Here is a 121,896-nt window from a genome sequence, read left to right on the forward strand (position 1 = left end):
TAATCAACATGAAAATAAAGAACCACGGTTTTTAAGTCACAAATAATGAAATTTCATTATACCAATGATTCGTGAAAATATGGGACAAAGAAGAACCCCAAAACATTGGACTACAACTATAATATTTCCATTACACAAAAGAAGGAGATAAATCAAATTCAGACAACTACAGACGTATTTCACTTTTGGATATTTCATATAAAATCATGGCAAGAATGCTATGCAGTCTTCGTAAAGAACAACTTGAAGTGGAACTAGGAGAATACCAAGGAGGATTTAGACCCGGGAGAAGCTGCCCAGAACAGATAATCTCTCTGGAATTGGTAATGGATTACTACTAAAGAAGGTAAAAACAACAAGTCATTAGCTTCGCGGACTTCGAAAAAGCTTATGACTGTATTCACACACCTTCAGTGACGAAGATATTAAGGAATTTCGGGCTCCAACCCAAATTTTAAAAAAAATTATAAACTTAACTAGACAAACACTAAATTTAAACTAAAGTGCAGAGGAGAAATATCTGAGCCATTTACGATCTAAACGGGGTTAAGACAGGGAGGCAGTTTATCGCCATTACTTTTCAACTGTGCTCTGGAGTACATGATGAGGGAATGGTACAAGGAAAATCCTAAAAAACATAAGAATTGGAACCAAGAAAAATCTGATAAACTTAAACTGCTTGAGCTTCGCAGATGACTTAGCGTTACTAGCTGATAACATTCAAGAAGCCATAAATCAAATAACAAGCCTACAAAATATAGCACAAAAAATAGAACGCCAGGTATCAGTCGAAAAGACTGAGATAGTGGTAGCAGATCCACTAATAACCATATAACAGTAAATAACCGGAAAGTGAGACTACTTATATACCTATGAGAAAAAATATGATGTAACTTGGACGAGAGGCCTGCATGGCAAGAAAGAACTAACAAAATCATCAAAAAGCGAAAAAATTAACGTGGTCCACACACAACAAAAAATGTCTATCAATCAAAACTACATTAAAACATTGCAAGAGGGTGGTCGAACCAGAGGTGATATACGGGAGTGAAACTCTTTTCAGAGTTACACAAAAAAACAGATTCGACAAAATCCTAATGGTGGATTCAAAAATAGCTATAACATGCATAAACAAATGCCAAATGAAGTGATATACAGCGAACTGGAGCCCATTACAGATGCTATACGGAAAAAAGGATCTCATGTTATGGTCACATTTTCGGGACACCAGAAATTATTTACCAAATAAAATAAAGAGAAACTTTGGAATCTGCAGCAACAAGTAGATTCGATAAAGGAAATCAAGGAGGATATGAAAGAACTAGAATTAACCCTGGACAATTCGCAAAACAAAACAGAAATTTTAAAGAAACTGAAAAACATAAAAATAACATTTAACCCAAAAATAGACAAAAGACAAACAATAAAAAGGCCACTGACAGATGAGGAACGCCAGAAAAGATCAGAACGAATGAGAAGATACTGGGCAATTCGGAAAGAAAATGCAGTGAAGAAGATGACCAGGCAATGACTAACGGAAGTGGTCCAATGAGGCTGTAAAAGTAGAAGAAGAATGAAACATTAAGACAAGTTAAAAAGTTCAACTATCTACAATGTGGCAGTACATATATGCATGATTAGATACAGACAAGAGATTAGTAAAATTCTAAAAAGTATGTGGAAAAATAAACAAGGACTTGAGAAAGAAAATACGATGAGAGCCACGGTTGAAATTTTAAAAGACCATGTCTGTCTCTACTGTATTGTATGGGGTCACTCTCTACATGTGAATAAAAAGAAAGAAGAATTTACGTAACGTAGTAGTAAAAGGGTGCAGCGTATTATACAGAGTTAAGAATGACGATATTAGGATTGACTAGAACGTCTGTTAATTAGGAAATAAAATCCATGTAAACAGAATAAAATGAAATGAACACACTCGCAGGAATGGTAACCACAGAATACGAATCTGTGTGGAATGGACTTTCAGACGCATAGGGAACAGAATTTTTGTTGCCAACACACACAGAGGTGACAATTTGATGGGATAACACCTAATACTGTGCCGGACTTCCTTTTGCTTCAAATGGCTCTGAGCACTATGGGACTTAAGATCTGAGGTCATCAGTCCCCTAGAACTTAGAACTACTTCAACCTAAATAACCTAGAAAGGGGCCTGTAGCCACCTTTCATTAGTCCGGTAGTCCATTTTCACTACCATTTCTCTTTCTTTTCCTTGTTTCTCTTTTCTCATAACTCTCATAGTGGTGTGAATGAATGTGGTTGTGTGTCACGTTGCTAGACGGTGGCGTAGTCTGGTGTAGAAAGTCTGCGACAGTCATACAGATTCAGCAGCAGTTGTACAGAATAGCCAACTCTGGTAGTGGAATGAAATGTTCACTCTACAGCGGAGTGTGCGCTGATATGAAACTTCCTGGCAGATTAAAACTGTGTGCCGGGCCGGGACTCGAACTCGGGACTTGTGCCTTTCAAGTGCTTTACCGACGAGCTACCCAAGCACGACTCACGTCCTGTCCTCACAGCTTTAATCCCGCCAGGACCTGAGTTCTAGTCTCGGTCCGGCACACAGTTTTAATCTGCCAGGAGGTTTCATACCAGCGCACACTCTGCTGTAGAGTGAAAATTTCATTCTAGAAACATTCCCCAGGCTGTGGCTAAGCCATGTCTCCGCAATATCCTTTCTTCCAGGAATGCTAGTTCTGCAAGGTTCGCAGGAGAGCTTCTGTGAAGTTTGGAAGGTAGGAGACGAGGTACTGGCGGAATAAAGCTGTGAGGACGGGACGTGAGTCGTGCTTGGGTAGCTCTGTCGGTAGAGCACTTGCCCGCGAAAGGCAAAGGTGCCGAGTTCGAGTCTCGGTCCGGCAAAGAGTTTTAACCTGCCAGGAAGTTTCAACTCTGGTAGTGGTCAAGTAGGCAAAGAGGTTTGCGCTACTTGTGAGAAATCCACCTGCGTTAGGTTGGTGGCGGAAATGGCATCTTTGAGTTTTCCGGGCCACACAGAGTGGAAGAGGCTGGAGAAGGAAAAGGGAGGCAGTCTGCTGCCGGTACGGGAAGCGTCCACAGCTGTGCTCCAGTCGAAGAAGAGTGAGTTAGACTGACCGCGTGGCGCGTTGTTACTTGGCGAGAGGAGAGCTGTTAGCTTTTGGTCTCGCTTTTCAACTCTGAAAGATTGCTTTGCCTTGTCGCAGCAAGGAATGCAAAACTTTGGCGGATTTTTCTTTTAGTAAATTTCTATAGCAGACTTGGATCCGCCGGAAGAGCGCCACACAAAGGTGTCAATAAGAAGTGAGCACTCGCTTCTGTATGAATGTCTGTCTGCCTTCAGCTGTCCCTGTATAAGCTTTCATTTTCCTAAATACACTCCTGGAAATGGAAAAAAGAACACATTGACACCGGTGTGTCAGACCCACCATACTTGCTCCGGACACTGCCAGAGGGCTGTACAAGCAATGATCACACGCACGGCACAGCGGACACACCAGGAACCGCGGTGTTGGCCGTCGAATGGCGCTAGCTGTGCAGCATTTGTGCACCGCCGCCGTCAGTGTCAGCCAGTTTGCCGTGGCATACGGAGCTCCATCGCAGTCTTTAACACTGGTAGCATGCCGCGACAGCGTGGACGTGAACCGTATGTGCAGTTGACGGACTTTGAGCGAGGGCGTATAGTGGGCATGCGGGAGGCCGGGTGGACGTACCGCCGAATTGCTCAACACGTGGGGCGTGAGGTCTCCACAGTACATCGATGTTGTCGCCAGTGGTCGGCGGAAGGTGCACGTGCCCGTCGACCTGGGACCGGACCGCAGCGACGCACGGATGCACGCCAAGACCGTAGGATCCTACGCAGTGCCGTAGGGGACCGCACCGCCACTTCCCAGCAAATTAGGGAAACTGTTGCTCCTGGGGTATCGGCGAGGACCATTCGCAACCGTCTCCATGAAGCTGGGCTACGGTCCCGCACACCGTTAGGCCGTCTTCCGCTCACGCCCCAACATCGTGCAGCCCGCCTCCAGTGGTGTCGCGACAGGCGTGAATGGAGGGACGAATGGAGACGTGTCGTCTTCAGCGATGAGAGTCGCTTCTGCCTTGGTGCCAATGATGGTCGTATGCGTGTTTGGCGCCGTGCAGGTGAGCGCCACAATCAGGACTGCATACGACCGAGGCACACAGGGCCAACACCCGGCATCATGGTGTGGGGAGCGATCTCCTACACTGGCCGTACACCACTGGTGATCGTCGAGGGGACACTGAATAGTGCACGGTACATCCAAACCGTCATCGAACACATCGTTCTACCATTCCTAGACCGGCAAGGGAACTTTCTGTTCCAACAGGGCAATGCACGTCCGCATGTATCCCGTGCCACCCAACGTGCTCTAGAAGGTGTAAGTCAACTACCCTGGCCAGCAAGATCTCCGGATCTGTCCCCCATTGAGCATGTTTGGGACTGGATGAAGCGTCGTCTCACGCGGTCTGCACGTCCAGCACGAACGCTGGTCCAACTGAGGCGCCAGGTGGAAATGGCATGGCAAGCCGTTCCACACGACTACATCCAGCATCTCTACGATCGTCTCCATGGGAGAATAGCAGCCTGCATTGCTGCGAAAGGTGGATATACACTGTACTAGTGCCGACATTGTGCATGCTCTGTTGCCTGTGTCTATGTGCCTGTGGTTCTGTCAGTGTGATCATGTGATGTATCTGACCCCAGGAATGTGTCAATAAAGTTTCCCCTTCCTGGGACAATGAATTCACGGTGTTCTTATTTCAATTTCCAGGAGTGTATTAATAGCTTTGCCTTCTCGTAAATTTTCCTTGCTGTATGTGGGGAGCCAACCACGTGGTTGAACATTAGAGTTTGCTGGGCTACCGTCATGACTAACTGTCCGATCTCATGTTTGTTTTAAAGAGTGCTAACTGTTCATGATTGTGTGATGTGATATTGTTGCAAGTTGGCCACGATACCTAGAAATTGCGTCTCCACAAAGCACGTGGTTACGCGGGTGTACTGCGAAATGTGTACCGTTTCACGAGTCATTGCGATCAGTTATCAGGCAACAGCAGTTGTATGAATGATTCACACCAATGATTTTAGGTGTAGATTATAACGGTGAATGTATCGATGCTTTTCTTTAATGTTTTAGGAATTAATGTTATCAGGAATTGTGTACATGCCTCACATCCTTATCTTAGTAATAAATGATTTTATCTACAATTGTCTCTTGTGTTCCGAGGTTACGTTTTTGCACCCAAGCCACTCACCTCGCAGCTTTACCGCTAGCACATCCAACGCGTTTCCTTACGCACAGGTCCAGTGATTAGTTTCCCCTTGTATTTTATAATAAATGCTTTAGGTTAAGTCTTATTTTCAGGTGTGTTGCTGGGAACTGATCTTATGCAGTGTAGATGCATTTTCTATTTTATTTTAAATGTTTGATTGTCGTGAACAGTGCACGGGCAATACTATTAATTACATCGTATCCCCTATGAGCGAAATCACGACGTACATATTTTTATGAGTTTTTGGACTGTGATCAAATTTATTTATTTTCCGACTCGGCCAAACCTTTGATTAGTTGTATGAGTCGTTGGCGACCCTAATCTTAACGTAATAACCAGTAGAAACAGGTTAGTTACAACCTATGGACATCAAACATATCCATGCCCGAGGCAGCAGCGCGGTTCCGGACTGAAGCGCCTAGAACCGCTCGGCCACAGCGGCCGGCCCTCCTTTTGCCCAGCGTAGTACAGCAACTCATAGACTCAGCAACTCGTTGGATGTCCCCAGGAGAAATGCTGATTCGTGGTGTCTCTATAGCCGCCCAGAACTGCGAAAGTGTTCGTGATGCAGTATTTTCTGCCCGAAGTGACCTATCGATTATGTCCCATAAATATTCGATGAGATGCGTGCCGGGAGATTTGGGTGACCGAACCATTCGCTCGAAATGTCCAGAATGTTTTTCAAGCCAATCACGAACAATTACTGCCCGATGACTTGGTGCATCGTCATCCAAAAAATTCCATCGTTGTTCGGAAACATGAAGTCTTTGAATGGCTTCAAATAGTCTCCAAGGAGCCAAACGTAACCATTTTCAGTCAATGATCCGTTCAGTTGGAACAGAGAACCCAGTCCATACCAAGCAAACACAGCACACATCATCATGGAGCCACCACCAACTTGAGTAGTGCCTTGTTGACAGCTTGGCTCCACGACTTCGTGTGGTCTGCGCCACACTCGAACCCTACTATCAGCTGTTACCAACTGAAATCGGGACTCATCTGACAGGTCACGGTTTTCCAGTCGTCTAGCGTGCAACCGATATGACACGAGCCCAGCAGAGGCGCTGCCGGCGACGTCGTGCTGTTAACAAATGCACTCGCGTCGTTCGTCGTCTGCCGTAGCCCATTAACACCAAATTTGGCCGCACTGTCCAAACGGATACGTTCGTCGTACGTCCCACATTGGTTTCTGCCGTTATTCCACGCACTATTGCTTGTCTGTTAGCACTGACAACCGTATGCAAACGCCGCTGCTCTCGGTCGTTAAACGAAGACCGTCGGCCACTGCGTTGTCCGTGGTGAGAGGTAATGTCTGAATTTTGGTATTCTTAGCACGGTATTGACACTCTGCAGCCCGGAATACTGAATTCCCTAACGCTTTCCGAAATGGAACGTTCCATGCGTCTAGCTCCAATTACCATTCCGAGTTCAGAGTCTGTTAACTGCCGGCGTGCGGCCATAATCAAGTCGGACACCTTTTCGTCACCTGAGTACAAATGACAGCTACGCCAATGCACTGCCCTTTTATACCTCAAGTACACAATACTGCCGCCTTTTCCGCTGACGCATATCGCCATCCCATTACTTCTCCGTGTGCATCGACACGTGACTAAGGCACGTTGTAGGTTTGCCCGTAAGTGCTACGCAGATTTTGAATGTAGCTGGATCGCTAGTGCAGATAAATCCCACTCAAAAATGCCGTGGGTTTTGTACATGCATTCGGTATATGGAGTGAAGTTGGATTAAGCTTCGAAGAGATAAATGCAAGGACATTTCGCTTCTTTGCAGCAAGTGCAGCAGCGCAGACGTCAATATTTTTTGATACGGTAAAAGAACTAATAGTTCCTGCTATTTTTAGATGGTTTGCAGTGCACTTTATCGTATTATCAAATCTCTAACTAAACTATGGCCGGGTGGTATTGATAGAAGGATTGCTAGCACGATAAACTGAAAGATTCCCGAGAAGCCTCTAATTTGAGTTGACGAGCTATCTTTGAATGCTATTTTTCACTAATTATTCTTTATTCACATTTCTTTTTATAATATGCATGCCCACAACCATATTTTTTATTTCATCATATTTATTTGGTGCATTTGACGCACAAGTCGGCTTCACATCCATACGTATTATAAAAATGTGTGTGTGTGTGTGTGTGTGTGTTTGCGTCCCACATCTCTTCCTAAACCACTGGAGTGATTTTTATCAAACTTGGTACACATATCTGTTGCTGTCAGGCAACAATCGCTGTGGTGGTAATGGCCACCTCTCTTTCATACTTTAGAAGACATGATATCATAAACAATGACATGCGTGAAATATTGCCGCATAATGCATGACGTTTAAATTTACTACTTCTATACAACCAGATCTATTCGCAATAAATGCCGCATAATGCATGACCTTTAAAATTATTGCTTCTGTCCTACTACATCTATTCGCAATAGATGCCACATAATGCATAGAGAACTTTTGACAATGTTGCTTGGAATACTCTCTTTCATATTCTGAAGGTGGCAGGGTAAAATACAGGGAGCGGAAGGCTATTTACAATTTGTACAGAAACCAGATGGCAGTTATAACAGTCGATGGGTATGAAAGGGAAGCAGTGGTTGGGAAGGGAGTGAGACAGGGTTGTAGCGTTTCCCCGATGTTATTCAATCAGTATATTGAGCAAGCAGTAAAGGAAACAAAAGAAAAGGTCGGAGTAGGTATTAAAATCCATGGAGAAGAAATAAAAACCGTGAGGTTCGCCGATGACACTGTAATTCTGTCAGAGACAGCAAAGGACTTGGAAGAGCAGTTGAATGGAATGGATAGTGTCTTGAAAGGAGGATATAAACAAAAGCAAAACAAGGATAGTGGAATGTAGTATCATTAAATCAGGTTATGCTGCCGGAATTAGATTAGGAAATGAGACGCTTAAAGTAGTAAATGAGTTTTTCTATAACTGATGATGGTCGAAGTAGAAAGGATGTAAAATGTAGACTGGCAGTGGCAAGGAAAGCGTTTCTGAAGAAGAGAAATTTGCTAACATCGAGTATAGATTTAAATGTCAGGAAGTCGTTTCTGAAAGTATTTGTATGGAGTGTAGCCATGTATGGAAGTGAAACATGGACGATAAACAGTTTGGACAAAAAGAAACTAGAAGCTTTCGAAATGTGGTGCTACAGAAGAATGCTGAAGATTAGATGGGTAGATCACATAACTAATGAGGAGGTATTGAATAGAATTGGGGAGAAGAGGAGTTTGCGGCACATCTTGACTAGAAGAAGGGATCGGTTGGTAGGACATGTTCTGAGGCATCAAGGGATCACCAATTTAGTATTAGAGGGCAGCGTGGAGGGTAAAAATCGCAGAGGGAGACCAAGAGATGAATACACTAAGCAGATTCAGAAGGATGTAGGCTGCAGTAGGTAGTGGGAGATAAAGAAGCTTGCACAGGATAGAGTAGCATGGAGAGCTGCATCAATCCAGTCTCAGGACTGAAGACCACAACAACAACAATGCATGTCGTTTACATTTACTACTTCTGTGCTACTAGAACTATTCACAATAAATTTTACAGACGCTATCTACATGTGCCGCTGAATGCACCTACAAATTATCTCATGGTTCAGGAGATATGACGTCATAAACAATGAGATGCTTAAAAACTGCCCCATTGTGCAGAACGTTAAAATTTATTAATTACTTGCTAGAAATTCTATTCGCAACACATTTTGCAGACAACATTCACATATGCCGTTGAATGTACCAACTCAAATGTATCATTGCACGACACATACTTCGAGATATATGACGTCATAAACACTTGGGTACGTGAAAAAATGCCGCCCCATGCATGAAGTTTTAATACATTTATTAGTTACTACTAAGTCACTCCTACAGTCAAATCAACTTACCGAAATCTTTGACACCTGGCAGCGCTATTGACAAATTGCCAAATGCAAAATGGCTGTATACGAAACAATATCCGTCTATAGAGTTATAAAGAGGTGTTGTTGTAGAGATGTTTACATAATCGCGTTGTAGACACGCGAAGCAGCTATTACAAAAATGGCTCTGAGCACTATGGGACTTAACATCTATGGTCATCAGTCCCCTAGAACTTAGAACTACTTAAACCTAACTAACCTAAGGACAGCACACAACACCCAGCCATCACGAGGCAGAGAAAATCCCTGACCCCGCCGGGAATCGAACCCGGGAACCCGGGCGTGGGAAGCGAGAACGCTACCGCACGACCACGAGATGCGGGCGAAGCAGCTATTACAGAGAGTTTGTATTTTGCGTACTATGTTTCTTACTTTGGATGCCGTACTTGTACATTATGCATATTTCTTTGTTCGACTGTTTCATAATATCAAATGTGTTTTCACAGATACATTGAAACGTAACGTTTTAGATGTTACTCTACAAACACAGTTCATTTTTTGTTTCCGTTTCTAATAAAAAATTGACAAAATGAATACTGGGTTTTGCCGGGTTTGCCACCTAATTACAGATTACACCTTATGTGAACAAATTGGGCATTCAGAATCTCTGCATGCAGTCATTGTGGTCATGAGGAACTTCAAAGCAACTTTTACTGTTCGCATTGAAATGTTAAAAAAGCTTTCTCCATGTGTCTGGTGCTAATATGAGGGTTTCCCAGAAAGTAAACACCACATTTTTTTCAGCCGAAAACGATGCTGCGAATGTGATTACTATGTCATCTTTACGTCATAGAAATAAGATGTCACTATAACATGCAAATAAGATTTATAGCACCAAGGTTACAGACATATGTATCAATACCATGGTGCACTCACGTTTGTAATTGTATCTCATTAATCATTAACAAATACTAGGATATCCCTACTCTTTATATTATGTTACATTTAAATGTGCTGTTTAACATGAAATCTTTTGATTCTTTTATTTGCTTAAATGCTTTTATGTACATGACATGTTTCACGTACCTGTGTTATTTGGACTTATGCCTAAGTAATGCTCCAACACACATAACAGGATTTACATGCCTGATGATATGCACATCATAAATATCGCATCAAACCTCACTGGTTAATTAATGAGTGAGTTGAATAAGTAATTGCACTGTATTGTATTAATTCTGAATTGAGACGAAATTGCACAACTTAGAGTTGGCCATGTGTTGATTTCACGTACAAAGCTGTATATTTACCTACTAAAATGTACTTTAAACAACATCAGTGACTAGCTGGACTTCTATATTTGTGAATGCACCGAATATTATTGAGAGGTTTGTTACGGTTTATATTTATGAGCATTAAACTTCATTGTATACAAAGATAGACAGGTACTGCAAAGATGTAACTACTACCAAAGAAAATAAATTGATCCTAGCATTTCCTATCCTACCGGACACTGAGTCCAAAGAAGTCACCTGCTTAAAACACGAATTTCTTTGACCAAAACAATTTGACACTTAGCCAACAGTCATTCAGTCAAGATGGTGTACACAGTAATGAAAAAAAGCAGTAGGCTCTGCCTGAAACATCGACTCTTAGACAATGTGTCTAATAGTGTATTTTAATACGACAGTATGCCATCCCGTGCAGTTTATAACACTAGTAAGCAAGCATTACAAATATGGAATTGATATACGGTTATATAACTTGTTATGTATTTCATTGTTATTGTCTAATCTGCTTTCAGAAAACACTTGATAATGGCATTTTGAAGACGAAATCATGATTGTGTAAGTGTAAATGTAACACTGTAAATAAACAACAGTCTAGTAGCGGTAATGACTTTCAAGAAACATCCATAGCAAGTGTCTTTGTCCTCTTCTAAACGTATGATAGCGTCAGCAATAGGTTTTGAACAGCTTACCCGATTCATTAACGAATTGTACTTCAATTTCTTTAAAAGGTGCTAATCAGAGTTTCCTTAAAGTATCATTTATAGTAGCCTTGACTGTGAGTAGATCTTGAACAGAATTATAGTAGTAGAATCATAAAGGCGTATCTCGCTGCGGCGGGAACTTCTTACGAAAATTTCAGTCACCAACTTTCTCCTCCGGATGCGAAAATGTTTTGTTGACGCCGACCCACAAAGGGAACAACGATCATCATAATAAAATAAGGGAAATCAGAGCTCGCACGGAAAGATATAACTGTTAGTTTTTCCGCGCGCTGTTAGAGAGTGGAATACAAGACAATTATTGTGGAAGTAGTTCCTTGATCCTCTGCCAGGCACTTAAGTGTCACATAGAGAGTATCCATGTAGAGATAAACGTAGGTAGTATGAATTCCACCGTGTTAGACATGGATTAATACTGCATTTTTCAGTTGATTCTAAATAGGTTTCACATGCTTTAGGAAATCTTGAATGCGGATTACAAAGTGCTTGACATTTTGACATAGCCGCATCACAGACATTTTTGTATGAATTACTTTGGCATCCGGCCATATACGTACCTACTCAAGCTATTAAATGTAATATGTTTGTCCTCGCTCCCTCCTTCATCAATTCCTTTGGCGTTATCAGACGATTTCTGCACGTTTAACATTAAAGAAACAGTAATGGTAAACATATAACAAATACTCAAGTGTTACTGCCTTTTTCTATTAATTACAGCCATGGTATCCATATCTTACGTATTTCGAATGAAACAGACAACGCTTTTTTAAAAAACGCTTTCCAAATACAAAATAAAAATAGATGTTTTGCATTTTGTAGTTACTTTTCAAATAAACACATTTCACCTAATTCAAATATCTGTATAAATGTTTAAGCAACGTCTTTTGGCTTATAAATGTAGTTCTTTGTTGTTGGTTTCGGTTTGATAGTTTGATCTGTGAACCACTATCGTTGACATGTTGTCTTACTGGGGACAGTCGTCAAGGTGGGCGCTTCTACCAATTATTTCTTTTTAATCTATTTACCCCAAAAAGGCTTAGTTACTCCCATATATCAAAGACAATACTACAGACTGATTTCTAATGGAACCCGATGTCTAGGTTTAGCATCTTCAACTTGTAATCAAAACGTCCTGGGTCCCGGGTTCGAACCTCGCCACTGCTTAAATTTCGAATGGAGATCACCAACAATGGCGGCCGAAAACTTAGAGCACGATAAGCCACTCTGGCTCTGCCAACAGACTTGTCAAAGTGGGCGGCGAAGCGGGCAGAGGTTGAGAGCGCTCTCTTGCCCTTGGAGTAGGGAACGGCCGCTAAAAGGCTGAAGAATCAGCAACGGTCAACGGCATGAGAATGCAGACGACAATGGAAACCACTTAATTAAGGACACGTAGGATATATCCACAGGACATGTGGCCCGTAACTGAAAAAGTGCCATGATGATCTCTCCATTGGCAGAAGATTCCGAGCAAGCTCCCATTTGGATCTCGGGCGCGAACTGCCAAGGAGGAGGTGACCATGAGAAAAAGACTGAATAACGGACGTAAGGTTAACGTTCTACGAGTCGGGGCATGTAATGTCAGAAATTAGAACATGGTAGGAAAGCTGGAAAATCTGAAAATGGAGACGCTAATCATCAGTCTAGATATAGTGGGGGTCAGTGAAGTGCAATGGAATGGAATGAAGACAAGAATTTGTAGTCAAACGAGTGTAGGGTAATATCAACAGCAACAGAAAATGGTATAAAGGGAGTAGTATTCCTTATGAGTAGGAACGAATGGCAGAGAGTAAGGTACTGTGAACAGTCGAGTGGGTTATTTTCATCAGACTCAACGGCAGACCAGCGCGGGGAACAGTAGTACAGATATACATGCCGACATCGAAAAGAAGAGGATGAATAGATAGAGAAAGTATATCTGGATATTGAACGGGTAATTCAGAACATTAAGGGAGACGAAAATCTAGTAGCTATGGGAAATTTGAATGCAGTTGTGCGGCCCCTCCCGCCGGAGGTTAGAGCCCTCCCTCGGAAATGGATGTGTGTGTTGTTCTTAGCCTAGGTTAGTTTAAGTAGTGTGTAAGTCTAGGGAGCGATGACCTCAGCAGTTTGGCCCCTTAGGAATTCACACACACTTGAACATTTGAATGCGGTTGTAGGGAAAGAAGTAGAATGGATAAGGGATAATATGGGCTTCGTAGTAGGAAAGATAAAGACTAAGTGAGTTGAGCTACAAATGTCAGCCAGAAATAGCGACTACTTTGTTCAAGAACCACAAGAGGAGGAGGTCCAGCTGGATAAGGCCGGGAAATACGTTAAGATTTCGGTTACTACTGTCAGACAGAGATTCCGAAATCAGATATTGGATTACAAGGCTTACCAAGGAGACTCAGATCACAATTTAATAATGATGAAGAGTAGGCTGAAGTTTAAGAAATCATCCAGGAAGAATCAGTGAAAAAAGAAAAGGAATACAAGAGTCCTAAGGAATGAAGAGGCACGCTTGAAGTTCTCTGAGACCATAGTTCGTGAGATAGTGAATTGCTCAGTAGGCAGGTCAGCTGAAGAGGGATGGGCATCTGTAGAAAGAGCCATCTAGAAAGAGACATCGCAGAAATAGGAAAGAAAAACATAGGTATGTAAGTAGGCTGTTTATGTTTTCTTATTGGCAACGTTACGTAGCGCTCAATATGAAAATCACTGGCTGTGCTGTGTGTAGTCTGTCGCTAGTTTGCATTGTTGTCTGCCATTGTAGTGTTGGGCAGCGGCAGCTGGATGTGAACAGCGCGTAGCGTTGCGCAGTTGGAGGTGAGCCGCCAGCAGTGGTGGATGTGGGGAGAGAGATGGCGGAGTTTTGTAATTTTTCATGAACTGATATATTTATATATGATGATATCAAGGTAAATACATTGTTTGTTCTCTATTAATATCTTTCATTTGCTAACTATCCCTATCAGTAGTTAGTGCCTTCAGTAGTTTGAATCTTTTATTTAGCTGGCAGTAGTGGCGCTCGCTGTATTGCAGTAGCTTGAGCAGCGAGATTTTTGTGAGGTAAGTGATTTGTGAAAGGTATAGTTTAATGTTTGTCAGGGCCATTTTGAAAGTCAGATTGCGTTGCGCTAAAAATATTGTGTGTCAGGTTAAGCACAGTCTTATATAAATTGTTCAAAGGGGACGTTTCATATGTCGACCCTTAGCCTAGGATACCTCACTGGAATCTTCTGATTTTTTTCTTGTAGTTTGTGTAATTAGTGTAGCTATTGTTTATTGCTAGCGCGTAATTGTAGAGAAAATCTCCTTTGTAGTTGCAGTCTTTCATTGTTGTACAGTAAAACAGTTTTGGCATGCATGTAGATTTGCACCAAGTATTTCGCAGCTGCAATTAACTAGATATTATTTTCAGTGCTATTTTAATGTGTTCTCTTATTTTTGATCTTCAAATTGTGCTTTTCTTTGTTATCGTGTGAAATACTGTGACAATAATGGCGTGTGAAAAACGTAACACTAGGCTCCAAACTAAACTGAGAAATAATAGTGATGACGAGCGTAGCTTATCAGCGCCGCCGAGTAATGAATTTACTAATGTTCAAAGTAGTAATTTGGTAACTGTGCACAGGGAAATGGAGCGGGCGTCAAACAATGGCGTGGACAGTGAAACAATTAGTGAAGAGGGAAGCATTATCGATCGATCGGTCGGCAATAGCTCGCCTCAGGAAGCCGAAATGACACGACACGATCTCGCAAATACTGTAGATTCAGGTTTTGGATCCTCACCGTTTTCTCAAATAAGTCAAGACACATTTTCTGCTTGTCAAAATGTGAATGTTTCCGGTGTAAATTCACTGCCGAAAAGCACTGAGGAACATGTTTCAGACACCAATGCATTGTTATTACAATTAATACAACAAATGGGACAAACACAGCAAAAGCTTCAAAAGTTAGACACAATGGAACAAAATCAGAGACAAACACAGCAAAAGTTAGACACAGTGGAACAAAATCTTCAAAAGTTAGACACAATGGAACAACACCAGAGACAAACACAGCAACAGTTAGACGCAATGGAACAAAATCTTCACACCACTCTTGAACAAACACGTGAAGATTTAACTACTGAGTTACATAACATTGAATCGAAATGTCAAAAAGTCTGTAATGACGTAAAAACACAAATTTGTGAGCATTTTCAACCTATTTTTTCGCGGCATGAAAATGCATTACAGAATCACGAAGCAGCCATAAAAGAACTGCAAGCCATTGTTCATGAAAATCATGAGACCTTGTGGGCTAAAATTGACTCAGTTGCATCTACCGATTCGGTTACGCAACTTGCAATAACTCAGGAAAACTTAAAGGACACAGTAGATACGATTTCAACACAAATGGACACTCTGAAACTTGGTTCAGAAAAACACACTGAGGAAATGTGTTCACTATCGGAGAAAGTAGCCGAACTTTCGGATCAGGTCACTAACTTATCTACAAAGGTAGATGATGATCTGAATGACACAAGACCTGTAGCCTTCACTGACACTGAAGAGTGCGAACAAATTAGGAAATTCAAACAAAATCAGAATCAGATTAATACGCAACACCAAAGAGAAATCCGGGAAGTACAAGATCAGCTGACACAGTTAGTACAAGAATTACGTATTTCAGAGGACACTCGCGCCCCAATACGGGAAGAGGGACACAGAAATACGGAACAGCCACAAAATAATAACACAGGACACTTCGGAAGTTATGAAAGAAATTGGCAAGGTGCACCGAATTTTGAAATGGAACCGCCGAAACGACATAACAATGACCGATATGCGACTCGCCGACATGATGACTTTGACTATAAGCTGTTCATTACTACACGTAAATTCAAAACATTTAAGAATTCTGGCAACGACATTCATCCACAAGCATGGCTCCATCAATTCTCTCATTGTTTTCCTCCCAACTGGTCATTAGAGCACAGATTAGAATTTATGTGTGGCTACTTAGAGAATGAACCAGCTGTAAGAATGCGGTCGGTCATTCACGATTGCCACAGTGAAGGAGAATTTTACCATGCCTTCCTCTCAGCATATTGGTCTCAAGCCACACAAGACCGGGTAAAACATGGTATCATAATGATGAAACATTTCGAACAATCTGAATTCTCCAGTCTTGTGAAATATTTTGAAGACATGTTGCACAAGAATCAGTACCTGTCAAACCCATACAGCCCCTCAGAACTCATCCGCATTTGCTTAATCAAATTACCTGAACATTTACGACATATTATTTTAGCAGGACGTTGCAAAGACGACATTGAAGCTTTTCAGGGACTCCTACAAGAATTAGAAATTGACACAGACACTCGCCGGATGCGAAAACAGGAAAACAATCACTACAGGTCACATACGTCACAATTCCGTGACGACAGAAACAATAACTGGACACGACAAGGCTATTCTCACAACACAAATCGTGACCAAAATAGACACCACCCGTATGACAAGCGTTGGCAGAGTAATAATAGTTACAGAGAAAGATCGCATTTCCGTAGTAATGACTATCACAGAGACAATCAGAGAAACAGACAATATGGGAACCAGAACAATTATTGTCAAGGGAGGCAGAATAACTTTAGACGCAACGGTCCAGCGCGCAGTTACGACTCAGGGAGAAATTCTCCACCACGTGACCGACACGAAAGAAACTGTGTAAACTACCGACAAAACGACAGACGTGAATTTCATCAGAACTGGCGGGATTCTAACAGAGCTGGGCCCTCTCGGCAAGGCGAATTTGTAGAAGTTAGGTCTCCTAATCCCAATAACAACGCGCGCCAACAAAGAGACAGACAATGACTCGCGCAGCAGGCAGCCGCGTGCGCCCGCTGGCTCAGAGAAAAATAACATTGACGCTAACCTTGAGCAAGATTCCAGTATTCTCTACGGACGAATACCGCATGATAATTGCATTCAAGTTGAAATTCTGCGTACTAGGAAGAGTAAAGGTTTACACCATATTTCACATGTAAAACCGTTTATTGAAAGATAATCTGCTTTTTAACTTTGTCTTTGCCATAAAACGTTTCACTTCACGTTACTAGTATGCTTTAGAAACTGTTACCATGCAACAATGTTTAAAGTTAAATATCCAGTCAAGAACCAAGACAACTTATTCAACCAGAAATTACGAATGCATTGTTATTGCGAACAGATGACACAGCGGTTAGTTAATGTGACAGCTACACGATTTTATCACGACGCTACTAATGAGTGACAATTTACAATGTTGCTTTTGCGGTGTATCTGTTTTATATCTGCACAGTTTTCTGAATTCTTCTGGAAAGAAAAACATGTTTTAGTAGTAACTTTTGTGGTATAGCAACAATGAGACAGCCTTTTTCGTGGCACAACATTACGTTACTGTACAGTACTTTCTTCATCACGCCAATAAGCATAATAACTACGACATCTATACGCAAAGCATTTCACTTTTGTTTATCATGTGGTAAGTACATTGACTTCTGCAGAACTTAGCTTTCGGAGGACGATAACTACGACACTTCCACAGAGATTATGTTGCGACAAGATGCACAGTTTAGCGCTACAGTACACGCATTTGAGTGATTAATCTTATACTTAAAACACTTATTTTTAAAGATTTTTTTTTAATTACAAAGAAAGTTTTCCGTGATACATTTCATTCCATTGCGGTAATTTGTAACACCTGGGAGTATAATTACATTAATCCTCAGGGGGGTACACGCTTACTTTGTGTACCATGTGTGTGGCAACCACAAGGAACCCTAGCTAATATGGTATTTGCTTATACAACTTTACACATCGGTACCATATTTCTCTAACACACAAATCACACAGCTATCTGATCATTTAACTGAGAGAGACAAACATTTATTTTTACTATATCAGTGACAGATGTTTACGCAATTACAGAGTTGGATTACTTCGCACTTACGAAATTGTATTTTGTCTGTACTGTGTGGTCTGTTCATATTTTTTTGGAATCATTGTGATACTATGAGAGCTTTGAATGATGTATTTGGTATGAGATCATGATTTTTAAAGTACGTTTGAGGCGGATGACACTTTTGACATGAGCAGAGAATTTTTTTAGGCTTAGAAATTATTGGAGGAAGTTACGACGATTTTGAGATTTGACTGAAGTGTTATGATGTTATTATTACGACGACGATGTGTATTATGTTGTTGAGGAATGTTTATTATGCTACGTATTTCTCACGATGAAATATTGAAGAAGTGTCGACGAATATGTATATGTATAATGAGGTAAGGAATAATGAGTAGTGTTTAGGGACTCTGATTTATGAAAAGGATGTTGTAAACCAAGAAACGTACTTTAAGAGTTATGAAATGTGTGTGTATATTCGTGAATGTATCACAATGCTGACGAATATTTTTTTTGGACACTTATATTTATAGGATTTTGTTTCTACAGATTTGCAACGCTAATTCTTGACCTGTGAAATATTTTTATGTGAGACTGTTACCGTAGCGGAAGCTGGTGTCGTAAATATTTCCGTAAGAAAGTTAAGTGACCACCTGCACATAATGCGTCGCGGGCACCCACCTGGGCGACAGCCGCCCGAAAAAAAAAGCCATTAGCCTTTCCGGAAGCACAGGTAGAAAAAAAAAAGGGAAGGCCATTATCCTCGGTATTGACATTTCCTTGTTGAAAGTATAATGTGGAGCTCGTAATTTATGATATTTACTGAAATGCCTAATGAAATGACGAGAAATATTCGTACATCTGCACACCTGATTACGACAAGCGTCTTTCTACGAGAGTTGAGAGAATTTCTACTAACTTATGAAATGTCACATGACTATTGAATGATATTTTTATGCTTTGGTTTGCGTAATTGCTTATTTCATTTGATACCTGTTTTTCAGCTGTGTTGCAGCATTGCTTTTATAAAATGAAATGCATTTGCTAATGTGAACACTTTCTGTCAACAGATCTATTAAATAATTATTTTATGATCCACATTCTTTAAAAAAAGGAGCACTTGGAAAGGAAAGAACAATAAGAAGGAACTAGTAACTGCATTCATAATTTTCTTTTCAAGTAATTGGTAACTTTTTGGTAGAATAACTTCTTGTGGTGCACCACTTTAATTACTTAGACATTAAGATGTGATTATACATTTCCCTTATCTGCATTGTTGTTTTTACTGTAATATTTTTTCTGCTTGAGCTATGTCATGTTTAGATATAAGTTATTGCATTTGCTGTTGCTGTTTGCCAGGCATAGTGCTACTAAATTTCACATTACATTACTCTGCTAAGCCAATTTTACTACTCATTGATTTTTCATGTTGCTGCACATTGGCTCATATTAGTTGTAATTTTGCATTTTATCTGTAAATTAGATTTACTGCTGCTTGCTTTGCACTCTGCATTTTTTTGGTCATTGCTGTTTGTGTTACATGTTTTGTGCTGCTGCATTGCCTCGTCCCTTAGTTTAGCATCTGAGCTCAGTAGATTTAAGTTAGCTTAAGAGGGGGTAGCCTCTAAGAGAATGAGTTGCGATGAATTGGAAGAAATGCATTGAGAAAACAGGTTTAGGTAGGATTTTCTTGGAAATAAATGATGAGGTAAGATAATGGAAAATAAAAATGAGGTAAGAAATGTGTGAACATATAAATACAGAAAGCATGCTTAGATAGAATTTTTTTGGTGGAAACAAAGGATGAAATAAGAGGAAAGATATATGAAGTTTTGGGTTGGACTGCAGTACCAAATGTTACACTGAAAACGAACCCTGTCCTTTCCTATTGGTGTTATCCCACTATGTGTTTGTGTACCCTTGAGTATTTGTTTTCTTCCTGTCTCTGTGTACTGTTTCATAGAATTTTTTTTCTCTTCTAATACTAAGCTATATTCACTATGAGGAGGAATACTGTTATCCTCAAATATCAGTTGCATTAATAATATGTTATTTTCTTTGTAAAGTTGTTTACAATTCTGTTCTGTTTCAATGTTCATGTGTGAAATTAATGTTTCGAAAACTATTCTCATTATTTTATGGATGTACTCATGTCATAATTCCTGTAACACTTATGTATATGTTATTTCGATTCTTTTGTAAAGCCTGTACTACAAATGTTATCTGTATTATTATGTTTTTAATGATGTATTTTGTACCTTTGTAATTGTATTCTTATGTTATAAAATTGTAATTGTCACCAGTTCATGACATTATTAACTTGTTAGTTACATTTCACTGCACACGTTTCTGTTGGTCATAGTATATGGACAATATGTGAGAAGTAGGGGCTGTTAGTGTTTGCACGTGTGTTAATAACTCAGCAAGGGACTGGATAACAGCATTGCTGGTTCTAAGGACAATTCCAAAAACTTTGTGAGTGCACAAGTGGTGGTTTATGGACTTGCTATATTCTCCGCAAGACTCTTCGATGGTGAATGTGCACCTGCACAATCGCAACAGATGGCTGCTGGTCATCTCTACAAGGACTACAGTGGGTCTGCACCTCTGGTGGCCCACCAATACCATTATCTCTGCAAGGACTACAGTGGGTCTGCATCTATGATGACCCACCAACGCCATTATTTCTACAAGGACTGCAGTGGGTCTGCACCTCTGGTGGCCCACCAATACCACAATCTCTACCAGGACTCCAGTGGGTCTGCTCTGTGATGACCTACCTACCAATATTCTTCCAAACTTCGAATGACTCTGCTGTGGGTTTGCTCTGTTGTGGCCCATTACCTGTCAGCATGTCGAGAGTCAGCACTGTCTTTCCATTGGAAGGACAACACTACTTCTTCAAGACTGCATGGAAATCCACTACTTCCGTGTGCATTTTCTTTTACTGCTCAGACTTTGAGAAAAACACTGCTATTCTACTGTTATGTACGATTAGGACTGTCTTTATGGACTGTGACAAAATTTTAGCTTTTGACCAACATTGTATCAATAAGTGTGTGCATTTTATATCTTTGTTACTGTAATTGTGAAAAATTTTTGTCAAATCTGTATTGGCCAGTGCCCAACACCATTTGTAAAAAATTTTTGTGGGGAGCATGGGGGCTATGTAAGTAGGCTGTTTATGTTTTCTTATTGGCAACGTTACGTAGCGCTCAATATGAAAATCACTGGCTGTGCTGTGTGTAGTCTGTCGCTAGTTTGCATTGTTGTCTGCCATTGTAGTGTTGGGCAGCGGCAGCTGGATGTGAACAGCGCGTAGCGTTGCGCAGTTGGAGGTGAGCTGCCAGCAGTGGTGGATGTGGGGAGAGAGATGGCGGAGTTTTGTAATTTTTCATGAACTGATATATTTATATATGATGATATCAAGGTAAATACATTGTTTGTTCTCTATTAATATCTTTCATTTGCTAACTATCCCTATCAGTAGTTAGTGCCTTCAGTAGTTTGAATCTTTTATTTAGCTGGCAGTAGTGGCGCTCGCTGTATTGCAGTAGCTTGAGCAGCGAAGATTTTTGTGAGGTAAGTGATTTGTGAAAGGTATAGTTTAATGTTTGTCAGGGCCATTCTTTAGTAGGAAATTTTGAAAGTCAGATTGCGTTGCGCTAAAAATATTGTGTGTCAGGTTAAGCACAGTCTTATATAAATTGTTCAAAGAGGACGTTTCAGGTATAAAAAGGGTAACTGCGAAGAAACCATCGGTAAGAGGAAGAAATACTTCATCTGATCGATGAAAGAAGGGAGTACAAAAATGTTCAGGGAAATTTAGGAATACAGAAATACAAGCTGCTGAGGAATGAAATAAATAGGAAGTGCAGCGAAGCTAAGGCGAAATGGCTGCATGAAAAATGTGAAGAAATAGGAACGGAAATAATTGTCGGAAGGACTGAATCAGCATGTAGACAAGCCAAATCAACCTCCAGTGAAATTCAGAGCAAAGGCGGTAACATGATCAGGTACAACAGGAATTCAATTGTTCAATGCAGAGAAGACAGTGGACAGGTGGAAAGAGTAGACTGAAGGGTCGTCTAATGACGTGATGGAAGAAGTAACAGCAGTTCTCAGGGAAAGGTAGGAGATCCAGTATTAGTCAGCATTTAAAAGAGCTTCGGACGACTTAAGATCAAATAAGGCAGAAGGGATTGATAACGTTACATCAGAATTTCTTTAGGCGTTGGGGGAAGTGACTATTCACGTTGATGTGTGGAATATATGAGACTGGCGATATACGATCAGACTTTCGGGAAAACATCATCCACACAATTTCTAACATAGGAAGAGCCAACAAGTGAGAGGGTTATGGGACAATCAGCTTAACTGCTCATGCATTTAAGTTGCTGAAAAGATAATATGCAGAAGAATGGAAAACAAAATTGAGGCTCTTTTTGATCACGATCAGTTGGGTTTAGAATGTCCGAAGGAATTTTGCATTGACCTTCTGAAGAACACAGGCAGTGAAGTATCGTACTTATACGGCGACAGTGCGCAAACGACTATCAATAAAAATGTCTCCGCTGTACTGGAATATACACCGCTGGCCACCCAAAATGCAAAACCCTGAAAGAAACAGCCAAATAAATTGAAATTTGTAGTGACGAGAGAAGTTCATGATTAGCACACGGAAGCCAGTGGCGCCACCTGCAAGCGCGATACAGGGTGTTTCTTTAAGAGCCTGCAAAAATGTAACAGGACGTAGAGTATGATGCACTGAACAATTTGACGTAGGGAACAGGCGGTCGGAGAAGCCAGCTTAAGGAATTATGGAAACAAACTTGTCTACCGCTTTGTCTAGCATTACTGTTTTGCAGCCTATTTACAACTAACATGTGCACAAGTTTACACTTACTGTGCTGTTTGTTTACATGTACATTCTTCATTTCCTGCAAATAAACAAGGAGGAAGAGCCTGATTACTAGGAGGTTATAATACAGGTTTTGCTTACTTTACTTGTCCATAAGGTGACTGTTGTTATCGTATTTACATTGTCCCATGACAGAATGTGCTATGATTCAGCGACAGACCCATTCATTACTCAGTGCTATTCAGAGACGTAAAATACAGTACTGTGGAGCAGTACCGGTACGGTTTCGCAGAACTCACTGACATGCACCTTGTGTATGGAGAAATGCGTTACGACGCTCTCGCGGCTGGAAGACCGTACAGGGAACGGTTCCGTAACAGGCATCATCCGTAACGACGAGCGTTCATTTCTCTCGATCGATGTATGTGGGAGACTGTGAAGGCCGTCGTGGTCTCCTGACCTTCACTGCTTACATATTCCGCCCTCACAATCATATTCCGCACATCAAGACGCTTCATTAGAACCCAAACTCGATAAGATAAAGTCAATGTTGTATGAATTCATGTAAACGATATGCAAATAACAAGTAAATCGCAAGTGCGCACCAAGATTGAAATACTCGAGGCTGGCGTACACACACACACATTCAAGACATGATGGTCACAAAAGCTTTTAGTTTGGCAGGGGCAAACCGCATGCCAGGAGGCCGGTCCCTTCAGAGGACGAGTCAACCTATCTACGTCGGCCGGCAACCGCCCTTAGAGCAGACAGTGTTTGCCCGAGTGAAAGGGAGAACGACCCCGTGTTCGGCTTAAAAGCAAATTCCGCTACATTGTGTGGGAGCGGCCAGCCTACGCATTCTTTACAAACATAGCACGCAGTTTCAGAGGTTTTCAGAGGGAGACAGCAAACGCCAAACGCCGATGCTACAGATTTCGAAATTGGTCGCCTTAAACGAAACGTCATTCTCTTGTTTTAGAAGAGCAAAGCTGATTGGCAGACGATATTCCTGACGCCTTGAGCTGAAGGAGTAATGGAAGAGACCGAAAGATATACCCCTTCACATCTGGTGTGGAGACGGGCCGTTCCGTTGTTGCTCTTGGAGCGAGAACACGTAACGAGAGCGTGCACGCTCGTACGTGTACTCAGAGAGCGAGGAACAAGTCTCTCCTCAGTACTTCACTGGGAGAACACCTCTGTCGAGAGCGAATCAGAGTGCAACTCTATATTGAGTCCTTGCGATTAAGTGTTGTTCACTGTGTTGGCCGCCACACTTATTGTGCAGTGTGAACGGACAGAGTTATACTTAAACGCCTGCGAGCGAATTTTTGAGTGGCATCGCGGTGGACTAGTTATCTGACCGGTGTACCACGCCAATAGTTAGACTAGGGGTGAATAGAAGTCCTTGACTTCATCAAGGCGTAGGGAGAGTTTGATTGGTGAAGATCAATCCAGATAGAACGAGAGTTATCTTATTTGTCAGCAGCGAGTGGCGCAGACAGCAGTCATTGCAGCTTACGGTATTGTGCGCTACAGCTCTTGTGAGCCCCATACTTCCTCCACAACAGTTCACTTCACTGCATTTCACACACGACAGCCTCGACCGTACCTAGCAACATTCTAACGGATAATTATTCAAGTTGAGTAGGCGCAGCTCTCAGCCATTCTGCCAAGTCAATAAAAATCTTAAACTTTGTATAGAAATTTCATTAGTGAATCCTATCCTTAAGAGGTAACTTCACATTCTGAAAAGAACCCGGAAATAACTTGTTCAGTTCATAACTAAAAGTGCCATTGTGATTTCTCAGAGTTTTTGCAAAAAAATAATAATTTTCGTTAGTTTCCTGTTTTTCTTACACTAACTAGCACTAGTCCAGTCCCCAAGTATCCCACTAGTTACATAACAAATTTTGTGAATTTTTGTGTCATTTCCTTACAGCAGACGACTCCAGAAGATATTTATTGCTGAAAGTTTTTCAGGCATTTCTCTTTAGAACGTTAGGAGCGTGTCTGACTTCTGTAGTAGTGTGGGGGTGGAAATTGCATCTTGCAGGAGCCACAGGGTAAAGGGTACATCTCAGATTAATCCGCTGTGCAGAATGACAGAATAGCACCCACATGTTCTACACAGAACTGGTTCATTGGAAAGAAGAAACAAGGGACCTTGCAACGTGAGGACCACTCCCACACCCGATTTTGAAAAGGAGATATTGGAACGTGTTGCAGCGGACACCACTACAGTACTTGTATTGTACGTGAAATGGGCGCTGCACATACTAGCATGTGGCGAGTACTCCACAACAATTACACCCGTATCACCCACAACGAGCCCATGCAATGCTTGTAACTGATGTTGTACCAAGGGTCGAATTGTGTCAGTCGTTGCACCAAGGATGCATTGATCGACAAGATTTTCTCCAAATCGTCCTGTTTACTGATGGGGCCTCATCTGATCATGAAGGTATTTCGAACAGTAGGAATAACCATGTGTTGGATGAGGAAAACCATCACGTTCTAGTAGAGTCACACCATCAAGTATGTTCTGCTGTGAATATCTGGGCAGGCATTGTATGCGACAATCTCACTCGGGCATATCTTCTGCCTGTCCATCTGACTGGCCACCTGGACTTGCGGTTCGTGCAAAGAGTTCTACCTGGCTTGTTGGAGAACGTATCCTTGGCTGTCCATGAGACGATGTGGATAAAACATAACGGTGCAACGCCTCACTTCAGTGTGGATGTTCACAACCATCTCAGTGCTGTATTTCATGGTCGCTGGATTGGAAGAGGAGATCCTATTCCGTGGCCTGCGAGGTCACCTGGCCTGATTCCCCTTGATTATCTCCTATGGGGATATCTAAAGTCACTTGTGTACGAGACCCCAGTGGATACAGAGATGGAATTAGTTGGTTCAAAATGGTTCAAATGGCTCTGAGCACTATGGGACTTTACTTCTGAGGTCATCAGTCCCCTAGAATTTAGAACTACTTAAACCTGACTAACCTAAGGACATCACACACACCCATGCCCGAGGCAGGATTCGAACCTGCGACCGTAGGGGTCTCGCGGTTCCAGACTGTAGCGCCTAGAACGACTCGGCCACTCCGGCCGGCGGAATTAGTTGTCATAATTGTAGCTGACTGTGATGTAATTCAGAAACTTGTTCGCCGATGGAAATGGGCGTACGGCATTGTGGGCCGAGAGTCCCCCATTCGGGGTAGTTCGGCCGCCGAGGGCAACTACTTATTGCATTCGACGCCACATTGGGCGACTTGCACGTCGGTGATGGGGATGAAATGATGGTGAGGACAACACCCAGTTCCTGAGAGGAGAAAATGTCCTGCCCCAGCCGAGAATCGAACCCGAGCCCCTTGATGATGATGTTTGGTTAATGGGGCGCTCAACTGTGCGGTTGTCAGCGCCCGTACAAATTCCCAACCTTTGCTCAGTCCAATCTCGCCACTTTCACGAATGATGACGAAATGATGAGCACAACACAAACGCCCAGTCATCAGGAGGCAGGTGAAAATCCCTGATCCCACCGGGAATCGAACCCAGGACCCGGAGTCCGGGAAGCGAGAACGCGACGGCGAGACCACGAGCTGCTGCTGACCCCGTGTTCCTTGACGTGACATTCCGCCGCGCTGACCACTCAGCTGACGGGGGCGGACTTTTGTTCGCCGATGTCATGCTTGCACTGAGGTTGATCGCCGTCGGTTTCAGTGCTTTTTGTAAGATACTGTACAAATGGTACGGACATTGTGTCAGTGATGGTGTTTACAGTTAACTGTAACTAATGTAAATGAAAAAGTACCCAGCAACGTGACTTTATTCCTATAATCTCCTTAAGCTGGCTTCTCCGACCCCAGGTTCCCTACCTCAGACTGTCCAGTGGAGCATCCTCTATGCCCTGTTAAAGTTTTGCACGCTCTTACGGACACAGCCGGCCGTGTGGACATACTGGAATTGTTCTTTCGCGCGGTTCTTCTGCGTAAGCAATTCAGTACGTGCCGTAGAAAACAGCAATAGTCTTTCGAGTTTGTTTGGGAGTTCGACCGAGGAAGAATAGTTGCCTAGAGGAATTGCTGATTATCCTTCAGAGAAATCGGTGATCGTTCCAGACGGAACCAAGCAACTGTGATGCGGATCTGCAATCGCCGGATGCAGGAGGCAACGATTGCACCCACCTCGCTGCACCACTCCACGTGGTGAAGCACATATTATGCACACGGCAGTGATGGATCGTGCATGGGGGCTTAATTAAATAAATAAGAATGCAAATTCTTTTTAAAATTTTTAGTCGCTGTATGTCCGATTACGAGGTCTCGTAAACGGTTGGCCCTGACTAGTTTTTGTACGCAATCTGACTGCACAGAACAACAACAAAGAATGAAATGAAAATTTTCGTTAACACAATTAATTAATTAAGTCCCCAGCAACTATAAAACCTACGAAACCAAAACACAAGTGTAATTGTTCTGTGTGTGGGAGTGTGATTCAACGTACACATCTGGCACGGTTCTTCTTCAACAAGGCAAGAAATTTTAAATACCATTTATACTGAAGTAATTAAAAAAAATATAAATACTATAATTGCGTAAGGAAACCAGAATTACACTCTAATACAAGAACACGAGCCAGATGCTTTGTTGACTGAACCTGTAATGACGCATTATTTAAAACACTGAAATAATGAAAAAACAGGGAATATTTTACCTTCATATATATTGACGAAAAGCACTCTGGTCATTACAATATCTCCATTCGAATAACATCTGCTGTCTAGCCCATCAACAACTGCATGAAACATGGAACAAGCACTCTCCACTACGACTTCTCGACAAGAACTTTTCACTACGACATCTCAGCAAGCACAGACTACTACGAGTTCTCGACAAGCACTGCCAGTGGAGGCGGCGGAAAAATACTCTTTGGCGCAATCTCTGGCGCTGTGGCTCAGTGTAGCCACCTTTCAATCGCTCTGCCACACCACGGACCGTGTCACAACAAATTCGGTCTGTTAAGCAGCAGGCAGTGTCCGCGCGTACCATTCGACGTCGTTTGCAGCAGGGTGGACTGTCCGCTATGCGTCCATTGCTGCGGTTTTCTCATTTTGAGACTCTGAAGGGCGATCTATTTTAATCGTAAAAAACCATTCAACAACCAGAATCGCATAGAATGTTTCATTATCCAAGACAACCAGTGTCAATACAATTTGCTGTCATCTTCAGATCTTTAAATCTTTATATATATATATATATATATATATATATATATATATATATATATATATATATATATATATAAGACATGTTGTGTTGATTTTACGCTGAACCTAAAGCACAAGACGTCCAAATGGTAAAAATCAGCGCATTGTAATAGTTTTGGCAACGCTGAAATATTTAAAAACATAAACCATCTTGTGCAAAATCCCTTGTCCCTTACAGGGTGTTAAAAAAGGTACGGCCAAACTTACAGGAAACATTCCTCACACACAAAGAAAGAAAATATGTTATGTGGACATGTGTCCAGAAACGCTTACTTTCCATGTTAGAACTCATTTCATTACTTCTCTTCAAATCACATTAATCATGGAATGGAAACACACAGCAACAGAACGTACCAGAGTGACTTCAAACAGTCTGTTACAGGAAATGTTCAAAATGTCCTCCGTTAGCGAGGATACATGCATCCACCCTCCGTCGCATGGAATCAAATGGCTTCAAATGGCTCTGAGCACCATGGGACTTAACTTCTGAGGTCATCAGTCCCCTAGAACTTAGAACTACTTAAACCTAACTAACCTAAGGACATCACACACATCCATGCCCGAGGCAGGATTCGAACTTTCGACCGTAGCGGTCGCGCGGTTCCAGACTGTAGCGCCTAGAACCGCTCGGCCACTCCGGCCGGCCGTATGGAATCCCTGATGCGCTGATGCAGCCCTGGAGAATGGCGTATTGTATCACAGCCGTCCACAATACGAGCTCGAAGAGTCTCTACATTTGGTACCGGGGTTGCGTAAACAAGAGCTTTCAAATGCCCCCATAAATGAAAGTCAAGAGGGTTGAGGTCAGGCGAGCGTGGAGGCCATGGAATTGGTCCGCCTCTACCAATCCATCGGTCACCGAATCTGTTGTTGAGAAGCGTACGAACACTTCGACTGAAATGTGCACGACCTCCATCGTGCATGAACCACATGTTGTGTCGTACTTGTAAAGACACATGTTCTAGCAGCACAGGTAGAGTATCCCGTATGAAATCATGATAAAGTGCTCCATTGAGCGTCGGTGGAAGAACATGGGGCCCAATCAAGACATCATCAAAAATGCCTGCCCAAACGTTCACAGAAAATCTGTGTTGATGACGTGATTGCATAATTGCGTGCGGATTCTCGTCAACCCACAGATTTTGATTGTGAAAATTTACAAAATGATCACGTTGAATCGAGGAAGTACAGTGCATACTGACGAAACTAAAATGAGCTCTAACATGGAAATTAAGCGTTTCCGGACACATGTCCATATAACATCTTTTCTTTATTTGTGTGTGAGGAATGTTTCCTAAAAGTTTGGCCGTACCTTTTTGTAACACCCTATATATATTTGTCACAGACACTTGTTACACCATAAAAACACAGCACACAATATTACATCTGGTTACATATGCTGGACACATTCTAAATAGTAGGAATCCACTTTAAGTGGCCACTTAAAGCAGACTCGCACTATTTACAATATCTGCAGCTTATGTAAAAGGATATGTGACTGTGTACCGTGTTTGTGTGATGTAACAAGTAGCTATGAGCAATATGGACACTCAAGCACCAAAGTGACAGGTATAGGCGTACGTATTCAAATACAGAGATCTGTAAACAGGCATAATACGGCGCTGCGGTCGGCAAAAATAAGTGTCTGGCGCAGTTGTTAGTTCGATTACTGCTGCTACAATAGCAGCTTATCAAGACTTAAGTGAGTTTAGCGTGGTGTTAATAGTGAGCCCACGAACGCGAGAACACAGCATATCCGAGGTAGTGATGAAGTGGGGATTTTCTCTTGTGATCGTTTCACGAGTGTACGTGAATCCCAGGAATCCGCTAAAACATTAAATCTCCGTCATCGCTGCGGACGGAAAAAGATCCTGCAAGAACGCAACCAACGGCGACTGCAGAGAATCGTTCAACGTGACAGAAGTGCAACCCTCCCGCAAATTGCTGCAGATTTCAATGCTGGGCAGTCAACCGGTGTCAGCGTGCGAACCATTCAATGAAACGTCATCGATATGGGCTTTCGGAGCCGATGGCCGACTCGTGTACCCTTGATGACTGCACGAGGCACAGCTTTACCCCTCGCCTGGGCACGTCAGTACCGACATTGGACTGTTGATGAGTGGAAACATGTTGCCTGGTCAAACGAGTCTCGTTTCAAATTGTATCGAGCGGATGGACGTGTACGGGTAGGAGACAACCTCACGAGTCCACAGCCATGCATGTCAGCAGGGGATTGTTCAAGCTGCTGGAGCCTCTGTAATGGTGTAGGGCGTGGGCAGCTGGAGTGATATGGGACCCCAGATACATCTAGATACGTCTCTGGCAAGTGACACGTAGGTATGCATCCTGCCAGATCACCTGCATCCATTCATGTCCATTGTGGATTCGGACAGACTTGGGCAATTGCAGCAGGACAATGCGAAACCCCACATGTCCACAACTGCTACAGAGTGGCTCCAGGAACACCCTACTGAGTTTAAATACTTCCGCTGCCCACCAAACGCCCCAGACATGAACACTATTGAGGATATCTGGCATGCCTTGCAACTTGCTGTCTACAAGAGATCTCCCCCCCCCCCCCCTCCCTCCCACCCCCCGGTTTATGGACACCCCTGCAGGATTCATGATTTGAGTTCACTCCAGTACTACTTCAGACATTAGGTGCTCTATGTTTTTAAATATTTCAGCGATGACATACCTTTTATACAGGGTGAAAAATATTTAAACCGACATCAAAACAAATATTTTTCCCTGTCATTTTTTTCTATGAGGAATATTTAAACCGGTAGAGGACAATTTCTCTGGTGGCAGATTAACTAAACCAACAAACAATTTTCCATTTTTTATGACCAAGAGGCAACACATTAACACAACCCAATTTCAATTACAGTAGATTTTCAAAAATGCCTCCATTGACACGTAAACAAAGGTTAAACTGTCGGATCATGTTCTGTCTGACACGGGCAAAACCCCAGCAGGATCCTGAATTGTCCCTGCTGCTGCTGCTACTATCCGGGCAACCAGATCCTCTTCTGATGCAACAGGAGTTGCATAAACAAGGATGTGCATCTCTCCCCACACAAAAAAGTCCAGAGGGGAAATATCTGGGTGTCGAGCAGGCCATGGTACAGGACCACCTCTGCCAGTCCACGTTTCTCGGAAGCGTCGGTCCAGGAATCGACGCACACGACGACTGAAATGTGCCGGCGCCCCGTCATGTTGGAACCACATGCGTTGTCTTGTAGGGAGCGGGACGTCTTTGAGCAATTCTGGCATAGCTCTGGCGAGAAAATTGTAATAGTGCCTACCATTTAATGGCTTAGGTAGCAGATACGACCCAATTAAACAGCCCCAACAACACCGAGCCACACATTAACGAAGAACCGCACTTGATGAGCGCTAGTAAGTGTGACATGTGGGTTATCCTCACTCCAAACATGCGAACTGTGCATGTTGAAGACTCCATCACGCCCGAACGTTGCTTCATCAGTAAATAACACAGAGGATGGAATTGTAGGATACATTTCACACTATTGCAGGTACCACCGCGAAAACTGTACTCTGGGTGGATAATCAACTGGTTCCAGGTTGTGGACACGCTGTAAGTGAAGTGGACGTAAAAATTGCACTTGAAGGACTGTTCTTACATTCGTCTGATTCGTCCCCATGTTACGTGCAATTGCACGAGTGCTGATTAAAGGATCCCGCTTCACGTGCTGCAAGACAGCTTCCTGAAATTGCAGCGTTCTTACCGTGCGACGGCGTCCCTGTCCGGGTAATCTGCTAAATGACCCGGTTTCATGCAGATGTTGGTACACAGTAGCAAAGGTCGTATGATGCGGGATACGGCGATTAGGATATTGTTGTTGATAAACCCGCTGTGCGTCCGCAGCTCGTAGTCGCGCGGTAGCGTTCTCGCTTCCCGCGCCCGGGTTCCCGGGTTCGATTCCCGGCGGGGTCAGGGATTTTCTCTGCCTCGTGATGACTGGGTGTTGTGTGATGTCCTTAGGTTAGTTAGGTTTAAGTAGTTCTAAGATCTAGGGGACTGATGACAATAGATGTTAAGTCCCATAGTGCTCAGAGCCAAACCGGCTGTGCAGCTCGTCCGTTGTGGTGCGCTACGTAGTACGCACCAACCATATCAGTGTACTCACTCCTGGTGTATCGCTCCAATAGTAAACAGAGACAATGCACTACTACACTGGTGCACAGCAGTTGACTACAACTGAAGAGCGTAATACGCCCTCTAACAACTAAACAGCGTAACACGGCCTCCACCGGTTTAAATAATCCTCATAGGAAAAAATGATATTAGGGAAAAATATTTGTTTTGATGTCACCTACAATCTCCCAGAGTTTGTCGGTTTAAATAATTTCCACCCCGTATGTGCTAAGTGGGGAGGCTTGCGTGCCTCAGCGATACAGATGGCCGTACCGTAGGTGCAACCACAACGGAGGGGTATCTATTGAGAGCCAGACAAACGTGTGGTTCCTGAAGAGGGGCAGCAGCCTTTTCAGTAGTTGCAGGGGCAACAGTCTGGATGATTGACTGATCTGGCCTTGTAACACTAACCAAAACGGCTTTGCTGTGCAGGTACTGCGAACGGCTGAAAGCAAGGGGAAACTACAGCCGTAATTTTTCCCGAGGACATGCAGCTTTACTGTATGATTAAATGATGATGGCGTCCTCTTGGGTAAAATATTCCGGAGGTAAAATAGTCCCCCATTCGGATCTCCGGGCGGGGACTACTCAGGAGGACGTCGTTATCAGGAGAAAGAAAACTGGCGTTCTACGGATCGGAGGGTGGAATATCAGATCCCTTAATCGGGCAGGTAGGTTAGAAAATTTAAAAAGGGAAATGGATAGGTTAAAGTTAGATATAGTGGGAATTAGTGAAGTTCGGTGGCAGGAGGAACAAGACTTTTGGTCAGGTGATTACAGGGTTATAAATACAAAATCAAATAGGGGTAATGCAGGAGTAGGTTTAATAATGAATAAAAAATAGGAGTGCGGGTAAGCTACTACAAACAGCATAGTGAACGCATTATTGTGGCCAAGATAGATACGAAGCCCACGCCTACTACAGTAGTACAAGTTTATATGCCAACTAGCTCTGCAGATGATGAAGAAATTGATGAAATGTATGACGAGATAAAAGAAATTATTCAGGTAGTGAAGGGAGACGAAAATTTAATAGTCATGGGTGACTGGAATTCGTCAGTAGGAAAAGGGAGAGAAGGAAACATAGTAGGTGAATATGGATTGGGGGGAATAAATGAAAGAGGAAGCCGCCTTGTAGAATTTTGCACAGAGCATAACTTAATCATAGCTAACACTTGGTTCAAGAATCATAAAAGAAGGTTGTATACCTGGAAGAATCCTGGAGACACTAAAAGGTATCAGATAGATTATATAATGGTAAGACAGAGATTTAGGAACCAGGTTTTAAATTGTAATACATTTCCAAGGGCAGATGTGGATTCTGACCACAATCTATTGGTTATGAACTGCAGATTGAAACTGAAGATACTGCAAAAAGGTGGGAATTTAAGGAGATGGGACCTGGATAAACTGAAAGAACCAGAGGTTGTGGAGAGTTTGAGGGAGAGCATAAGGGAACAATTGACAGGAATGGGGGAAAGAAATACAGTAGAAGAAGAATGGGTAGCTCTGAGGGATGAAGTAGTGAAGGCAGCAGACGATCAAGTAGGTAAAAAGACGAGGGCTAATAGAAATCTTTGGGTAACAGAAGAAATATTGAATTTAATTGATGAAAGGAGAAAATATAAAAATGCAGTAAATGAAGCAGGCAAAAAGGAATACAAACGTCTCAAAAATGAGATCGACAGGAAGTGCAAAATGGCTAAGCAGGGATGTCTAGAGGACAAATGTAAGGATGTAGAGGCTTGTTTCACTAGGGGTAAGATAGATACTGCCTACAGGAAAATTAAAGAGACCTTTGGAGAGAAGAGAACCACTTGTATGAATATCAAGAGCTCAGATGGAAACCCAGTTCTAAGCAAAGAAGGGAAAGCAGAAAGATGGAAGGAGTATATAGAGGGTCTATAAAGGGCGATGTACTAGGGGGCAATATTATGGAAATGGAAGAGGATGTAGATGAAGATGAAATGGGAGATATGATACTGCGTGAAGAGTTTGACAGAGTACTGAAAGACCTGAGTCGAAACAAGGCCCCCGGAGTAGACAACATTCCATTGGATCTACTGACAGCCTTTGGAGAGCCAGTCCTGACAAAGCTCTACCATGTGGTGAGCAAGATGTATGAGACAGGCGAAGTACCCTCAGACTTCAAGAAGAATATAATAATTAAAATCCCAAAGAAAGCAGGTGTTGACAGATGTGAAAATTACCGAACTATCAGTTTAATAAGTCACAGCTGCAAAATACTAACGCGAATTCTTTACAGACGAATGGAAAAACTGGTAGAAGCGGACCTCGGGGAAGATCAGTTTGGATTCCGTAGAAATGTTGGAACACGTGAGGCAATACTAACCTTACGACTTATCGTCGAAGAAAGATTAAGAAAAGGCAAACCTACGTTTCTGGCATTTGTAGACTTAGAGAAAGCTTTTGACAATGTTAACTGGAATACTCTCTTTCTAATTCTGAAGGTGGCAGGGGTAAAATACAGGGAGCGAAGGCTACTTACAATTTGTACAGAAACCAGATGGCAGTTATAAGAGTCGAGGGGCATGAAAGGGAAGCAGTGGTTGGGAAAGGAGTGAGACAGGGTTGTAGCCTGTCCCCGATGTTATTCAATCTGTATATTGAGCAAGCAGTAAAGGAAACAAAAGAAAAATTCGGATTAGGTATTAAAATTCATGTAGAAGAAGTAAAAACTTTGAGGTTCGCCGATGACATTGTAATTCTGTCAGAGACAGCAAAGGACTTGGAAGAGCAGTTGAATGGAATGGACAGTGTCTTGAAAGCAGGATATAAGATGAACATCAACAAAAGCAAAACAAGGATAATGGAGCGTAGTCAAATTAAATCGGGTGATGCTGAGGGAATTAAATTAGGAAATGAGACACTTAAAGTAGTAAAGGAATTTTGCTATTTAGGGAGTAAAATAACTGATGATGGTCGAAGTAGAGAGGATATAAAATGTAGACTGGCAATGGCAAGGAAATCGTTTCTGAAGAAGAGAAATTTGTTAACATCGAGTATAGATTTAAGTGTCAGGAAGTCGTTTCTGAAAATATTTGTATGGAGTGTAGCCATGTATGGAAGTGAAACATGGACGATAACTAGTTTGGACAAGAAGAGAATAGAAGCTTTCGAAATGTGGTGCTACAGAAGAATGATGAAGATAAGGTGGGTAGATCATGTAACTAATGAGGAGGTATTGAATAGGATTGGGAAGAAGAGACGTTTGTGGCACAACTTGACTAGAAGAAGGGATCGGTTGGTAGGACATGTTTTGAGGCATCAAGGGATCACAAATTTTGCATTGGAGGGCAGTGTGGAGGGTAAAAATCGTAGAGGGAGACCAAGAGATGACTACACTAAGCAGATTCAGAAGGATGTAGGTTGCAGTAGGTACTGGGAGATGAAGAAGCTTGCGCAGGATAGAGTAGCATGGAGAGCTGCATCAAACCAGTCTCAGGACTGAAGACCACAACAACAACATGTGCTAAGTTTTATCCACTCGACATCTTGTGCGTGAGGTTCAGCGTAAAATGAGCATTTTTTACAAGAAAAAGATTTTAACACTTGAAGACGACAGAGAATTCTATTGTAATAGGTTGTCTTAAATAAGGAATTATTTTATGTGATCTTGGGTGTTGAATGGTTTTTTACACTGATAATATTTTAGCTGCTGACGTGACCTGGAAGTGTGTAAAAAGTTTACAAAGTAAGATTTTCTAGCATGTTTTCCGCGTTTGTAACTGCCTATTGTACAGCCCTACCTTCTCCGCTACGTTGTGCGAACGTCATCTAGGGACAAGGTGACGTCAGTTACACGCTGCGCCCTTACCACAGCGATGAGTGGCTAATTGGCCCACTGAAAGGTAATTAAACATGCGTTGATACGTACAACTAACATGTTACCTACAACATTCTTACGAATTTCTTTGGAATAGATACACAGTTTGGAACAGGTAAAAATTAATGATATTTACTGCATCCACCGCGAAAATGAGAAATAGCGATGCAATGTTCCAAACACACAAGTAAAGACGACGTATGACGGCTCTGTGAATCACAGACGGTATTATACGTTCTTGGACAAAACTGGGGAGATCTTAGAAATAAATCAGGCCTGATACCGGTGCATTTGGAGGAATGCCATGCGTATTTTCTAAAATTTTGAAACCGTGGAGAGGAAAACTGATAATGTACTATTGACTGCAAATTCAGAATATTGCCACTGTGGTAGACTGGAAAGTGCAGTGATCTGTGTAAAATGATTTTCTCTGTTAGTTTTCAGTAAAACTCTGACGGTTGAATTACGTACGTGATACCGGGTCGCATCTGAATTATCTCTACGTCTTTGTCAGGCGGAGCTCGAAATACGGCTTTAAAAGAATAAGAACTTTTATGATCCGACCACAAATCTAGAAGGAGAATAGACATGTTTCCGCAGGACGGAAGAAAAGCATGATGCATGAAAACTGTAACATTATCGTCGTTTTTTGTTTTCAGTCTTTCCCTTAGTTGCTTTATATTTCATTTCCCATTTCTCCCGACTTAGATGCGTCTATCACAACATTGCGTAGAATATTATTCTTTTGACACGCGGTCCAAAACGTCCGGTGATTATTGATATATACATTTAGTTTAGGCAGGAATAAACTATCCACACTGATTATAGACGCTATAGTGTACGAATGTGAGAGTGCAGTCGTGGGCTGCGTAGTCGCCTCCGTATGTTTTTCCCCTTTGAATGATAGTGTTTCTTTAGCACCCATTTCTTTTTGAAAACCGGATTGCTCTGTATTGTAAACGTAAGACTGACTAAAACTAGTGATGTTACGCTCTGCATCGTTAATAAAAGCTTCATCATTCTGGTTTGAATTACTTCATTTTTCGACCTGTTTCTTGACACAGATTTTGTTACTTTTCTTGCCAAGATTTTATGGGATCTTTTGAAGTGATTAATACAACTTTGAGAAGCTGTAAATTACTAAGTACCTATCGCGTTGGCAATATCTAACGACCCATCACGTTAATTTGTATCACTGACATCATGTAGATGAGTTTTGTCTGGTTTCGGTATATAGCTCAAAAAGGCGCTTATTTAACTCCTTCACTATTTATAGTCTTATGTCGTCCAGCGACTTCCGTTTTCCACCTATGCAATACACGTTCAGAAAGGACAAAACGATATTTATTTTGAACAGCACTAAGATGAAGGCACTTCTTATCACTTTCATTCATCCAACACGTCACCGCTTTTTCTTTTTCCGATGAGGTAATTTTAGTTCCCAGTATTGCTTTCGGAGGTAATTGATGACTATATGTGGCACTACCACTCGAAGAGTCTTCATGAGTACAACTTCCTTCAGTTTCATCCCCGTTTGTGGATTCCCTGTCTGCGATATCGTTTCTAGCCACATGTGTGCGCTATTTACATGCTCCTCTAGAAGTTTAACTACCATTTCGCACAGCTCACAGACTTCATGTGTTTTCTGTTAATGGCTCCATTTGGAGTCCGTTGTGCCGGCCGCGGTGGTCCTGCGGTTCTAGGCGCTTCAGTCCGGAACCGCGCGACTGCTACGGTCGCAGGTTCGAATCCTGCCTCGGGCATGAATGTGTGTGATGTCCTTAGGTTAGTTAGGTTTAAGTAGTTCTAAGTTCTAGGGGACTGATGACCACAGATGGTAAGTCCCATAGTGCTCAGAACCATTTGAACCATTTTTTGGAGTCCGTTGTACATCTCCACAGCAAGCAGCAAAATATTTACAGCGTTCGCCATCACCTTTGACGACAACTGGATTTTCCGGCTTGTGGAGTATAGATGTAGATGTACAGAATATCTTTCACACCTCCAACTAACGTCAGGACGATATGTTTCAAAATAAATACCAGAAATTAATAGTAAGTGCATTCCAACGAACCGAATAGGCCGGCCGCGGTGGCCGAGCGGTTCTAGGCGCTTCAGTCCGGAACCGCGTGACTGTTACGGTAACAGGTTCGAATCCTGCCTCGGGCATGGATGTGTGTGATGTCCTTAGTATAGTTAGGTTTAAGTAGTTCTAAGTAATAGGGGACTGATGACCTCACATGTTAAGTCCCATAGTGCTCAGAGCCATTTGAACCATTTTAAGAAACGAATATTAGTTTCCCTTTCTCACCAATCCCTTGCAGCGATATTCATCTTCAGTGAACGCTTGGATCAGATGGTCACCCTTCCCGACGATGGGTGCAAACGCTCGCCACACCAACAGCCCGCGACTCGCCTCTACTGCAAGAGCCGAGTAAGAAAAACAGCAGTTTTCGTGAATCGGTTTAGTTGATTTCCAATTCATGTCAGCAGTTACAGTTCTGTGTGCGGATCTTTTTCATACTTAACTAAAAAAATGTTCAAATGTGTGTGAATTCCTAAGGGACCAAACTGCTAAGGTCATCGGTCCCTAGACTTACACGCTACTTAAAGTAACTTATGCTAAGAACGATACACACGCCCATGCCCGAGCGAGGACTCTAACCTCCGGCGAGAGGGACTGCGCAGTCCGTGACATGGCGCCTAAGACTGTTCGGCCACTCCGCGCGGCAGTTAACTAACAGTGGCAAAAAAAAATTAAAAAATCATTACGTGTTTTGGCATGACAGGTCTGACCATTATCTTGTAAGCCAACGCTACAGGCGTTTGCGCTGGCGATGGTGCGATGAACGACGGACATAGACAGCCGAATGGAACAGCATTGTTTTTATCGACGTATCTCGATTCTGCCTGCACCATCAAGATAGTCGGATTAGAGTCTAGAGACACCTTGGTGAGAGACTGTTGAACTGTTGCCTTATGCATCGCCATACTGGCTCTGCACCCAGTATTGTGGTTGGATTCCAATCCGCACCCCCCCCCCCCCTTCCAATAATACACTAATCAGCCAAATCAGCCAGCGCTACATCTCTGAAGCGTGGAAGCCTGTTGTCCTCCATGCCCTCGGGACTGCACAGGATAATGGGCGACCACATGTGACACGCAGTGTTCAAGAATTCTACGGCGCCCTTTGAGCTGGACTGGTGCTTTAGCCTCCATGTTCTCCCGATCTCTCACCTATCGAAAACGTCTGGTCGATGATTGCGGAACGACTGGGCCGGGATACACCACCTGTTGCTACACCAGATCCACATTGACAATATGTGGGAGCAGAGTGGACTGCTATACCCCAACAACACATCCAGAGCCTCTGTGATTCAATGCCAGGGAACGTGGCAACGGCTATAGCCAGCAATGGCACCAACACTCAATACTGATTTCATCATCTTCCTCACTTCACATGGGTCTATATTTTCAATCGTGTGATCTTTGTACAGCGTGTTATCTCCCAAATCAATTTGCCTGTGTTACCTCCGGACTTTCTTGGTGTTGCAGTTTGGATGGCCAGTAGTGTTTCTAATGAATGTACGAGCACAGGTTGTAGACAAATGGTTGAAGACTTTTATAAGCTCCGGTCTGGTGGTGGGTTGTTCTGGGATAGCCCAATGGTAAGGCGCGCACTCTTGATTAGCGGAAAAGCTAAGTCCTGACCCGGCACAAATTTTCATTCTCGTTATTCCATTATACAGCTGATGGTTGTCCATATTCGCAACTGCTAATACATTTCGTGTAGTTCTTGAACCGTGCACGAGTCGTGTTCATGCCATTTATTGTTTGTCGTCTTCTATTACGGTACTGCCGCCTCGTTTTCTTATTTCATTTACTGGCGTCACTAACTTCCTGCCTCACTTGCCCGTGAGCGGTAGCAGCAGCGCGTATCGGTAAGTGCACTGTCGTACCATCTGTGGAGCGACCGATAGTATTTCCGGGTCGTCGTGTGTCTGGCAGTCAGTTGGAGACGCAGCAGCAGTGAAGTCGGGGACGGAGCGCCGGTGAGGCGCCGACCGCTGGCGACACACATCAACTGTCCGACGGAGGGAGATTGGAGCGGGACGACCGTTGGTTGATCGTTCGGTCGGTCGTCTCATCGGCCGACGTATATTTGGTCCTTTCACCGTTTCCGGGCCTGGGCAGTTGGTCGGTTGGCGTGGACCAGCGAGGAAACCTACACGGCGCGTACTCTGGCCGGGCCCGTTGACAGCCTCTATGCAGTGTCGGAGTGTGTGCTGCAGTTCCCGTTGCTACGAGGTTCGTGGCTCACCGATCCTGGACATGAGAGCTGAGTTTTGACTTAATCTACCAGCAAGTCACGACTGTTCACATTGTGTCTTTTCGATTTCGTTGTCGGCCGTTGGGATATTCCCGCGAGCAGCGACGTGCTTTTTCAAGTTGGCAAATTTTAGCCACCCTCCGGTGGAGTTTAACTGTACTTGGTTATTTGAATTGAAGTGCACCAGCGGAATCCTCTGCCTTGTGGCCGTTAACGTTCCGGTTACCTGCCCTGGCCATTGACATAAATTCAGGCAGCGTATTTTCCTCATCGTGTTGTCGCTCTACAGCACGGTGTGTAGTTTGAAAGCTCAATGTATAATTGGTTGTGGGCGCCAATACCTTCTACGTTGTTCCACTGAACTATCTGTTGTGTGCTGGTCGGGTGAAGCGGAGTTTATCTTGTCGGTGGGTCCGTTGACTGTCTGTCGGATCGACAATGGTTGGGCCGGCTGCCTGTCTCACCTAAGCGATCGTTAGTGTTTGAATTCCAGGCCGACCCTCGGAAACGTCTGACCGCCCTTGGGTGTAGTGCCTTTTCTTGCTTGTTCTAGTTGTTTGCACTTGTATGGCTTCTAGCCGATTTTTAGAAGAAGGTTGTTTTGCCCTTAAGGCGTAAGATGGTTTCGGACTTGAGCCTAATTTAGGAACTGTTTTACGTAAAGCCTTTCGCATTTTTGTTTTAAATTGATGTTATTGATCTTAAGTGTTGGGCCTTCAGCCAATTTTGAATTTAAGTTGTTTTGCTCTTAGAGTGTCACATTCTTTGGGCTTTCAGCCTAATTGAGGAACTGTTTTAAGATAAAGCTTTGCCTTTTAAATTTCTGATTTTGGTCGAGATTTATTGGCTTTCAGCCGTTTTTAAATTAAAGTGGTCTTGCCCTTAAGGCATCAGACTGTACGGCGCATTCAGTCGTTAATTAAGTTCCAAAATTAAAGCTGTGTTTTTTTTTTATTTTAAAAAATTTTTTCATGGCTCTTGTAATGTTTGATCAAATAAAAGGTTGTATGTTCGAGTATAACTGGCAGTCGCTTATTTTGGTCCCTTTCCACAACTTAAACTACCTGTCCAGTCCTGTGGGTTTAGCAGGGCGTCTCAGTTCTGACATTGCAGTTGATATTGGAATCATGACTGAAGATCAACCACGACACATTCACAGGATTTTTCACCTGGAAAAAAGCGTTCGACAACGTAAAATGGTGCAAGATGTTGGAAATGCTGAGAAAAATAGAGTGAGCTATAGACGGGTAATATACAATACGTACAAGAACCAACATAAAACAATAAGACTTGAGTACAAGAACGAAGTGCTCCGATTAAAAAGGGTGTAAGACAGGGATTTAGTCTTTTACCCATACTGTTCAATCTATACATCGAAAAACAGTGACGTACGGGAGGACGACGATTCAAACCCGCCTCCGGCAATCCTGATTTAGGTTTCCGTGATTTCCCTGAATCGCTTCTGGCAAATGCCGTGGTGGTTCCTTTGAAAGGGCACGGCATATTTCCGTCGCCATCCTTCCCTAATCCGATGGGACCGCTGACATCATCATTGTTGGATCCCCTCCCCCAAATCAACTAACCAACCAAGCAAGCAATGACGGAAATGACAGAAAAGTTAAAGAGTGGGATTAAAATTCAGGATGAAATGATATCAGTGATGTGATCCGCTGATGACATTGATATCCTCGTTAAAAATTAAGAAGAATTACAAGATATGTTGAATGAAATGAACAGTCTAATGAGTACAGGATATGGATTGAGTATAAATCGAAGAAAGACGGAAGTAATGAGAAGCAGCAGAAATAGAGTCAGCGAGATGGTGGACTGGTGACCACGATGTAGAAGAAGTTAAGGATTCTGTTACCGAGGCAGCAAAATAACCCCTGATGGGCGGAGCAATGAGGACATCAAAAGCAGACTAGCACTGGCTAAAGAGGCCACTCCTAGCCATGAGAAGTCTGATGGTATCAAACATAGGCCTTAATTTGAGGAACAAATTTCTGAGAATGTACGTCTGGAGCACCACATTGTATGATAGTGAAACATGGACTGGGGGAACACCGGAACAGAAGAGAATCAAAGCATTTAAGAGGATGTACTAAAGAAGAATGATGGAAATTAGGAACACTGATAAAGTAAGGAATGAGGAGGTTCTGCACAGAATCGGAGACGAAAGGAATATGTGGTAAACACTGACAAGAGGAAAGGACAGGACGGTAGGACATACTTCCATGGGACTAGAGGGATCAGGAAAGAATTGAGGACGTGTGTTACAAGTGCTGATCTGAGATGAAAAATTTGGCACAGGTGAGGAATTCGTGGCAGGCTGCTTCAAACCAATCTGAAGAATGATCACCCACAAAAATAAAAATAAAAGAAAAAGATTAATTGTATCTAAAACTACCTCTGTTCTGTTGCATTTGGAGTAGCACAAAACTTCCATTGAAAATTGTCTGTCACAGCCGCTTCGTACAATGTTAGATGCTAGAGCATCAAGATGCCTTGAAAATACTTCCAGAGCTCAGAGTAAAAAAACATGAGATCCTGTTGCGATGGAAAATGCAAAAAAAAAAAAAAAAAAAAAATGGTTCAAATGGCTCTGAGCACTATGGGACTCAACTGCTGTGGTCATAAGTCCCCTAGAACTTAGAACTACTTAAACCTAACTAACCTAAGGACATCACACACATCCATGCCCGAGGCAGGATTCGAACCTGCGACCGTAGCGGTCGTTCGGTTCCAGACTGTAGCGCCTTTAACCGCTCGGCCACTCCGGCTGGCTGGAAAATGCAACTGAGGCGGTGAACAATGACAAGCAATTTAATGTTCCACGAACACACTGAAAAGAAGACTTCTACGAAAAAACGGAGTTAAAAAAAAAAGTTTAAATGTGTGTGAAATCTTATGGGACTTAACTGCTAAGGTCATCAGTCCCTAAGCTTACACACTACTTAACCTAAATTATCCTAAGGACAAACACACGCACCGATGCCCGAGGGGGGACTCGAACCTCCGCCGGGACCGGCCGCACAGTCCATGACTGCAGCGCCTCAGACCACTCGGAAAGATTGCGTCTATGTGGCGTACTTGTCTCTGGTGTTACGTCATTGCTCAAAGCTGACGAGTGGAATCGTACACCAGAATTTATCTGAATATTGCGTGGCGCCGTTGCGGGCACGTGTCGCGGTGAGGAAAGAATATAAGAGGATCAGAGACGCATTCGAAATCATTCTAGAGACGACACGGGCCGCAGATCGAAGAATACGCTGACATAAGCAACTTTGACGAAGGGCAGACTGTCACGGACCGGCACATGAGAACGAGCACTAGGAAAATGGTAAAACTGGTCGGCTGTTCGCGCGTGACCGTCGTCAGCATGGACAAGAGCCGTTGAATGGCGCTGAAACCACCAGTACTTGTGGGAGGTAAGGTGTTGCACGTACAGATCTGATGTCAGAACGTCATGGTCAGAGGTCTGCCCGCTCTGTAAAAGAAAAAAATACGCGGAGATCTGTGTCGGACCTGACGATGGAGTACAATGCTGGTGCCGACAAGTGTTTCGAAGAGGAGGAGGAAGAGATTAGTGTTTAGCACACAGAACTTAATGATGTGTTGGCAAATGTGCCAACACCTTGTAGATAGAGGAGGCCGAAATGCACGCTATCTAACGCAGACGGGCGTGAATTCTGGAACAGGATAAGTAGTGAAACCTAATAAGAAAAGTATGCAGCTCCTCGAATACTTAACTTTTAATCCTTGTTGTATACATCGTTCTTGATGACACATTTCATACGATAACTATCAAACTATGTAAGGCTAATGGCGCCTTGCTAGGTCGTAGCCATGGACTTAGCTGAAGGCTATTCTAACTGTCTCTCGGCAAATGAGAGAAAGGCTTCGTCAGTGTAGTCGCTAGCAAAGTCGTCGTACAACTGGGGTCGAGTGCTATATCGTATCTCGAGACCTGCCTTGTGGTGGCGCTCGGTCTGCGATCACACAGTGGCGACACGCGGGTCCGACATGTACTAAATGGACCGCGGCCGATTTAAGCTACCACCTAGCAAGTGTGGTGTCTGCCGGTGAAACCACATTTAAAACACACAGAAGTTAAAATACAGTTACTTGGGATGCTAGTGCGTGTATCGACACATGGCACACTACACAGCGGAGCATCTGGACCGACACACATGGGAACTGCTAAATTACTGGATACGATTTACCAAGGTCTCACACACCACGGTCACATTGGTCACTCACACAACGAAAGACAGAATTTAGAAAAAAAGCTTCCCCGACCCACATGTAAGCTCTCTGGGTTTTGGCGCGACTGCCTTTAACGGTCAATTTTAGAGAATGAAGCCCACATCTGAAATACAGTACAACTCCGTAATTTTGTAAATAAATTTACGAAACCAGAACACGTGTACTCTGCAATGAAACAGAGGGTTCAATTCGAACACAGGAGGTGGTTACGTCGAACTGGAGCCTAATGGTGTACAAATGTACACACGTGGTGCACCAGAGCACGGGCTACGGTAAATTAAATAAAATTTAGGGCAAGCATTCCCCAAAGCACACAGCACATTCATGCATAATACGGTAAACTAACTGAAGCCGTACATCGTGTGGTGGCACCGCTCGTCCACGCCAAATTATAGTTGCACAGAATATTTCAACTAATAAACGGAATATTACTGAAATTAACACCGTCCCGTGATTGAATCAGTTGGTGCGCCATGATTATCAATGTCACGCACCAGAGTGACTATCGGGAACTCAAACAAAGCTCTCACACATTTCAACTCGGCAGACAGAGTTGCTACTCAGAGCATCCGTTCTAGGGAAGAGTAACCTAATAGTCTCTCCCGTCCGCGGTCCCATAGAGTAAATATCTCTGGAGTGAGTATTGCGTTCTGCGCATGTTGTCAACATTAAACCAGGATCGAGACGTGTTTTCGGGACTTCGCTGTGCGTGTGTCCTTCCCGCAGAGTTTGAAGTTTGTAATATCAAAGAGTTTTTGTTGTGTTTTCACCGTTTGCTGATAGTGTAATAGCGATGGTGAATTACTGTTGTTGCTACGGATGCAAAGAAAAATATGTGAAAGGAGGGATAGTAACTTTTCATGGGTACTATGTTTAAAAATTTCGAGACGCATTATAATTAAGGCTTGGATCTGTAGACCTATTTTTCTACGATTTTATGACTATATAATAGATATTACGGCTCGTACAAAAGCTTACAAACAATCGCTTCTTCTCGTGAATTTGCTAGTGGAACAGGAAAGGGAATGGTTAGTTGTTTCAGCAAATACTATCCTCCATGCATTTATCAGTGACTTGTCGATTATGTATATAGATTTGAAAGACGGGAGACAGATAAGTTTAATAGAATGGGAGTCTGTAATTGTCTTGGTATTATATGTGTGTCCAAACCTTTTGTTTACTATAAAGTTACAGTAGAGGACCATGTTAAGTGTGTATGACATGGAGAATGATTATGTGTGATTTATACACTCCTGGAAATGGAAAAAAGAACACATTGACACCGGTGTGTCAGACCCACCATACTTGCTCTGGACACTGCGAGAGGGCTGTACAAGCAATGATCACACGCACGGCGCAGCGGACACACCAGGAACCGCGGTGTTGGCCGTCGAATGGCGCTAGCTGCGCAGCATTTGTGCACCGCCGCCGTCAGTGTCAGCCAGTTTGCCGTGGCATACGGAGCTCCATCGCAGTCTTTAACACTGGTAGCATGCCGCGACAGCGTGGACGTGAACCGTATGTGCAGTTAACGGACTTTGAGCGAGGGCGTACAGTGGGCATGCGGGAGGCCGGGTGGACGTACCGCCGAATTGCTCAACACGTGGGGCGTGAGGTCTCCACAGTACATCGATGTTGTCGCCAGTGGTCGGCGGAAGGTGCACGTGCCCGTCGACCTGGGACCGGACCGCAGCGACGCACGGATGCACGCCAAGACCGTAGGATCCTACGCAGTGCCGTAGGGGACCGCACCGCCACTTCCCAGCAAATTAGGGACACTGTTGCTCCTGGGGTATCGGTGAGGACCATTCGCAACCGTCTCCATGAAGCTGGGCTACGGTCCCGCACACCGTTAGGCCGTCTTCCGCTCACCGCCCAACATCGTGCAGCCTGCCTCCAGTGGTGTCGCGACAGGCGTGAATGGAGGGACGAATGGAGACGTGTCGTCTTCAGCGATGAGAGTCGCTTCTGCCTTGGTGCCAATGATGGTTGTATGCGTGTTTGGCGCCGTGCAGGTGAGCGTCACAATCAGGACTGCATACGACCGAGGCACACAGGGCCAACACCCGGCATCATGGTGTGGGGAGCGATCTCCTACACTGGCCGTACACCACTGGTGATCGTCGAGGGGACACTGAATAGTGCACGGTACATCCAAACCGTCATCGAACCCATCGTTCTACCATTCCTAGACCGGCAAGGGAACTTGCTGTTCCAACAGGACAATGCACGTCTCCATGTATCCCGTGCCACCCAACGTGCTCTAGAAGGTGTAAGTCAACTACCCTGGCCAGCAAGATCTCCGGATCTGTCCCCCATTGAGCATGTTTGGGACTGGATGAAGCGTCGTCTCACGCGGTCTGCACGTCCAGCACGAACGCTGGTCCAACTGAGGCGCCAGGTGGAAATGGCATGGCAAGCCGTTCCACAGGACTACATCCAGCATCTCTACGATTGTCTCCATGGGAGAATAGCAGCCTGCATTGCTGCGAAAGGTGGATATACACTGTACTAGTGCCGACATTGTGCGTGCTCTGTTGGCTGTGTCTTTGTGCCTGTGGTTCTGTCAGTGTGATCATGTGATGTATCTGACCCCAGGAATGTGTCAATAAAGTTTCCCCTTCCTGGGACAATGAATTCACGGTGTTCTTATTTCAATTTCCAGGAGTGTATTTTAGTTTATATTTTAGTTTCCCGAAGGATGAACAACGAGTAAACATGTGGCTCCAAAAAATAAGGAGCAATTTTGTCCCCACGAAATATTCCTCTTTGAAGAGGAATGTTTAGACAGAGAAAAATTTGGACATGTGTGGCTTAAGGTAGATGCTATACCAACCATTTTTAATTTTCCACAGCACCTACTACCAATTTCTGCATTCAGCTTAAATACATTTTCTGCACAAATCAAACAAAAAACACAATAGTGTAGCTAATCAAAGTACACATTCATCTTCTTTGGTGTATTTTGCCTTCAATTTATTTTCTTCACCATTTGATTAAGAAGCGTAAAATATTAGCAAACATTCCCCAAACTCTTTCATTTGTGTCACTTTCCACATTCCCTTAATGGTGTTATATGGGTTGACTGGTACATGACCAACTGTATTTGCTTTACAGTACATTTATTCTCCGATCGCCCCTTCTTACTCACTCTACTATTTATTTAATAAACTGGGAGCAAGTACATAAAATGGGTTAAATAAACACTTCAAAGTGTTACCAGTAAGAAAAGTTGTGCTTTAGGTCGCAAAAACGAGAATATAAATACGCAGAAATAGCAGAAAAATGGACGAATTAGCAGGGATATAATCGCTAATGTGTGGCAAATTCGGTGTTGTTTTGCAAGACTATCACTGCAAAAATGTACGTCAGGCTCTGTAATACTATAAAGTGCCGTATCATACCGAAAACTACCAAAAATCGAGTGCATCTGGTCTGTGACACCTATCGCAAAGAAGCAGAATTCAATATCACTTGCCCTTAAAAGTTACGTAGCTGGTTTACTCCCGGTATCAAATGGATACTGTTAAAATGTCTGCGCAACATATATAAATAATCCACGACCCGTACGGAAAAAATCCGTCTGTACTAGGGATGTAGTGACATTCGAAATATACTGGGCGCTATACGGACAAACACACGACGTCCCGAGAACACGTGACCAGCCCGGCAATGTATGTTGACAACACAAAATCTGTTCTGTGCATGTGAATGCTCACTCCAGAGATATTTACTCTATGCGCGGTCCCATGGAGGTATAAGGAGTATACCTCCATGCGCGGTCCACACACGGTGGCCGGAAGGGCCCAGAGAGCGTAAGCGGTTTCTACCTGCACCAACCTCACAATGGGTGCTGACCAGTGGCCACTAATGCCCAACGTAGCAGTATCGAAACTCTACACAATGGTCGGCCACACTGATCTTAAATTCATAGGTCCATGTAGCGGCTCATATAAAACAGTTACAAGCTTATCAAATAACATTAGAAATAAAGGGCTTTTACGATAAACGCAGGCACGATTAACTGTTAGTATGGTAATTATTGTTCGATAAATGAGATCATTTAGAGAGCTTACAACACATAGCCCCTGCAGGTTTGAAAACAAGATCAGAAGTAGCAAGAAGATGTAGTTCCCACATCCTTATCTTTGGTTTTCCGAAAAATTGAATGTAATCACAAAGTTTCTTTAACACTTTTTGACAGGCCCCTGTGGCTGAGCGGTTTCAGGCACTTCAGACCGGAACCGTGCTGCTACTACGGTCGCAGGTTCGAATCCTGCCTCGGGCGTGGATGTGTGTGCTGTCCTTAGGTTAGTTAGGTTGAAGTAGTTCTAAGTTCTAGGGGACTGATGACCTGAGAAGTTAAGTCCCATAGTGCTCAGAGCCATTTGAACCATTTGAACACTTGTTGTACACATTGCCTGCTAATTGCAATCAATATTCATACTCTAGTCTGTGGTATTATATGCACATTTTGTGACATGGGTTTCTTACAGATAGATGAACTCTTCCTAAAAATAATACAATGTATGGAATAATACGTCTTTTACAAGATACGTTTCACTGCCCCCCTGAATTCTGGAAGCTATGGGTTGACAACATTTCACCTCCAGGTTTCAATTTAAACTCGTGAAATGCCAATGGGACGTACTCAATCGACTTGTTTACAAATGTTTTCTTTTGTATGCAACCTTCTTACATTTTAACAAAAACGACTTTTGGTGCAGCAGATCTGAGCATTTATTGGCTCGCTTGGGCAGTCTGAAATTATATTAGTTGTGTTCCGGACACACAGGTTGTCCACAACTAAAGTTACAATTACAAAACGCTGTAGAAACAGAACCATTATTCAGAACGAAGTCTAATTTGAATAGCAAATCATTGACGCAGGAGAAGCGTCATAGACAAAAGAAGTTAACAAAAATTTGATCAACAGATGGCGCTCTAAGTATCAGAATATGCACATGAACCGACGCGCGGCACACGGCTGTTTCTCAGTTTGCGTCCGAGACGCGCGACATGGCTTTGTCCATTAAGGATAGCGCGCTGCTGGTAAAGCCCCTTTACAATAACAGTGACAGTGCGTCAGTAGCTCTGCAGAAAACGCCAGACACTCAGGGTATGAAAATAGGCACTGGTTCGGTGTCTGCTAAAGGTCTGCAGAAAATGATTACGAAATTCGAAAAGAGAGGTGATTTTGAAATGCAGTGCGGTAGAGGGAGGAAAGCCGTTGATACGACGACCGTCGAATATGTGGCCACACCACTGCAGGAAGAGTCTCCATAGATGCTGTGCAAACATACAGTGCACAGGGAATTGCCCGAACGTTGGACATGCCTGCGAGCACGGTGCATAAAGTACTACGAAACATCACGCATTTGTATCCATACAAAATCATTCACGTTCAGGCGTTGCTTCCTGCTGACCTGCCAGCAAGACTAACGCTCGCTCTGAAATAGCTTGCTCGCGTGGAAGTGGACAATGAATGGCCATGGAAGATTCTGCAGGCAGACGAAGCCCATTTCCATCTTTGAGGACATTTCAATACGCAGAATTGCAGAATATGGATAACGTAAAATCCGCAAGCACGTGTGGTGCTCTTTGGCGTCATCGTTTATTGCCGGCCGATGCGGCCGAACAGTTCTAGGCGCTTCAGTCCGGAACCGCGCTGCTGCTACGGTCGCAGGTTCGAATCCTGCCTCGGACGTGGATGTGTGTGATGTCCTTAGGTTAGTTAGGTTTAAGTAGTTTTAAGTCTAGGGGACTGATGACCTCCGATGTTAAGTTCCATAGTGCTTAGAGCCATATGAACAATTTTTGGTCTCTGATTTCATTTGCATCATTGTAATATATAACTCCAAAGGTACATTGCTTAGTCTTTTATCCTGAATTTCAGCTCATTTGCCTGCGCTATGTGCATATGGTAACACTGATTTAATTATATTCTTGCAGTTGTCACTCTTTGAGGCTTTCTTTCATCCTCTTAAGACGTTGCCCCTCCTACGTGTATTACTCACGTTTCACATTGATCATATCTGATCATATTTATATACCGGGTGGTCCATTGATCGTGACCGGGTCAAATATATCACGAAATAAGCATCAAACGAAAACTCGTCTAGCTCGAAAGGGGAAACCAGATGGCGCTATGGATGGCCCGGTAGATGGCGCTGCCGTAGATCAAACGGATATCAACTGCTTTTTTTAAAAATAGGAACCCCCATTGTATATTACATATTCGTGTAGCCCGTTCAAATGTTCAAAGGTGTGTGAAATATTATGGGACTTAACTGCTAAGGTCATCAGTCCCTAAGCTTACACAATACTTAACCTAAATTATCCTAAGAACAAGCACATACACCCATGCCCGAGGGAGGTCTCGAACCTCCGCCAGGACCAACCGCACAGTCCATGACTGCAGCGCCCAAGACCGCACGGCTAATCCCGCATGACATGCAGTACGTAAAGAAATATGAATGTTTTAGTTGGACCACTTTTTTCGCTTTGTGATAGACGGCGCTGTAATAGTCACAAACGTATAAGTACAGGGTTATTACAAATGATTGAAGCGATTTCACAGCTCTACAATAACTTTATTATTTGAGATATTTTCACAATGCTTTGCACACACATACAAAAACTCAAAAAGTTTTTTTAGGCATTCACAAATGTTCGATATGTGCCCCTTTAGTGATTCGGCAGACATCAAGCCAATAATCAAGTTTCTCCCACACTCGGCGCAGCATGTCGCCATCAATGAGTTCAAAAGCATCGTTGATGCGAGCTCGCAGTTCTGGCACGTTTCTTAGTAGAGGAGGTTTAAACACTGAATCTTTCACATAACCCCACAGAAAGAAATCGCATGGGGTTAAGTCGGGAGAGCGTGGAGGCCATGACATGAATTGCTGATCATGATCTCCACCACGACCGATCCATCGGTTTTCCAATCTCCTGTTTAAGAAATGCCAAACATCATGATGGAAGTGCGGTGGAGCACCATCCTGTTGAAAGATGAAGTCGGCGCTGTCGGTCTCCAGTTGTGGCATGCGCCAATTTTCCAGCATGTCCAGATACACGTGTCCTGTAACGTTTTTTTCGCAGAAGAAAAAGGGGCCGTAAACTTTAAACCGTGAGATTGCACAAAACACGTTAGCTTTTGGTGAATTGTGAATTTGCTGCACGAATGCGTGAGGATTCTCTACCGCCCAGATTCGCACGTTGTGTCTGTTCACTTCACCATTAAGAAAAAATGTTGCTTCATCGCTGAAACCGTCGGCTGTGGTACGTTTAGCTCCCTGCTTGCTTTATTCGTAGACTTCCGCGGGCTACGCGTTCAACCGTTCCTTCGCTCACTGCAGGCCGACCCGTTGATTTCCCCTTACAGAGGCATCCAGAAGTTTTAAACTGCGCATACCATCGCCGAATGGAGTTATCAGTTGGTGGATCTTTGTTGAACTTCGTCCTGAAGTGTCGTTGCACTGTTATGACTGACTGATGTGAGTGCATTTCAAGCACGACATACGCTTTCTCGGCTCCTGTCGCCATTTTGTCTCACTGCGCTCTCGAGCGCTCTGGCGGCAGAAACCTGAAGTGCGGCATCAGCCGAACAAAACTTTATGAGTTTTTCTACGTATCTGTAGTGTGTCGTGACCATATGTCAATGAATGAAGCTACAGTGAATTTATGAAATCGCTACAATCATTTGTAATAGCCCTGTATGTGGTATCACGTAACATTCCGTCAGTGCGGACGGTATTTGCTTTGTGATACATAACCCGTGTTAAACTGGACCGTTTACCAATTGCAGAAAAGGTCGATGTCGTGTTGACGTATGCCTGTTGTGATCAAAATACCCAACGGGTCTGTACTATGTATGCTGCTCGGTATCCTGGACGACATCATCCAAGTGTCCGGACCGTTTGCCGGATAGTTACGTTATTTAAGGAAATAGGAAGTGTTCAGCCACATGTGAAACGTCAACCAAGACCTGCAACAAATTATGATGCCCAAGCAGGTGTTTTAGCTGCTGTCGCGGCTAATCCGCACGTCAATAGCAGACAAATTGCGCGAGAATCGAGAATCTCAAAAACGTCGGTGTTGAGAATGCTACATCAACATCGATTGCACCCGTACATATTTCTATGCACCAGGAACTGCATGGCGACGACTGGGCACAAGAGAAGTTATGGGACGAAGACAGATTTTTTTGCACGCGTTCTATTTAGCGACGAAGCGTCATTCACCAACAGCGATAACGTAAACCGGCTATTGGGCAACGGAAAATCCACGATGGCTGCGACAAGTGGAACATCAGCGACCTCGGCGGGTAAATGTGCGGTGCGGCATTATTTTATCGATGGCAATCTAAATGGTGCAATGTATGCTGATTTCCTACGTAATGTTCTACCGATGTTTCATTGCATGATAGAATGGCGATGCACTTCCAACATGATGGATGTCCGGCACATAGCTCGCGTGCGGTTGAAGCGGTATTGAATAGCATATTTCATGACAGGTGGATAGGTTGTCGAAACATCATACCATGGCCCGTACGTTCACCGGATCTGACGTCCCCGGATTTCTTTCTGTGGGGAAAGTTGAAGGGTATTTGCTATCGTGATCCACCGACAACGCCTGACAATATGCGTCAGCGGATTGTCAATGCATGTGCGAACATTACGGAAGGCGAACTACTCGCTGTTGAGAGGAATGTCGTTACACGTATTGCCAAATGCATTGAGGTTGACGGACATCATTTTGAGCATTTATGGCATTAATATGGTATTTACAGGTAATCACGTTGTAACAGCATGAGTTCTCAGAAATAAGTTCACAAAGGTACAGGTATCACATTAGAACAAAAGAAATAAAATGTTCACACGTACCTACTTCTGTATTTTATTTTAAAAAACCTACCTGTTACCAACTGTTCGTCTAAAATTATGAGCCATATGTTTGTGACTATTACAGCGCCATCTATCATAAAGCGAAAAAAGTGGTCCAACTAAAACATTTATATTTCATTTCGTACTACACGAATACTTAATAAAAAATGGGGGTTCCAATTTTTAAAAAAAGCAGCTGATATCCGTTTGACCTATGGCAGCGCCATCTACCTGGCCAACCATAGCGCCATCTGGTTACCTCCTTCAAGCTAGACAAGTTTCGTCCTTTGTAGTTTTTTCGTTTGACGCTATTTCGTGAGATATTTGGCCCGTTCATCTTTACGTGCTCACTGTTCACTCAAAACTGAAAAGAGCGACGCGACACGATCGACGGGTATACTAAAGACACTGCCCAACACTAGTGTGCGAAGCTTTACCGGATTTTCCTTGTGGTTTCCACTTCGCGACCGTTCGGAACTTACTTTCTGGACAACCTTCATAAGTTGCTTTCCAGTGGCTGCTGAGGGTGGGCTGCTCTGTGTCGGTGTGGTGGGGGGTTGGGGGTGGAGGCAGGTGGCATGAGGATCCTACGCTCCCCTCGTTGGCCTTCACACATGACCGAATGTCATGTCCCCAGAATGGTCTTGCAGATAAGGAAGTGCTAATGACGATACAGCATGAACAATTAATTGTCTCAGCTGCAATATGACACCACAGATAAGAAAGTGCTGGTGATGATGTCAGCGAATATCTGGCCAGAATGCCCCGTGCTACACTAGTGTGTGTTACCCCATAAACATTAACATCGCAGACGCCATAGTTCTGAGTTTATGCGTTAGAAGTACTGCTGTCACAACACGAGGCAGCCCGCGAGCTTTAAGTAGGTATGTGGATCTGATCCGCGGGTCGCCAAAGATTGCCCATTCTTGCTTTAGACCATTATCAAAACGATCAGTACATCTGTAAATGACGCAAGCTGGCATTTTTTGATCAAAACTTTTCAATTAGAAGCTAATGGCTGCGGCAACTGACATGGGGGGGCGTTGGCTTCAAGCCTGTGATGTCATGAGAATCCCCCTTATTACATTTATATTAAAAATGAAGAAATTCCTCCAGATGTATTTAAGGTGTCGATTTTATTTTGACAACTAGTTTCAACGTTGTAACGTCATCTTCAGGCCCATACACTTGTTGACGTCAAGTGTATGCGGCTGATACTAGAAGTCAGTGGTGAGATATGAACGTGCTCCGCTTATTACATGTCCACGGTAACAACAAATAAAAAAATTGACGATCATGAAACTTCTGTATTTTCATAGAAATCCTATTAAAGGGTAGAAAAGTCTCAGGAGGTTTCCAGATAGAACTCTTTCAGTGAACTCTTGAAAAGGAGCGGGAGAGATTGTTCGAGAAAAGATACTGAAAAATCTTATGCACTCTAATTAACGCATCCACCTAGTCACGCACTTTGTGGAAAAAGTGTGAAGCAGCAACAGGTCAAATGCTTTGGATACTTGGAATAGCTAGAAAGCTTACCAATTAGTAAAAATACATTTTTAATCATGCGAATAGAATCAGTGAATATTTTACCTACTAGAATCTTTGCCAGTAAAAGAGTAGATATAGCTACTTAAAAATTAGCCTGCTACCAGAGTATAGGATTGACACCCAGCTGTTCATTCTTATTAGTTCAGTAAATATGTCAGCATACATACATCTCTTTTCATCTCATAAACAAAAATGTGCTTCTCATCAGATGAAATAAGGAAATTAATAAAAACATAATTTTTATAATTTCAATTAAATAACATAACTTACTGGTGATCATTTTTCGATCGTATATAATGATGATCTTGAGATCTGAGTTTTCACAATTGGTGATCGATCAAAATCTTGTGGTCAAAGTAATGTGCCTGGAGCTACACATTAAGACAAACATAACATGACAGCATCAAACACTCGAGAGATATTTTTGGATTTCTTTTAGCACACAATATATACTGAGTAATATGTTGTGTACTAACAGAAATTACTATCAAGGCTTTGATGCTGTATATTAGGATTTCTTTTTGTGTAACAAGCTGGTAGGCCTACCATTTAGCAAACGATTCTGACCCTTCACCAATGGTGAACACTCTGAAGATGACCATTATATGTGACCGAAACTAGTCATCTATCATGTCATGTATCCTAGACTGTAAAAATAAGCTTTTCTTAAAACATGTACAGTTGGGATTTCTTTCGCAATGAAATGTCGTTCACTATCGGAAATGAACAACATCCTGATAAGCCCGGTATAATCGATACAAAACCACATCGTCCACATCAAATAACATCTTAAAAAGCGAGTAGCAGCCTGACAACCTAACCGCGATTCAAATCCGATAGTTTACATGAAGTCGAAAACCAAATGGAAATTGTAATGTGGAATCTACAATCGCATTTCCAGAACATTTATTTTACCAATGCAAAGCGGTATTAGGTAATCGGTTAAAAAAATTAAAAAAAATGTTTTCACTATCCGCCACTTCCTGATGGAATGCCCATTTTTTTAACCGTTTACGTTCCAGCTTGGCTTTGCCGTCTGATTTATTTGCCGTTTCAGCAAATGACACGCAGGCTGTCGGCCGCGTTTTACTTTTTATTCGCCAAAGCAACATGGCGAAGGCCATTTAATTTTTAGTTTAGGACCTCCGTTTCTGTATGGTGTCTTTTTTAGTCCCTTTTCCACCTGCCTGTTTTTAGCTGTCACCTATTATGTCATTTGCGACTGACGTATAGTCGTTCTTTAACTCCTCTCTGTCTTCGTGTTCTATAGTCCTGACTTGGGCGCGTATGACCACAGTTGTTTTTTGCGCCTAAAGCAAAACAAAACCAAACCAACGAACACCCAAGGAACTTCCGTGTAGAAATTACCAATGTTGCAACCGATATGCAGAAAGTGGGCATTGTTTGTAGCAACCTAATGCATAAGCATAACAGTAGTCTTCTTGTGTTACACAGCATAAACTGCAGTCCTTTATTATGCATTTTCCTCTATTTTTACATACATTTCTATATGATACTACGCCTTCTACTATAATCAACAATGAAACTTATCTCCAGAGAAAGAATTAAACAGCACTTGTTAACCTTTCTTTCTGGAGAGATGGTGATCTCCAGCAATGTAAAGGCCAGTTCACACTGGCTGTCATGTTACATCGCGCCACCGACACGTCATACTATATTCACACTGTCCATCACATCATGGCATGTCACTTCGCTTAGCCCAATACCGAACAGTCGGAGTACCTTATCAGAGGCAAGGAAATAAGACGATAAAGTTTGTTAATGGCCAAGCGAAACTTCATAACGTCGTTCTTTATCAGTTTTGTACGGTAAAGTGCTGAGAAGATGAAAAAAACATTTCAAAATATCGACATTAGTTGCTAGCTAAAATAATATACGTACGAACATTATCAGGATTTCCTTCCAGCGAGCCAGGTAGGAACTTGGTGAACGATATGCCTCGATTGGTTTCTGTCCTGGTATAGCTTTTCCCTCTCCACTACATCCCTTGTTACTCTTCTCCTCTTGAGATCTTCCTTAACCTGGTCTGTCCATCTCTTTCTAGGCCGCCCAGTTGGTCTTCTTCCTGGTACCTCCATCTCCAAATACTGGCGTAGGGTACATTTGCTTCATATAACCGAACCACTTCAGTCTCAAAGCTCTCATCCTCTCCTCTGTAGTCAATGTCACCTACATGTCTCTCCTAGTTTTTTGTAGAGCTGACCTAAGGAACTTCATTTTACATGCTTGTATTTGTCTCTCTTCTCTCTTATTTATGACACAGGCCTCTAGACTATACATCACGATTGCCAGGAGATAAGTTTTATACATGGTCTGTTTGTCTCTTTGAGAGACTTCTTTGTTCCAGATTAGATTTCGTACTTGGTGGAAGAGGCTAGGTCTTTTAGTTATTCTGTTTAAGACTTCTAATTTGGAACTTCCATCGCGTGATTATCTTGGTAGCATCATACCACAAACAAACATACCAAACGATATTTATAAAGCAGTAAACAGTGCCTGTTTACCTCATCCACTGTGCACTTTTTCCTCGTGTAGCTAATCACGTCATAAACAACTTCATTTTTCTCCTTCATTAGAAATGACTTTTTCACTTATAATGATACTTAATGAGAATTGCTTTTTCAACTTACACTGAGGTGACAAAAGTCATTTCGTGCCAGACCTCCTTTTGCCCATGGACTCAAGAAGACGTTGGATGTCCTCTGCGGAAATACTGACAAGGGGAGGCCACGACGTTTGGAACGCGGATTTACTGCAAACTTCGCACACTCGTAGTACTCCACGAGGACAACAAAATGTGTTAGCAGTAGCGCGTACTTCTCAAGCGTTATTGAGAAAATCGCAAGATAGTTTCGGTAGTCGAAGCGGCATGCACGGTAGCTTAGCGTGTTTGGTCAGAGCTTTAGCTACCCTTTATAATAAAAGAAATTGGGCGAACGAATCATCGACCAAACTGAACGGGTGTCATCGGACGTCCGCCCTGAACAAATTCAGCTAACTATAATAGAACATATTTTTTTTTAAGTGTTTGGCTTTCAAGCCTCTGGATCGAGTACCGTTCGTCATTTTTTTTTTAATCTTCAACACAGTCATTTTCTTTATTATTTATATTACAATTGATATAATGGAAAAAATACGTGTGATCGGAAGAACTTTTATTAAATTTACAATGTTATTTGGCAGTCTACCAATTTTTATTATCACAAATAATGTAATATTCATAACTATCGACTAGTAAACGATCAAACGCATAAAGTGATACTGAAAATGTATAGATATACAACTAATCGTCGCTTTCGACATTACGAGTATAAGTTGCAGGATGGTATTTTTCGTAAAAACATGGAAAACAAAGTTAAACGGCACCAGCTACATTGGATAAGTGCTATGTTTCCGCATACGCAAGGTCTTTTGACATTTTTCGTGGAAAAAGAAACCTCGTTAACATTATCAGAAACCTCCGTTTCCTTAAAAATCGGCGCTGATAATTGGTTATGCAGTATCGAGTGTATTTTAATAGCGTCTTCCGAGATGCGATTTCTCGTTCTCTTTCGATTAAATATGAACAGCTTTGAAGATAAGGACAAGCATACATTTTCAGTATCACTTTATGCGTGTGGTTGTTTACTAGTCGATAGTTATCAATATTATATTATTTGTGATAATAAAAATTAGTAGACTGCCAAATAACATTGTAAATTTAATAAAAGTTCTTCCAACTACACATATTTTTTTCCATTATATCAATTGTAATATAAATAGTAAAGAAAATGACTGTGTTGAAAATTAAAAAAAAAAAACTGACGAACGGAACTCGATCCAGCGGCTTGAACGCCAAACACTCTTTAAAAAATATATAAAAAAAGCCATTTTGTACTAAATTGTTCGTTGAATTTGTTCTGGGCGGACGTGCGATGACACCCGTTTAGTTTGTTCGTTGATCCGTTCGCTCAGTATCTTTTATTAGGAAGGGTTGCTAACGCTCTGATCGAACACGCTTTTTTTTATTATTAATTCTTTGTTGATCTCATTTTGCTCTATTTTGTTCGTTATATATGACCGGGGCGGACGTCTCATGACAGCCGTCCAGGTTGTGCGTTGAACCGTTCACTCAGTTTTTGTATTACAGAGTGTAGCTAAACCCACTGACCGAACACGCTGAGCTACCGTGCCGGCACCACTGGGCTACAGCCGCTCCATGGTTAAAATGGCCACGCACAGATGTATATTTGACGACCGAAATTATGTTGCGATTTTCTCAGTAACGCTTGAGAAGTACGCGCTACTGCTTACACATTTTGTTGTCCTCACGGGGTACTACGAGTGTACGAAGTTTGCAATAAATTCGCGTTCCAAACGTCGTGGCCTCCCCTTGTGAGCATACTGCTTCTAAAACCATCCATAATCGCGAAACTGTTGCTGGTACAGGATTTTGTACAGAACTGATCTCTCGATAATGTCCCATAAATGTTCAAAGGCGGGGGGGGGGGGGGGGGGCAACTCATTCACTAGAACTGTCTGAAATGTTCTTCAAACCAGTCGCGAAATTTGTGGTCCACTGAGATGCCAAATTGTCATCCATAAAAATTCCACTGTTGTTTGGAAACATGAAGTCCATGAATGGCTGCAAATGGTCTCCAAGTAGCCGAACATAACCATTTACAGTCGATGATCGGTACACTTGGACCAGATGACAAAGTCCGTTAAATGTATGTCGCGGTTCGCGCGGCTCCCGTCGTCGGAGGTTCGAGTCCTCCCTCGGGCATGGGTGTGTGTGTTGCCCTTAGCGTAAGTTAGTTTAAGTAGTGCGTAAGCCTAGGGACCAATGACCTCAGCAGTTTGGTCCCATAGTCCTTACCATAAATCTCCAATTTTCTCCGTTACATGTAAACACGGCCCACACCATTACGGAGTCACGACCAGCTTGCGCAGCATCTTGATGACAACTTGGGCTTCGTAGGATCTACGCCTCACTCGAACCCTACCATCAGGTCTTACCGACTGAAATCGGGACTCATCTGACAAGGCCACGATTTTTCAGTTTTCGGGGATCCAACCGATATGGTCAGGAGCCCAGGAGAGACGCTGCGGGCGTCGCCCATTAGCGCCAGACATCGCCGCACTATCCCAACGGATAATACGTTCCTCGCACATCCCACATTGACTTCTACGGTTATTTTACGCAGTGTTGCTTGTGTGTTAACACTAACAACTCTGCGCAAACGCCGCTGCTCTCAATCATTAAGTGAAAGCTGTCCGTCACTGCGTCGTCCGTGATGAGAGGTAACGCCTGAAATTTGGCATTCTCGGCACACTCTTGACACTGAGGATCTCGGAAGATTCAGTTCTCTAACGAATTCAGAAATGGAATTTCCCAACTACAATTCTGCGTTCAATGTCTCCTAATTCCCTTAGTGCTGTCATAAACACATTGGTCACCTTTTCACATGAATTACCTGAGTAAAAATTCTCCAGCGCACTGCCCTTTTATACCTTGTGTACACGATGCTACTGACCTCTGCACATTTGCCAATCGCTGTCCCATTACTCTTATCACCTCAGTGTGGGGGTCAGCTTTGTTCTTTTATTGTAAAACCAAAGTAACTTTTCTGCTTCAGATATCTGCCCTTGCATGTGGAAAACACTCAATGGAGAAAATATCCAAGTCGCCATGGAACATTTATAATTTGCCACAGTAAAAAAGTGCAATAATAAAATAAAGATTAAGAAAACAAAGCAAGAAATCAATTACGAGGGTCATTGAATAATTAAACGGAAAAATTAGTCTGGGGGGAAAAACGGTTAGTAGGGCAAGTTTGGTCCTTCTATGGCTTTCAGTTGGCATCACTGGGATGAGCTCTGATCAGCCGATGTATAAACAGTGTTTTGTTTATAACCTCAAAAATACATTTCAAGATGGCTAGTCCACATTAGTTGAACAACATTCTGTTATTCGTTTTTTACTTGCTGATGGCAAGAAACCAGTGAATATATACTGTAGAATATCTAAAGTTTATAGTGAAGGTTGTATGAGTCGTTCAAATTTTTACGAGTGGGTAGAGTAGTTCAAAAATGGTCGCGACATAGTGACTGTCCACACTGTTCTGGCTGACGAGTTGCAGTTTCAACCCCCTCACTTCAAAGTCCAACTGATGACATTATTCGTGCCGACTGCCGTATTGCTGTGGAAATGATAGTTAATAAGGTTCAAGTTAGTGCTGGTGCAGTACACATTATCTGTAACAAGCTGGAGTACCACAAAACATGTGCAACATGGGTCCCAAAGGAATTGACGCGGCTACTCAAGGAAACAAGGTTGAGAGTGTGCACAGAGCTAAAGGAACGTTATGAAAGAAAAGGTGAGCACTTTCCCAACAAAATTCTAACTTGTGACGAGACTTAGGTTCACTATTATGAGCCAGAATCAAAAAGAAAAAGCATGGAGTGGAAGCACACCAACCCACCTGTCAAGAAAAAATTCAAAACCCAAGCATCAGCAGGAAAAGTCATGTTGACAGCGTTTTGGGATGTTGAAGGTTCAGTTTTTTATGATGATCTCGAAGAGCAGCTTGCAATGTATAGCCGATACTACTCGTATTTGCTTTTAAACAAGGCGAAGCCAGCCATGAGAGAGAGACGTCGTGGATCTCAGAGGAGAGGTGTGATTCTCCAGCAAGATAACACATGTCTTCATATTGCTCAACAACCCGTGAAACCATCGACAAAATGGGCTGGGAAGTACTGCCTCATACCCTTACAGTCCTGATTTAGCACCTAGTGATTTCCATATGTTTGGTGCACTGAAGGAGGCATTACGTGGGAAGAGGTTCCAGGACAACGAAGACGTGAAACAGTTTGTGGGAAATTGGTTCAAACATCAAGATAAATAGTTCTTCGCAGCCGGAATAAAGAAGCTTGCAGCCCGTTGGAACAAGTGCATAAATGTTCAAGGGGATTATGTTGAAAAGTAGAGTAAGTATTGTTTTGTAAAAATAAACGCATATTTCTCCAGACCAATTTGTCTCTTTAATTATCGAATGACCCTCGTAATGTAAAAGGAGTGAGTGCGGCAGAAGCGGATAAAATTCCGGTGTTAGCAGAGGACGATACTGTCGATCTTTTCTTCCGGAGAAACCTTGTCATGACGTGACGTGACGGTCCGTTGACGGTCTTTGTGAATGCCGCCATTTAAAGCACGTTGTGAGATGCTTTGATGTGACCTGACCTCATGTGACACGATGGCTACTGTGAATAGGCCTTAACTTGTTTTAGATTAATTTTTTTCGTTAGGATATTACTTCAGCATCCTTCGGAATAAATTAACGTTATTACCATCTGGAAAGTTCCTAAAGTCGAATGTCAAATGAATGTCAATGTCAACTCTCTAAACTCTATTGTGGTAATAACTGTAACTGTAACCTCGGACACTCGAATAAATAAAACTACAAAAAAAAAAGCTCGGATGCATCTGACAAGGGAACCTCCCCATCGCACCCCCCTCAGATTTGGTTATAAGTTGGCACAGTGGATAGGCCTTGAAAAACTGAACACAGATCAATCGAGAAAACAGGAAGAAGTTGTGTGGAACTATGAAAAGCAAAATATACATACTTAGTAGGGCGTGGCAAGATAGGCAACTTCAACGAGAGTATGTGCTCAGGAGAGCCGTGGTCCCGTGGTTAGCGTCAGCTGCTGCGGAGCGAGAGGTCCTTGGTTCAAGTCTTCCCTTGAGTGAAAAGTTTATTTTTTATTTTCGGACAATTATTATCTGACAAAGTCTTATTTTTTCATCACTTTTTGGGAGTGATTATCACATACACAAGAAAACCTAAATCAGGCAAGGTAGAAGAATCTTTTTACCCATTCGCCAAGTGTGCAAGCTAGGTGGGTCGACAACATATGCCTGTCATGTGATGCACATGCTGTCACCTGTGTCGTATAGAATATATCAGACGTGTTTTCCTGTGGAGGAATCGGTTGACCTATGACCTTGCGATCAAATGTTTTCGGTTCCCATTGGAGAGGCATCTCCTTTCGTCTGCTAATCGCACGGTTTTGCGGTGCGGTCGCAAAACACAGACACTAAACTTATGACAGTGAACAGAGACGTCAATGAACGAACGGACAGATCATAACTTCGCGAAAATAAAAAAATTAAAATATTCATTTGAGGGAAGACTTGAACCAATGACCCCTCCTTCCGCAGCTGCTCACTCTAACCACGGGACCACGGCGCCCCCGCGCTCAGATGGTCCTCGATGTTGCATATCTTGCACATGGACTACTCAGTTTGTATATTTTGCTTATTTTTTTCATAGTTCCACACAACTTCTTCCTGTTTTCTCGATTGATCTGTGTTCAGTTTTTCAAGGGCTATCCACTGTGCCAAGTTATAACTAAATCTGTGGGGGGTGCGATGGGGAGGTTCCCTTGTGAGCAATCATTCACATCGTTCTTTTGTTCTTTGGGTCACGCGAAGTTTGTTTGAGACAGCCAAAGCGTAATTTCCAAGTATGATTGTCTACCGCACGGGCACTTAACGATATATATCGAGCGTGCAATCCTGTATCGACCACACGACCCTAACTCTAGTGGCACGAGTTATGGATACTGCTCACAGCATTCACTAGAACAATGACAAATGACGAACGTTTACTCAGTTAAAGTTAATTAAAAAAGAAACTAGCAATTCTACTTACTGTGCTCGTCAGCCACACCGTCTTCATGCACTATTTCTCACGTTGTGTAAGCTGCCGGCAACAGTTCCTTTTTTCCCCATAACCCAGGTACACTCTTGCCAACTTCTTCCCTTGTTCCTAGACGCCCTTCTCTTATAATAGACGATTTGACAGAATTCCACAAGCGTTCGATGATCTGTGTGTGAACAGATGGTTCTTTCGATGACACAAAGTGACAGAGTGATTCACAAATTCGTGTTGAAGTCTTTCTTTCCTTGAATTGTATGACTTAAAGCTGTCTCTTATCACTTTCGTGCCTGGCAGTAGAAAGTTCTTTATGAGAGAGATCAAACTTTTCTTCCCCCTTAAAGAAACTCGAACTATAAAGCACTTGCGGGATTCTCTTTCATTGCTGTCAAATATCCATATTTGTTCATCTTCGTTTTTCATCGGTCGTCCTCCCTGGTACTACCGAGTAGCTATTTGCGATTCGTTTATTTCGACAACTTCGTTTTGTCTACCGATTGGTACACTATCGTTCGTGACTATAACGGAACAGACTTCTGGGTAGCAGCCGTAGTAGTCTCACACGGTGTTCATACACAATGGTGTTTCAAAAGTTGTGTTCTTATCTTCAGGAAAACATAGTGATGCTATTCTCAGTGGATAACTTGGAACTGTCAAGCCATGTGTTCTTTCTTAGAAATGTTCACTTATGACACTGGGCGCAGTACAATTACAAAGGAAAATCAGCGTCCTCACCGTTCTTGCGAACTTTCACGGAGCTGGGTCCATGACATTCTACACAATTCCTGCTTTCCTCATTTGGAAACAATCCGAAGTCCCAACAAAATTTAAATAACTTTCCACCTTACATATCCGAGGTATTAGATTTCGCCATGTGGGATTATCAGCACTCGAAACAGCAACGCTTTCACTCATTGCTATTCACAACCGAAAACGATAAACTATGTTTCTCCGGCAACGCACTAAACCATCAATCGTAATTAGCGCCACTGGCGACATGTAGTGCATATTCGATATATATCGTTGTAGGCCCGCGGGTTTGATAGACAATCATTCTTGGCAATTACCAGCCAGATTCGATAGTCGATATTTGGATATTTCGCAACTCACAGGGAATGTTTTTGTCGACATTGTTGTTGTTGACATTAGTGGTGACGTAAATACACATTTGCGTTTTAAGCGTTTAAGTAGTAAAGAGAAAGAGTTGGTCCCTTGCATGAATCTGTTTTCCTATTGTTTGATGTGAAAGTTTGTCAGAATGCCATAAAAGGGCTCAGTATTAATTCCTCCAGTGATGGATACTATAAACCAGGTATCGTGTATTTCTTTTAACGTTTCCTTGACATTGAGGAATCTTTTTGTACTGATAATCACACTTTTTTCCCCTCCTAAGAGAACATCGTAACTCGAACCCATAGTGTTCGATAGTAAAAGTGATATCTGATATGCAAGTACTTTGGTACGAGGAATCAAGTGGTACCTTCGAAGACGCCTAACCATGTTAAAATAAAAAAAAAAAAAAGCCGTATCAGACGTTGTGCTATGTCTTAGGTGTACTACGGTATATCTTTTTTGTTTGATTAATTAGATATTGATTCCGTGTTACCGTCCATGTTCGTTATTACATATGACTTTTTGTCTCATGATCTTGTGTAAGTTCATGTGTAGACTACCACGTTAGGATCAATAATGCCTTCATTAACTTTTATCGTTAACACAGTTATGTAAGTTAAGAAGTCACTAAACAGGTAGGCTTTATTGTGTAGTCTCCGGACGTAGTTACTGAAACATTTATTCTGCAAGTGTCGCTTTGCGCTTTCTTACATCGTTTTCGGGATTTGAATTAGTGTTTGTTGACATGAATATTCCATATAAACACCGCTGTGTTAAACTGCTGTGAAGTAATCAGTGTTATGATGTTGTATTACTTTCTGTTATAACAAGTAAGTGTGTACAACTCCATGATAAATGCAGGGGAATTTACTACATTTATACTTCTTGCATGATTTTAAGTTTTTATGTATCAGTAGAATCCTATCTACAACGGTTTACGTGGCAATTGCCTTTCTAAAAGCTGTTGCAGTAGCTATTGTTTAGTTGCACTTTATACACATTGATATGATTTATTAATCACTTGGGTCAAAATATTTTAGTGCTGCATTATGAAGCCCATGTATCTTTTTTATTCTTATTGCTGGATAGAGAGCTATAGACTCTTAGTATGCATTAAAAATTCAAATGGATGGGGGAGAGTGAAATAAACCAAAACTCCAGTATTACCACTTAAGTACTTCTGTTGAAATTGAGTATCCATTGCTCACTTCAAGTTGGCACAGAGAGATGAACTTCAAAGTCAGATTAACAGTATTTGCTATGTGTATGCTAGCTGGTTTGGTAATGAAAATACCAAAAACGTTTTCTGCTATTTGTAATTTGATTCACTGAAATTCTGTGGAATAATATTTTAGGACAGTTATGCACCATGCATTTATTGAGTAAATGTGTACCATAAAGATAATATGTGACGTGCATAAGGTGCATCCATCTTTTGACCGCTTCCCTATCTACATATGTATGTTTTGTAGTAACATTATGAAGGAACATGTCAGTGATGAAGTAAATTTTTATTGTGATTCCTCAAAACATTTACAGCTTTTAATCACCTCTGTGTACCATTTTTACCTCTGCAAAGTAGAGACATAAGCCTCATTTATCTTGTGAATGACCTCCATGAGGTGGAGTCAGTGCTTAAAGTGGAAATTCCTCTCTCCAGCTCAAACAAGGGTGGAGAAAAATTATGTACACTATATTTAAATCTCCTTTTGACAGCACTTCAAAGAGGAAAACATGCAAATAACTGTAGCTTATCATATTTTCTCTTAAATGAAGGCTGTCATTCAGTACTACATGACATAATCAGCCAGTTATTGAACTAATGATCAAATAAAATGAAAGATAAAGTTGAGCCCATCCACATCCATACTAACATGGTCACCATCCAAAAGTTCTGTGGTTTTACTGTCACCTCTGTCATGCAGAGGGATAGTAAGAAACTATGGAAGTTAACAGGATAAGGCTATATGATTTTGTCAAATTATATTGGGTCAAGCACCCATTAACATAACCACCACACCACCCTACACACACACACACACACACACACACACACACACACACGCTCTCTCTCTCTCTCTCTCTCTCTCTCTCTCTCTCTCTCTCTCTCTCTCCTGACTGATTTGATACAGCCTATCGTAATTTCATGATTTACTCTCCTATTCATCTCATAGTAGCACTTCCATTTTACGTGCTCAATTATTTGTTGGATGTGTTCCAATCTCTGTTTTCCCTTGCAGTTCTTGTGCTCTATGGCACCCTGTTGTACTAAGGACCTTATTCCCTAATGTTTTAACATATGTCGTATCATACTGTTTCTTCCCCTATTCACCATTTTCACTTATGTTCCTTTCTTTGTTAATTCTTCTAAGAGCCTCCTCACTTGTGGTCTTATGGGTCCACTTAATTTTCAGTATTCTTCTGTAACACTACACCTTAAATGTTTCGATTGTCTTCTTTTCTGGTTTTCCCACATTCAACGAATCATTTCCATAGTATGCTGTGCTCTCCGCACATACCTACATTCCCAAAAAAAATTTCCTCAAATTAAGACCTGTGTTTAATATTAGCAGATTTATTTGAGAGAGGAATATTCACTTTATGATGCTACTTAGCTTCTTATATCATCTTTACTTCACCCTTCTTCATTATTTTGCTTCCAAAGTAGCTCAGTCCTGTACTTCATTCATTATGTTGATCCCAGTTTTGTTATTAAGTTTATGGCTAATCTTAGTTCTGCTAGTTGTCATTACTTATGTCTTTGTTTGGTTTACTCCCTGTCTTTGTCTGCTCCATCCAGTTCATCCTCATTTTTACTGAGGTAAGCAATGTCATCAGTGAATTATCTTCATATCCCCATGAATTTTTGTACCACTCTTAAACCTTTCTTTTATTTCTGTCATTGCTTCTTCAGTCTACAGGTTGCAGCAAGAGAGAAAGACTGCATCCCTGCCTTACACCCTGTTCTTAATCTGATCGCTTCTCTCTTTGTCTTCTCTCTTGTTCCTTATGTGCTACCCATCGTTCCATATAAAGCTTCTACTTATTTTTCTGAGAATTTTGTACATTTTGCAACATTTTACTTTGTCAGATGCTTTTATTAGGTCAATAAATCCTAACAAGGTATCATTATTTTTCTCAAATCTTGCCTCTCTCATGCAGCACAGTGTCAGAACTGCCTCACTTTTGCCTACATCTTTTCTAAATCCAAACTTGATGTCATCAAACAAGCCCTCAGTTTTACATTCAGTTTTTCTGTATATTATTTTTGTTGGCAGCTTGGATGCATGAACTGTTAAGTGAATTGTGCAGTATTTCTTGCACTTATGTCACTGCTGTCTTTGGAGTTGTGTAGATATTATTCTTCTAACATCCAATGTATGCGCCAAGGGAGGTGACACCGTGGTTAGGATACTGGACTCACATTCAGGTCCAAACCCACGTCCGGCCATCCTGATTTAGGTTTTCCATGATTTCTGCAAATTGCTTCAGCCAAAGGCTGCGATGGGGGCGGAGGGAGGATTTCCCACCCCACCATTGCACACAATTCTTGATGATGGCTGTAGCATTATCATGGGGCATGATTTTGTTATCCAGCAGTGCCAGGCATTTTCACCAAAGTGAACATCAGAGATGGTACAAGAGGAAGTTAACAGTATTGGGCATTGACAATGTGGCCATCCCTAAACATTCCAGAATACTGTGGCTGTAACAAGTGTAAATGAGCATGAGCTGCCTGGTCGATGGAGTCTGTCACACTTTTTTGTTGTCATGGTGGACCTGAATAACACCATTCTGGTGACTGGATATTCAGTGTTGCTTCATATGCTTATTCCCCAGGTTTCATCAATTGCAATAATCTGATTGAGCATGTTATTCCTTTCCCACTTGGATCGCTTCTGATGGTTATGGCTGATCTTGTGTTGTGTCCACTTCAGCACACGTGGTGAGGAACCCATTTTGAACAATTCTTGTGCTCCTTCAGCTCTTGCTGTTATAATTTCTGTGACCTGAGACAAACAGATGTGTGGGAGAGTCTCGTCTGTACCACATAGTGAAATATTGGTTCTGGGTGATACAGCTGCTTTCTGTTGGTCATTTTTCATCACTGAGTTGACCACAATGCAGCAAATCACTAGGTCAGCCTATCTGCTGCTACAATATGCGATAGTTGAGAGTATCTGTATTGTGAATACAGTGGTGCCAACAACTGCCAGTTCCCCATTTGACTGTCACACTGGCAGCCACTACGAGGCCCAACAGCATTCCAGTCATGTGTCACAGTGTTGTATTCCATTTACCCCCCCCCCCCCCCCCCCCCCATCTCTCTCTCTCACTCTCTCTCTCTCTCTCTCTCTCTCTCTCTCTCTCTCTCTCTGCGAGAAAGCATCTGACCCTAATCCAGTTGATTTACTGAGAAAGGATGTTCATGCTTATGAAACATTTACATTGTTTTTCATGTTGCAATGAGAATTTTGTTCTTTCAGGATTTTGGGAGCTCAGAGCAGTGTACCAGCAGCCGCACTGAAGTTGAAGAAAAAAAAATGCTGCGCATTAATGGATGTGAGGTAAGTTCAGTTGCTACATGATTTATGATATTTGGTATAATATTGGTACAAATAGTGTAACTGTCGAGAACAAAAAAAATCTTGTGACCTCACACACACACACACACACACACACACACACACACACACACACACACACACACACACACAACACACACTTACATGAGATTGTTAACAGTTAATTTGCAAGGAGACAGTCCACAATATTACAGTACCAGTGACAGACATGCTTCCAAGAAGAGAAAATACTATTAAAACTATTCCTAGCTTTCAGAACTTTTAGTTCTCTAGGGTGGGACATATTTTATTAATAATACTCCATCTTAAGTTATAATATTTTTATCTTCTTATTACTGTCCAACAAACTTTAGAGCTATAGCTCCATTGTCAAATACTTTATAGACGTAATTGGTGTTACACCTGCTTCCATTTTCACCAACGTTTCATCCCATAATATTCTTCTTCTATGTTGGTGAAAAACTTCTGCATTTGCACTTTCACTGTTGCAGAAGATAAATGTTATGTAGCCAAAGATAGGTTGAAAACTTCCAGATTTGTACTTTCGGCATTGCTGAAGTCGAACTATATGTCGTCAAATGCAGGTGAAAAACTGAAGCAGATGTAACTCTCATTATGTCTGTGTAGTCCTTGGAAATGGAGTTGTAGCTGTAAGACATATTGGACAGTACTTGGAAAATAAAGACATTGCGGCTGAAGACGAAATATTACTAAGAAAATATATTTCTAATCTAGAAATTTGTCCCATGCAGACCACAACTTAATAATAATGTTGTTAGTTCCCTCTTCAGTGAGTTCTAAGATGAGATCATTCTTATTCTTTATCGTCTTTATATCTTCCTTGAAGAAGAATAAGTTCTACGAATAATAATTCAAAAAATATCACTAAGAAAATGGGATAATTATTGTATGATATTTGTTAACAATTCACCACTTTTGTTTGGTAATCAGAAAGACATGCAGAGCATTCTGAGCTATGAGAGGCAATTACAAAGCTTTAATAATCACTATAAAAATATAAAGTTACATAATTTTTTTGTTTGTTAACAAGAACAGTCCTGCAGTCCTAGTACATGTTGAAATCCCCACAGAACAGTAAATGAATTACTGCATGATACTCCAACGTAACCATGGGCTGTGCCATTTTGTTTTGGCTCCTGTACAACGGTGCATGAATTTCCGAGTATACCAGAACTACAGATACGTACCTGTGTTCAAACAAAACATTTGATATGTAACTATTTTTTCAAGGTGATAATTAAAACTACATGAATGTTTGATTGTGGTTAAGTTGCTAGGAAATAACAAGTAGGAAACTTGTTGAAATATTACTCTGAAATGAAGACATTACTGGACTAATTTGCCGAGAAGAATTTATCAGCACTATTCGCCAAGAAATCGTGCATTCCCAAACAAATATTAATTATGTAACTTTATTTTTTCTGCTGGTAATTAAAACTTTGTAACTATTTCTAGCTTTTATAACAATAAACAGTCAATTTTTGATAATATAATGTAATTGGATAGATAAAATATCTAAAGGAGGTTATTGTTAGGCAAGCTTTTACAGCTAATGTCTCCTCTTCCGGCAGGAAAGTTGAAGGGTAAAGAAGAGGGGTGAAAGAAAAGGACTGGAGAGGCCTAGGAAGAAGGGGTAGATTTTGGAAAAGTCACCCCAGAACCATGGGCAGGGGAGACTTACTGGACAGGATGAGAAGGAAAGATTGATTGTTGGGGACTCTACTCGATGAGATTTCAACCCTTCTGCCTGAAGAAGGAGGCACTGGCCCCGAAAGTGTGCCTAGTTATAACCTTTTTTTTATGTTGTTATAAGTTGGAAAAGAGAGGCAGGTCACTCAGACCCTGGAAAGAGAGGGGCCCATTAGTTGTGAGGACTAGGAGAGGTGACGATTTGTGCTCATGGCATTTGCTGTCTTATTTAATTAGAGCTTCATCCATGTTAATAGAAATCTAGTGCTAGAAAGCAATCTAAGACAAGGTAGTGCTCTGTCTCTTTATTGCCTCTACCTCTCCAACGAATAAACGGTAAATACTGCAGATAATAATTTTAAAGAAGAATTAAGAAAATGCCTTCCATTGTTATTGTTTCTGTTGTCTTCAGTCTGAAGACTCAGTTGATGCAGCTCTCAAGGCTAGTATGTCCTGCGCCAAGTCCCTTTATCTCTACATAACTACAGCAACCTACGTCCATCGTGATTTAATTGGTTGCATAATATCTGTTAGTAATTCAGAACAATTAGTTGACAGCCAGTAAGACGCACATAGTATTCTGGCCTACATCTTAATTCACGAGAAAGATTTTAAGTAACATTTAAAAAGCAGAAATTAAAATTGTCAACAGATCAGATGGATAGTATCATCCAGCCTCGGAACTTAATGAATGTTTTAGCTGGACTCTCTAAGTTAATGCCTATTGAAATGTATGTTACTAAAATAATGACTTCAAACTGTGTTCCCACCTACAGTGAACTATGCACAATGGGACACGGTTGTGGTAAACGCGCAAATTGGCCTCCGTTCATATCCATACGCTCTTCGATGTATTTACATGACTTTGGCACACTGTCTCAAAGGTTCATGATTAATTGATGTATCTCTTATCATAGAACATCACAGAGTTGATGCTGTGCAAACAAATTAATTAGTGTAGCTCACAGATGTTAAGGAAAAAGAAAATGATAAATAAATAAATAAATAAAAGTAAAACCAAATTTGTTTTTGTAGTCCATTCTGGGAATCTTCACATTCAAATCATGCATGATGTGTCTTCCCATTCATTCCCATTTTTTAAAGCATTTAGTCCTTGATCCTGGGAGCCCTTTCTTAAGATTCAAATCTTCTGGTACATGTAAAACAACACATTTAAAGCAGTATCTCTTAATACTCTGTAGACTGTACCCTGCTTGAAAGGTCCGTGCATAGTAATTGCCAAAATGTGTTAATGCTGTCCTGACTGAAAATTGTTGGACATATATGCTGCTCTACATTGTTGTTTCTGTGCTTTCGCCTGTTACATGTCATCATCTCAGTAGTATAAATGTTTGCAGCCAAATAGCTGAGCTGTTCTAGCAGCAGGCTTACCCTATAAAGGATGGCACTAGGGTTTTTTATTATTATTATTTTAAAATAATAAACCCTCACTTATCGTACCCTTCCCACCATCACTCCTCCATCCCTCCATATCATCTCTTTTACCCATTTGTCTTCACTTCTTCCTCTGCTTGGGATTACTGCTCATCCTTTTTTTAGTATTTCTTTATTTGAATACAGATCAACTTGCTCAGACTTGATATTTATTCAGTGTGCTGCAACTTTTCAGGTGATGGAATGTGTAAGCTGTATTAAGCAAGAAGAGGATGATGGAACTCTTAGGCCATTTTATACTGACCAACAGGTAAGGCAGAGAATGACGAAAGAGTCTGTACAGATGTACTGTGTTGTGGCAGATGAATGGCATATCTTGCACAATATTGCAGCAATGTACTATGTTTATAGCACTGTGTGTGGATGTCCTACAGAACATACAGCTGCAGGATGAGAACTCATTTCAAAGCACTTTTATGAATTTGTTATTTTGACAGTTACATATAATGACAGCATGGTGCCCTGACAAAATGATAGAGACCTTGAAGATTCCATTTGAGAGACCAGTCAAGAAATATTGAGGTAAATGTTACGTGAAGAGAGTCTGCAAATGTTTGTCAGAATGCAAACAGTAGATGCCAGAAAATGTTTTATATGTCTACGTTACACCATTCTCATGCTGTCTCCTGTAGATCTAAGAGTCCCCCAAGAAAAAGACACTATTATATTTCCTTTATTTCAGTCTGTGGTCACAAAAAATTTGTCCTTTACTATCGATTTCAGTCAATGGCAACCATCTTCAGATCTGTTCAAAACATATCCTGATAAAATAAAGCCAGGGTCATATCATCAAGAGATACAAATAAAATCAGCCAGGCATTATTAAGTACAACTGAAAATATGGTGCAAACTAGGTCACAGTGTTGGCCTAGCAATCGTGTGAATTGTTACTACTATTCATAACACACTCAGCACTATGACCTAGTTCTTATCATATTTTTCATTGTGCTTGATGAGGCCTGGCTGATTTTGTTTATATGTCTTGACGATTCCACCCTGGATTTATTACATATTATGTTTCAAGCAGATCTGAAGATGGTTAGCAGTCACTGAAATTGATAATCATTTATAGCAAAACATAGAGATTATTGGATGCCTCCATCACTCTCACTTACATTAAAACTTCCTTAAAAGGAACTGTACTCCAAATAAGATACAACTTGACTGAGAGTAACGGTACATTTGCTAATCTCTGTTTTACTGTAAATTATTTGAATGTGAGTGTTATGCTTACTGCTTACCTGATTCTCGTGAGGGTTTTTGCCCATTCCATATATATAGTGTCTAAACATCATTAAAGTTACATTTGATTTCAATGGACCTCTTGTCACATTTTTTTTAAATTTTTCCTCCACTGTCTGGTTTATCTGTTCAGATGTGCCTGATGACGCAAGTTTTGGTTATGAAAATGGTTGTCCTAATAAAGAATTATTCAACAGCTGCTGCTGTTTTGTTTAACTAGAATGTGTTCTTACAGCCGTGGTTGCCCACAATATATAGTGTGTTGCTAGAAATAAATGTAATGCAGTGCACATTATTAGATAAAAAGAGCAGATATCATCTGATTATGTGGTCAGCCTTTGGAATCAGTCCCAACTTCAAGTATCTAGGAATTTTTCTTCAGTGTGATTTAAGTTTGATTAACGATATAAATGTAGTTATAAGGAAGATAGATTTTTGGGAAGAATCCAGAGAAAGTTGAATTGATGCACTAAAGCAGTTGCTTGTAAGATCCTTGTTTGGTCAATTCTTGAGCACTGTTTGTCAGTCTGATACTCTCACCAAGTTGGATGAATGCAACAGATCGAAAAGGTCCAAAGAAAAACCTGAATGCAAGAAGCAGAAATGGTTCAAAGGAAAACACTATGGTTCCCAACAGGTTCACTTCCCCAGCATGGGAGTGTCATGTAAGTGCCCAGCAGACAGCAGTTAATGGGTTTCTTTACTTGTACCAGGTACAACTGAACCTGTATGGTGATATGAATATTGGCACATCTGCTCTTATTGAGAAATTGATTATCCGTAAGTATTATGCGTTTACACTGTATTGCAGTGCATTTGGGTTTGGTGGATATGAGGAAGTCCTGTCGCAGTTAGTGTGAAGAACAAACCAGATCTTCCTATTGTGCACCACTTTTTTCAAATGAAATGTATTAAGTGATGAATCTTTACTGAGACATTTAAGTGTAGTCCTCACTAATTGTCATATATTCTGTTGTTTAGTTAGGAAGGCAGGGAATATGTAGTAGTCTCAAGAACGGTATGAGGATAGCTTTGTGAATATCATGCATTCATCAAAAGTCGAGGATGCATCACAGGTCAGTAATATGACATAAATGTATAGCCGTAAGCAGTTCGTGTCGCCAGTTCTTAGATTCAGGGTAATGATAAAATGGACATTTAATGTAAAATTCAAATATGTTTTGTAAAGTTTCCATTACTGTCACATTATCAACCTGATGATAGAATGAAGTATTTCAGGAATATGTATGCAAACGTAATTATGAATAATGTGAAGGTACATATTACAGTCACATACATGTAGGTTAGACATACTGATGGTGGACAAGCAACTAAAATGTTTTTTGGGGATCTAGGTCCAAACATAGTGGGCAAATATGGATTGGGGGTAAGAAATGAAAGAGGAAGCCGTCTGGTAGAATTTTGCACAGAGCATAAATTAATCATAGCTAACACTTGGTTCAAGAATCATGAAAGAAGGTTGTATACATGGAAGAACCCTGGAGATACTCAAAGGTTTCAGATAGATTATATAATGGTAAGACAGAGACTTAGGAACCAGGTTTTAAATTGTAAGACATTTCCGGGGGCAGATGTGGACTCTGACCACAATCTGTTGGTTATGAACTGTAGATTAAAACTGAAGAAACTGCAAAAAGGTGGGAAATTAAGGTGATGGGACCTTGATAAAATGACTAAACCAGAGGTTGTAGAGAGTTTGAGGGAGAGCATAAGGGAACAATTGACAGGAATGGGGGAAAGAAATACAGTAGAAGAAGAATGGGTAGCTCTGAGGGATGAAGTAGTGAAGGCAGCAGAGGATCAAGTAGGTAAAAAGACGAGGGCTAATAGAAATCCTTGAGTAACAGAAGAAATATTGAATTTAATTGATGAAAGGAGAAAATATAAAAATGCAGTAAATGAAGCAGGCAAAAAGGAATACAAACGTCTCAAAAATGAGATCGACAGGAAGTGCAAAATGGCTAAGCAGGGATGGCTAGAGGACAAATGTAAGGATGTAGAGGCTTATCTCACTAGGGGTAAGATACTGCCTGCAGGAAAATTAAAGAGACCTTTGGAGAAAAGAGAACCACTTGTATGAATATCAAGAGTGCAGATGGAAACCCAGTTCTAAGCAAAGAAGGGAAAGCAGAAAGGTGGAAGGAGTATGTAGAGGGTCTATACAAGGGCAATGTACTTGAGGACAAAGTTATGGAAATGGAAGAGGATGTAGATGAAGATAAAATGAGAGATACAATACTGTGTGAAGAGTTTGAAAGAGCACTGAAAGACCTGAGTCGAAACAAGGCCCTGGGAGTAGACAACATTCCATTAGAACTACTGCCGGCCTTGGGAGAGCCAGTCCTGACAAAACTCTACCATCTGGTGAGCAAGATGTATGAGAGAGGCGAAATACCCTCAGATTTCAAGAATATAATAATCCCAATCCCAAAGAAAGCAGGTATTGACAGATGTGAAAATTACCGAACTATCAGTTTAATAAGTCACAGCTGCAAAATACTAACGCAAATTCTTTACAGATGAATGGATAAACTGGTTGAAGCCGACCTCGGGGAAGATCAGTTTGGATTCCGTAGAAATGTTGGAACACGTGAGGCAATACTGACCTTACGCCTTATCTTAGAAGAAAGATTAAGGAATGACAAACCTACATTTCTAGCATTTGTAGGCTTAGAGAAAGCTTTTGACAAAGTTGACTGGAATACTCTCTTTCAAATTCTAAAGGTGGCTGGGATAAAATACAGGGAGGGAAAGGCTATTCACAATTTGTACAGAAATCAGATAGCAGTTATAAGAGTCGAGGGGCATGAAAGGGAAGCAGTGGTTGGGAAGGGAGTGAGACAGGGTTGTAGCCTGTCCTCGATGTTATTCAATCTGTATATTGAGCAAGCAGTAAAGGAAACAAAAAAAATTCGGAGTAGGTATTAACGTCCACGAAGAAGAAATAAAAACGTTGAGGTTCGCCGATGACATTGTAATTCTGTCAGAGACAGCAAAGGACGTGGAAGAGCAGTTGAACGGAATGGACAGTTTCTTGAAAGGAGGATATAAGATAAACATCAACAAAAGCAAAACGAGGATAATGGAATGTAGTCAGATTAAGTCAGGTGATGCTGAGGGAATTAGATTAGGAAATGAGACACTTAAAGTAGTAAAGGAGTTTTGCTATTAGGGGAGCAAAATAACTGATGATGATCGAAGTAGAGAGGATATAAAATGTAAACTGGCAATGGCAAGAAAAGCGTTTTTGTAAAAGAGAAATTTGTTAACTTCGAGTATAGATTTAAGTGTTAGGAAGTCGTTTCTGAAAGTATTTGTATGGAGTGTAGCCATGTATGGAAGTGAAACGTGGACGATAAATAGTTAAGACAAGAAGAGAATAGGTGCTTTCGAAATGTGGTGCTATAGAAGAATGCTGAAAATTAGATGGGTAGATCACGTAACTAATGAGGAAGTATTGAATATAATAGGGGAGAAGAGGAGTTCGTGGCACAACTTGACCAGAAGAAGGGACCAATTGGTATGGCATGTTCTGAGGCATCAAGGGATCACAAATTGGAGGGCAGCATAAAGGGTAAAAATCGTAGAGGGAGACCAAGAGATGAATACACTAAGCAGATTCAGAAGGATGTAGGTTGCAGTAAGTACTGGGAGATGAAGAAGCTTGCACAGGATAGAGTAGCATGGAGAGCTGCATCAAACCAGTGTCAGGACTGAAGACCACAACAACAACAACAGGTCCAACTGAGAATTTCCTTTTCTAATAAGTTAGGCAAATTTTCTTTATAATAATACAATTTGACTGGTATTCTATGGTGTACATATACTGGAAGAAATCCTGTGTCTGGAGTGCTTATTCCAAACCTAAGAACTCTGTAGAGTCTTCCCTTGCTGGTAGCCCATCTTCGAGTAAATGGCTCCTGATGGTTGTAGATAATGCCCTGGTTACAACATTGGTCATAAATATTCCCCTTAACTGTCAGAAATGTCTGCTCATCCAGTGTTGCAGTCTGGGTGCAAACTTGTGTGTGTCATTCAGCACTGACTATCAGATTATGTGGGACAGTCCTTCTGCATACCTTTCACTTTTTCAAATTTTCATGCTATTTACACAGGACCATTGTTTAGTTCCTCCGTCATATGAGACGTCATGTGATGATGTTCTTTAAACAAATTACCTACATCTATGATGTTATCATTGGTCAAACTTTTTGTTAGGCAACCATTGTGATCATCATCGTCCCCAGCTGTCTGGACTGCACAGAAACATTTGTGCTGCTCAAGAATAGTTTCAGATGGTGCTGAATCACTGTATGTCTGCTCCTGCTCTCTCTCTCTCTCTCTCTCTCTCTCTCTCTCTCTCTCTCTCTCTCACACACACACACACACACACACACACACACACACACAATTTCATAGGTCCACACATCTTGACAACAATAGACTAATGCCTCTCAACATGGTTATTCCAAAGGGTTCCAACTACTGTACGCAGTTTAAGAGTCATGTAATACAAAGGACTGATGGGAGGGGTATAGAAATATCAGTCCAGGAACTCATGGAACATGTTGTCTTATGTGCAGGTGAGGCATAGGATGGGAACTCTCGCCTTACTTTCCTTGACTGTCATTCATTTCCCCAGTTAATTTACAGTGGTTAGTGTGTTACCTTATACAACTATGAAGGCATTAAACTACGTGAGAACTAATCAGGGGACTGATTCTTTCCTGAACCATTCAGATTTTCTTAGTCCTTCATATCAACTCAGGTGACCACTGATATAGTTCCCTCAAGAGTGCAGTCAGTTCCTCCTCTGCCTTTGTGAACAGGTTGAACCTAAAAAAAACTAATAATACTGTGTTGTTAATGTTAATGCTAATCATGTATACATTTCCTGTAAATTAACTGTTTTCACATCACCTTAATAAAAGAATCATTCAAATGATTTATGGAACATGTAACCAACTAACTAACTAACCAGGCATTGGCTTTTACACATAACCTGGATTGTAGCTTTGTATGTGCATAAACAGAGCTGAAACGGAATATTGACAATATTTAGTTTTTCTTCTCTATTTTGTTCTAGTAAATAGTTTGTGGGGACAAGTTGATCTGTAGCATAGTCTGAGATCGAAGTTCGTTTGGAAGCTGACAATTTGATTATGAATTGGCAAAGCCAAAAAATGTAAATACACAAGCTTAGTTGTGCTCAGTCCAATTTTAATGAATTGTTATGTTTACCAATTTGGTGTTTTCATGGGTGAAAGCAGCTGAGTGTTAATAGCAGATTTAATATTTCTTTTGTCGGGAAGTTCCTCTCTACTCTTTCTTCCATTCTCAGCTACAGAATGGGTGTTTAAATTTTGTTGTAGCTGCTTGTTTTTCCATATTGTTGTTGTCTAAATTGTACCATAAAGTAGAAATATATTTGAAACCAATTTATCCAACAGCTTCAGACAGAAGATTCTCCCTGTGAGATTCAAAATTTAAATTTGTGTGTTTGGGAGACAATTTACCTCAAATACTCTTTCTACCCACATTACAGTTGCATATTGGTATAATGTGCTATGTTTCTACTTTCAGTGTACGCAGATGTTGGTAGCAATTAAGGAAGAGCCGACAGCTAATTACCTGGAAGGTTGGGAGGTGAGTGATAAACTTAGCCTTATTTGTGAAATAGAAGTGAGAGAGCCTTTCAAGAGGAGAATTTGAGTGGAGAGTGAGGAGGATGGAGGTTAAGGAGGGGAGGGGTGCTGCGGCATGGAGACTAGTGCACATCTAGTTTGAGGGGACTGCAGGTTCAAACGATGTGTTGTAAGGACAGTTCCCATGTATGTACTTCAGAGAAGCTAGTGCTGCAGAAGGGGTGACGGGAGGTCCAAATCATTTTGATTCCTTATTCCTCCACTCCCAATCCGTTCCGCCACAATGCCATTTACAACATGCAACTCCCCATGCTCCACAGTGAGGTCATCAGTACCACATTCCTAGCCCATTCCACTGCTGCCTCTCCCTCCCAGCTGTCAGCCACCCCTCCTTCCCATTTCCTACATCCTTTTCTCACCCCCTCCACCTGTCAGAACCCCCAACCCAGCCAAGCTGCAGCACCTGTACAAGGTAGGTGGCTGGGACAATATAACTGTGTGTATATAAGAATATACAGCCTACAGTTACAGGTTAACTTTATCATTTACCTGGGTTTCAACGTTAGTAATAACGTCTTCTTCAGAACATAAAATATTATTTAAATGTTTGCCTAAAACAGGCCATGCCCTAAGTCAACTTTATAAAACTTGAAGCATAACCATAAGGTTTTGTCACTTCTACTAAACCAGCTGTAGCAAATTCACTTTGAGCTCGTTGTATGGGCCTCATCGTGTGACTGCTATAAACAATATCAGTTGCTGTTGCTGCATAAAAATGTTAAAAATTATAACTCTGTGTGTGTGTGTGTGTGTGTGTGTGTGTGTGTGTGTGTGTGTGTGTGTGACGAGTTGTTACCTTCACTCCTTTCAGTATACAGCAAAATATTAGTTATTAGCCTTAATCAGACCCAAGACTGCACAGTTAACCAAGAAACAATGCACATTAAAACACGACTTCCAGGACACAGGCAGGTAGGTAGGAAACCGCAGATCAAATCCACCTTGTGGATTAATGAGGGCCAGTGTGCCGGCCAGCCTGGATGTGGTTTTTAGGTAGTTTAACACATCCAACTAGGTAAATATCAGGATTGTACCCACATTTTGCCTCAGTTACATGCTACACATTTTGAAAGCATTCTCATACTTAAACATGAGATTACTCTAGAGCCCAACAGAGGAGCTACATGAGTTCTGACCTGTGTGAGGGAGGTTTGTATCAGGAAGGAAATATTCAGCCATCAACTATCACTAACAATACCTAAACGAAAATAGTGTGCCAACCCTGTAGAGACAAGGGACAAGGTGAAGAAGAAGAAGAAGAAGAAGAAGAAGAAGAAGAAGAAGTAGTCTGTATTTACAAGATGTGTCACATGTCACATTAGAAAACTCGCTGTATTAGTTCCACACGACAACCAGAAAAACGTAGTTTATTTACAAAATGACACTTAAAAAGATACTGTATTTAATGTCACTGGCTTTCAGTTCGCTTCTGGCAGTAACAGTCAACTTCTTTCTGTTACTTTGTTTCATTCATTTTATTCCTGATGACAGTTCTGTTTCTCAAAGGGTCAGAACATCAGTATAATCAGACATATTTTGTTCTGCACACTCTAGTAACAGATCAAAGTATTTCAGTGCCACAATGTCCATAATAACGGCTACTTTGATCACCTCGTCTTCACTCTCCTCCTTTACCGAATGCCTTACGTTCACTATGTACATGTCACTTAGCTGCTCACATTTTGCTTCGTACACATCATTATTTAACCATTCACAGATGTTTTTGTCCCTCAGTTCTTTACAAATTTGTATTCTTTTTGTTTTATCTGTTCTGGCCTCAGTTCCGCCTCCTCCTCTTCCCCCTTACACCCCTCTTTCCTTTGGGTTTACGCGGTAAGAGCATCTTTGAAATGTTTGTTTCTTCAATTCATTCCATATATTCCTTCCAGTTTTGTTCATGTTCTTCTCTTTTGACTTCTACTGTAAAATATTGACTTCTTGTCTAATGTCCAACTTTGTGCAACATTTGACAGCTCATAAAAATTTCATTCTAGCTGCCTAAACAAGGCTAGCATCTTTCCTTGCTAATTTGTATCTTGAACAAAATATTCATTCTCTGTTTGATAGAATATTCAGACTTCAGTTTGTATTTTTTTATGTAAAAAGAAAGAAAGATAGAAAGAAGTCAAACTGTGCACAGGCAATGCACACGTTAGATAATCCACACGTGGATAATTGATAACTAGCAGCACATGCAAATTATCAGTCTTCTGGTAGAACATTTGTAATTGGTGTCATTATTGCATAAACTTTCTTCACAGTAAAATTTAAATGTCTAGGATTTTTTAGGTTTTGTTTGTCACATTTTTGCTTTATCGATCTATATGATTTGATTAATTTGTTACACATGAGGTATCTTTTTAAGTGTCTATTGTGTTTGTTTGCTTTGAATTCATCTTAAAAGCTGAAGATGACTGTGTTGTGACTCACCGATCATTCAAAGCGCCGCCGCGCAATTAAGCGCGTCCTCAACGTGCAGCGCTGTCTGCCAGCCATGCAGCAGCTGCGTCACCTAAGCGGCCAGCTGAGCAGCGGCCGCTAGACTGGGACTCAGTGTTCATTTGAATGCTAACATGTACACATGTCTTGCTTGTCAACTTACTCTGTGACTTATATGTGTTGTGTCGTTTTGAAATATATGTGTTAAACTTGACGTTATAACAATTGGCGACGAGGATGGGATTTTTCCTTTTCACCGTTGACCCACAGGGTTCCATGGCTACTGTCGAGCAACTATTGCAATATCTCCTTGAACAGAAAACGCTTAACAGCAGCGATTCGCATTTTCGTCGCGGCATCAAATGCGGGGCGTTTCTCGTCGTTGGCTATACCTCCTTTTCCTCCTTACGACGAGACGGCAGAAGACTGGTCTGATTATGAAAAACGTCTTCGACATCACTTCTTGGCATTTCATGTCACGGACGAACAACCATATAAGTCTCTGTTCCTTTCCTGGATTTCACCTCAAAGGTATCAGTTGTTGTCGCAATTGGCTCCTTTGAAGGATCCTGCGTCTTTGTCCTTTGCTGAAATGTGCTTACTTCTGTCTGTCTATTTTCAAAAGCAAACACATGTGGTAGCCTCTCGTGTTGCCTTTTATCATTGTCAAAAACAGCCACATCAATCCTATCGCGCTTGGGCTGCTAAACTTCACGGCCTCAGTCGAAAGTGTCAATTTGTTACTGACATTCACAAAGAATCCTATGCCGATTCCATGGTATGGGATGCTATTATCTGGTCGGTGCCCGACAAAGAAGTTCGGCAACATGCCCTTCAGTTGGCAAATCCGACTCTAGATGAAGTTCTCTCCATTGCGCAGTCTTTTGAAATTTCTCATGCCGCTGGGGCGCAAATAGAGGTGTGGGGTGATGTCGGGGAAATACAACCTCTGTGTGCTGTTGACGGCGCGTGCGGTGCGTCCCCACCGGCCGACGTGGCCGCAGTGCGCTCCCACGCCCAGCCTCGGCCTAACCATAAACAACCCGCTAAGAAACTGCAGCAAAACCCCCAGCAACTTCCTTCATGCCCGCGGTGTTTTACGAAACATTCACGCGAGGATTGTCCCCGATGTTGGGCTGTGTGTCACAATTGCAAAAAGAAAGGTCATGTGTCTTCCATTTGCAAATCCGACCGCATACATGATGTTCATGAACATGACGCTGATTCTGATTCTGTGTTGTCTGTCAATTGCAATTCTTCCCTTTCACGGAAGTTATTCCTCACTGTCCAAATCCTTGGTCGAGATGTTCGCGTGCAGGTGGATACCGGTTCTACTGCCACTATAATTGATTCTCAGACGTATCTTCAGTTGGGTTCTCCACACCTGTCACTTGGCAATTACGGACGTACAATAAACAGAAGATTTCTCTCTTGGGACAGTTTAATGCTGAGATATCTTACAAATCCGTCATTCGCACTGTTCCCATATTTGTGGTCGACCAGAGTGATGCAGAGAATCTTTTTGGTTTCGATGCCTTTCGTGTTTTTGGGTTCTCCATAGATGACTCTGTCAATATCGTCTCTGATGCTATTCCTTATGCCCAATTGGATTCCTTGTCGACGACATTTTCGTCCCTTTTTTCTCCTGGGTTAGGCCGTGCAAACGACTTTGAAGCTCATATCACGCTCAAACCCACTGCTTGGCCTAAGTTTTTTCGGGCTCGGCCCATTCCTGTGGCCGTTCGTGATCGGGTAAAACGGGAGCTGGATCGTCTCACTACTTCAGGGGTCTTGCTTCTTGTCACTTCCAGTGAGTGGTCCTCTCCTGTCGTCGTTGTTGCTAAGCCAAATGGTGATATTCATCTCTGTGGCGATTTCAAAGCCACTGTAAATGCTCAATGCCTCATCGACACTTACCGTATGCCCCCTCCTGAAGAATTGTTCACTAAACTTGCTGGAGGCCAGTATTTTTCTAAAACTGACTTGTCAGAAGCTTATCATCAACTTCCTCTCAACGCTGCTTCCCAGCAGTTCCTGGTCCTTAACATGCCTTTCGGCCTCTATCAATACCAACGCTTGCATTCGGGGTTGCTAGCGCCCCTGCTCTCTTTCAGCGGTTCTTGGAACGATTATTGCTCCCTGTCCCTGGGTGTATCAATTACATGGACGATATTGTTGTCACTGGCTCCACCACTGAAGAACATATTCAAAATCTCCGCACACTTTTTCATGTCTTACAGACTGCCGGTCTTAAGTGTAATCTTCAGAAATCACAATTTTTTCAGGCATCTATCACATACTTGGGGTTTCAACTCTCTCGGGATGGTATTAACTGTCACTGCGTTCGATGCCCTTCCTTGCCCTACATCTGTTAAGGAACTTCAGGCCTTCTTGGGGAAAATAGCATACCATCACAAGTTTTGACTGTCTGCGGCTTCAGTGGCTCAGCCGTTGCACCGCCTGTTGCATAAAAACGTGCCTTTTCACTGGTCCGCGTCATGCGATGAGGCTTTCCAGAAATTGAAGACTATGCTGAAACAGGCCCCGTGCCTGGCTACTTATCGACCTGGCCAACATCTTGTTCTTGCCACAGACGCCTCTCAATACGGGGTTGGTGCAGTCCTTGCGCACCATTTTTCTGACAGTTCGGAACAACCCATTGCTTATGCCTCCAAAACGCTCACGGATGCCCAACAAAAGTATTCTCAAATTGAAAAAGAAGCTTTGGCCATTATTTATGCTCTTCATAAGTTTGGTGTTTTTCTCTATGGCTCAAAATTTCGTCTTGTTACGGATCACAAACCACTTGTTTCCTTGTTTCATCCATCAACGTTACTTCCCGACAAGGCTGCACACTGCCTCCAGCGTTGGGCTCTTTACTTGTCTCGTTTCAATTATGAGACTCATTTCCGGCCAACGGCTCAACATGCGAATGCTGATGCTCTGTCTCGCCTTCTCATGGGTCCTGATCAGGCATTCGATAGGGACGAACTTTTGTGTTTCCACCTGGATGTTGCTGAGCAGCGGGTTGTGGACGGGTTCCCCATCACTGGGGACAGGCTGGTGGCTGCTACGGGTTCTGACCGTACCCTTTCCCGGGTTTTACGCTGTATTCAGAAGGGTTGGCCAGATCGCCCGTCCGCTAAGACTTCTGATCCGTTGCGGAACTACTACACTTTGCGCTACCGCCTCACGGCTAGGTATGGTGTTATCCTCCTTTCCACTGACAATGCTTTGCCGCGTGTTGTGGTACCTGCGTCTTTGCGTGCTTCGGTCTTGCGCCTCCGCGCCTCCTTCACCAAGGGCACTGGGGTGTGTCTCACACAAAATCTCTGGCGCGCCGTCATGTGTTCTGGCCTGGCATCGACTCTGAAATTGCACACATGGTCGCTGCCTGCGGCCCTTGTGCGTCACAGGCCGCTGCCCCGAGGTCATCTTTGTCACCGTGGCCTTCGCCTGCGATGCCCTGGGAGCGCATTCGTGATGACTTTGCGGGACCCTTTTTAGGTACTTATTGGCTCCTCATAATTGACGCCTACTCTTAACTTTCCTTTCATTGTCCGTTGCACGTCACCTACCACCGCAGCAACCACCAGTCCTCTCGCCCGCATTTTTTCTTTGGAAGGCCTCCCCTCTACTCTTGTTACTGATAATGGTCTGCAATTTGCCTCTTCCGAATTTGCAGATTTTTGTGCTCGTCACGGTGTTATGCGTGTCACAGCCCCGCCGTTCCATCCACAATCAAACGGTGAGGCTGAACGACTGGTCCGCACATTTAAGGCTCAGATGCGGAAACTTCTGACTTCTTCTGCTGCTGATGATGCGCTCCTCCAGTTTCTGGCATCTTACCATTTCACCCCCATGGGCGACCACAGCCCGGCTGAGCTCTTACATGGCCGACAGCCCCGCACACTACTTCAACTTCTGCGGCCTTCCACCTCACGGCCGCGGGTGCCTTCACTTGGCCGGTTCACTGCCGACGACCTCGTCTGGGTACGGGGATATGGCAGGTGGCCAAAATGGAGTCCGGGCCGCATCTTACGACACCGTGGCCGACGCCTGTATGAAATCCAGACGGACACGGGTGTTGCAGTGCGTCATTTGGACCAGCTTCGGCCTCGTGTGCCGGAAACGCATGTTCCGAATGCTGCTACACCACCTTCGGCTCTACCTGACGCTCGGGATCTTGGCATCTCTCAATACTCACAACGCAGCCCTCTCACCGTCATCGCGATGCCAGCACAAGAACAGACGCCACCAGGAGACGTGCCCATGCAGGAACCGGATGACCATCCTCTGTCACCTCACCTCACCTCACCTCCTCCTCCAACGAACGCCGACACATCGCCCATGTCTCGTGTTATATCAACTGGACTTGCCTCAACGGGCAGATTGGTGCATGGGGCCCCAGCAGATTTGACCCCTACGTTTCCTGTCATCTCGACCTGTTATCATCGGGGACACTTCTGTCCGTACGGGAAGCCGCCTCCTCGAGACTTTACGGCGAGTCAGACAACGCCTATGGACGTTTGCCATCTCCAGGACACCTCCATCAGGACCAGTGCAACAATTTCAAAGGGGGGAAAAGTGTTGTGACTCGCCGATCATTCGAAGCGCCGCCGCGCATTTACGCGCGTCCTCTACGTGCGGCACTGTCTGCCAGCCATGCAGCAGCTGCGCCACCTAAGCGGCCAGCCGAGCAGCGGCCGCTAGACTGGGACTCAGTGTTCATTCGAATGCTAACTTGTACACATGTCTTGCTTGTCAACTTACTCTGTGACTTATATTTCAGAACGACACAACACATATATGTGTTAAACTTGACGTTATAACAGACTGATAGAGTGATGTTACATTATCATGACTCTCTGTATGATTTGATATTAAGGAGTCGTTCCACACTACAGTCCTCAAAATATTCTCTTTAAATAATAGACATGAACAGAAACATGTCAGGCAGCAACACAATTACACTGAAGCATTTTTATAGTGTTGACAAACATGAAACAGCATCAGTCCCAATATGTGCACGCTTGCCACTTCATAGAGGATCAGAGCACCACAAAATAAATAAAGTCAGAGCATACTGGTTACAGAAACAGGGGTGCTGTGACTTGTTTTAACTGAATCACATGACACTGGCTAACGTCAAAGGAGCTAACACACAGTATGTTTACCTAAAACTTTGCCATGATAGGTCTGTAGTAAAGTTACTCAGCTCTATGTATTGTTTGATTTCCTTTGTCAGTTCCAGTTAGTGTTGTAATAAATAGTGATAGGAATTTTCGATAAAAAAGTTGACACAGCTGATATTTTAATTACAATCAATGTTCATTTATTTTAACAAACACTATGAAATGACAACCATCTTGCAGTTTTATTGTTTATTATTCTTAAAAAAGAAAGAAAAATAATCCAATAATCACCCTGAGGCTAATATAGATATAAGAGTGGCAATGTCAACACTGAGTGTTCATATTTACATTACCTAACTGAAACTTACTGCCTAGCAGCAACTCACAGTAAATTTTTGTAACTGTATGTGTAACAACAACTCACTTAATCACAACTGACTAACCGAGACTGTGACTACCTACTCATAACCGTGACTGACTGACTACCAGAGGCTAATTACCTGTGACTGACTGGTAGGCACTGCTCATCACCTTGTCCACTGTGTTCCTTTTTAGACCTGCGTAAATTTTCTACAAATTGTTTACATATATAGCAATTAAATTTTCAGTAATAACGTAGAAGACAGGAATTATCAACACTACCTACATACAGTCACAAATTTAGTAGTTTTGTGTAATTATTGGCTAGGTGTTCTTTAAATGACTGTGATACTTTATTCTACATTTGTGTGTGGGATCTTAGGTCTTCAAATTTCTCCTATATTCTCTACTAATGCCCATCAAGATTATTCCAGAAAAAAAAAATTGTATTTGAAATATTTCGCATACCAACATATTTTTTCATTAGACAAAAAATCAAGGTTCTAAGAAAGTAATTCTTTATTTTTGGTCTAATAATATTGGCAAACTACAAAATTCTGGAGGAGGATAGAGTCTGCTTTACAATGTGAAGGAAATTAGGGATTCAGAATGAGGTATGTAAATCCTGAAATATGCACTTCTTAGTAGGCTCAAAATTTTGTCAACATGTTTTACTGAATCTTAAAGTTTGCGTATTTCCTTAAATAAAATATTTTCTAAAGAATATTTGCATTTTGATAGATAGTTAACAGTTGATTGAAAACTATTTTAAGAAATAAGGATCTCAAACGTACATCTTGTAAAAGAAATTTGGCACTTTGGAAGAAGAGGAAAAAAATAGAATTTTTGTGAGGAGTGATATCAGAGCAAGTGGAATTGTTCCATGTGGAACAAAGTTAGTGTAGCTAGTGTAAGACAGAAACAGTTGAGGGTTATGTCTTGATTTTGCTCTCACCATCACTGTAAATTTTTAATCTGTTGTTTAGAGATAATTCAGAAATAAACATTGTACAATTTCCAAATTCTAGGAACTGGAGCTTGTTCCTGTAAAAGAGGAAGTAAATCCAGAAACACCAATTCCTTTTAGAGAAATTGAATCTGATATATCTGAAGATGATGCACTGCTGAAGAAAAGTGTTGATGGCTATATGGTTGTCAATACAAAGGAGGTAAGAGTCGAATTAATGCTAGTATGTGATATTAGTCATATGATGCACTTCCAGAGAGTTTTTGTTGATACCTCAAAAATTACAAGTTCTTTGGTCCCTGTAAACACCAGGCGTAGTTCCACTTTATCACTCAAACAAAATATATGCATATAGAATTTCAGTCCAGAATCCTGGCAGACTTCAGGACTTCCTAGTCAGCACTTACAATATATCACTCAGAGCACAAAGAGGTTTTCACAGGTAATGTTAGATCTGTGATACACTTGTATATGGACAGATGGCATTGGCAGAAAATTTTTGCAAGGTATATTAAGACCCCAAGATGAGCAGCATTTTGTGCAATGGTTGCGAGCTGACACTCAATGTTAACAAAATTAAATATATACTGTGTTGTTTGGGCACATATAATGAAATTATTAAAATCACTTACATTTATATCTGTAGACATTACCGGTATTAAAACTGAATAGCCTCTTGATGGCTGTGTGGGTAAGCATTAGTCTACAAATTTGAAAGTTTTATCGTCAGTCAGTCATAGGACCTGTTTTTCAAATCACTTACCTTCCCCCACCTCATCCTCCCCCCCCCCCCCCCCCCCCCCCCCGCACTTCCACCACCACCCTTCGTTTCTGGCAGTGCTGTGGGTCAGTGAAAAACACTAACTTACACAGGTGTTGGGATTCCACACTCAACTGTAGTCCCTTTGTAACAAGCTGTATAAGTCAAGTTGTCAGCCAGATAATTATTTGTTGATGTGTGTGGTTTTCAGCTTTATGTTGAGGAGGTCTATAAATTTATCTTATTCTTATTAGAAGACACTAAAACAGAGATTTTATGCCTCATTGAAAGGATTGCTCTTAAATTTTCAATAGAGATGCAGCTTTGTGTTAAGGAAGGAACACATTTCTGACCCCTCATATCTCGATACAGTGTAATGACCTCAATTGGAAACAGTAAGAAATTGTTTTGCCACTGAAGACAGGAATATTGGTTCTTGTGTGCCGTGTACACTCTACTACACATTGCAGGATTGTTGGTAGAACATGGATGTAGTTATGGCATCGATTGAATGTGTTACTTTTGTAGTTTGTACCTAGCCAAGTTTTTAAAATTTCACATGTAGCTGGAAACCAGTAGCACACTACGAATAGATGCACATGATTGATGCAGTTTCACCAGAATGGCAGAAAATGTGCAACAAGTGAGAACAGCAGTTCAACAATCACCACAACATTCTGCTCAGCAACATGCTGTGGCATTGGAGATTTCAGTCTGCAGTTTGAGAAGGATTCTGCAAGGTGATTTGAAGTTCCATCTGTTCAAAATAATAATTACTCAAGAATTACTCCCAGCAGACTACGCCAACCATAAAAATCTGTGAGAGCAAATGCTTGCTCAGATTCCTCCGAATGTAGCTTCCTTCAGTAGTGACGAGGCACATTTTCATCTCAGTGGGTGTGTGAATAAGCAAAACTTTCGCTACTGGGCTGAAAATAATCCCCGAATTATTCATGAAAGACTGCAAAATCCTCCTAAAGTGACAGTGTGGTGTGCCATATCACAATTGGTATGGTAGGTCCTTACTTTTTTGAGGAGGAAGGAGTGACCCTGACAGGAATTCCACATGTTATGTTTCAGTGTTGCAAAATTTTCTGCAACCCAGAATGGACGAGATTGTTGAAGAACATGGACTGGGGGACTTGTAGTTCCAACAGGATGGAGCTACGTACTGCTCACACAGCTCAAATTTCACTTGATGTTTTGAGATAAATGTTTCCGAGACACCTCCTCTTTTTGAGGGGTGATTTCGGGTGACCTGTGCGTTCACCAGATTTGATCATTTGTGACTACTTTTTTTGGGGAAATCTGAAGGAAAAGGTTTTCAAAAGCTGTCCTCATACCCTACCAGAGTTAAAAGAGCGAATTATTGATGAAGTTAATGCCATACCCTGCAATATGTGTGCAAGAGCTGCTCGAAACTTCAGGGACTGTCTACAACAATGTATTGATGCTAATGGCCGCCATCTTGAGGACATTATTTTCGAAACTAAATGAATGTAAGATGATATATTGTACTAATTTAGAAAATAAAAACATTTTTTCCTCTATACATCCAGATTTACTTTTTATTGCTTGTACTGGAATTATGTATTGGGGTCTGCTGACCTTATGAGTTAAATTATTTTTGTTTTATTATTTAAAATAAACGATTTCTTTTGTTAAGATTCACAGTTTTGAAATGTATTATAATAAATAATAATGTTTCATAATGTTTTTGTTTCATTTTGTTTTGGTTTTATTGACATTGCTTCAATTTACTGTGTTTGTCTGTTCCTATGAAAGACATTTTCGAGCCCTCAGTCACCTCTACTACTATCAACTTCAGTATCATATTCATGCTACCTTTGTGAATCATGCTCACTACAGTCAATGGCTTCATCATCTTTGTTAGAACTGTCATCATCCCCATCTGAATTCTCTATTTTAGAATCAGAGTTCGTATTGGATCACTCACAAAGTTTGTCAGTTGTGACATTTTACCCAACCTGAACAAAGAAAAGATCTTTTGTACTTCACAGATACTTGCCTACAAAACCAGACCCAACACAATAGCTAGATTAGTGAAGGTAGAAAAACTAAATAGGAGAAATTTAACCTGCGTGATCAGGCACATGGTGTATTTTGTATGCCAAACGTGATGCACTCAACTCACTTTTAAACTTCTCATAGATGTGCTATTAGTATTCAAGAATGGACATAATCTATCAGCACTGTAGCTGAAGCATTAATGAAAGAACATCTGTTTGCCCAGATCCAACAAAGAATCTAAAATCATAAAAATTAAACTTAATTTGCATTTGGCATGCTTTATACACCAGCTCACCCACCAGAGGGATAAGTTGTGAGCAATTAAACAGTGTATGCACTTTTTGGACCACTCTGTATGTTGATTTTAAAAATTGAACAGCCTATATATGACAGCAGTTTATAAATTTCTGGCTCCCTCCTCTTCTTGATTGGTGTTGCTGCCTGTGTGAATTCTAAAATTACCTCCAAAGGAAATGTAACAAATCCAGGACAGCTGTTGTGAATGACAGTGGCATTATATGCATGTGTCATCATGAGATTTGTGTGGATGCTTGATATTTTTTAGCTTGAGATAATCGCTTTTATCCATTCATGAATAAACAGATGATGAGAAATGTACTTTGCACAAAACTGCTGTGACTCACTCATACGGGCGAAAAACAAGCTCAAGAGCATATTCCAAGTGCAGCTAACAGTAGTAAGCTTCAAAAAAAGTAGTTCATCATCTGAAAAGAAGGGGCATCCAACTAGAATGTTGTAAAATATGTTTGGGGAAGACAAAACAACGCAAGTAGGAAAGAAACAAGCCAGTGGTATCCTGACAGTAAGAGAATTGTCTGCCAGTCAGAATGATTCAAACAATTTCTCGCTTAGGTCAATCACTCATTGTTTTGGACAAGAACAGAAATATATTTTTAATGAATAAGGAGTGAACATTAATCACTTTTTAAGTTTGAATAAATCAGAACAGCAGAAGAGGTGAGGATGCTATGGCTGTATGGAAGCAAATGAGAACTCCAGAAGTCTGGAAGAAAGAAATAACTGTGGTTATTTCCAAGAAGGGAAGTTGAAAAATTGTAGAGAGCTGTAGGATCATTACCCTTATGTTCCACTGTACAAGAACCCATGAGAACATGCTAGAGAGATGAATCTAGAGAACAGTGGAAGAGCAGCTGAGACAATAACAGTAGAAAGATACACAGTAGGCTCCATATTTGCAGTTAGGTAGCTGCAGGAACATCACTACGAGTATGGTAGAGATCTTCTGGGGCCTTGCTGGATTTAGGTAATGTGTATGAAATTGTACCCAAAAGCAAAGATGGTAAAGCACTGAGAAGGAAAGAAGCAGATTCTGCTGAGGATAGAAGAATTTTACCAGGGAATCATAAGTTTTGTGAGTGTGGGAAGCTATGGAACAGGATAGTTGGCATAGAGAAGCAGTCTGAAACAAGGAAGTGCACTATCTCTGTCACTTTTCATGGTGGTGAGGAAAAAAGTGGTTGGAGAAATTGGAGACTAGGTGACAGCAGTGTTATTTACTCATGGCTTCACAGTACGTGGAACAATGAGGAGGAAGTAGAGAAGCAACTAGATGTTTTTGGAAAGAGCTATACAATAATATTACCTAAAATTTAATAGAAAGAAATGTGAGCTTGTGATCACAACAAGAAAAAGGGTAAACTCTCGTGAACATGACACTGTCTGGGGGAACAGCTGAAAATGGCAGAAGGTTTCAAGTACCTGGAGAGGATAATGTTTGAAAATGAAAGAATTTGCCAAGAGATAAGTGAATGAGTGATGCAAGGTGATAGCTTCATGACAAGAGTGAGAGGCATTGTATGTAAGAAGGTGAAATACCACATGTATTATATACTAAAAAAACAAGCCAAAAAGAGTTGTGCATGATAGAAATATGGATCATGAAAGGAAGGGTGTAAAGTATTGTACAAGCAAGTGCAATGAAGCACACAATTTTTGAGACTTTAGTGCAGTCTGTTGATGCATAGCCTGTTGGTCTTCATCTTGGGACCTTCAGCTTAAATTTGTTTAATTTTTCTAACATTTTGCCAGCACAAGTGGCTGGCATGGTCCTTCTGTCCACCACCAGCAATGGAAAGCAAATCTCTGACAATGCCAGCAGCTTGTGCTGGCAAAACGTTGGAAAAAGCTGTAAACAAATGTCAGCTGATGGTCCTGAGATGATAATCAACTGGCATTGTGTCAAGTGTTATGCAGCATTCTAGGAAAAAAATGGGAAATATGATAGATGAGATGATTCAGGAGATAACACATAAGGACTCTCAACAAAAGAACATTGAGGAAAAAAGATTAAAATGGTACGGGCATGTGAAGAGAATGGAAGATCCACAAGAGAGCTGGAGAGCAGGAGACCAAGGAAAAAGAAAAGGGGCAAGTGGCCAAAAAGAAGAGAAGACAGGACCAGAGTGACTGAGAGGTAGTGGGTAGGCTGGAAAAGGCAGAGAGACTCATGTTCTAAACAGACCTTAACAGCAGTGGGAAACTGTACAAGATGATGGCACTTTAAGGTATACCATATAAAAACATGTGACTAACATTTGTTACAATAGTTAAAAATGGCTGGTGTTTAGACCTGCAAAGTTTTGAAGTAGCTGTGCTTCAAAGATTTGTGGCTTCTTGAAGACTCTGGGGTATGCATGCTCACTTTTATCTCTCTAATTGTTGCAGGGTGGCGAGACGTGCCCGTCAATTAATGGTGTCAGAGTCTTAAATGGTGATTCTAACAGGTATTCTCTTAATTCTTATTTTACTAGATAAAACTAGTAAGGAACAAATAATTGGTGCCAGACTAGCTGTCTGCTTAGTGACAAAAAACAACAAAGAATATAACCACATTACAAGGAAACTCTGGACCCTGCTACCCAGTGGCTTTGGTAAACTTTGAACACTCTGAAGTAACTGCAGTGAAAGTGTTTACGCCACTATACATCTGTTTTCAAACAAATTTAGATCACAAATTATGATGCAGGAATCATTTCAGACAAGGTGAAATCATTAGAACACTCAGAAATAATCCTTCAACCTAATATTTCATGAGAAATCAAATAGGTAATGATTTAGAGCCATAATGGATATTCCTGCAGAGAAAAATCATCGTGAGTGGGGTGGTGGTGAAGGATTTGCATTCAGATCTCAATCAGTGAATTCGAATTGCAATTCTTGCCGTATGTTTCATTCTTTGGCAGGAGAATGAAAGGTGTCACAAAATTTGTGTAGTGTTACTTTAAATAACATATTTTTATTGTGAACAAGAAATTTTTATGACTAGTATCATCTTGACTATATGCATTTCATGTTTTCTGTCACAGAATGCATGAACATTTTTTACCGAATGTGACAGATAAAAAGTGAGTAAGAGAAAGGAGAAGAAGCAAGTATACCAGCAATAACTGCATTACACTGAGAATCAAAAACGTGTTGTTAAAGTTGGTAGGCTTGTACACTGATCCCCATTTTTCCATGTTCACAATAAAATTTATTTTATTAAAAATAACAGTATATAATGTTCATGACACCTTTCATTCTTATGCAGACTTAGGCATGTTACTTCAGAGGAACACAGCAATGGCCTTGTAACAAAATTCTTTTTATGTATGTCTTAGCTTTGGATGACAGATAGCATCATGACATGTTTTGAGGCATTAGCAATTCATCAACAGATGATACGAACACATTACACTGTAACTCTCCAAATGAACAGGCAGAAGAAGCACTCATAAATTAACCACCAACTATCTACTTAATATAGATAAATTTTTATATAAAATCTGTCTAATGTGTTGACATTACTTCTCCACATAGTTGCCACCCAAACTCAAACGTATGTCATACCACAACACTAGCTTTTTTAGCCCTTCATCAAAGAGTGGTGTCACATGTTGCTCGAGCCAGTTGTTGACAGAATCCATGAGCTCATCATCAGTCATAAAGTGCTCAGTAGCTAGCCAGACCTTCATCTTGGGGAAGAGATGAAAAGTTACTTGTTGCCAAGTGTGAACTATAGGGCGGGTGTTGAAAAATCTCCAGGCTGAAAAGTCTTTTTAAATCTTTGTGCTGAAATGTTTGAGTTTTTGCTTTGGTCAATTTGCAATGTTGTGTCACATGTAATCGTAAATAAGAATGAGTCCTGAATGATTCCATAAGTAACCGTCCAGTGCCACTTGTTTTGGACTGACGTTCAGAGTTTTCTAAGAGTCTCACAATTAATCTATGAGCTCTCAATGTTTCCACACATTACTCTCATTAAATCCAAAATTGCTTTGCAATCCCAAAATATGTAACAGTCATTATGCATTTCAACACTATCTACTGGAATCTTTTTATCTCAATTTTAGAGTTCATACACTGCACCATGGCTCCTCTCCCGTCGCAGTTCTGCCCAGAAATTGCTGCCACCTGCACGGTAGCGTTGAAGGACTGTCAAGTTCGAACTCATTCTTTCAGTTTTGTGAAAATTGGTTAGGCATTTTAATGCCCACTGTGCACAAAATTTATGTTAATCAAACCTCTGTGTGATAGTGTTAGAGAGGGTTGTCCTTGAAATCTGAAGCACATGTTCGGAAATACTGAACCGACATCTCAGACAAACAGTTTTATTAAAATATTGTGCAAGATCATCACCCATGTTGAGTTAGCTCCTGAACCACTTTCATCATGCACATCTGTGTGACCAATCTTGAATTTCCTGCACCACTCCCGTACAACACCATTGCTTTTAACCCCGTTGCCATACACGCAACACGCTCGATGCTGAATCTCGGGACGGACAACCATTGCAAATTGCAGAAGACACAGTGACACTGCCGCTTTTGCCACTTGTTGCTCATGTGCTGATGGACATAACAGAGAGTTGGAACACACACCGTGGCCACCAAGGCCTCCCTCTTCCAACTGTGGAAGTGCACTGAAGCTGCTAGTGTGTGTATGTTCTTAATAGTCTGCATGAGGGTAATTTATGAAGAGTACTCCTATTTGCACACATTGCGACCACTTCCTATGCTCTTTTCAGTTGACATGTTATTGTGTAACCTAATCAAATGATATTACTTGTCTGACCCAAAGGTGAGAAATACATTTAAGCAGCCAGAAGACATGATCAGATGTCAATGTAATTTCGTAAATGTACACACTATCAGTGGTAATGAGAACAGTTAAAGTTGCAGTGATCTGTGAGAGGTGGAGTGGCCACTGCCACCAGAGTGCGTTATTGTTATTATGAGGGTGGTTTGAAAAGTTCTCGGAATCATCACGAGGGGTCAGTACTAGTGCAACGAGTTGTTCACGTGATATCATTGGACTGTTGCGTGTAAACACCTGCCACATCAGTGCCCTTGGAAGAGAGTTGTGGCAGTGGCGTGGCTCTGTTGTTGTTTCCATGTAGTGATTTGCAAACATGGCGAAAGTTGAGATTGGAGCAATTAAGTACTTCATAAAGAAAGGTATGAAAACGAAGGACAGTCATGCCAATTTCCAGAATACACTGGGGGACTCGGCTCCTTCACATTCAGCTGTTGCCAAGTGGACAAATGAATTTAAATTTGGTCAAGAGAGCTTAGGTGCGATCAGCGCAATGGTCGGCCAAGACGTGTCACTACTCCAGAAATCATTGCAAAAGTGCAGAAAATGGTCATGGAGGATCACCAATTGAAATTGTGTGAAATTGTTCACACTTGCCAGATGTCATGTGAAAGGGTATATCACATTTTAACTGAAGAATTAGAAATGAAAAAAAGTATCTGCAAGATGGATGCCATGACTCTTAATGCTGGATCAAAAACATGTGCCATCGCCGTGGCAAAATTACACGAACTAAGGTATGAACTGTTGCCACACCCACCTTATCAACCTGATAGGGCTCCATCGACTTCCATCTCTTCCCAAAACTGAAAATTTTTCTTGGTGGTTGAAGATTCACTTCAAATGAAGAATTGATAACTGAAGTTGACAACTACTTTGCAGGCCTGGAGGAAACTCATTTTTTTTTTTAGATGGGATCAAAGCACTGGAACATCGTTGGACCAAGCTCATTAATGTACAAGGAGACTACATTGAAAAATTAAAAAAGGTTCAGTGATGTAAGTACTTTTTTTCTATTCATTTCCGAGACCTTTTCAAACCACATTTGTACAAGCCCTGGTGAGATGTATAAGGGTTGTGAACAGTATTAGTTGTTAAACGATCACTGTGAAGGACACAGAGATGCTGCATAATTGTGTAAGATGGTGGCATCAGCAGCCAACAGAGTTTGATAGAGCCCTCTTATTCGGGCTTGATTTGGCCAACTCATTAAATCGTGCAATATGCAGATTTGTGAGGCATTCAGATGTGACAGTCCCCCGATGTTGAACTGTATATACAAAAGCGGGGCATAGTCCTCGTATAGGTTCCAGTCAACCACATCTGTCCACCATAAGTGAAGTTCACCGTATTGTGCACCCAGCACATTTTATAACCTCTTCACATCTGCCCCAGTCATCAGAGAACAAGTAATGGAACCCCACAACATTCTGTATCATCCCATAGAATTTGTTGAAAACTAGCAGCAACTACATTAGGGAATTACTGGCCCACATGTAGCCTACCTGTAATGCCACAACACAAACGGCTACATTTGGAATGTTGCTGTGACTGGGAAATATGGACTGCTGGTGAATGGCATCAGATTGTGTCCATCGGTGAACCACAATTCACACTGCCTCGTACGACCAACGTTGCCGAGTACGGTGGCTATCTGGGAAAGGTCTCAATCTTACAATGTTTCGAATAGGCACAGCAGTGTTCTCCTGACAGCTAGACATGGCCAGCTATCAGGTATGACATAACTGTTCATGGCTGGTAGTTATTAAGGGAACTCTGACTGCACAATAGTACATCCTGGACACACTGCATCCTAATTTGTTACCTCTCATGCTGTTGTATTGCGGTACTATTTTTCAACAGGACGACGCCTGTCCACAGCACGTCTCTATGAACTGTCTGCTTTTTGCTGAGATACTCGCATAGCCAGCAAGCTCCACGCATTTGTCCCCAATAGGAAGTGTGGGACCATCCCATTGCCAGTATCCATGATATCAAGAATTTGTTAGAAAAGTTGCGGGCCCAGCTTCCCTCAGAGGAGGAAGCAGTGGCTTTATACCATCTTTCCCAACCGAATCAGGGCACGTGTCCAGATGAGGTGAGGTCGTAAGGTGCGGTGCACTGATGAGCAGCCTCATACTGCCAAGCTCTTTGTCAATTTGATTTGATTTTGCAATCACTGAAATATCATCACATACCATCTGAATCCATTACGTTTAATTCATTTGTCATGTAATGTACAGTAAAAGATCTTTCATTTTCATGCCAAAGAGTAGAACAGTGTTGCAAGAACTGCGATTCTCTCTCTCTCTCTCTCACACTCACACACACACACACACACACACACACACACACACACACACACAGAATGTACAAAGAGGTGACAACAGTCATGGGATAATAATGTGCAAATATACAGATGGTGGTAGCATCACATACACAAGGTATAAAAGGGAAGTGCATTGGCAGAGCTGTCATTTATACTGGGGTGATTCATGTGAGAAGGTTTCCAATGTGATTAATTCCGCACTAGGGAAATAAACGTACTTCCAACACGGAATGGTAGCTGGAGCTAGATGCATAGGCCCTTCCATTTCGTAAATTATTAGGGAATTCACTATTGTGTGCCAGGAAGACCAGATTTCAGGCATTACCTGTCACCACAGACAACCAGTGGCTGACGGCTATCTATCACCACAGACAGTGCAGTGGCTGACGGGCTTCACTCAGTGACTGAGAGCAGCAGCATTTGCATAGTGTTGTCAGTGCTAACAGACAAGCAACGCTGTGTGAAATGATTGCAGAAATCAGTGTGGGACATATGACAAATGTATCCGTTAAGACAGTGTGGCAAAATAAGGCATTAATGGGCTGTCTCAGCAGACAATCAATGCGAGTGCCTTTGCTAACTGCAACACATCACCTGCGGCACCTCTCCTGGGCACGTGACCGTATCGGTTGGACCCTAGGTGACTGGAAATCCGTGACCTGGTCGGTTCAGTCTCTCAGATGGTGAATGCTGATGGTAGGGTTTCAGTGTGATGCAGACCCTGTGAAACCATGGACACCATTATGGAGCCACCACTAGCTTGCACACTGCCTTAGTGTGTGGTTGCTTCGTAACGGCGTGGGCTGTGTTTACGTGGGATGGACTGGATTTTCTGGTCCAACTGAACCAATCATTGACCTGAAATGGTTATGTTCGGCTGTATGGAGACCATTTGGAACCATTCACAGACTTTGGTTTGTCTGGATGACAATTTGCCATGTCGCCAGACCGCAGTTTGATGAACATTCTGGAGAATTTGAACAAATGATTTGTCCACCCAGATTACCTGACACGAATCCTATTGAGCATTTATGGGACATTACCAAGATGTCAGTTCGTGCACAGAATCCTGCAACAGCAACACTTTCACAATCATGGAAGCCGTAGAGGCAGCATGGCTCAGTATTTCTGCAAGGGCTTCCAGCAACCTGTTGAGTCCATTTCATGTCGAGTTGCTGCACTATGCCATGCAAAAGGAGGTCCGACGTAATATTCAGAGGCATCCAATGACTTTTGTCACCTCAGTGTAAGCCGAACATAGGCCTTGCACCACATGATCATCAATCCAGTTAACAATGGATTTCTGCTGTAAGTTTATTTGCAACTGGTTGAAATCGCTAATCCTTTGATTACTGGGAAACTATAGGGTTACAAGTCTGATATATATCAATAAAATTTCATTATTTTCAAGTGTTAAAATGACCCACTCGATCCTATATGACTTTTAACCTCTTTTTATTCCCCCTCCCCCCCCCCCCCCCCCCCCCCCAAAAAAAAATGGAAGAGTGGTTACCTAAACCTTTTCATGGTAGTTCCTTGCGAGTTTGCCCCTACTAATATGCTGGACTTTAGCAACATTGGTGGCTCACGGGCCTGGTCTCTCATATGTGCAACAAAAGAAATTTTAATCAGAATTACTTTTGCATCATTCTTTCCATTTAGGATATCAGTCTATATTTGTGCACCATAATAAAGCTGTACAAATAAAGCACACATATATATTACTTTCTAGCATTTAGTTCATTTTGTTGTTCTGGTTATTCAAAACAGAAAGTTTGTAAGGAAGCAAACAATGTAACTTGTCTGCCAAATAATTAACTGTAGCAACAGAAGGAACTATTACAAAGGGTGGGTGGGGAAGGCAGGGGGTGGGGTGGAGGAGGGGGGTGTATAAAGGGTGTGTGCTGTCAGTGGTAATGTAGTCTGAATGGGTTCTAATGCATGAGGTGTACTAAGTGCCCAAGAATTTGGGACTGTGCATTGTGTTTGCTTAGAAGAATGATAAATAATACATTGGTGATATTGGTTTACTAGCATGTGATACAAGTGCCAATATATGGTTATTCATGAGCACCTCTGGGCTTTCAAAAGATGACTCTGTGAAAACTATAGGAAGTCAGGAAATAGATGCATGTCAGATGTAGCACCTCTTCAAGTTTTTAACTTATAATCCAGTTGCTTAGTATGGACATTGTTTGTGAAACAGGAAACATCACTATGTGTATTCATTGAAGTCATCAACATAAATTGCCTGTGAAGAAGTGGCAGCAGCCTGCTTTGGAATTCTGTTCACTGTATTGCCTATTCACAGGCATGAATTGATTTGATTCAACATTACACAGTGAGTAATATGTTTACATGTTCAGTCACACCTGCCCCCTAGTGCAACTATGTCATGAGGTGTATTATGTACCAAAACTTGGAGAGATCTTGGATCCACTGACGTGTGTCATTTTTCTGTGTATGCTGTAGTTTTTGCACAACTATCTTCTGAAACTCCGGAGGTACTTACAAATAACCTTGCTTTTGAGTCATCGTCAACAATGTTTTGAAATTGAGTGTTTACACAATCCTTATTCCTTAAATTTTCATATCTTTTTGTGTTAACAGACATTAGTACACTCACTGGCCAGTGTAACTTGTTTGTACTTGTGTGTAAGCTTTTCCTGCCATTCTTTGTCCCAATCTTTCCTGTTTTCGTCTTAAGAAATCTGTAGGTGGGACTCCACAGTCACTAATCTCTCATTATTGAGTGGCTTTTTGTCATGAAAACAACTTCCACTTCATTTAGTAGTTGCATGTACTTGAAAGTGTGAATAAGTTAGATTGCATGCTGTGATTATATCCATCTCGTTTGTTCATTCTTTCACTTATCCGTTCATTGTGTTCTGTAAATCCCATCAAGATGGAGAATCTTCAGGGATATGGAACAAGTCAAGGTATACATTAACAGAAGCCAAGGAAATCGTAGAGATTTGAACTGTCTACTATATTAACAATAAACTACCTATCACTATACTACTTAATCATCTTGCTAAGATTAGAAGCTCATCTTAACATTTTTTATGTTTGAGATTTAATAACCCAAAATACTACTTAATGCTGTTCACTCCTTTGCCATGTAAATTTAATCGAATAAATTAGAAAGGAAACTGCTGTTTTGGGTGGGATGAGCTGCTGTCTTGTCAGTTATGCGCTACCAGAAAACACCCCTGGTTGTTTAAAGGACTGAACTCCCTTATATAGAATAGCTTCAGATGTCTGATTACTTCACAAATCACTTATTTACACACATAAAAATAAGTTTTGCATCACCTCGGTTCTTAGAGTTCCGGAAATTGTACAGAAAATTGGAATAGAGATCAACATAAACATCATTTCCACCCTTTTTATTGCTCATGAAAACCACACATTGCATGTTGTACCACCACACAGCAAGACCTTCAGAGGTAGTGGTCCAGACTGCTGTACACACCGGTACCTCTAATACCCAGTAGCACGTCCTCTTGCATTGATGCATGCCCGTATTCGTCGTGGTATACTGTCCTCAAGTTCATCCAGATTGTCCCACTCCTCAACAGCGATTCGGTGTAGATCCCTCAGAGTGGTTGATGAGCCATGTCGTCCATAAACAGCCCTTTTCAATCCATCCCAGGCATGATCCATAGGGTTCATGTCCGGAGAACATGCTGGCCACTCTATTCGAGCGACGTTGTTATTCTGAAGGAAGTCATTCACAAGACGTGCATGATGGGGGTGTGAATTGTCCATGAAGACAAATGCGTTGCCGATATGCAGCCGATATGGTTGCACTATCGGTCGGAGGATGGCTTCACATATCGTACAGCCGTTACAGCGTACATTTCCCCCCACATAATGCCGCCCCAAAACAGCAGGGAACCTAGACCTTGCTGTGCTGCATTCACTGGACAGTGTGTCTAAGGCATTCAGCCAGACCAGGTTGCCTCCAAACACGTCTCCGACGATTGTCTGGTTGAAGGCATATGCAAATCTCATCGGTGAAGAGAACGTCATTCCAATCCTGAGCGGTCCATTCAGCATGTTGTTGGGCCCATCTGTACCGCGCTGCATGGTGTCGTGGTTGCAAAGATGGACTTCGCCGTGGACGTCAGGAGTGAAGTTGCCCATCATGCAGCCTACTGCACACAGTTTCGAGTCGTAACACGACGTCCTGTGGCTGCACAAAAAGCGTTATTCAACATGGTGGCGTTGCTATCAGGGTTCCTCTGAACCATAATCTGTCGGTAGCGGTCATCCACTGCAGTAGTACTCCTTGGAGGCCTGAGCGTAGCATGTCATCGACAGTTCCTGTCTCTCTGCATTTCCTCCACGTCCGAATAACATCATTTTGGTTCGCTCTGAGAGACCTGGACACTTCCGTTGTTGAGAGCCCTTCCTGGCACAAAGTAACAATGCGGATGTGATCAAACCATGGTAATGACAGTCTAGCCATGGTTGAACTGCAGACAACATGAGCCGTGTACCTCCTACCTGGTAGAATGACCAAAACTGATCAGCTGTCGGATCCCCTCCGTCTGATAGGTGCTGCTCATGCATGGTTGTTTACATTGTTGGGCGGGTTTAGTGACATCTCTGAACAGTCAAAGAGACTGTGTCTGTGATACAATACCCACAGTCAACATCTATCTTCAGGAGTTCTGGGAACCGGGCTGATGCAAAACTTCTTTTGATGTGTGTATGTTAAATATTTGACTTTAAGAATGTAATAAAGAAAAAGATTAGAAAAGGTTTGAAATGCTGCTTAAAGTTTGTTGGAGATCACTAACTGCTCTCCTTGTTAAACAGTGGATGACTCCCTGCAAACTGTGTTGTGAATAGAGTCAGTAGCAAAAAGAAGTAACAAATTAAAACTCTTATGTCTGATGCTGAAGTTTTACTGCATTTACAGCAAAAATTCAGCAATAAATTTTTGTCCTTTCATCATTTTGTAGGAGGTGTCAGCAAGAAAAAGCTTCGTAAGGGTTTGAAATTATGTGTTTGGTTTGCTGGAAGTTGCTAAGTGGTCTCGTTCTCAAATGCTGGATAAATAAAGTCCAGGTGTTTGCATGTTGTCAGTTACTCTGCCTCGAGACAAACTCACTGTTCCCAGTTCTAATATTTGTCATATGGTGTTAAAGTTTTACATAACATTATACCTCTTAATTAATAGATTATAACAGCATTTTAAACTTTTAAACTTGATCAGTAATTATGCAAAAGATTGAAAATGTAACTTTTGTTGCTCTTGGAAGCCATAGCAAGGCAAGCTGCATCTAGTATTGAGTTCCAGGATAAATAACTATTGTTTTCTGCCCTTAGTAGATTAATATTTACTGGATTACAATGGTATGTCTCAGAGAAAACATTTTTCCATCTGTAAATGCTGAGTCTAGTGTTTATCCACCCTCAGCAACTGTAGTCGTCCATTATGAAATAGTAAGCAACCATTGGCGTAATGGAAATTTAATTCCTTTACAGCCTTCTGCAGATGGCTATATCTATCACATTACTTGTGAGTGTCAATAATAAAATGCATACAGCAAATTTCCACGGTCCTAAAAAATATACAGCAGCAATAAGTAATACGATACTGAATCCATTATACAATAAGACCTCATATTGTATTAATGTATTCAGTATTGTATTACTTTTTTCTCCTGCATATTTTTTAGGAACATGGCACTTTGCTGCATGCACCTTATTGTTGACACTCACAAATAATGTGATGGGTATAAACTTCTGAGGAAAAGCAGTGAGTGACCAAAGCTGGTAAAGAAATTCAATTTCTTTTATGGAACTAATTGCTTATTATTTCATTATAAACACTGAGTCCTATTTACATATATAACACCACTTGTCATACGGCTTTATAACAAACACTGCATAGTACTGAATTTGTAATGTTCAGAGTACAGCAGAGGAGACATTTACACAGCATTTGATAGTTTCATATACTTGAAATTTAGAATAAATTAAGATTTTATACTGCCATTATGACTATCTCATATGTGTGACAGTGGGCCAGGACTCAGCATATCTCAAAAGATGTAGAATGAATCTCTCATTAGCAGAAAACTAAGTAAATCTAGAAGGCATATATAGACTTACAAACATTTAAAAATCCACATTTAGAAGTCATATGAGAGTATTTTGCATCGTTTTAGCAAAGGGAACAATATATTTTTGTGAGTTAGTTTGTATTTCTGTTCCAGATTACTTCAAAAAAAGAATGAGCACAAAACTGTCGAAGCCACTCCAAAAGCTGTCAGAAAGCGACGCAGGCACAAATCGCATTACAGCAGACATCTTTCGGACAGGCCTTTCCAGTGTAAAATTTGCCAGAAATGTTTCCGAAAGCCCGAACATTTACGCTGCCACGAATTGTTCCATTCAGATGAACGGCAGTTTTTGTGTGACACTTGTGGCAAAGGTTTTTTTACCAACGGCGATCTTAAGAGGCACGGAGTAGTCCATACGGGAGAGAAACCTTACTCCTGTCCCATCTGTTCAAAGACTTTCACGCAGTTGTGCAACATGCAGTCACATCTCAGAAAACGATGCCAGATAAAAGGGTACGGTTGTGATCTGTGCAACAGGATGTTTGAGGATCAGGAGGCTCTCCAGAAACACAAGGCAAATCACGGTAAGGTGCCGTACCACCGCAACAAGCAGAGGAAACCATTCTGCCAGGACTTGCCGCCATTCATTTGTGACATGTGCTCCATGTGTTTTTCTAACAAACGAAATTTAATATCCCACATCAAAGTGCACATGGGAGATCTCAAGGCCACGATCGCATGTGAGATTTGTGGTAAGAACTGTGCTCGGAGGGAACGCTTGATCGTGCACATGCGAAGCCATACAGGAGAAAAACCTTTTTCGTGCAGTGTATGTGGGAGAGCATTTTCTCAGCAATGTAATTTAAAAAAGCACGAAGCTTTACATTTGCCTGACTAATAATTAGGAGACAAGGTTGATATACTGTTACGTATAAGGGCACATTTCAGTTGTGGGATAATGTAGTACATATATTGTAGCGAAACATAATCCTTTGCCCTGGTGAGAAATTAAACTGCCTTTTAATTATAATAAGACTGAATAAATGAACTAATAATAAACATTGTAATACTTTCATTAGCACCAAAATGCATGTCAGAATATTTGCAAATTTTAGTAGCTGTTCCTTTTTTGTGGCTCATGTTCATTAATGTAGAAGAAACCTGTATTATTTATTTAACAATGAAAATAATCAATTATTGACAATTTAATGTAAATGGATAGGAAAAAAAAAATCCACTCGCCAAGGGAGGGCAGGAGAACACACGCACAAAAAGGTTTAACTTTTACAAGCTTTCGGAGCCAGTGGCTCCTCCTTCTGGCAGAAGAGTTGAAGGGGGAAGGATGAGGGGTGAAGGAAAAGGGTTAGAGTTCAGAAAAGTCACCCAGAACCTTGGGTCAGGGAAGACTTACTGGATGGGATGAGAAGGCAAAAATACTGGACGGTAGTCCAGTATGTCTCCCCTGACATGAGGTTCTGGGTGGCTTTTCTGAAATGTACCCTTTTCTTAAACCTGTCCAGTTATTTTCCTTAACCCCTCTTCCTCCCCTTTCAACTCTTCTTCCATAAGAAGGAGTCACTGGCTCCAAAAGCTTGTAAAAGTTAAAACTTCTTGTGTGTGTGTGTGTGTTCTGCTGCTGCCACTTGGTGGCTATATTTATTGTTTTTTGGTATATGAATGAGGAATGGTAGTGAATTGAATTGTTTGTTTATGCACATTTTTATCTGTTGTGACAAAGTCACCCACATAAAGTGTTTTTTTTTAATATTATGTCTTCTTGATATTATGCAAATTCATTTGATGAATGGAATGTGCATGGTAAGTGGGTACATTGACAGTAATCCCAGTGAGAAATGAGAGATATGTAATCCCAGTGAAAAAGAAAGATATGAGAGGGAAGAGAGTGTGGTTGGTGATAATCACAGCAGACAAATTAGAATATAAGAAAATGCCATAGGAATAGTTTTTGAGGTCTACTGAGGTTTAACATTCAACGTGATAATCTTCTGTATCTTTACAAATGACCATTATACCCCTGGTTTCTTCTAAAACTTCTTCCCCACTTACTATTGCTTTGGAATTTAGACTTGCTTGAGAACCCCGTTAACAGCTTGTGTGTTCTCTTCACCAATACAGACCTTAATCAGAATATATTAACAATTTCTTGGTTCAATATACAAAATATCAATGGAAACCAGTGTTCATTTTTACATTCCTGGTGACGAGCACCCATTGTTCATATATCTACAGTTTAGAAGTCAGTGCATCTCCAAGGCAAGCCAGTGATTGATAAAATATTCATTTCTGTGTCGGAGCAGGTATCTCGTCTCGCGGTTCCACTGCAGTCATCAGCCTATATAAAATGTTTCATCCCTCAATATAGCTAACCATATACAAAATAAAAATACCTCTACATGCAACATCATCTTTTATAACTTTTAGTGGTGAGTGTCATTTATTGATGAGAAGTCCGCCCCCGGTAGCTGAATGGTCAGTGTGATGGATTGTCGATCCTCGGGCCTGGGTTCGATTCCTGGCTGGGTAAGGGAATTTTTCTCTGCCCAGGGACTGGCTGTTGTGCTGTCCTCATCATCATCCTATCATCCTCATTGACTGCTGGTCGCCGAAGTGGCGCCAAATTCAAAGACCGGCACCCAGCGAACGGCCTGCCCGATGGGGGGCCCTAGCAATACGATTAAATTAAAAAAATTGATGAGAAGACATAGATATACACATCACTCATGTGGAGTATTAAGTATCACCACATGTTCCCCCAGTTACATGAATGATCTCACTGTAAATGTATCTACATGCTCTACATGATGTTTAGAGTTTATATTGTTTGCAAGTCTTCAGCTGTGGGTAATAAGCTTCTTTTAATACATCTCCCTATCTATACTTGCACATAACATAACCAATATGGTATGCACATGTATGTTTTGGCAATAATCACCTTACATTTCTGCAAGTGATGATACATTAGAAAACTGATGACTATTATACAATAGTAAGAATAATGTGCTGCACATTTGTACGTAGTATTGTCTTATCATGACAAATATTTATGGTAATCTTTTGGTTTTGTTAATGAGGATGCCATACTAAATTTAAGTGATATTACAAACGTCTGATTTTTAATACAAATTTCATTAACCCTTTCAGATGCAAAATAAATAAAATCATTTTTTAAGGTTTTTTTTCATTTTATTAGGATATAACTCATACAATATTATGGAAAAATGTGAAAAAAAAAATTTCCTGCAATATTTCAGCAGGTACAGGGTGGTTTCAAATGAAACCACTGCACACTAAATGTGGTGGCTTCAAATGAGACCACCACCATAAACTTCATTACTTTCTGTGATAGGGAACAAAACAGTTCCTTTCCCCTGATAAACACAAAGCAACTTAGCAGGAAGAACTTGTCCATTTGCTTCTATGTGGTTTATTTTTTGTGCTGCAGTGTACACATCGCCTCCATGTGCCATTTACTGGCAGATGTTTTGATTCTGTTGTGAATTTTTCCACTGGAACAACAGTTTTACACTTTTTGGTGCGTGGTTCAGATGATGTGCTTGAGCGACGAAGACCGTCTTTGAAAACACTGGATCCTACAACACACCGCTGAAATTCCTTTAGCTTTTTCTTTTCATTTGGCTTGGTTAGTCGAAACAATATAAATGCATTTCCAATAGAGATATCAATCGTATACCAAAACAGTCTGAGCCACCACCGTCTAGATTTTCTGTCAATTGCTTAGAAACTATTCATCATGACCGCTTTATCTACACATCCCATGTTCGAATTATAAGATGTCACTATCTGTGGGCAAGGTATTTTTGTAATTGTGGCATCCTTTTCTTTCCTCCTGACTTCTTTCAAAGTTACAGGTGAGTCAGTTGTTGATAGTAGAGGTCTGCATTATCTCCGATTTTTACCGGCAAGTCCCGCTCGCCCCTCTGGCTCTCAAGAGTATGCGGCCGAGCGTCCTCTTCCGCCGGCTGTGGGCAGCCAATCAATCGCCAGTGCTCGGCCGAGTGCACCAAACGCTCGGCCGGTCGCCAGTAACTGGTGGGCTCAGTGCCAGCGAGCGGCGCTTCGCCACACTCCTTGAGATCAGAGGCCACCGCTTCACATTAACCACTCACTTATTTCTTTTACAAATGTCTTTCGTTGTTTACTACCAGTTCTATGACCTAAATAATACACTTGTATATGTTACATTTGATGTTTGTTAATATGTTGCAGACTGCTAGAGTTTCGCCTTTGAGGTTATCATGTATTCCAATAACTGTAACGTTAAAAACTGTAATGTCTGTATTTAGTATTTTGTTCTGTTCGGTAGACAAACGGGAACACAGTAGTCTAATCATGGAATATGTGTAGCCTATCTCCAAACTCGGCCACGTATACGTTGTATTAATATTGAATGCAGGATCGGGAAGGAGTGACGGAGTTAAAAGTAATACTCACGAAATTTTGTTGCACAAACGTTAATTTCTGAACAAATTATGATATGTAAATAATGTTACAAGTGAATCGTGACTATACAATTCGTTTTTCGTCATTGGTGCTCCCTGATACACAGGCGTCATTTGTGTTCCTGGAGCTATTACTGCAGCTGGCAGTTTGAACTTCTTCCTGTGAAGTCAATGAAAGTGGAATCATACATTTATAGAGTTTGAGGAATGTTTCCTTCCTTGTGATTGCATGGTATGTTGTGAATACTTACGTAATTGTGATGGATCAATAAGAGATCATCCACCTTGTCTGATTCCAGGCACGATCTTTTGCTGGACAGCAGGTGACTGGCCTGGCTAAAATTTCTCTCGCTGGCAGCACTAGTGGCAGGAATACAGAGAACTCTTCTGGCTATTACCGACAGCCTAGCAAATAACCCCGCATGCGTTTTCCATCACTGCAAAATTTGACCTTCAGCACAGCTACAGTCGGATTTGGAGAGGGAAGGTACTTGTCGAGTTCATTGGTAGTAACTGTGTGTCCATCTTCGTCGTCCTCATCCGAACTCCAGTCCATCCTGGACTTTTTCATGGGAAGAACGTGGTCACTGTTTGCTTGAATTGACTCTAAACATGAATGAAAACATCCGTAAGATATTTCTGTCACCTTCAAATTTGTATACGCCGTAGTTAGAATTACTGGTTACTAAACGACTATATTTACGGTGACATTTTATATGTTGTTGTGGTCTTCAGTCCTGGGACTGGTTTGATGCAGCTCTCCATGCTACTCTATCCTGTGCAAGCTTTTTCATCTCCCAGTACCTACTGCAACCTACATCCTTCTGAATCTGCTTAGTGTATCCATCTCTTGGTCTCCCTCTATGATTTTTACCCTCCACGCTGCCCTCCAATACTAAATTGGTGATCCCTTGATGCCTCAGAACATGTCCTACCAACCGATCCCTTCTTCTGGTCAAGTTGTGCCACAAACTTCTCTCCTCCCCAATCCTATTCAATACCTCCTCATTAGTTATGTGATCTACCCACCTAATCTTCAGCATTCTTCTGTAGCACCACATTTCGAAAGCTTCTATTCTCTTCTTGTCCAAACTATTTATCGTCCATGTTTCACTTCCATACATGGCTACACTCCATACGAATACTTTCAGAAATGACTTCCTGACACTTAAATCAATACTGGATGTTAACAAATTTCTCTTCTTCAGAAACGCTTTCCTTGCCACTGCCAGCCTACATTTTATATCCTCTCTACTTCGACCATCATCTGTTATTTTGCTCCCCAAATAGCAAAACTCCTTTACTACTTTAAGTGCCTCATTTCCTAATCTAATTCCCTCAGCATCACCCGACTTAATTAGACTACATTCCATTATCCTTGTTTTGCTTTTGTTGATGTTCATCTTATATCCTCCTTTCAAGACACTGTCCATTCCATTCAACTGCTCTTCCAAGTCCTTTGCTGTCTCTGACAGAATTACAATGTCATCGGCGAACCTCAAAGTTTTTATTTCTTCTCCATGAATTTTAATGCCTACCCCGAATTTTTCTTTTGTTTCCTTTACTGCTTGCTCAATATACAGATTGAACAACATCGGGGAGAGGCTACAACCCTGTCTTACTCCCTTCCCAACCACTGCTTCCCTTTCATGTCCCTCGACTCTTATAACTGCCATCTGGTTTCTGTACAAATTGTAAATAGCCTTTCGCTCCCTGTATTTTACCCCTGCCACCTTTAGAATTTGAAAGAGAGTATTCCAGTCAACATTGTCAAAAGCTTTCTCTAAGTCTACAAATGCTAGAAACGTAGGTTTGCCTTTCCTTAATCTTTCTTCTAAGATAAGTCGTAAGGTCAGTATTGCCTCACGTGTTCCAGTGTTTCTACGGAATCCAAACTGATCTTCCCCGAGGTTGGCTTCTACTAGTTTTTCCATTCGTCTGTAAAGAATTCGTGTTAGTATTTTGCAGCTGTGACTTATTAAGCTGATAGTTCGGTAATTTTCACATCTGTCAACACCTGCTTTCTTTGGGATTGGAATTATTATATTCTTCTTGAAGTCTGAGGGTATTTCGCCTGTTTCATACATCTTGCTCACCAGATGGTAGAGTTTTGTCAGGACTGGCTCTCCCACGGCCGTCAGTAGTTCCAATGGAATATTGTCTACTCCGGGGGCCTTGTTTCGACTCAGGTCTTTCAGTGCTCTGTCAAACTCTTCACGCAGTATCGTATCTCCCATTTCATCTTCATCTACATTCTCTTCCATTTCCATAATATTGTCCTCAAGTACATCGCCCTTGTATAGACCCTCTATATACTCCTTCCACCTTTCTGCTTTCCCTTCTTTGCTTAGAACTGGGTTTCCATCTGAGCTCTTGATATTCATACAAGTCGTTCTCTTATCTCCAAAGGTCTCTTTAATTTTCCTGTAGGCAGTATCTATCTTACCCCTAGTGAGATAGGCCTCTACATCCTTATATTTGTCCTCTAGCCATCCCTGCTTAGCCATTTTGCACTTCCTGTCAATCTCATTTTTGAGACGTTTGTATTCCTTTTTGCCTGTTTCACTTACTGCATTTTTATATTTTCTCCTTTCATCAATTAAATTCAATATTTCTTCTGTTACCCAAGGATTTCTACTAGCCCTCGTCTTTTTACCTACTTGATCCTCTGCTCCCTTCACTACTTCATCCCTCAAAGCTACCCATTCTTCTTCTACTGTATTTATTTCCCCCATTCCCGTCAATTGCTCCCTTATGCTCTCCCTGAATCTCTGTACAACCTCTGGTTCTTTTAGTTTATCCAGGTCCCATCTCCTTAAATTCCCACCTTTTTGCAGTTTCTTCAGTTTACACAATTTGTGAAGAAACATTTTATATATATCGCACAAATTACATCAAAACGCATTGTGGAATGTTTAAGCTGTGAGCAGCAAGGCGCGAGCACGGAGCAGCGCGAGCACGCTACCCCCACTACGGGACCAGAGCGGAGAGTGGGGAGAGTCACGTGGGGCGCACAACAGCTGCCGCCAGTCAATGTAAATCCGCGGCCACCTGCAGGGATATCACTCACGAATTATTACTGTGACAAATGAAACAAATAAAGGAGAATGTACACGTGCCACATAATTTTATTAGCTTAGTATATGCCTCTATATTCGTATTAATTTGTGAACTGTTACACAATAAAAGGTGTCACTGAAGTGTGGGATTCTCTGTTATATTGTACTTTTTGCCCTTTACAATTGCGTCTATGTTCGGAGTAATTGTTCTTGTGCATCGTAGGCGCAGCGTGCAGTTTAAATTTCGATCAGACAATGCGTTTCTCAGGCGCGTCTTGTTACATTTTATTGCAGAGAACAGTTATTCACAAACATACATGGAACCGAAAATCGATATTATTGTAGCCGCCAGTTTGTGCAAATGAGGAGATCTATCCTGAGGGAAGTGTCTGTAAAATTCCAAAATGTTTTTCTTGTTCTGAAATTCGTCTCTGTATTCTCAGTCACACTGCAGGTCAATAATTTCTAGTTGCAGCTCAGGACGAATCTCTTCAATATTCGCTGAATATGGAGAGGAGAACAGATCAGAATCACTGTCTAGTGCTGTCAGATCTTGAAAGCGTTGATCAAATTATTCCTTAAGGGCAACTAAACTATGTGAATAACGTTCACAGTCTTTGTGAACATCTTACATGGATGATAATTTAGGAAAATGAGCTAGATTTCCTGTTTCCAGCTGACTCACCCAAAGTGTCAATTTCATTTTAAAAGCTCGTATTCGATCTATGAAATGAGTAATTAGCAGATCTTTACCTTGTAGTGAAATGATCAAAGCATTCAGATGGCTAGTTAAATCTGCTAAGAACGTGAGATCACATTTCCATGAAGGCTCTTTCAATTCAGGAACACACATGTTATTTATTTCCATGAACATATTTATCTCATCTAATAGGCAAAAATTCGATTTAATAATTCGCCACGACTAAGCCAGCAGACCTCGCTGTAATAAGGCAGGCTACCATACTGGCTTTCTACATCCTCAACAAAGCTTTTAAATTGCGTGTGTTGTAGCCCAAGCTTCCTTATATAATTGGTTGTACGAACAACAACACTCATCACATTTTTTAGAGTGATACTCCTTGCACATAAGTTTTCCTGGTGGATCACACCGTGAACGCCCCTTGTTTCATTCGCCACTGTCAGTTTTTGCATTTTCTCCTTCAACAGCGCAACGAAACCTAATTTTTTCCCTGTCATCGTTGGTGCACCGTCTGTAGATACTGAAACTAAAGAATTCCACGACAATCCTATATTTTCAACACTACTTAAAATATCACCTCCGGTTGTAGTGTTCTTCATGGCTAGTACATCGAGGAGCTCCTTCCTCACCTGAAGATCTCTATTAACACCTCTAATAAATATGGAAAGCTGCGCTGTTCCAGTGATATCAACACTTTCGTCCAGAGCTAGAGAATACGCCATAAAATCTTTATAGATATTTGTAAGCTGGCTCTGGACGTCATCTGCCATGTCCTGTATGCGACGCATAATGGTCATGTCAGATAATGGCACAATCCGAAACTGTTCAACTTGAGATGGACACAGATGTTCCGCTGCAACTACCAAACATCTTTTATTAAATCGCCATCAGTGAAGGGGCACAGGGATTTTGCTAAAAACAAAGCAATTTTGTAGCTCACTCTGAGCGCTGCCTCAGTTGATTTTTCTTCGTCATCCAGATCTTCTTCGGATAGCTTCCTTGTAAGTTTAATAACTTCCTGTGCACAATCTGGTCCATCACATTTTCCACTTCCGTAGTCTTTCGCGTGGTACGACATATAATGTCACTGCAAATTAAATTTCCTAAAAAAATTCAGCGTTTTGTGACATACTAAACATTTTGCAACACCATCTTTTTTTTGTAAACAGATACAATTCCTCCCAATGGGGGTTGAACAGCGAAAGCATGGTTGGGGCTACACAACAGCGACTTGACATGATTCTTAACCAGCGAAGGGACTGTTAGAGCTGATCGTAGTACTTTTAACGTTACACAGTCGGCGCGAATTCAATAGGGACCCTGCGGTCCTATTCATACGTGCGCGCACATTTCCCCTCCCTCCCTACTCCGCGACCTTGCACCTGCTCGCGAGCACGTGCCTGAGCAGACGCAAGTACTCGCGCTCAAAACCGGCCAGTTGTTAAGCCCTGATCTAACGAAAGATGGCAGATTAGACAAGCAAGCATTCGTTTACTAATTGGTTTCAGTGAATGAACCTTACCATTGATGGGCAGTTCCGAGTACAATCGTCGAACTTCAGCATACACGGCTTGCTTTTCGTCTGCTGTGAGTTTCTTCAAATGACGCCATGATGGCCATAGAACCGTGGCAATGTAATGGATAGCCTCAATTTTGCACTTCTCTGTGATGAAGTATTCTGCTCTCCTTTTTATTTTCGCCATGAGCTGAAAAGGAAACCCAATATACATAACTGCACTCTGATAATTCAACAGTTGTATAAAGGATCGTAACCTATAGAAAGTGTTCTTACCTCGTTGTCACTGCCTATTGGTTCACAGTGATGTAACAGACTCTTGTACCACGGCAGCGTACGTACCAGTGTTGTTATCTTTGCAGTTTCCAAATCCAAACTCGCTTCTTTAAAGGGGGTTAGAAAAGCGACGTCGTCTGATATGCACCCTTCTTGGAAGGTTTCTAAGAATGTCGATTGCCCCCGGGGTTCTAATAGATCTCGAATATCGTCGATTGGACTTATGACGGATTTGAGCATTAACAGCATACTGTTCCACCGAGTTACAGCTTCTTGCTTCACAGAGTGCCGCAGACACCCCAAGTGACCCGATATCTTCAAATAGCCTACTATAGCTCTTGCTGATAGTAGACACGACAGGATTTCAGGGGCTTCGTCTTCCAAAAACGTCTCTTGAAATGTGTGACGAAGCGCAGTCATCAGGCAGTGATCAAAGCGAGGCAAATGGTCGTAAGATTCAAGTGCCTTCTTCATATTAGCTCCTTGGTCGGTGACAAAGTAACATTTCGTTTTATCATTCTTGTTAATTCCTAGCTCAAGCATCTGCTCTTCGATTTCGTACCATATGTTCTCTCCTGTCTTAGGTACGTCCGGAAACTCTGTCATTATCAAAACAAGCATTTCTAGCTGCCACTCATCATTCACATAATGCGACGTCACAGTCAAAAAATTTCTCTTCTTGTAGTTATCAGACCATAGATCAGCGTCTAAAGCGCACATTTTGTTCTTTAAGGCACATATTAGCTTGGGCACCATTGTCACCCGCATTTTGTCTGCCTTTTCTTTAATATGCCCGGTACAGTGGTATGGTGTGGAAGAACATCTTCTGTACTGACTTTGCCATAAGTGGCGCCAACATTGATGAGCTCCTGTGAATAATTCTTGAAGCCAATCTTACTACAGGTATTTAACGGTAGCAAATCTATTCCACTCATATCGACCAACCTATCAACAACAACTTTCTTTATGCTACTTGGTACTGCAAGTGACCGGTGGACTTTTGCTCCGCATTTACTTTTGCAGTGCCGAAGCATACCTCTTGTGCTTGACTGGTATGAAAGTATGGTATCACATGTGGTACATTGCACGAAACCAGCAGAAGCGTGCGTGACAGGATCCACTACAAGTGCAAACGATTTCCAAGCTTCACTTTTCACCTCCTCTTCCGACACGTCTTTCTTCTTCAGGACTAATGAGCCGCTCCTAATTCTCTCCATAATACTTCTCTTCGTTTCATGAATGGAACGTTTACGACCTACACTTGGTTTATCCATAATGCTGTCTGCGCTGCTCAAAGCCAGGTCGTCAACTGTGTTTACACACGATTTCTAATGCAATTCGTCACCGTAGAGTGCGCGGCGGTTGTAGTGTCACCGGCCGAGATTGTGAGTACGCTCGAGCTCCTGGCAGTGCTCGACAGTCCAACTGATAACCGAGAGGTGGAGGATAACTGGCCACATGGTGCATTAGACGGCCACAGCCGTATCACAGTGGGGGGCTTTCCCAGCCGTTGAGCAGCGGCACGAAATGGGAAATGCTTGAGCAGCTGTTTTCATCGAAATGCAGAGCTCTAGTTGATAATAATGTGACAACACGTTTATCTTTCCATTTCATGCATGCAATCCCATCAGAACAAACTGACCAGTCTCCTCTTCGCAACTCTTTGTCTGGTTTCAGAGGAGGAAGTCCTTTTCTGTGGTCTCTAATGGTACCACAGGCTAGGATACCATCAAGTTTTAGCGTCTGCAAATGTGGAAAACTAGTAAAAAAAAATTGTCAAAATATATGTGATATCCTTTGCCTTGTAAGCCTTTACACAAATCTCTTACAATCCTCTCTCCCAAACATTTCTCCACTGCACCATCTGATTTCCCAGTATATACCTCAAAATCGCAAATATACCCCATTTGTCATCTCTGACCCATATTTTGTACCCCCTCATCTTTTTCAAGAGGTCTGTAATTCTTACCTTTCTGAGTCGCATAAAGATTAGTCTGGAATACTATGTGTTCCAGCATATTGTCCCCAAATAGATATAAAAAGAAATCAACTGGCAGCATACCTTCACGTTGAGTTTTCCTTTGACATCAACTTCCTCTAAAAAATCGACAGAATGCATCGTACTGTCATCCCTTGCCCATGTAAAATTCACAGACCTTATTAGTACCTCGTTATCTTCAGAACTGAAACTGTAATCACTGTCATTTTCTGAACGATTACCACTTTCACTTTCAGAAACAACACTAGATATCACTGGTCTTGTCACTTGTGAATCAAGATCACTGTCTTCAGCCAAAATATCACTTTCATTATCACTGGTACTGTCAACCTCAGGGTCCACATCAGAAGGAATTTCTTCTAAAAGACACACCAGAACTTCCTCATCCTTTAATTTGCGAGAAAACATTTCATGAAACTGAAATTTTAAAAAAATGATAAGCCTCTAATACTACCCCTGCAGCCGCAGTGATTTCAAATGAAACCACCAGAGTAAATACGGAAAAACTACATGATTTTCATTATTGTTGCAATACATGTAGCATGTACTTACATAAGAAAATATTACGAATTTGTTCCATGTATGAAACTTGTATTTCAAAGACAAATTCAACCATAAATCAAGAAAAAGAGAACCAGCACACTACAAACAATAGAGGCACTTATACTTGAATCGCTAACTGCAACCACGTGAGAAATTTGACATAGTTCAAATTTTCATCGCTAGATGGCAGCACCATCTACATCCAGAAGTGTGGTTACCAATGTAGCCACTGTGCTCTTGCCACAAAATCAAAATATCATGCGTGGCTTCAAATGAAACCACATCGTCACAAAGGGTTAAACAAAACAAATAGTGCTTCCATGCTATAGTTATAATAGATAACATACAAAACATTGATCTCCCATAAATAAAGTAATAAGCTTCAGCAACCCTTTCATTTCATTATGATTTTTCTTTTTGCCTTAAATTTAATCATGATGAAATTGCATTCTTAGGACAGAAATCTTAAAATTTTCCTGTAGCTTCTATAATTCCTTTATCATTTTGATCACTTCTGTTACACAATTTGAGACACTAGCACTGATAAGTGAGCCCATACACACTGTAACCCTGAATGCAACACCTGGATATGTGCCACAGTGCCAAGCTGCTGGTGCACTACACTTCAAATAGTTCACCAACAGCAGCTGGCCGAGCCGGTCACCAGAGACCACCTGACGTGGCTCACAAGACTAATGTACATGCAGAGCACTCCTCTACATAAAGACAGAACAGCTGGCATTCCCTCTCAGATTGTGTTCTACTGCTTATCGTACTATTTCTACATTTGCCGTTTACTTGAGTGTGTATAAATAAACTTTTGTTCTCAGTGGCCCCACTATTTGTTGCGTCTAGCATTATAACACAATTGGCAAAAGTCTGGTGTTCACTCCCATGTGCTCAGTCTTATTTGGTTGTTCCATTAGTTCTCATATCCATGGAAGCAGTGCTCAGATCTCCTCTCAAACATCAACAGGCTCTTACAGTTGCTATCATAAATTTGTTGGCCATAATGACAGGCTTCTATGTTGTTGTTGGCTTGTCCATCACCTTTTCCACATTAATGTGATGCAGCTGGAGACTGGTAAGCTTACGAGAAGTGGCTAAGGCAGCTCGGTTGAACAAACTTCACAGTATCAGACGCAATTGTCAGTTTGTTTCCATTGTGATTCCTATGCTGATGTCCACATCTCATGCTCTCGTGGTCGTGTTCTCGCTTCCCGAGCACAGGATCCCGGGTTCGATTCCCGGCAGGGTCAGCGATGACTGAGTGTTTGTGTTGTCCTCATCATTCATAAAAGGGGCGAGATTGGACTGAGCAAAGGTTGGGAATTTGTACAGGTGCTGATAACTGCACAGTTGAGTGCCCCACAAACTGAACATCATCATCATCATCTTATGCTGATTCTGTGGTCTGTGACACCGTTATTTAGTTGGCTTCTGACAAGGAGGTGCATCAGCGCGCTCTACAGTGCGAGAATCCATCTCCGGCTGAAGCGTTAAATATTGCTCAGTCTTTCAAGGTCTCCCATTCTTTTCATACATTGACAACATAATGACTTTTATGTTGTTATGCTTAAGGCTGTTGGGAGGCATCAAGGGCACTCCAAAGTAGGTGATCAGAGACACAATACAGAGAGCAGGCAAAACTGGTAGCGGTTAGCTTACCGGAGGTAAATAATAACACTAGAGCCCTGAAAATTGCAGACACTCTGGGCAGCTGTCTCAGGGGAGAAGTTTCACTTTGGAGAATTAACTGATAACTCCATGCACTGCCTAGATGATATTCTAAGGCATCACTGTAGAAGATGGCCACAAAAAGCACATCTTAGCAGTGGCAGCAAGCCCGATACTCGCTCCCGAGAACTGCAACATCAGTGGGTTTACACTGGTTAGAGTGCTACTACAACGCCCCCCACCCACAGAAGGACAGAGGGCAGGGCCAAGTGACACGAGACACTGTTCTTGCTGACCGTAATAGCAGGCAGTGATGTTCAGTTTTCAGCTGAATGTTGTTGATACCAAACTTGGAGTTTATGTAAAATCCAGAAGCATCCCTACCCCAAGCATGAGCAGGGGAGGAATCTAAATGTGGCTGGCCACAGGTACCCTGGAGGTTCAGAGCGAATCACCATATTGGCTGAAGCTAATTAAGTGCCGGTGGATTGGTGGGTCGACTATATGAAGGGAGAAATGGTGCGCCACCACGATTCTTTAAAAACCCACGTTTTTGTGTCCAGATGGAGTTCTCAGACAGATCGCTGGGGCAGCTGCACCGTGTCGCTTATGACTAGCCTCGGTAAGCTCCAACATGTCTGTTTTTCTCACTTGGAATGCTGCTCTCAAGTTTGCATGTAACGTACTGCTAGTGTTTGCTACTTGACACTGACTTCAGTTGTGCAACCAGTTGCCGCCTTTGCTTTTTCTAATGTTCAGAATTACACTTCAGTCTATTAGTTAGTCTGATTACAAATAAATATTGTTAATCAGATCCCTGAATTCTACAAGTCTCCTCATGCAAGCATCCTGTCGAGTTCCAGAATCTGCATCTCTCGTAGGATCTCTGTGACAGTGTTTGGTACTGATAAGTCATCGAACTGCTTTCACTGAGAATTTGTCTTTCTGCATTTGCTCCTCGTTGCTCGGAAATTGCAGACTGACCTCAGCCTCCTGTCTTTCCTATATCCTGTGTCGGGACACGACATTGCCATGGGGGGTCCTGTTTCTTGTTGTCGGATGTCAGTTAGTTCTCAGTGGGCGCATGACGTGGTAACCTTACAAACACAGCCTGCACTCTGCACTTGACAGCGATGTGGCCAACAACCACAGCAGCAGAGCACTCCCATCATACCCATAATGTTTCGTGCAACATGGCAGGGCTAAACACTGAGTGACTTGCAATGACTGTAGGGAAAAAAGGATGTATAGCATCTGTGTGTAGTTCCCACACCTCTCTTGCAGATATGTATGTGGACATTGTGTGTCTCCAGTGCTTACAAATCATAATAAACTGTTTATTGAAGTGCTAGTGGGCAAAGATCTCCAGCTACAAGTGGACACGGGTGCAGCTGTGACGTTGCTGAACTCACAGACTTTGTCTCTCCAATGTCTCCATTTACTTGACATTTGGTGAGGTACAACAAACACCATATTCCAAATTGGGGCAGTTTATGGCTCCCACTGGATATAAATCTATGTTTCATTCCTTGACTTTTCTGGTAGTGGATGAGCTGATACTGACAATTTGTTCAGTCCGGATGCCTTCAGTGCCTTTAGTATTTCCAATGCGAATGCAGTGAACCTCATTTCCAACCAGGTCCCTTACCAGCAGTTAAATTCTCTGTGTTCTAAGTTCTCATCTCATTTTTTTTCCCGGATGGACTAGGTTGTGCCACTAATTTTATGGCTCACATGACTGTAAAACCTGTGGTGCAGTGACATTTTTCCTGAGCACATCCTGTTCCAGTGGCCTCGAGTGATCGAGTGAAATCGGGATTGGACAGGCTGATGTCATTGAGTGTCATGCAGTCTGTTACATCAAGTGAGTAGTCTATCCCCCTTGTGGTTGTTAAAAAGGCAATTGGTCATCTTTGCTTTTGTGACAACTTTAAAGTTTCCACACACACTCAGTCTGTAACTGACACCTACCCTTTGCCCTGCCAGGACGAGTTATGGGCCAAACTCCCCAGGGGCCAGTTTTGTCTGAAATTGATTTGTCTGTGGATGAGGATTCTTTGTGTTTAACACATCTTTCAGGTTGTACCAATAACAATGCCTCCCCACCTGTTTGGCTAGCACCCCTGCAGTTTTTCGGTGCTTTTTGGAACAACTGACAATTTCCATTCCGAGGTGTATCAACTGTCTCAATGACATCATAATGTTGGGTGCATCCGAGGAAGAGCAGTTATGTATCTTAAGCTCCTTGTTCACAGTTTTACATACTGCAAGGTTGAAGTGCAACTTGGCCAGGTCACACTTTTCAGCTACCCAGTGTGTATTCAGGGTTTGAGGTTTCTCAGGACAGTGTAAAGCTTTTATGTCATCACATGCCAATGTTATAGCTGTGCCTGTCTTTTCCAATATCAAAGAACTCCAGGCATTTTTGGTCAAAATTACCTATTATCACACATTCATTCTGGATGCAACCACATTAGTCCATCCTCTCCACGAATTGCTCAACAAGGACATTCCTTTTCAGTGGATGCCAGCTTCCAAGTGTGTGTTCTTGCTTTTGAAATCTAAATTACATTCTGTTCTGTGTTTGACTACCTACCACCTGCTCTTGGC

At 41.8% G+C, this 121,896-nt stretch overlaps 1 protein-coding gene across 4 annotated transcripts; it reads left to right on the top strand.

Moving 5' to 3' along the window:
- Positions 1–65,165: 65,165 nt before the first annotated feature.
- Positions 65,166–106,798, top strand: LOC126425061 (zinc finger protein 189-like). 4 transcript variants are annotated; one of them, XM_050087969.1, is made up of 7 exons: positions 65,175–65,299; positions 69,588–69,668; positions 73,027–73,101; positions 79,698–79,760; positions 88,782–88,922; positions 94,218–94,276; positions 105,189–106,798. In XM_050087969.1, exons 1-7 carry the CDS (start codon positions 65,282–65,284, stop codon positions 105,931–105,933), a joined length of 1,182 nt encoding a protein of 393 aa, XP_049943926.1. In that variant the 5' UTR covers positions 65,175–65,281; the 3' UTR covers positions 105,934–106,798. The 4 variants fall into 4 exon arrangements, with proteins under 4 accessions (XP_049943929.1, XP_049943926.1, XP_049943927.1 ...); XM_050087970.1 differs by lacking the exon at positions 65,175–65,299 and adding an exon at positions 65,428–65,548; XM_050087971.1 differs by lacking the exon at positions 65,175–65,299 and adding an exon at positions 65,582–65,639.
- Positions 106,799–121,896: the final 15,098 nt, after the last annotated feature.

This window comes from Schistocerca serialis, chromosome 10 (assembly GCF_023864345.2).
Source record: "Schistocerca serialis cubense isolate TAMUIC-IGC-003099 chromosome 10, iqSchSeri2.2, whole genome shotgun sequence".
Classification (NCBI taxonomy): domain Eukaryota; kingdom Metazoa; phylum Arthropoda; class Insecta; order Orthoptera; family Acrididae; genus Schistocerca; species Schistocerca serialis.

Coding starts and splice junctions, on each gene's coding strand:
- LOC126425061 (XM_050087969.1), top strand. Junction 79,761..88,781: donor ATTACCTGGAAGGTTGGGAG/GTGAGTGATAAA, acceptor TCCAAATTCTAG/GAACTGGAGCTTGTTCCTGT. Junction 88,923..94,217: donor TGGTTGTCAATACAAAGGAG/GTAAGAGTCGAA, acceptor TAATTGTTGCAG/GGTGGCGAGACGTGCCCGTC.